Raw genomic sequence first — 130,856 nt, forward strand, 5'->3', positions numbered from 1 at the left:
AGCTTCCGTGAAGACTGGAATAGGAGGCAAAAGTTCTGAGCTGAAGGCCTTTGCCAACAAGTTGTGTGATAAGCTTCAGCTAGCTTATTTTTTGGAGTTTCAAGTCCTCTTTTTCCAAGTGTGCATGTTGGGTAATTGTACATATGTGTTTGCATGTGTGTCAACACACGTGTGTGGGCGCAAGCATATGAGTGTGTGTATGATTATTTTATGTGTATGGGTGCCTTTCCTGCATGTATGTATGTGCACCATGTGTGTGCAGAGGTCAGAAAAGGGTATCAGATTCCCTGCAACTGGGGTTACAGGTGGTTGAGAATCACCATCTTCTCTACTTCTATATTGTTTTAAATTCATTATTATTGTGCACATGCATTGATGTGTGGGAGGGGACATATATGTGGAGACATTTCTCTCCTTTGTCAGGCTCAGGTCGCCAGACTGGCATGGCAAATGCTTTGGTCCACTGAGCCATCTTGCTAGGACCTTTTAGTTATTGAAACAGGCAGGGTCTCTCCCCAAACCAGGAGCTCATGGATTAGGCTAGTCTAGCTGGGCAGCTTGCCCTAGGGATCTCCTTCTCAGCCTCCTGAGCAGCACTGAGATAGCAGGTAGGTCACCACACCCACCAGCTTTAATATATTTAAATATAGAGTAATATAAAATATATTTCATAAGTTTTCTATTTTATTATATTTTAATATATATATAATTTTGTGTGTATGGGTGTTTTTCTGCTTGTGCGTATGTGCACTACATGCATGCCTGCTGCCCAAGAAGGCCAGACAGTGTCAGATACTCTGGCACTGAAGTTACAGACGGTTGTGAGCCATTATGTTAGTTCTGGGAATGAAATCCAGGTCTTCTGCAAGAGCAAGCAGTGCTCTGAACCGCGGAGCCATCTCTCCAGCCCCCACCTCCAGCTTTTCCATGGGTTCCGGGATCCGAACTCTGCTCCTCACACTTGCACAGCAACGATTTTATCCACTCAGCCTGGATAAAACTCCCTGGTCCCTGGAGTTTCCTCTTTTAATGAGTGAGGTGATGGAAGATACAATTTCTCTCAAGCAATAAAAATTCCCAAAGTGAAACTTCCACCTCCTCTGAAGTGTCTGTGTAGGGGAGCTCCTGAGCCCTCTTCATAGCTGCGGGCAGATGGCAAGGCACCATGACACTGATTCTCAGTGTCTTGGTCATAACGCCTTCTTCTGGGTTGCTGAAGACTGAGCTTCCTTCCTCTTAGCTGACGGGGTTCTGCATTGGCAACAATAATCGAGTTGAGTTGGTTCATAGAGCATGTTTCTACACCAGTACTCCCTCCTAGAGTGGACCTTGTAGTATGGGACAAGCTGGAGAATTTCTGCTTTTGGTGGCCACAACAGGACCCAAACCTCCTAGTTCCCATTTGGATATTTTCTGTGTGTGACTTGTCACCTAGAAGGCTCTTCCGTGACTGACTGCTCTGTGAATTTCATAGATTCAGAAAAGAGACTGCATCATAACCACGCAAGAATAGTTCATCAGGAGCTCTCAGCCTTACACAGGAGAAACGAGGGTTCCTAGATGCTCAGTTACAAGGACAAAACTTATATAGTAGAAAGTGGTGGTGAGGTGAGGTGAGGTGAGGTGAGGTGAGGTGAGGCGAGGTGGACCCCCAGGTTAGGCACAGGCGGTGGGGTATGGTTGTGTTTCCCCCCTGCCCACCCCGACACTCTTCAGTTGGACTGTGTCCTGTACATTGCCTTCTTCTCAGCTGATCAGTAGACAAAGGGTCTTTTCCAGGCTGTCATTGGATCTGAGTTTCCCCTGATGGCAGCAGTATCATTTGGAACAGCGTGTGGAGATAAAGTATCTTCCATGGGGCTCAGCATGACTGAGAAATGTCCATTCCCATCCCCTCAGAGGCACATGAGAATTCTTTCTGGCATATGGTCCAGTGAGTCACACACCTCACATTCAGCAGGGCAGAAAGATAAAGACACAATGAGGTTTCCCCCACGTACTCATAATTCACACTGTTGTTTCTCCCCCCACATCAGTTTCCCAAGAGGCAAGCTCATGATAACAGCAGCCAAGTCAACAACAATAATAATGGCTATCCAGGAATGAGTTGATCATTCCTTGGCTATGGCCAAGACTTTCATCAATGCAGACTATGTGACTAGTGCCCTAATTACCCACAAACCTCAGATGACACAGAGCTGTGTACTCAGTTTCCCTGAATGGAAATTCTGCTGGCTAAACATGTTCTGATTGACGGCCATCTTTTTTTTCTTTAATACTTGATATCCATTAGGCTCTCTCCTTACATTGGGCTCATTGGTTTTTATCCACAAGTGGGGCACAGCTATCAACATGACCATGTTACACCTGAGGATGCTTTCAAACTGTTAAATGACTTTCTCAGGTTGGGTACCACTTGGGCAGGGATAGGAAGCATGTTGCTCAAATTGCTTCTTGAATGCTCTAAACACAATTTCTTTGTCTTTTATGTGAGTCATGAGGGACAGGCTCCAACTTATTTTGATAAACAGAAAATCCAGTAGTATTGGTCTATTATGATCCAAATCATTGTCTCACACAATTTAGGTTAAATGCCCTGAGTCTTACCTCCAATTGTTTATTTATTTGTTTGTTTAAAATATTTACTATAGCATATTTATTATAAATTATATTTATTATATAATATATTTTTATAACAAATATTTATTTATTTATTTATTTATTTATTTATTTATTTATTTATTTATTTGACATTAGGAACCGAACCCAGGGACCTGCTGGGCAAGCCACTGTGTTTTCTCTCCAGAGCTGATTCTCACCTCCAGACACTTTCGTAGGGGCTTATTGGGTGTACTTCTTCCCACTGTCAGGCCAGGTTTTTTGTTCCTCATAGATAATCTAGAAACACATCTCTCCTGAAAGCTTTTCCTCCCCCCACCCCCACAAAAAGACCTAAAAGAGATTAAAGAAATAAATCTAAAAAGAAACAAATTCTTTACAGTCATCTGTGTTTTTCACGGCATTATTTTTTCAAACAATGGCTATGTGTTGTATAGCCATCAGATACAAACTCCGCTTTGTTGGTAATTGAAAACGGAAGACTATCAGTCCGACTTGTAATGGAAGCAGAGCCACAGCTCGGAACCCAGTCTCCAATTCCATTTCTCAGGTGCCTGTTTCAGCCAGTGCTCTGAGGTCACCAGCATCGCGGCGGTGTTCTCCAAACATGAACAAAGCACCTTCTCACATTCTTTATCGCCTGCCAGGTACACGTGGGAACAGAGCCCTGTTGAGTTAGGAATTGAAATATTAAAATGGAAAGCAGGGGAGATTCGCAGTAGTACGAACTTCTATGTGTCTCATTTCACTATCCATATGGACCTGGAGCTTTCATAGCTGTCAGAGAAGGGAGGAAGGAAGAGAGGGAAAGGGAAGGAAAGGAGAAGGGAGGGGAGGGGGATAAAGAAAGGGAAGACGAGGAAAAATATAAAATTAATTAAAACACTTATGTGAATATGACTCCAGTTTGATTATTTTGAATTACAGCAAAGGTCTGTCATTTAAGGTGTTTTTCATCCATGGTTAGACATAATTATGCATAAAATCAGTCATGGGTTCTGAGATTCCAGATGGTAAAACGAAGGTCCCAGAGACACAGTGTCTTGTTCTCATCAACAGCCCAGACCCGGAAGAAGCTCTATCTCCACCGACCCGGTCAGTCTGGGGGTAACCCTTTGGACTGTACTGGGCAAGTGGAAGTTTGAGATACCACTGGCTTCCTTGTCAGAATTCTTAGCATGTCAAGAAGCACAGGGCAGATGCAATGCACAGGCATCTCAGGAAAAGCATGTCATTAGGAGGAGCTAGAGATTTCTCTTTAGGATCCAAAAGGAACTCCTGGTTCTGTAAGTCATTTGAGCATTTCCATTTAGCCGTCTCTTGAGGAAATTTGTTTATAAGATCCTCTTTAATGCTTGAAGAGTCCAAGTGCCTTCTCTCACAGACAGCCTGGACAGGTGCTCACCACTGCCGGACCCGTTCAAAACCCTCATCACCAACATCTCAGTGACAGATGCAGTTCTTGGTCCCACCCCACCTCCTAGTGGGATAAAGGAGGGTCTGGATGGTTCTAGCAATGTCTGTGTGGGACTTTCCCAACTACTGAAACAGCTCATTGTTGAGGTTCTGCCCACTCCTTGCATCCTGGTCCTACCCAGCCCCTGGGGATTTTGATCAGACAGTAAAAGACTCATGGGATTTTTATTTTAAATCATGGTAAAATATACACAGCATAAAGTTTATCACTTCAGCTCTTTTTTTTAATAAGCAATTATTGCTTTCTTGTAATAAAATTCTACCAATTAATAATAAATTTAATTTTTTACATTAATGTTTGTAAATAAGTTTTGTTCATAATTTTATCTCACTGGGCAATTTATTACATGTTATTTTTTTATTGTTGTGCCCATCTCTCTTCCCTGCCCAAACTTTTTTTTTAACTGTGGTAGTGTAATGTTAGTCTAACTGCCAACTTGATACAACATTGGGTCACCTAGGAAAAGAGTACCAAAGAAAGATTGTCTACATTGGGTTGGCCTGTGGACGTGTCTATGGGGCACTGTCTTAATTAAGTTAATTGATGTGGATGATCCAGCCCACCATGGGTAGCACCATTCCCTAGACAGGGGTTCTATGCTGTATGACAGTAAAGAAATTTAGCCTAGCACAAACAGATAGGCAATCAATATGCATGAACTATTTCTTTCTGCTTCTGACTGTGCATGTGCTGACTAGCTATTTAAAATTCCTGCCTTGATTTCCCCACAATGATAGACTGTAAACTAGAATTGTGAGCTGAAATAAACCTTTTTCTCCCCTAAATTGCTTTTTGGATATTTTTTTTCACACCAACAGAAATGTAACCAGAATAGCTACAAACCATATAACGTAAAAAAGTCTTCATCATTTTTTTTAACAGATCCTGCCTCGAGTTTATTTGTAAAAACAGCATGGGGTCCTGATCATCTGCAAATAGTGTGTAAGTGTGTCACACCAGTCCATCTGTCTGGCAGAGAGAAACCTTTTCTATGGGGCCTTCACAGGGGCCTGGGTACCTTTGGGAGCCTGAACTGGAGCTGAGGCCTCTGCCTTGGTTTGAGCCTTGGGCTTTGGTTGGCAGAGCCTACGACCCTTGGCCATGTAGCTTCTAATCCGCTTCCCGAGCTTGGGGTGAGCGATGAAAGCGAGACGGCTGAGCTTGCGGCTGGGGCCCTTTGGCATCTTGGGCTTCACCACCTTGGGCTTCACCAGGGCCTTGGTGGCCTCTGCACATGCACTCACTGCCTTCGTGTTGTTGGTCTGCATCTGCTTCAGGCCTTTCTTGTTGTGCTTCTTGGCAAAGCGCATGTTCCTCAGGAACTTGGGGTCCAACCCCTTAAGAGATTCGTATCTTTGTGACCGGGGTTTCTTGATACCATTTCTGTGCCATTTTCGAGATTGGTTGTGTGTGGTGTGGTTCTTGGACTTGGCCATGTTGGAACGGTAACCGGCGGCTCCCGAAGCGCCTGGGACCACGTCTTCGTCATTTTTAAATGCACTTCAGAGGTGGCAAGTGCATCAACAGTGTCATGAAGTGGATTTCTAGAATGTCTTCATCATGCAAAACTGAAGCTGCATCCATGAAACAGCAGCTCCCCATTCCCTCCCACAATCCCTAGCAAGCACAGTTTTAGTCCCTGTCTCTATTACTACTCAAAGAACCTTTTCTATAAATGAAGTTAGACAGGATTTGTCTCTCTCTGGCTGGCTCCTTTAGCACAGTGTCCCCAAAGTTTATCCACATTGTAGCTCATCAGAAAATCCTTCCTTTCTAAGGCTGCCTGTATATGCTACACTAGCTTATCTATTATCAGTGGACTTTGTCTCCTGCTTCTTAGTTATTGGAATGACTCAGCTATGGACATACATTTACAGATTTATGGCAGCCATCATTCAATATGCAATTCAGTGGCTTAAGTACATTCATATTGGCATGGATGCAGAAGACTGAGATTAATCACTTAAGTCTGAATTCCACTGACGGAGATGGCTGCTACAACAGCCAGACCAGGCTAGGGGAAGTGGGGCATTTGCAAGGTTGCCTGGCCTCTCACAGGAAAGATTTCTCTCTAGTTAGTCTAGGTGAGTTTGGCAGGCAGAACCATCTATGGATGGCTCCAATCACAGCCACAAATGGCGGGGTCTGCAGCATCTCAGGCGTAGGTCCTAACTCCAGGCTGCGAATATCCCATGCAGACCTCAGTGTGACATTAGAGCCTGCTGGGGTGGAGTGAGTAAAGTTACCTTCTGGCAAATGTTCCCCCACCAACGTAGTCTCCCCTTACCAAGCTTCAAATGCCCTCTCCTGTCTCCGGGGTGCTAAAGTTTCTGGCTGCTATGCAGGGGAGGGGGGGCAGTAAAGTACTTCTGGGTTTATCAGAGTTCATCAGACCGCTGAACAGCAGGCGCCGGGCTGCCAGCATCCCCTCGACTTGAATTTCAACCCGTTTTCTCTCCTTAACACCTCCCAGGCCTCCCTCTCTGCCCCCGCATAATACACTCCATTCTTTGCCAGCAAGCTAGGAGCCACAGTGGCCTGGGATCTACCTTGTGGGGATAGGAATTGGCCCCACTTAGCCTGCCGAGGTTTTTTCTCCCCCAGGCGTCCCCCCTCCCAGTTCATTCAGCTGTAATCCTAGTAGACCCCAGCCAAAGAGGGGCACCAAGGCATTTGCCTCTGGGAAGAATTAACCTCACAGGGTGAGGCGCTGATAACTCAGCTCTGGTTTTCACTGGCTGTGTGGTCATGAGTGGGTCACCAGGTGTGGCTTGAACCTTGACCCTACAACCTAGACAGAGTAGGCTTGCCTCCAAGGTGACCTCACAGGGAGGCCTTTGGAACTGAGGTGGCCTAAATATTAAAGTGCTGTGGAGCCAAGTAACTGAAGAGGTATGGGGGGGGGGATGAAAACCCCAAACAACCTAGGTTTTGTGCCAGAATGAGGTGTTCACTGAAAGGGATGGGCAGTTGGGAGTGAAGGAGGTAGTGAGGGAATTTGAGGACCTGTGCTGGATGGATTAGGCTTAAAACAGGACAGGAATACAGGGCTGAGAATGAACTCTGGTTGTCCCCAGAGTGTGGCAACAAAGGACCCTCTGCTATAGACAGCGTCGTGAGGATGCTTTTGAACACCCTTTACCTGGAGGCCAACTTGCTATTGTGAATATTTCCGATCCCTAGACTTCATACCCCAACACACACTCCGACAGCAAGCTTTTTATTCTTTTTAACATATATTCTGGGGGGGGGGGGCGGTCAAGCACTCATGCTTTACAAGGCAAATACTTAACTGACTGAAGCCCAGGCCGTCTAGACTTCAGATTCCATCAGCTACTGGAACTGCCCAGGACACAAAGGCTGTTAAGTGGAACATCATGATCCTTTTAGCCCTTTGAGCCCCTGCGGCCTAGGGAGAAATAACTAGCTACTTCTTATTCCCATTGTTGATCTCTTCACTCAAACTCGAGGACTAGGTCTCTGCGAGTGGAAACATCTGCTGTTAGCCCTTAAACAGAGGCATGGGACATGACTGGTTTCCCAGACAAGGGTGCAGGAAGAAAGGGGCAAATAATTATAATGCACCAACCTCGTCCCAGAAGCCAAAGGCAGGGGCATCTTACAGATCTTCAGAGACCGGCTGCATTTTCGAATATGGTCCTTCCCAATTTCATTTTGTAACATTTATCTGAGGGAGTTTTGATGGTCAAAGGGAGATTGGGCATTGACACAGGAAACCCTTTTCCTTAACAATTTTACCTTTGGATCACGGTATTCTTTTTAAAGTTTTTTTTTTTTTTTAATTTTGTGTGGTGTGCATGGATGTATATGGGGCACATGTATGTGTGCCTGCATGTAGAAGCCAGAAGTTGATGGTGATTGCCTTCCTCAGTTTCTCTCTACTCTGTGTATTGAGTCAGGGTCTCACACTTGAACCCCAAGCTTGCTAATTCAGCTAATCTAGCTGGCCAGCTTGCCCTCTGCGGCTTCCTCAGTGCTGGAACCACAGTCAGATCTGTCTGGCATTTACATTGCATTTGGGGATCCAAACGTTGGTCCTCATTCTTGTGGGGCAAGTGCTTTATCCACTGAGCCCACTGAGCGTCTCTCCATGCCTGGGCTATGGTATATATATATATATATATATATATATATATATATATATATATATATATATATATCCCTGCCTGTTTTGAAACTTGCTATATAGACCAGTTTGGCCTCAAACCCACCAATATCCTCCCCTCTGCCTCCCAAGGGCTGGGATTAAAGGTGTGCGCCACCATGCCTGGCCCACGACACTCTTAGACCACGCATCACTCTCCCCCATTCCTTTCTTTCCAGACACTGGGAGCATAACTCATGCGCACAGGACCCCATCTCAAGTATATGTGCACCTCCTTCCTTTCTTACTGCGAAACTCCTGGAGACTTGCTTATCTCTTGCACGAAAACTAGGCCACAGCAAGTCCCCCAGCCCAGAGTGGCTGACACCAAGACAGGAAGTTCCTCCCGCTTCCAAGTCTCAGCCTGATGCCCTCTCTGCCAGGTGCCTCCCAGTGCTCTCATTAATCATGTCAATAGCTGCATTGTCTAAGCTTCTCTCAGGGAGACAAGTGACATTTCAAAAGCCACTCAATATGCATATGAGTCTGCCTCTGCTCTTTCTGCACAGCTAGCTCTTGGCTCGCCCTCCCTCCGTGGCCTCCTTCCCAGCTCCTGGGTGTGTTTCCGTGTCCTTCCATCTCACAATGCTTTACTTCCAAAATCCTCAGAGCGAAAGATGTGCCTTGGGATGGCGTGTCTGCGGAAAAGGGAGAAGGGTGAACTTCCAGCAGGTCTGCAGTACCCAGGTCTCCTGGGACCTGAGGAATTGAGTTGAGGAAGTGTCACTCAACCATGGACCTGGCAGAAAGGCCTAGCTGCCATGACTAGACTTCTCTACCTAGGCTCCACATTGTTTCCCCCTCTCCAGCCATTTTCATTTTCATCCAGTAGCAAACACTTGGAAAACAGAGGCCATCCTTCCTAATGATTCTTCGTGATGTTGACCCATCAGAACTCATGGCAAACCCAAACGCAACACAGCAACAGTCCCTGGCTCAGAGCACAAGAACACACACCTACCACCAGCTCCCCCATTCTCCTAGCCCTGAGATGTGTGTGAAAAGCATGGGTGGCAGCTTGCTCTCAGGCTCCAGCAACCCCTGGAGGCCACAGAGAAGCTCTTGATTGGCCCTGAAAAGAGGAGGCTCACTGCAGCCAGGCCAGCCACAGCTAGGCCAGCCACAGCCCGGGAACTGGGTCTGAGATGAGAGTTGTTCTTCACTCTCTCTGCAATTTTGCTTCTTTTAAGCAATTTATTTCCCTTTTTCTTAATAGTTTTTGATGGAAAATCTGTAACATCCCTGGGTGTTGCCCCTTCTAAAGCAGTTCAGTAAGATCTAGATCAGTGGTTCTCAATCTGTGGGTCTCAACCCCTTTGACAAACCTCTATCTCCAAAAAATATTTACATTACAATTCATAACAGTAGCAAAGTTACAGTTATGAAGTAGCAACAAAGTAACTTTATGGCCGGGGGTCACCGCAATACGAGGGACTGTATTAATGGGTCGCAGCACTAGGAAGGTTGAGGACCACTGTGATTGATGGATTGGCAGCTCTTCTTTGCCTAAGGGTATAAACAATCTCCCTACTTTAAATTCTTATTTTACCCCCTATTTCTTTGAAGCTCTGTAAATCAGAATGCTGCCTGTTACCCTAACTAATTAAGTTTATCTCTGAGCCACATAGGAAGATCAGCTTGTACCCTCCACTCACTCTATGCTCCAAACATTCCTCTTGAATGAATGATGAGGAAACACATTGGTTTTGAGGCACATTCTGTGTTGGGAAAATTGCTTGAACAGAACAGAATGCTGGTGTCATTGAATAGTGTGCAAACTTTTGTTCTATGTTTCCTTCAACACCACAGGTTCTCATGGAGGTAAATATAGTGTCCCAATCAGGCTGATGAGGAATTCAAAGGATAAGTAATTGCTTACAAATTCTAGAACAGTCAGCTTCTAGAATATGCCTGGGCTTCAAGTTTAAAAAAAAATGCATTTACCTTAAATGTATGTGTATGTGCACCTACATCTTGATTATGTGTGTACATATGTATACATGTACACACAGAGGTCAACCTTGGCTGTCTTTCTCATCAGTCTCCCTCCACCTTGTTTTTGGAGACAGTCTCTCACTTTCACCCAGTGCTTGCTCACGATGCTCACCTAAAAGTCTTTTCTGGGGATTGAACTCAGGTCCTCACACATACTTGCTGAACACTTACCAACTAAGCCACCTCCCTAGCTTGACACCTCACTTTTGACTTGAGCCTTGGACTGTTTTTGCCTTTCTGTGGAGAGGTTTGTTTTCCTCTTGTAGCTTTCCATAGGAACCTACAGCATAGACGCTAGAGTTCACTGTTTGAGCTTTCCTTTCTTTATTTTGACAATTTTAGAGTTCATCTTAGCGTCATGCCCGAAAGGTCACAGAAATGAGGGCAGACTTCCAGTTGGAAATTTAATAGAATGAACAAGTAGACATCAACCATTCCGAGCTTCATATACACCAGTGGTTCTCAACCTGTGGGCCAAGACCCCCTTGGGGTGGTTTACATACCAGATATCCTGTATAACATATATTTATATTACAATTCATAACAGTAGCAAAATTACAGCTATTAAGTAGCAATGAAATAATTTTATGGCTGGGGGGCTCACCACAGCATGAGGGACTGTATTAAAGGGTCACAGCAATAGGAAGGTTGAGAACCACTGATTTCCACTAAGCTTTTCTGAATACTGTATTTTCTGCATTGCTCTTATAAGGTTGAAAAAAATACTTTGAAATCACATTAAAATGTTTTCAAAATGAAGTATATACTCATAGTTCAATAAAGTTATTTTGTGGCCATGTCAATAAACTTCAAGTGTGATTTTCAACTTATATAACCAGAAATCCCCACTAAGCTGTCGGAACACTGGGTCGTCTCTCACACAAACACAGCTGTTGTTTGGAGAAAATAAAATGGTTAGGGAGACGAACGGGAGGAGGAAGAGTCAGCCAAAACTAACGCTGTATGAAAAAGCCTCAAGGAAGTCTGATACCTGGTAAACTAATTAAAAGATAAAGATGTTAAAATCTTCAAAAGTAAGATAATACAATTAGCTGAGAATTCAGCTCCCTATGAAATGTACCCAGACCATAAATATGCATATCTACCTTTATTGCAACATCAAAAATAGCAAAGGATAACTCTGGGATTTTCCTTCCTTTTGACTGCGGCCCCCGGAAACTACAGACACTTTGAAAAAGGAAAGTTCCTGAGTTTTTGATAAGGACAGAGGAACTACTGGGAAGTCATTTCTGAAGTCCACACTACAGGCATAAGTTCCGAAGCCAACTATGCAGAGACAGTAGATCAGAGCACTAACGGGGGCCGGGGGTTAAGGGGCCCAGGAGGAGCCCCAGGGCAAGTGTAGTCCAGAAGAGGAAAGAAATTCATCAAAGGAGACTAGGAAAGGCAGGAGAGATATTGGTATGAAATAAGAGACCCAGAACTGCGGGAAAGGAGAGATTCCACATCCTGCTTATGGGGCTAGTGACACCCACAGCTGGAGTCGGACACCGGAAATGAACTGTGAAGTCAGGGATTTGGTTCCGTGAACATGAGGAAGACAGAAGCTTGAATCTGAGATGTAAACCATGGGCTAGGAGGTAGGAAAAGAGTAAGGTTCCAATGCAGCCCCAGAACAACTGTGATGCCAAAGCAAAAGGAGGGGCAGAGTGACCAGAACAAGAGTTTCAGGTCAGAATAAAACTGTCATGGGACGTGTGTGGACCCTTGACCAGAAAATCTGAAACTCTGGAGCACTAATATGAGATCCAGAAAATGCACTAGAATCTGAAAAGCTCTGAAACCCAAGCCGTCTAGTCGGATGAGAGATGATCCATCGGTGTTTGACATCAAGGGGCCAGTGCCTGGGAGAGAGCAAGAGTCTAGAGGGAGTGACTGAGACACCTCCTCAAAGTAACAAAGACAACCCTCACAAGGAAGGGACCAAAGGAAGGTGGACAGCCACATTTGGAAGGAGAAGGGTTGGGGCCAAGTGAAGGCAGGATGGTGCAAACAAGCGGACTCCTCCCTCAGTTTCCTCAGCAAAGCCAAGGCAGGGTTGCCGTTGACAGTTACAACCCTACAGTCAGTGAGAAAACAGCAGTCATTAAGACTGATGAACTAAGCTGGGCTGTGGTGGCGCACGCCTTTAATCCCAGCACTCGGGAGGCAGAGGCAGGCGGATCTCTGTGAGTTCGAGGCCAGCCTGGTCTACAGAACGAGTTCCAGGATGGGCGCAAAGCTACACAGAGAAACCCTGTCTCGAAAAACAAAACAAAACAAAACAAAACAAAACAAAACAAAAGACTGATGAACTAAAGGAAACTGGATAGTCGAAGTTTTCCCTGGTGTTAGCTGGAGTGTTGTCAGAGTAGACCTCTTGTGGAGTTCTGTGACTTCTTGGTGTTCTCTGCATCCCAGGAACAGAAGGTGTGATGTGGACATGGATTGTGATTTATCAGACACTGGGTTGGATCCCATTAAATGTTCTCTATTGAGGCTTCACAGAAACCACTAAATAGTCACACTTCAAACTGTATGGAGTGGACGATGCTCTTAATTGTCTAACATTCTGGAAAGTCTCTCTATGTCACTCTTCCTTGTGACTTAATTCTCTATTCCTTGGCCAGTTGAAGCCCAGAGATATCAATTTGATATCAGTCACTTGTTTTCTCCTTGACACAGCCAGTGGATGATGTCATTCTTGAGTTCTGTGTTGATTTTCATCCTAACCAAGTGTTGCCTTATTCAGAATTTAACATAGTCCAATGAGATCTAAATCCTATTGGGCTGGACCACTCAGAACTGGAGGCAAAGGTGTCAGAGCCAGAAGCTAGAAGAACCCTGAGTGAAATAAGTTGGGAAAAAAACTTTTTTTTTTTTTGGCTTTTCGAGACAGGGTTTCTCTGTGTAGCTTTGTGCCTTTCCTGGATCTCGCTCTCTAGACCAGGCTGGCCTCGAACTCACAAAGATCTGCCTACCTCTGCCTCCCGAGTGCTGGGATTAAAGGCATGCGCCACCACTGCCTGGGAAAAAACTTTTATGTTGGCTCCCAATTCCAGAGGGATAGATTCCATCCTGGTGGGGAATGAATGCACCAGGCAAGGAAAGCATGCCACAGGAACAAAAGCTGGCTGATCACTCCCAATCTAACACAGGAAGCAGAAACAGCAGGAGGGGCTGAGCATCTAAACCTCAAAGCCTGCCTCCAGGGACCTCCTCCAGCAACCTCTAGCTCCTAAAGATTCTGTAACCTTCCCAAACAGCAACACCATCTGGAGCCCAAGTGTTCAGACACACGAGCCAGTGCGGGATGGGGACTTGCATATTCAAACCACAACAGTGTCCATGGGAAGAAATTCCGTGCTTGGAAGAAGCACCAAGCACGATGATGGGCAAAGTGTGTGCAACTGACCAACCCAATAAGAAGGTGACAGAAGTCCAGCTTGTCCGAAGAGCTGGACCCTCTCGGGTATTTAACAGGTTTATGTGAACACAGGGAGGATTGGAGAAGGGACTCACCGGCTAAGGAAACTTGCTGCTCTTTCAAAGAACCCCAGTTCAGTCCCCAACACCCACACTGGTCTGCTCTCAACTTTCTGGACCCCAGTTCCACAGGATCCAATACTCTCTGCTGGCCTCTGCTGGCCTCTGCACATATACACTTGTGCATACACACAGAGACACACATGCACATGAATAAAAATAAGATGAAGGATCATAGGGATAGCTTCTGTAAATTTTCTGTTCTCTACATTATTCTTCCAATGTTTCCACTCTATTGACTTATTGTAGATATAATTGCATGCCACTTAACGATGAGATGCACCCTGAGAAATGTGTTGGAAGGTGACCCTTCTTGTGTTAACATCATATAATATACACGCCCAAACCTAGATGGCATTATTTATTATTCACCAATGCTACATGGCATAACTTATTGCTTCTGGAATACAAACATGTATAGCTGTGACTATAAATCCTTTCAGCAACTATAACACAGTGGTAAATATTTGTGTATATGAACACATGTAGAGATTAAAAATACAGTAACAATACTGAGCAACAGAATTTTCAACTCTACTATAATCTTACAGGACCACTGTCATATATATGGTTCATCATTGACACAAGAATACTTAGGTTCAGGACTGTAGTGCAGAAATTTCTACAAACAAGCACTGCGGTTAGAATTATCAAGTTTTATTCTCAGTAGCCCTGATTCCATTTTCCCTTAAAAAATAAACATACGATGCTGTTTGTTTTTAGACATCATTTTCTTACAAGCTTTTAAGAAACAAAGTCTCTTGAGATGCGAACAATCTGTCCCCTCCTTATTTAAAACGGGCTAAAATAAATATTTAACATTGCATCTCTAAGTATTTGGTTAGCTGTGTTATTGTGATTGCTGTTTATTTTAGCTGGATCACGTCCTTATGCTTCCAGGAGTCTTTCAGATTTTAACAACAGCGTTGCTTTTGTGCATTCTAGGTAGCCTGAATCAAGGTGAAACCTTGTAGTTTGGATGCTTTATTGTCTTTGTGAGCCTGGGCTGCTATATAAAGAAGGCTATAAATTGGGTGGTTTAAACAGAAGGCATTTATTGTGTACAGGTTTGGAGACTGAGAAGATCTGGATCAAGGCACAGATTTGTTATCTGGTGTGGTTCCTGGCTTCTGCATGGCTACCTTTGTGTTATATTTTTATATAAAAGAAGTAACTTCATGCCTCTTCTGTCTTTTGTGTGTGTGTTCTTATGTGTAGGAGCACATAAGAGTCCTAGTGTGCTTCACATGTGGAAGACAGAAGGTAACCCTGGTTTCCATTCCGCAGATGCCATCTTCTTTTTCTTTTCGAGCAGATTCTCTCATTGGCTGGGAATTCACCAAGACCACGAGACTGGCCAGCAAGCCTCAGGGATCTGGCTGTCTCGGCCTCCCCAGTACTGGGATCGAGAGTGTGCATCCCATGCCTACTTGTTTGGAGTTGGTGATTGAACTCAGAGTTTCTTGTGCTTGCAAGGTGACCACTTTACCAACTGAGTCCCTTTATTTTTAACAAACTTTTTTTTTTTAAAGAATGTCATACGTGAGTACTATATTTACATCATTTCCATCCATCCCCTCTCTCCCACCAGGTCCTCCTGTGTATGTATGTACTCAAGAACACTCTAAACCAATCATACGGCCTTTATTCTCAGGAGATGATCACTTCTGAAATATTCTACCTGCAAGGACCATCACAGTGGGGGTTTATACTTAAGCATATGGATTTTGGAAGGATGCTTTCAATCCCCAGCATTCATTATCCAAAGAACCCTGCTCTTATCCATCTGTGAGGACACACAGTTCAGGTTAAAACACACACACACAAAGTTTTTGACACAGGGTTTCTACATAGCCCCAGCTATCCTAGAACTCACTATGTAGACCAGGCTGGCCTCTAACTCAGAGATCTGCCTGCCTCTGCCTCCTGAGTCCCAGGTAAATATTGACTACAACTTCTGATAACAACCAAGAGCTGTTGTTCCCAATTCCCAGCTTTCTGCATCTTCAGGGTGGCTTTTGGGCATGATATTTCATCCTGCTGAACATCCTCAACCTCCATGGCAAGGGTAGAGTGGGGGCATTCCGATAATTTCATATAAAATTTTAATAAGAAGATTCTTTAAAATGACCCATTTCTATGCCTTTCTTCACAAAAAAAGGGGGGGGGGGGACTGGAAGCCAGAGCGTGACTTTGTTCAACATTTCAGTTCACTGACTCATCAGCACTAGCTACTGCAATAACAACTTGATTTATCTCATTTAACTTCAACATTTTTCTCCAGCCCAGTCAACTGCTTATTTAGTAACCTCCCACTTTATCTTTTACAAAATGTTCAAGGAAAATAATGTTTGACCAGATGGTGGAAAACCATCAAATCTAACGTGAATTCTGCAGGTTCAGCTCTACCCCTATTTTATGTCTTCTATGTAACTTGAAGAAAGTGCCTCACCTGCCTCTATTTCCCCCTTTTGAAAACACAGTCATTTCCTTTGCAGGTCCTTGAAGTTTCTACCCACAACACACACACCCAGTCAAATGAAAACTTTCCTGTTGGTATATGGTTTGGGGTGCAGATAAGACTTCTAACTCTATTGGATAATTTAGATAACTGAATAGTACATGCTTTTTGCAGAGAGAGAGAGAGAGAGAGAGAGAGAGAGAGAGAGAGAACGAACACTGCTGTGGAATATATGTCCAGAGTTAAGAAAAATCTGTCACCTTTTAAATGGATTTCTTTGCTAGAAAGGAGAGCGAGTGATGGGTACCTCCCATGAGCGTCTGCTCTTTGACAACAGAAAACAGTAGACACCGCTCTCACCCAATGATATCCTTCTGTTGGCGGTGAAGGCAACATCGAGAACAACATACCCATATCATAGCTCTGAGAGTAACCCAGAGGGTTGGTGGGCTGCCCCTCTCCCTCTCCCTCCACCCCCCATCCTCCACCGTCATCCCCACCCACGGCTCCAGAGTTGTCTCTCCAGCTGGGATTTATGTAATAGGAAGGGCTCTGGAACACACACAGGACCAGCATTGGTTAGGCCTGGCTGAGATCCCCTCTTTCTCTAAGCCTGAAAAGATGGAAACATCTGGCGGCCATCTGGGTTGCTCATCTTTGCACTCCTGGCCTGAAAACGGACAGATGAGACTGGGAACACGGGGAGTCAGATAAATAGCACAGCTGACCGGCTGTGGCCTGGTGGGTTCACAGAGAGACAGAGACGCACGCAGCCCTAGCTGGCTCTTGAGGCTGCTGGGTCAGACAGGAACATGTGGATGTCATTGTGCTGCTCAAATGCTTCCCACAGGAAGGAAAACAATTTTCTTGATGCCAATTTTTCTCCAAGTGCCAAGCAGCCTTGCCGTTTCACGGCTGAGGTCGCTTTGGCATGGTGCCTCGTGGAAGGAACCTTATGTGGGGACAGCACAGGAGCCTTTCACTCCGTTTCCCTCAAGCATGGTTGTTTTCCTTTCTCCACAGTTCATTCTCATCACTTCCTGTTTACCTGTTTCCATGCAGGCCCCTCACACGCCAGCCCGGAGAAGCCCAAGCACTGTGGAGAATGTCACAGAGTGTAGGAAGGGGACTCCAGGCTCTCCCACATCTTCCTGGCCCTTGGATGAGGTGGATAGGCTTGATGGAGAGAGTCACAATCACGTCACACTTGCTAATCTTTTCAAGCCCCCTCTGATGGTAACCTTTTCCTTAGGGGGTTAGATTTATCTAAGCACTACAACTAAAACGCACACTGATCTCATGGCTTGTGCCCATCTGAGATGTGAGAATGTCTCCTTAGATTTTCTTTTATTCGGTGCATTCATTCACAATTTCAGGCATATCCCTAACTAATGTTCCCTAATCCCACTCCACCACCTCCCATGATCTTCTCTTATGGCTTCCTTCAGCCCCACGAGTACCCTCCCACTTTCCTATCTCAAATGTGTATGTGATTTACTGTATTCAATTAGGGTTGCGTGCTGTAAATTGGGGGTTATTTTCTTGAGCCAGGGCAACGTACCAGCAGATATTACAACCGAGGAACACGACACCCCTTTCTCAGGCAATTACTCACTGCCCATCGCTCTTTAGGCAGGAGTGGGGCCCCATGACCCCTCCCCTAGCATGGATGGAATACTGATGGGCCCTGTCTTCTGCAGGCTGCCAGTGCTGCTATAGTGCATGGTGCACCAGCCATGTGTGCAGGCGTGAATCCACTTCCTTCTGAGAATGGAAAAGTTGGTTCCTTCCACCGGGAGGCTGAGCAGCTGACTCTAGGCTAGGTCTCTCTCTTATGCCAGCACTGTTCTCATGTAATTTACTATGTCCTGGACATCTAAAGGCAAAACCCGAAGGTATTGGACTAACAGCAAAAGCCGAAGTGCTCGGAGTAAAAGATTTATCTTTCAACTAGCTGGCTCTCTAGCACCAAGACAGGCCAGTAAAGACCATCCACAGGGAGTTTTCTTATTTATTAAAAAGCACTTAGCTTATTAAAATAAAATATCTACCAGCAAGGTCAAGTGGCCTGTAAAGCCAATCAGAAGGAGATCCATATCTGGGATATTAATTTTTCTATTTTTCAACCAAATTTTTACAATGAAAACTAATTTTTAAGGGCAAGATTCCAGAGCAGAAAAAAAATCCTCTGCTAAGAAAAGACTTAGTCATTTAAAGTGATCCAATGTGTGGACTACTGGTTGGCAGGATGGGTGGCCTGGCCCCGATGTAAATAACCTTGAGAGAAGAAGTTGAGAGCACCATCTGAATGAGGAAGGCAACTGAAAAGAGAGATTCCTAAGCATGAATAAAAGACAAAAAGCAGAGTGCCCACACTCGGACACTGTTACAGAGAAAACAAATTCTGTGGCGACCTTGCTTTTTCAGAGAGGGTTACTTTACAGTAGATTAAGGGGTGGTCAAGCCAGGTGCCACACAATTTTCCTCAATAAGATCTCCTCTCCTCTTGGTGCTACCATTTTTGTCTAATGGAGATGGCATGAGGAAGGTAGGAAGGGGAAGAAGAATGCAGTCTTTCTACTCCCGCTTCCTGCCCTGACTCATTGCTCTAGCAGACATTGGACCTCCACTCCACCAGGGGGCAGGCTACACAGTGCAGCTCACAGCAAGAGCCAAGGTAGGCACAGGTAACAAGAAGAGCTGCATTCAGAGCAGACCCCAATTAGGTTCCCTGTTAGACACTCTCCTCATGAAGACCGCCAGCCTCAGCTCTCCTGGACATCCTCAGGCTCAGTGTATTCTCCGTGTCAAATGGATGAGATGCCAGGTAGTCCTTGTACACCCCGTCAATCAGCTTGGCGGCATTGTTTCTATCAAACCAGCAGTCCACCTGCTCTTGCCCATTATAAATCTTCCTTTGTTTCCAGACCACTGGAACTCGGCGCCCTTTCACCTTTATGATAGCCTCGGGCATCCCTTCTGTCTGAGGAAATGGCTGATTACTAAGATTCTTGCTGTACACTGCAGGAGCGTCGTCTATGAGCTTGGCATCCTGGTTCAGGAACTGACCTGAGAGAGGGGAAAAAACTGATGTAAGTTGAATGCAGACAACAGCTGCTATCTAGCGTTGGTGGTGTCAGGGGCAGGAGGGGTTTTCATGGACCACTGTCCTCGGCTAGGCCCTCCCTGGAGGCATTCATTGATGAGATTCTCATCATGGTCTGCCTCCCTGGAAACTACCCAGTTGCTAATGCTGAGACAAGAAATGGGGTTAGCGAGATCTCAGCTTAACTGGGAGGACAGCGTGGTAGCAGATAAGTAGAACATAGAGCCCTGCCTTTCCTCGCCTCTCCTTGGTAACAGATCCTCCTCAAAGCATCCACTCATTGTGATGCACTGGGGTAGAATGGTGGAAGCAGTCAGCTCAATTCACCCCTGACACTCAGAACGTCCCAGGTCAAGTGAGGGCATTGCTCAGGCCAAGGGAACATGGATCTGCATCTGTGAGACAGAGCTTATGCCTGGCAGCCAAACACAATGAAACGCACCAAGCTCAAGTGCCAGGAAATCCTGCCTTCTAAACCGAGCTCTGAAAATGACTCAGTCATTGTTTTTGGGCAAAGGGCCCACGTGAGATTGCACCGTCAAGACGGCCAGCCAGTGTGGCCTGCCTTCGGCTCACAGCAACACAGATGACTCTTAGGAAAGGCATTCACCTCTCGTGCTCAGTTCTGGCTGCCCTGGATCTGCTGTTTCTTGCAGACTGGCAAGAAATGAGCTCTTTGGATGGCTGCTCCTCAGCTCTTTGGGTTCTCAGAAGTCTAGTGAGAACTAGTGTGTAAGACCCACCCTGAGACCAGAAATCCCATTTTCAGGCCTGGAGAGATGGCTCAGAGGTTAAGAGCACTGACTGCTCTTCCAGAGGTCCTGAGTTCAATTCCCAGCAACCACATGGTGGCTCACAACCATTTGTAATGAGATCTGGCATACTCTTCTGTGTACATAATAAATAAATAAATCTTACAAAAAATAAAATAAAGTTGTGGCATGTTTAGAAGTCCAGAGATGTGTAGGTGTCGGGTGGAGACAAGAGAATCCCTGGACTATCATGGGCCAGCTAGTCTGTAGCCACACAGAAGTTCTAGGCTGATGAGAGTCCCTGCCTCAAACAAAAAGTGGAGGGCATCTGAGGAATAATACCCAAGCTTGTCCTCTGACCCCCCACATGCTCATATACCCCACACATACATGAACACACACATACCAAAAAGGCAATTTAAATTTCACGTGCTATATATATGAAGTCGGGCTTTTTGCATGTGAAGTTCTGGCGTCTTTGTCAACCACAGATTGAAAACACATGGGGAACGTGTGCTGATCCTGAACTATGGACTTCCTTCTCATCATTGGTCCATCAAGGCTGCAGGACAACAACTACTTGCGTAGACAGCACAAACCGTGCTTTGGGTACGGTCAGGGATCCAGAAGTTATTTCAAAGAGAGGGAAGATGTGAGTAGGTTTTATGCAGAGGCCGCATTTTAGACAGGGGACTTTGAGCCTCCGTAGGTTTTAGTGCTCTTGAGAGATCTTGGAACTGCAGCCCCAGCAGATGCTGAAGGATAACTGAACACGCTCCCACTGTAATTTCTGTCAAGCTCATGACAGTGGCCACAAGAACTTCCTCTTAGGAAACCCAGTTCTACCCTCTGACCACAGACTGAGCATGGGCCGCCACCTACCTAACAGGCCATGGCAATTGCTGGAGAGGCCTTTGCTGTTGGCAATATAGAAGCCCAGGTGGTTTCGCTGGAAGGGTGCTGGCTTTTTGTACAGATGAATAAGGATGACAAAGGTGATGGTACCCTGGATGGTGACAGTGACATTGGCATTGGCAGACACCGACACCTCCAGTCCCCGACTCCCCACCACCACACTCTGGTTGCAGGGGAGGACCAGCCTGTCTCCGCCATCCAGGATGACCCTGTTGGGTGTGATCTCGAGGTAAGATCTCTCTGGCCGGTTGATGAGGATGGTGATGGTCCGGAAGTATGTGCGCTGTTTCTTATGGCCATTTGGAGGTGCTGGGGCCCCAATAAGCTCTCCGTTCACGGTCACCCCTCAAAGGTCAAGAAGAAAACAGTGGTTAGAAAAGCCACGTCCATTTTCCAGCTAAAGGCATCTGTTATGGTTTGGGTTTGAACTGCCTCTCCAAAGGCACATGCAAAGAGGGCCACTCTCTCACACGGTGGGCCTATTTTAAGAGGTATTGAAAGTTAGGAGGTAGGGGCCGGCTGGAGGGAGCAGGTCACTTGGGAGATGAATCCTTGGGAGTATCTTGTATCACGCTACTGTTTCTCTGACTCTCTACTTCCTGTCAGAGATGATGTGAGCCCCTCTCCCTGTTCCTTCCCAGCCTTCCATGATTCTTTGCCTCACCACGGGCTTAGAATTGATGGAGCCAAGTTATGAACTCTGAAACCAGGACCCAAAATAAATTCTTCTCCCTTAAAGTTTTGCTGTCACACACTTTGTCATTGATACAGAAAGCCATAGATAGGATCTAATAAATGTCCTTCCACCCTCCTTATCTTTGTATTTATCACCAAGACTGTTGTCTGAACTAGACCTATGGGCTGCTCAGTGGCTGCTGACTGAGGGAGTGAATGGGCGAAAGCCATGAATGAGTTTCCTTCCATGTCTAAATAAAGGAATATAGGACGGAAGGGGTAGGTTTGGGTCAAAGTATCATAGAAAGTTATTAATATCTTCAAGCACTTTCACTCGTGTGTCATTCTGGTGTCTGCTGGTGTGGTTCTGATAGGCACTGTGTCCATCAGCTCTCAATAATCCTAGGTTTGAGATCATTTGATGTCACTGAGCAGGATTCAAAGTTCAAATTCCTTTTTACTTCAGAAGGCCAATTTCGTCTACCTAACATGTGTTTACCCTTGGATAAATCCCTTGCCTATAAATTATGGGAGGAGTATAAAACCTAAGAGAATTGGGAGAGGTGTCACAGAAAGAGGCGTATGTAAAAGCCATCAACTGCCACTGAGTACAGCTCCTTCTCTGTTCACTGCATCATACGCACAACTGCAGCTTGCCGACCTCCATGAGACCTGAGAGCTAGATTCCGAACCCAGTGATGTACCACCGAACAATTAACAGATGCGGTTGTACATGGGGCATTTGGAAATGACTTTGATGCATGCTGTATGCTTTGATTTCAGGAAAAGAGGTAATTTTCACTAGTAAAAGGCTGGCACTTAATTAATTCTCATTTTATTTGCTTTGAGATAATCTTCAATAAAACTTGGAAACTTCTTAGATACCCATGGAGAAAATTCTCTTTGATGCAGCAAAAGTGTGAAAAATCTCAGGCTGAACAGACACCCTGATCTTGGGCCTCAAAGCTGTAACACCTACAAACTGATTTCATGTCTTAGACACCACTGTGAATACAGAAACCACAAAGGGGCTCTTTTTGTTGCTATGACCAAATTTCTGACTGAGATAGAGTAATGGTTTGTTTTGGTTCATGGACTCAGAGGATTTTGGTTCATTGTGGTACAGAAGGCATGGTGAGGCGGCCCCTTCTGACAGTGGGACTGTGTGGCAGAGAGTCTCAATGGGGGTGGGAACCAGGAAGCAGATAGCATAATAGCAACTAGCCAGGTAAAATATATGTGTCCCTCCCCAAGGACCCACTTCCTCCAAGTAAACCCTCTCTCCTAAGAGTTCTATAGCCTCCCCCAAACAGTGCCGTCATCTGAAGACAAAGCATTCAAAACATGAAGGATGTTACACATTCAAACCTTATCAAGCTCTAAAGAGGGAGTGTCTCCAGAGAGGGATATGGTTAGGTCACTGACTCAATGCCAGCTGCCTTTCAAATGAAAAATATTAGAGATTTAATATTTAATATTGAGGCTAGAAAGGTCTATGTGATAAAGAGCCTTGTCAACTTGATACAACCTGGAATCACCCGGGAAGAGATTCTCAAGGACAGATTGTCTACATTAGGTTGGTTTAGGGGCTTGTCTGCTGGATGTTGTCTTAGGTTGACTGATATAGGAAGACCCAGTCTACTGTGGGCAGCACCATTCCCTAGTCAGGAGATCCTGAACTGTATAGGAGTGGAGAATTTCTTTCTGTTCTTAACTGTGGATGTGATATGACTAGTTTCTTCAAGTTCCTGACTCTTTTACTTCCTCACAGTAATGAACTGCAACCTGGAATTATGAGATAAAATAAGCCCTTTCTTCCTAGGTTATTTTGATCAGGGTGTTTTAGCACAGCAACTAAAATGAAGTGAGGACAGCCTGCAAGAAAACCATCTGATAAAGGAGATCGGGGACCAAACTCCACATAATTATATCACAAATGCCACCTGTATGTTTATAACCTGACTTGCCAAGACACTTACTGCTCAGTACCTAGCAATACTAGAAGGTGCATGCCAAATCTAGTCCTCACTGTGCTGGGCTATGTGGCTGTCCACATGGCTGTCCCCAAGCAATATTGCCTTCACTGTACTCGAAAAGCATTTTCTATGCTAATTTCTTTTATTTCATCTCTCTATAGACCTAAGGTAGCCAAAGCTCCATTCACATATATTCATGAGCTTTGTGTTTAATGTTTGTGGTTTCTACATAAGTCTCCAGGGACTATGACCTCCTTATCACCACAGTTTCTAAAATGGAAAGATATAATGACAGTATGATATGATAAATTTCTACAGTACTTGAGTGTTCCTGTTCAGGATTCAGTTGAATTTACTTGTAATAATCCATGAGGCAAGCAGGGTATTACAACCTCCATTTCACAGAATGAACATTACAGCTGCTGTGGTGCATGCCCAAGGCCACACTGGGGGTATAAAGTAAGGGTCTGATTGTGTGTCCAGAAACTTTGTATAGTTCCTTTACCAATCATCATCAGTACCTGCTGAGCATCCAGGATGCCTCCCTTCTATAAGTGGCCATTCATGTTCATTACAGAGATTGAAATGCCCCATCCCTGGGCCTTGTACAAGTACCACAAGGAAAGATAGAACTTACCAGAGTCCAGGTGATCAGAGACCAACCGTAGGATGTCCCCAGGCTCTCCATCAATGTTAAAGCAGACAGTGAGTTTGCTTAAGGGGAAATCCACAACAAAATGGGGATCACCATCCACTATCAAGAGCAAGAGAAAAAGAAGAAAATGTTTATTGGCTAAACATCACTTTACATTATCAAATGGATCGTTTCTTTAATCATAATGCTGAAAGAACAGCAAATAGTGTTCTCGATTCTACATGAGAAATGAGGCTGGAGATTATCCTCTGACGGACACACCCACATACAAACATACAGAGGTTGAGAATACAAGGTATCTGTCTTGATGTCAAACAGATTACCCAAAGGAGACAAAGTTTCTTGCCATCTGTGGCGCAGGCGTGTATGGACACAGCTTGCCTGACCTTTGGCGGTTTCTACTGCCCTGAAACATAATTTCCACTGAAATCCTGTAGGAGGGAAGCTGGTGCTTCTTCCAAAAGTGTGTGGCGGAGTTCAGCAATCATCACCACAGGCAGCGTCCAAGGGAAAGGTTTGCTTGCATTCCACAACACAGATGCACGTTAGGAAGTGCATCCTCTCCACGGGACACTCCGTGCTTCTATCCCCACAGCTGTCCACCAGGATGTTCCTGGCTGTGTGATCACGCACGTCTAGCTCATCAGCAGAAAGGCAAGAACAAAAACGTGCAAGGGACGATGTGGACGTTGGGAGAATAAAACCCGGACGTTCTTCCATCCAGATTCTTACTATATTACATTCTTAGAAGATGCTGCCAAGAGGAAATCTTATTACATCTTCAGTCTATGCTTCCCTTCAAAGCCAAGGATTCAAAAACAGCCAAATTTAAAAAAAGAAAAAGTCTTCTTATACAGACAGACATCTTTATTTTTGTAACACCATTTTTTTGTTTGTTTTTTCGAGGCAGGGTTTCTCTGTGTAGCTTTGCGCCTATCCTGGAACTCACTTGGTGGCCCAGGCTGGCCTCGAACTCACAGAGATCCGCCTGGCTCTGCCTCCCGAGTGCTGGGATTAAAGGCGTGCGCCACCACCGCCCGGCTGTAACACCATTTTTATCCTTGGGATAGCAGAGGTTGGATGCACACTTCAGCTCCCTGAAATGCAGTGTCCTTTACACACAGCAATGAGCAAAGTGGATCTCCACTCTCCATCTCCTCTACTGGCACCCCTACCAGACTGGGTCATCCCCATGGTGCTTACAAAATGGTTTGGGATGGTTCTGGCTCATGTGCCTCATGCTGCTGAATAAAACAGGACATGGGACATGTTCCATGAACTCCTGTTTTTACTGGCTTCAGAGAATTTGAAAAATCCCTTGCTCTCAATTATACACTTACTTACCTGATGTTTTAGAGATTTTAATTCTTGGGCCATATGGTTTCTTGAGAGCAGGTCCTGGAAAGGACAGAGGGAAGAATAGTTGTTATTTGTTAAAGATGTGTGGAGAGACACAGAAAGCAGCAGGGGGAGACAAGAAGCCTGCAACAGGCTTCAGATATCTTCGTAATAACTGTAAGAATCAAAAAACCAAAGATCATGAATTCCAGGCAAGCCTGGATGGTGGAGGGAAAAACCCCAACTCCCTCATGGTGCCCTCTGACCTCTACTTGTGTTCCCTGCACCCTCCCCCCACACACCCAGGAGAACACACATGTAATAAATAAATCAAATGTAATAACATTTTAAATAAATAAATCAGAATGAAGTATCACTAACTTTGCCAGCAGAAACTCCACCTGAGATGTAAAGAGGCTTGCGCTTAAGGGCCTGAAATCCTCAATACATTTCCATGACTACACACCCCATGGGAGACAGAGACAGCTAACAGTCACAGAACACTCTGTTACATGCCACAGGACATTGGCTGAATGGTTAGTTCTGGCCATGGACCTGCATGGAACTTATTATTATCCCCACTTATAAGCAAGCAACTGTGCTCTCGGGGAGGCCCATAAGTGTGTCCCAGACTTCCCAGCTGCTCGGCAGGGTCCATAGATCAAAACTTCGTGTTCTCTCTGCCACTGCACGTGCTTGTCAGAGTTTAATGTGAGAAATAAATTAGCCAGAATTTGTGGGGTTCTGGGAAGGCCTGGTTCACTTCTGTCTCCTCTCTAGGAGATGGAAATTTGACAAGAACAATAAAAATCTACACAGAAAAAACAAGGCCACTTTCCACATGTTGGTGGTAGGGATGATGCGGCCCTGTGCTTTGGTTTAAACTCCCATCACTAAGGACTGTTAACTGGCATCAAAGTGGCTAGTGTATAAACCAGAAATTTTCAGGAGTCCACATGTTGGTACGTATATATTGTTTCTATTTTGTTCAGACAGGATCTTACTACATAGCCCAAGCTGAGCAAGAACTCACTGTCCTGTCTCAGCCAGATGTGCTGACTTCAGCAGGCAACATTTCCCAGCCTCCTGCCATTCTTTACATGGTTCTGTGAGCTGCAGTTTATAACGAGTATAGCTATTTGAGAGGGCATCTGGTGACCGTGCACATCACATAAGGTCATTGTTTATAACAACTGCAGCCTGAGAAAAGAAACAGGCTTCTGCTGAGGTTCCCTTGGCCTTACAAGGAATCCCCACTCACACACAGGCCACCCCGAGGCTGTGCTACCTGGCTGCACAGAGTCGGCTCCTCGCAGGCTCTGCACCACTGTCTCAGGTCCTGTGGCTGCTGACATGCCGCGGGTGTCCTCCAGCCTGTCTGGGTGGGGCCCTGGCTTCTTCAGCTTCATGGACGTGAAGGGGGTGAGGAAGTGGTAGTTCAAGGCTAAAGCCTGGGCCTTCTGCCTCAGCTGCTCCTTCTCTTGCTCACTGCTGCTCTGCAGCCAGGAGCTCAGCAGTTCCTTCACAGTGAGGTAGCTCCAAAGACGCTCAATGTGGTTGGGGTCCTCCTCACCATCGCTGGCAGGCCCAGGGGTGACCGTGACATCATTTCCCAGCTTCTGGGACTCCACGGGGATGTCTTTTTTCAGGATGACAAATTTCTTACTGTTGCTGGCTGTGACCTCCACGTGAAACTGATCAAATTTCCTGTCTACCATCTTCCCGGCAATGACGATCTCAGAGCCATTGAAGTAGTTGGGAAACAGAGTTTTGGTGGCGTGCTCTACTACATCAGGAGGATAATCTATGCGGATATCAGAGAGAAGCGGGGTCCGGATTTCATCATAGAACCTGGGGAGGAAGGACAGAGAGAATCAGAGCCTGGCTAAGCTACAGGCAGTCAGTCCGGAAGGAAATCAGACTCTCAGAGGGCGTGGGTCGGACTCTGCGCATGCTCGCCTCCTGCACTACACTTAAGCGCAGTATTTTGATAGCAGACGGTAGAGCAGTAACTTGGGTGAGCTCTGCCATTTCACAAAGCTTCCAGGTCTACAGAGGAAGGGGACAACAGCCTCTTGGGAATGAATCAAAATCTCCCACTGCCTAAATCAATCCTTAGTTCCTTGAAATAGTCTTTCTGTGATACAACTTCCAAATTCCTCAGAACACTCGATAAATTTCCTTCCTACACACTTGAGTTTCTCCAAGGTCTACTTAGAATTTGTTTCTTAAAATTGAATACACGTTATTGTAGCTAGAAGTTTCTCCAGTCTTGCTCTGCCCCGAGGTCGAGACGAATCTCTCCCACCAATGTCCCATAGCCACTTGGTCCCAGTGTTTTGATTGCATATCTTAGTGACTTTCAGTCAAGCATACGATTCATAAATTTCTTTGATTGTGGCTACCAAAATCTAGATAAAGCAGAATTTTCATTTGAAATAGATCCTATATTTGCACAATGCAGATTGAGTTTCATTGTGTTGAATCTGGAGACAGCACTCGATTCAATCAACAACAAAACCATACACCATGATCAGCAACATGGTATCTGAGACATGGTAATTCTGTCTTAGAAAACCTAAGTTCTAGATTTTTCTGCCAGTCTTTTTCCCACAAAAAAAAATGTTTTGAGTTTTCATCAGTTTTAATTGATCATTTTGCTTCAAATTATAATACTATCATTTCACCATTTATTCAAACTATCAGGATGTCAACTATAACCCTACATGATCACTAATGTGCAATATTCACTGTGCCAAAACTTTACTTAAGTTTTCCTATTAAACTACCATCAATTATAAGCCTCATTTTGCAGAAGGGGAAACTGAGGCATGGGCAGTAGTAAAGCCTACTCAAATCTGACTGGTTTCTAAGCACATTATGAGGCAGACATGGTAGTACACGCAGGTAATCCCCAGCTACTATAGGGGCTGAGACAGGAGGATCACAAGTTCAAAGCCATCTGAAGAATTCAGCAAGACTAACATCTCAAATTAAAATAACAGAAGGGCCGATGGGTGAATCGTTTACTTAGCACACACAAGACCCAAGGTTCAAAGACCAGTGCTACAAAATAAATAATTTTTAAAAATAAGAATAAAACACACTAATATTCCTCAATGCCATGAACTGTCTTCATTTTCAGCAGATGTGAGGATAAGGCCCAGCCAAAGCTATCCTAGGTTCTGGATTATCCTGCATCTACCCTCAGCCCCTGCCCTAGCCTCTGGTTGTGAGAGGACAGAAACAGACCCGATGAGCTGTGCTCCAGCCTTCTCCTCCTCCTGAACATGCCGAGTAAGACCACAGTTCTCCAGCGAAAGTTTCTCTAACAGTTTGAAGTCCACGTCATTGCCGATGCCGATGGTAAAGATGCAGATCTGACCTCCAGTGGCTCCCTTGGTATTGCTGAGAATCTTGTGGGTACTGGTCTCCCCGAAGGTGGGTTTTCCATCTGTGAGGAAGATGATGAGGGACACACTCCGATCTTCAATGTCATTCTGGGCCACATAATTGTTGAGCAGTTTGATGGCTGTCTGAAGGGCCCCATTGATGTCTGTACCTGTAGAACAGCAACACAGAACAGCTTATGGCTTTGCATTCACGGTCTACCTCTGAATGCACAGTCACAGCTGCAGCTAGCCTTCAGCCATTCAGGGTCTGGGCAGCAGATGCAGTCAGCTGCATTTTCCTGGTGACTCTCTGGCCTATCGAGAAATCTGACAAGTGTTTGCTAACTATATGCAAGTGACTTGAAATGACACCAATGTAAGAACCTTCTCCTGGGACTGAAAAGATACAGGCGCGCGTGCACACCCCCCCCCCCACACACACACACATGAAGCTGGACATAGTGATGTATTTCCAGCATTCAGGAAGCTGAGGCAGGATGACTACTGAGAGTGAGACTGTCTCAAAAGAGAAAATAAATAAAAGAAGGAAAGTAGCCAGCTCACACTCTGGACAGATACATCCGTAAGTCTTGTTAAAGTGCACAGAGACCAGACAGATGGGAAAAGAGCAGTTGAAATGGGATCTAGCATTTCTTTGAGTCATTAATTTGCCTTTTTTTTTATCATGTCCAATTTCATTTTTCCTCTGTGGATGTGGGCATAAACAAGTAGCAAGCGTCTGCATAGTCTTTCATCTGCATGGACAGTGCAGAATCTCTTCCTCTACTCTAAAGCCAAGGAGAGCTAGGGGGGGAATGTAGCTTTCATGGCCTCATGCATGCACCAAAGCCTCTCAGGGCTCAGAATCAAGACTCTGCTGAGGCCGGGCATCTCCTGTCCAGTCACCAGCATTGGGTCCTCTCCACCATAGAGAGTCCCACACAGCTGTCCAAGCATTCCTCTGAGAGCTCACTGGATGCCCAGGGACCGGATAGGGGACCGCTCAGTTGGATAAAAATAAAGACCACATCTGACACTTAAAGAGAAGAGCCCCCTCATCTGCTAGGGCCCTTCCACACACTCGGGATAGTTGAACTATTTCTCTGTGATAACTTAAGGAGAACAGCCCCCTCATCTGCTAGGGCTCTCGCACACACTTGGAGTAGTTTCACTATTTCACTCTGATAGCCAGCTTATTACCACCCTCATTTTATGACAATGAAAAAGGCAAATGGCTAAGAGGTGGTGGGACTGGACTCAATTCCAGGAAATCAAGCTGCCGACGCTTTGCTCCAGACTTGAAAGAACATTTCCTAGAGAATGCAGACTCCTCTAATGTTCTCCAGCAAAGGGCTGGGCAATGAAGTGTCAAGAGAAGGAAAAGGAGAGGTGGCTTAGTGGTTAAGAGTTCTGACTGCTCTTGCGGAGGACCAGAGCAGCTCTCAGCACCTTATCAGGCAGCTCACAACTGTTCCAGGAAACACTGCCCTCTTCTGGCCTACACTGGCATCTGCACACATGTAGTACACAGCAATTTCTACAGTTATATACAAATACATATGAGAGAGAGAGAGGAAAGGAGGAAAGGGAGCGAGCGAGCGAGAGAGGGGGCGGGGAGGAAGAGAGAGAGAGAGAGAGAGAGAGAGAGAGAGAGAGAGAGAGAGAGAGAGAGAGAGAGAGAGAATCAGCGAGGGCAGTGAAGAGAAAGGGAGCGAGCGAGCAAGAGAGAGAGGGGGGAGGAAGAGAGAGAGGGAGAGGGGGAGGGGAGGGGAAGGGGGAGAGGGAGGGGAGAGGGAGAGAGAGAGAGAGAGAGAGAGAGAGAGAGAGAGAGAGAGAGAGAGAGAACAAAGAGGGATTCTTAGGTGGTTTGGGTTTCAAATGAACATAACACATAATAGGTATTTTCTAAAGGTGTTCATTGCCTCTCTGTAATACACACCATTCCAATAGTAAGCAACACCACTAGCATAAGTTAAATTAGCAGAGAATCATTGAGCACGCATCATGTGTTAAGAAGCATGCTAGGACTTAGGGGCCACAAAGAGGAAGGATTCACAGTCTGGTCAATTTCCTGCCATAGGTAAGAACTATGATATTAAATCTAACATTTTATTTCCCTTGCCCAAGGATAAAACACTTCAAATAACTGGATGGAAAATGATGAACATAAGGAAATGGAGATCTTCAGATGGGGGAAGGCTGATCTGAGCGCTTTGTATAGTGTTTCTAGATACTGAAACAAGGATGAACAGATGTGAGAACAGCATATCTGTCTCTGAGAGAGGGTCAGATGGGAGCTAGTGAGAAGGCTCATCAAGTAAAAGCATTTGTTGTCCTAGCCAGACAACGTGAGTTCAGTTCCTGGAGCCTACATAACGGCTGAAGGAGAGAATCAGTTCTGCAAAGGCATCTGCCGACTGCTGTGACCACCATGGTACATGCATGCTGCCCACCCGCCCCCCAATAATAACAAGTTTAAGGTGTTTTTATTTCAAAGAAAGGGATCACACACAGGACAATGGGCAGTGGAGTGCCTGGTTCTGCAGTCTTAGAAAGCTTTGCTGTCTTCATGCCCCTGTCCCGACCTTCTGCACACACACCAGGCACGGCACTCAAGGTGTGCATGCAGTGACCTGGAGAGCAGCCCTCTCCTCCTTCCACTCCTCATCCACAGCCCAGCCCAGGGTATCTGAGATCCACGCTCTCACCATGCTGCAGCTCAGACAAGACCATAAACTTGTTTTATAGGGCAGTTCCATCTGCCACTACTTGAGTTCATACAAAACACTGGATCGCTCACTTGGCTTCAATTCTCCGTCCTAGGGAGAGATGGCTCAGCAGTTAAGATCACTTCCTGTTCTTTCACCAGAGCCAAGTTCAGTTCCCAGGACTCACATCACGTGGCTCACAACTACCTGAAATGGTCAACTCCAGGGGGGATCTGATGCCCTCTTCCCATTTCCATCGGCACTCATACATAGGTGTCATCGATTTACAGAAACACACACATACGAGTAGATAAAAATAAACCTAAAAAAAATTCTCCAACCAAGAACGATTTACCAAAACCAGCTTCCTTGTGTAGAATCCAAATTATGGATGGATTTTCCAATTATAACTTGACAAAGGTCTAGGGATTGAGAATTTACAAACTTGAAAAAGTCCAGGCACCTGGGGATATTGTTACCACTGCTTCCTTTGTTAGTATCAGCTTCAACTCTCAAAGCCTTGTTCCTTTACAGAAAATGAACCTATGATCTTGTCAAAGCGGGGGAGAAAGGCTGGAAGAAATCCCTCTTACCTCCAGTGGGTGACAGGTGGTAAATGTAGAGCTTGCTATTCCTGATGTTATCAGGAGTCACTGGCAGCAGGTGGTCCTTCCACACTTTAATCCGGTTGGAAAACCCAATGATATTGAAATGATCCTGGGGTCGGAGGTCATTGAGAATTGTGACGAGGGCTTCCCTGGTCTAGGCAAAGACAAAACCCAACTCGGTCACATGTGAGCCCATTAGTCCACGTGTTCCCTGACTAAGAAACCAACTACCAGGACCAGTCTCAGGAATTAAACTTAATGTCTGCTATGTTAAGGACACTTGTCACTGGCTAGAGCATGGCACAAATATATGACAACTGAATAGAAGACATGAATGAGTGTTTTACTCAGTACTAGGTCTCCTGATGCTACAAGGCATGGAATGTCAGACCAATGCATCTTCACAATTTAAAAAAAAATTTTAAAGTTTTTCGAAAACTTTTAAATTAAGGTTTGATTTTGTATATGTGTCTGCGTGTATGGATATGTATGTGAATGTACACTTGACCTATGTCACAGGAGTAGGAGTCAGAGGATATTTCATGGAAGTTGCACCATAGGAGTCCTGTGGGTTGAACTCAAGTTATCAGGTTTAATAGCAAACATCTTTACCTTCTGATCCATGTCACAGATTGTGACTGCCATTCTCCTGAGCTAGAATGTTCTTCAACATGGCTCTATCCCTACATTTCACCTAAGAAACCACTCATCATTGTTCAGTACCCACACAGGTGACTGACCTAAATTCTCACTATGAAAGTTGTCCTTGCTGCTCCAAAGAGACCTGCCAGTCCTTCCGCTAAGCTAGTCCTCAATTTAACACACTCCTGTCAGAAAGCACATTTCAGAGTAATGATGGCTTATTTTATGTCTTTTTACCATAACAGATGTTAAGGTTTCTGCAGGTGGGTTTCACTCATCATCCTATCACCCAGTAACATTCAGAAAGTATAGGTGTAGTGATAAATTAATGACTTAATATATAACAAAATATAAAATTAAAAATAATAATAAATATATTTGTGGTAGTTTAAATGAAAATAGTTTCCATTGGTTCATAGGGAATAGCATATTTGAAAATATTAGGGGGCATGGCCTCATTGGAGCAGGTTGTAGCCTTATTGGAGGAAGTGTGTCACTGGGGGTGGGCTTTGAGGTTTCAGAAGCTCAAGTCAAGCCCAGTGTCTCTCTCTCTCTCCCTGCTGCCTATGTATAGGATGTAGGACTCTCAGCTACTCTCCAGCACCATGTCTGCCTGCATACCATCATGTTCAGTTCCATGATGATAATGGACTAAACCTCTGAACTGTAAGCCAGCCCCAATTAAATGCTTTCTTTTATATGAGTTGCCTTGGCCATGATGTCTCATCACAGCAACAGAACTTTTACTAAGACAATATTATTTTTCAAAGATTTTTGTTACATGTATTTATTTGTGTGGGCAGATAAGGTGTGTGTGTGTGTGTGTGTGTGTGTGTGTGTGTGTGTGTGTGTGTGTGCTTGTGCAGTATCATGTGTAGAGATCAAAGTACAATTTTCAAGGGTCAGTTCTCTCTTCCCACCATGTAGGTCCCAGGGATTGAACTCAGGTCATTGGGTTTGGTGGCAAAAGCCTTTATCCATTGAGTCATTTCTTGGGCTGCTATCATGGAATTTTTTAATATTATAAAATCTCTGAAACAGAATGACATGGGGATAGTCTATAAAGAAAAGAATTTGAAGCTGGACATGGTGGTGCACTTATAATCCTAGCATTCAGGCTAGTGTCAGAATTGAAACTAAGGCTAATTTGAGCTACAAGGTAAGATTTTTGTCTCTAAGAACTGAGAGAGGGATAGTGGGAAAGAGAGAAAGGATAAGAGGATGAGGAGAAAAGAGAAAAGAAGAGGAGAGGATGGGAGGGGAGGGGAGGAATCCAGGACTTAAAGGAACTAACAGAACTACGTAGCATAGAAAATAGAAAGTAAAAAGAGCTACTTGAAAGTAAAAAAAAAAAAAAAACTTGAGCATAGCAAAGAAGGGGTACAAGTGAATTTGGGGGATGATAACTGGATAAAGGGGACTATTTAAAACTGATATGTCTTGCAGAAAAAGAAACCATAAGAACTTGAAAAGAGAAACAGTCTAAGCCTGGACAAGAGACTTCATAACCATGCAGGGATACTGTGACAAATGGTACCATGCCTTGTGAGTACTGTCATCAGACACTTTGTTTGTTTGTTTGCTTTTTTGAGACAGGGTTTCTCCGTGTAGTTTTGGTGCCTGTCCTGGATCTCCCTCTGTAGACCAGGCTGGCCTTGAACTCACAGAGATCCACCTGGCTCTACCTCCTGAGTGCTGGGATTAAAGGCGTGCACCACTGCCGCCCGGCTTCATCAGATATTTAAAGAGACTCAGTGTCTGAAGTTAAGGACCTGCATTACACCATCACCATAGCAACGATCCTGGGCACATTATTTACCCTTGGTCCAGCCCTGTGCTGGAAGTTCTGCAGCATACATCACTGCTCCTACACTATCCCATCCACAAACTCAGGATACAGTGCCTGCCTCATCAGTCACAAAGGTTAAATCAGGACAAGACGAAAGGTGCCTGGAGGGGAGCTGGGAAGATAGTCAATGTTATATTTGGTTTGCTATTATTGGGTTCCCAGAAAGAAGTACAAGGAGAATTCAGAGAACCAGCGGCTTCTAGGGTTGGGGGTGCGTTTACAGAATAATGCATGGTATAGAATGTATGTTTGCTCTAGCATCCCACTGGCCTTCCCCTGGGTTTTGGGGGCCTTGCTCCATATCCTGGATCCAGACAGTACTGAACCTTCTGCCTCTCCATCCATGGGAAACTCCACCACTTTCTAATGGCCCTTCTGCATGTTTCCCTCTTCCTCAGTTCCCTCAGCTTTCTATCCTGTATCCAGTGCTTACTTTAAGATCTCAGCCTAACTCTTGGAATTATTCCAAAGGAAGCTCAAAAACCCACTTTAGCGAACTATGCTGGATGTGCCTGCATTTAAAACTCTCCATTACACCCTCTCCCACATAGCTTAGTAAGTGGAGAGCTTCTACCCTGAGCGTGCGTTTGCCCAGCTCCCTGGTGATCCCTGCTGAATTATTGTTGCTTACCTTCCAAACCATTTCTTCATTCTGGGAGACTGGAAAAACAGTAGAGTCTAAAGATATCACTAGAAATATGAAGAAGATGATGATGGTGGTGATATTAACAGCTAATATTTATGCCCACTAGATTATTATGCTGAGTGCAGGATGATTGGCTGGCTCAGTCCTCACAGTCATCTGTGGTAAAGCTTCAATCAGTGTTCCCACTTTACAAATGATGCTGCTGAGGTGTGGAGGGATTAGGAATCACATCCCTTAGGAGACTGGATTAAAGCATAGGAAGTCTCATGCCAGGGCCCACACTGGCATCCAAGACAGTGGGATCCGCAGCTCCAAGACCATTGGAAGCCAAGTATCCCGAGTTAGAGCCTTTCCAGCGTGCAGCTTGTTTTGGGAGCCCTTCCAGCTTGCCTGCCAGGCTCTGTTTCTTTCAGTTCATTTTTTGGCAGTAGCTAATGAATCCATCCTCTATAACATCCCTGCAGAGAGCACTGCAGGAATTCCATATCCACGCAGGGATGAGAACAATGGGCACAGTTCATTAAGTCCATCTCCTCATCCTTCCCAGGGCTGCATCCCACAGTCCATCTCCTCATCCTTCCCAGGGCTGCATCCCACTCTTCTTCCAGGAAACGAGAAGCAAGGAAGCACTAATTGTCTCTCATAAAGCTAAGACAGCCCCCCTGTTCTGCCTCTTCCCTGTTCTGGCTCCTCCTTGCTCAAAGCCTTTTCTCAGAAGCAGAATCTTGATGTGGAGGGTTTCCCTTCCCCTTCTAAGCCCTGACTCCCATCCCCAGGAAATATGGCTGAGTGCCCTGAGACAAAACACAGAATCTATACTACAAAAGGCCAGCACTTGCTCAGAGATATCTGTGAGATGCTCTACCATGAAGGTGCATCCTGTAAATGTGTTTGCTCTGGCTTCTGGAAGTCCTCTCTTTGTCTTTCCCAGGGTCTCCCCCAGCACTTCCTTCTTGCTCCCTTCAATGGAAGAGTCATAGAATGACATTTTAAGCCAAATCTCCAACTAAGGTCCCATACCTCACTCTTCCCCGCAGGAAATTTATCCAAATCCAGGGTGTAACCATCAATTCTCACCTCCCCAATTTCCAGATTCCCCTTCGGAATGTGCTTCTCTCTAAATTTGGGTTGACCTGCCAGTCAGTTCTCCAGGCAGGACCCTTGGGCAGCTCAGACTTAACTTGTTGAAACCTGGAAACTTTCTCTTCTCCTTCAAATCTGGTACTCTTTGCTCTTCTCTCTCTCTGGGCAAAGGAACCTTCCAAAGCCCTGATGCCCAACTAACAAAGGTGGTTATTGTGTCCAATTTTCTTCCTGCCCCACCTACAAGCCCCAATTTCTTCAGCACCCAATCCTGGAATTTCACCTCTTTTTTTTTCTGAATATCTGAAGGACTGCAATCAGAGTGTTCTCCCTTTGTTGATGCCTTTCATTTTATTTATTAACTTACATATTTGTTTGGATACCTTATTTGAGACAATGTCTCATTATGTAGCCCAAGATGGCTTGGAATCTGTTTATTGCTCAGATTGGCCTCCAACTCATGGATTCTCCTGCTTCAGCCTCCCCAGTTCCAGGCATGGGCCAGCATGTCTGGTAGTGGTGGCAGTGGGCAGTGGCGGCAGCTCCTCTTCCTCCTCCTCTTCCTCCCCCTCCTCCTCCACCCTCTTTCTCCTCCCTCTTTCCTCCCCCTCTTCCTCCTCTCCTATTCTTCTTGAGTCTCACTATTTATCCCCTGGCTAAATCAGAACTGCAGAGACTTTTCAGTCCCTGCCCCTTTCCTTCCTCTGACTTCTGAGTTCTGGAATTAAAGGTGTATGTCACCATGCCATCTTATTCCTCATTAAAAAAAAACTAGAAGAAAAACACAAAGCTCACATGATCCCACTCAGCTAGGAGTAACCACTGGCAGAATGCTGGTGTGCTACCTGGTCCTTTGAGAACTTTCCTGTCTCTCTGTGTGTGAAGGAGGGAGGCTGGTTACAACAACAACAAAAAGAAGAAGAAGAAAAACAAATGGACTTAGGAACAGAGGGAAAAGACAGACAGACAGACAGACACAATTTTGTTAGGGAATGTGATGAATGCAAGAGAGAAAATCAAACTGGTTTTTGGGAACTGTCAGAGTTAGTGGCCATTGTCCACTTGACAGAATCTGAAATTGCCTGGGAGATGGGCCTCTGGGCATGCCCATGGATAACTGTCTTGATTACATACTGAGGTGGGAAGACCCAGCCACTGTGGAGACACCGTTGCCTTGTGGGAACATGAACATCAGACAGGTGTCATTCCCCATCAAAGCATCTAGATCCCTGAAAGGTCTGCAGGACCATGGCTGAGAACATCAATAAACGGGTATTCTCTTTAGGCTGTGTCTCTGGGAACTCAAATCCACAGCTTTGAGGGATCTGGAGCTGGCCAGGCTGTGGTTCGAGGGCCCTTGTCAAAAACAGTTGTTTGTTTAGCTGCTGGTATCTCTAGGGACTCTTAAACAGTATCCTAAAATCCTTGGGAACAATCAGCCTGTCTCCTTTGTGGGTATTTTCCCCATCATGCTGAATATTCTCCATAGTCATTTAGTCTCCCTACTTTCCTCTTGGATCAGATACTACTCATTCCTCATGACCTTGTAAGGCCTCAACTATGACTTATCCTCATGTGCACCAAGGGAAGGAGAGCCGGCAGCCCACAGTGCTCCATTCCCAGTCCCATTTGAGCTGCCTGGGGGGTTCTCCCAACCCATCCCAAAGGGAGCTTAGTGGCCTACAGCCTCTCAACCCTACCTTAACCTCTGACTCACTCTTTTATCGACCTTGATCGGCTGATCATCTTCAGAGCTCTGCCCTCCTACCAGGATCGAGAGGGAAGGGGTGAGTGAGTGGCCACAGAGCAGTCAGCAGCAGTGAGAGTGCACTGATCCTCTTCTGCATCATACTTAAAGGTTGAAGATTAACAGAAGCCTAGTCAGCCTCTGTCCAAGAATACAGTCCAGAAACAGGCTTAGCGCATTCCAGAAAGATCAGAGGAAGCCCAGAGAGGCAGTGAATATTTACTCTGAGCTTCTCTGAGCCTTGGAATGGTCCTAGAGGTGAAGGAGGAGAACGTGAGGTGCTGAACTGGATCCCTTTTGCCAAACCGGATAAGGTTGATTGTAACTAAGAAGTATGTGTTTTGGTACAGGTGATGGATAAGGTGGGTTACCACCTACCAATGCCCTTCTAAAGCCTGAACAAAAACCATGGAAACCACATTGTTTAGATTTCTTCTTCTAGTCTCAAAGCTCTCTCTGGGTCTTATGAACTTGAGAGAAGCCAAGGAACCCCAAATGTACTACATGGAGCAATGATGCCCCTAAATTCATTTATGAATAGGTGACCACAGCCAATAAAGTGCTTACTTCAAACATGACGAGTTGAGTATGAACCTCAGAACCCACATACAAAAAGCCAAGTGAGATGGCACATACTTATTCCTGTGCTAGGGAGATGGAGACCAGTGGTACCTGGAGCTTCCTGGCCAAACAACCTAGCCTAGTTAGGTCTCAATAAGAGACCTTGTCTCAAAACAAACAAACAAACAGACAAATCTTCTATAAAACAAGGTAGCTAGTTCCTGAGGAAGGATACTTGAGGTTGACTGCCAGCCTCCATATACAGGCAAACAAACAATGCTCCCAGATGAACATATACCCAACACTGCACACACATAACACACAGACACAGACACAGACACAGACACACACACACACACACACACACACACACACACACACACACACACATCAGTATACAAAATTACTTAAAACCAGGCATAGTGGAGTAAGTCTGTAATCCCACTGCTTAGGAGGCAAAGGCAAGAGATTACAAGGTTGAGTCCAGCTTGGGCTGCATAGTACATCTGTCTCCCTAATTTTGATGCACGGCATAGAGTTCCAGCAGAGGAGAATTCAACTAGTGTAGGGGCAGTCTGATTAGAGAGAGGGGCTAAATGTTTGATGCCAGAATTTTTCTTATGCTCCCAACAAGTTACTGTCCCTATTCAAAGTAAAATTCCATGACAAGGCATGGAGGAGAGGGAGGTTCAGGTCATGCATAGCAACTGCAGGGTGGGGACTCTCTAGGGAGAGCTGGGAATACTTGAAAGCAGGCGATTGTGAAGAGGCAAGAAAACCAAATGGATGTGTTGTCAGAGAGAAAAACAAGGAATTCATGGAATGCCTGCTGAGGAGAAAGAAAACTCTTAAAGAGATCAGCCAGCAAGAGGCCCCTGGAGAGCATTTGCCAGATCCCAATAGTGCCAACAACCCACAGTCAGAATCCATCGATGTGCTCCTACTGACTCGTATGCACCAGATGCAGATGCACAGATGTGTCATCGGGAAAGAGCTTGAAACTTCCAGGCTATATTTGGACATAAGAATATAGAAGGATACACAAAAATACTGAAAAATATGCAAAAATAAATATAATGTCTACACATAGATAAATGGATACAAATATATTGATTTGCCTAATGAAGCTAAACCTTGGCCTGGGTGCAGATATTAGACAAGATCCCTCCTAATCCTAGCTATTTAAGATCTCAAAAGTTAAAGATTGTTCTCTGCTTAACACTATTTTATTGTGACAAACTCCTCATCCTGGGCATACTTTGCCTGGATTAAAAGAAGAATGAAGTATTTTCTTTATAAACAACATCTTAGAAGTCCATTCCAGCTCTGCCTTGGGTTGACTATGATGTAAGTCTTTTACTCTCCATGAAACTCGTCCAGGCACTACCCTGGATCTAAATAAACCAAAGCACACGCTAGGCCTCAGATCTTCCCTCCATTCCTATGGATGGCAGCGGCCCTTCTTGTTCCAGCGGATGTGGATGAGGAACACTGCTTAGTCTTCTCTGTGGTGCCTACGGAAGGTAGAGCTGGGCTCCTAGACCTGCAGCCCCCTGTTCATTCTTCACCCCCAGGGAAGGCAACATTTAGAGGCACCTCTGTCTTGTGCACTGAGGGTTCTGCGCTAAGATACACTTAGAGACAAGAGTTGGAACTCGCATCTCTCTTCCTCTCCATCTTTCCAACAAAACCATGCTCAGGCAGCTGCAGGCTCTTGGCACAGCCCTCAATGGCGCAAGCACTCCCCTATGGCAACTATTGTGCAATGAATGACATCAGTGTCCAATAAGACCCTCAAAGAAAGGTCAATGGAGCCCATGCCAAGGCCAGCTGTTGCCCACTCCTCCCCAATACTTCCATCAGGGTACCCACTGACACAGCTCTTCTCAACTGGCTCTGCATCTGTGTCAAACCACACAGGAACTGACACAGAAGGCTTTTGTACCACAAGACCTAGGTTGCTGGGCATACCACAAGGGGAACCCATGACATCATAGATGAATCCAAGTTCAAGGGAATGAGTTATTAGCCACACTGTGTTTTCAGTACAATGCCAGTGTTGTCCCCCGACTGAGTCCCACACACACCTCATTCTAAAATGTTTACCAAGGAGCTGACTCTTTCTCTTTCATTGGTCCCCAAGGCCCTTTTGAATGAACCCAAGAGAAAAAAAATATTAAGCACAAAGTTTAAAGTAACCAACACAGAGGTTGAAGACTTTCTGGAAGTCTGGTTAGGATCAGAGAAGAGAATGGTAAGCAGAAAACAGATACCATTTAAAATAGCCCTCCATTTCCGAGAAACGATGTAGGAAATGGAATGTGCCCAAGACACACTGGACTCCAGGGCGGAAAGGGAGAAATACTCCGGCACTGGCTCCTCACAGCCTGTCGATCATGTCCTCTTCCTCCAGGAAGGGTGCTGTGAGCCGCAGGAATATATCATAAGGACTCAGCTAGTTATGGCAAAGTCATTACCTGGAGGGATCAAGAAATTCCTCCAGAAAAAGTCAAATTCCAAGGAGCTTTTGGTGTTATTTGGCTTGTTCCATATCAGCTGTATTCTGTTATAAAAATCATGTGTGCCTTCATATTTTTCCCCATTGATTTTTCCCTAAGAAGGGCCAACAGTGTGGACTGATCACTCTCTGGACATATACATTCAAGGTATTTGGAGAACAGCCTCAGGAAGGCTTCCTCTGGAATCAGATATCTCCCTTAGGCACTTTCAAGGACTAACAGTAATAACAGCCCACACTCAAGTCTCCTGATTTAAGGTAAATTCCACAAGGAGACACCACCTAGGTCAGGTGGGTGTTAAGTAATAGCTTTACACAATTTAGCTCAGACCCTCCTTTCTTACACCCTTGCTAACTTTATAGAACTCCTTATCTAACCACTTTTAGGAATATTTAGATAACCTTCTGTGCTAATAGCTATGCTCAGCCAGAACCCCAGTTCAGGCCTCCCTGTAATTATCATCATTGGCAGCATCCGGCCAGGTCCATCCCTAGATGGAGAAAAGTACCTTATCAGAGATACCTCTGTTGTCTCTAAGAACAGACTTAAGCATCCAGGCTACCTGTTTGAGAAGGCCTGGCAGATGTGTCAATTAAGCTTAACTTCTTCCTTTCCCAAATCTTACCTTAAGTTCCAGATCTCCCTTTAACTATCACCAGAGGCATCTAGCTGTACACAGGTTGCCTAGTGACCAAGCACACTTTCCCCCACCCTGCAGAAAAAAATGGCATGAGAGGACTGAGAAGAGAAAAGAGAATGGAAGAACTAGATGGGTAAGAACTTGAGAGGAACAAACTGAGATGGGGAAGAACTAGGTTGAAGGGCTAGAAGAGAGGACTAGAGGAATGAGATGGAAGATGAGGAAGAGTCAGATGGGGAAGAACAAGATGAGGAAGAAACAGATGAGAAAGAAGGAGATGGGAGAAGAGCTGATATGGGAAAGAACAAGATGGATGAGAACCTAGAAGGGGAAGAACTAAGATGAAGGAATTATGATAGAACCTAGAGGGGACCACAGATAAGTGTAGAGAGAAATTAGGCAAGAAGGTGCTAAATGTGAAAGCAGAATATAAGCTTGTAACTGACACAGAATAATAAAGTATATGGACTAAGGGGTTTTGTGTACATAGATTCGTTTCTTTTCTTCAAAGATTAATTATCAGCTGGTTGTAGATTCTTCCCAGACCCTGGGAGGGAACTATCAAGGGCCTGGACCCCCATAGTCCCCGATAGAAGGGGATTCTCAAGATCCCAATACATTGAAAGGCACTGTTATTCAACCACACACAGTGAAAGTGACAGGGTTGTAGCAGTGCTTTTTTTCTATAACAGCGTGAAGATAAATTTTACATGACGAGTTTGGGCTAAAAGTCATGAGGTCTTCAAGGGTTTTAGAACAATGAGATTTTTCTGCCTCTGCACACTGACTGCTGGGATTGCAGGGATGTGCTGCCATACTTGTGTGATTCCTTTTCAATCTCACTTCACTGTAAGCATCTCCTGAAGTGGAGCACATTTTATTTAGGACTCAAAGCATAGATGCTCTACAAGAATAGCCAGCTGGTCGGGCGGTGGTGGTGCACGCCTTTGACCCCAGAACTCGGGAGGCAGAGGCAGGTGGATCTTTGTGAGTTCGAGGCCAGCCTGGTCTACAGAGGGAGATCCAGGAAAGGCACAAAACTACACAGAGAAACCCTGTCTCAAAAAAAACCAAAAAAAAAAAAAAAATAGCCAGCTCTCCTATCTAAATGTCAATATATCACTTCAGGACCGAGCCTAAGCTAGAATGACAGTTAGAAATCAAATTCTGCCTAAATTCAGGCTTAACATTTGTGAAAGGCTAAAAATGTATGGATCTTAGAATAATTTCTGCAAAATAAGCATACTGTGATCTTTGTCTTTGAGTTCGAATGACATCATCCTAGCGTGAGGGACAGATTGCCTCATCTCACCCTCTGGCTCATAATAAGATGAGTTTCTAGTGCTTTGACTTGGCTTTGACAAATGTGTCAAACATTAACCTAATGATGTTATGGTACATTTTTTTAGAAAGCTCTTTGCCAGTAATATTGCTTTACATCTTCATGGCATGCTGAGAACATCCATGGTTTTCATATTAGATATGTGAAATGCTCAAAATTCTAACAGTTCTGTTTTTGGGGACAGGGTCTCATATATCCCATGCAATCCTCAAACCCATGTAGCTAAGAAAGATGACCTCCAGAGTGCTGGGATTAGAGAGGAGACCATCTTGCCCAGTTTTGTGCAGTGTGGGGTACCAAAGCCAGGGCTTCATCATGTTGACAAGCACTCTACCAACTGAGCTACATCCCTAACACTCAAAATGGGTCTCTTTCCCTGGTTCCCTCTTTGTGGAAGGTTAATTAATGCCTATGGCAACTTATGGTCAATTTCATAGCTCTCACCCTAGACAGATTCCAACCTGACCACATGGTCTTGGTTGCCCTATCAAAAATGCAGCCTTGTTTCTATCTGTAGACTTGTTACAGTTTGTATATAAGATATCCTCTGCAGGCTTGTGTATTAGATACTTGGACCCCAGCTGATGGCACTCTTTTAGAGATTATGGAAACTCTATGTGGTGGGCCCTAGTTGGAGAAACAGACCACAGGTGAGTGTGGGCATGCATTTGAAAGTCAAGTCTATTCCCAGATCTCTTTCCCTTTCTGCACCATCTACCACAAGTTGACAGTCTCCTCCTCCAAATGCTCCTGACTGCTTTGACACTCCTTCACCACAGGCTTAATATCAATGTAGCCACTAGGAACTGAAACATTGGAATTATGAATATAATTCCTCACTCCTTCAAGTTGTTCTCTCAAACATGCAAAAGCAACTCGCTTGCGGCTGTGGTTGGTCATCCCTTGGTATGGCTTCTTTCTTCAACAGAGTGTTATCAAGAGAAATTTACTTAGGACTGAGCAGATGGCTTGGCCAGTAAAGTATTTGTTGTGCAAGTGTGACCATATGAGTTCAGATTCCACAATATCCATGTAAAAAAAAAAAAACTGGGAGAGGAATTATGTGCCTATATCCCCATTGCAGGGGACTCAGAGATAGGAGGATCTGTGAGGCTCACTGGACAAGCCAGCATAACCAAATTAGCGAGCACAGGGTTTAGTGAGAGATCCTGTCTCAAAAATATAAGGTAGATAGTGACTCAGAAAGACACCTGATATTACCTACATATACCTGCACACACAAACACACATGCACACACGCACACATGCATGCACATTTGCCATAATGTACAAACCTCCCTGGTAACTGGTGTTCTTCACCAATTGATCTGACAAGCTTACTGGCTAAAATTATGGAATACTTGGACCCTAGTGTCTGTTCTAAATCCTGAAGATTATATTACCTAGCTGCAAGCTTGGGCTGTGGAACCTCAGCCCAGTGAACCCTGCCTCTTTTATTCTGCAGATTTTTGATGTCTAACTCTTCAATGGCCTTTGAGCCATTCAACAGGCCTTTGTCCCATTCAACTTTCCCTTAGGTCCTGAGTTCTCATGATTCCCGTCTCTCTGGCTTGTGTCCATGCTTAGTCTCTCACTCTAAATTTCCAGAACATGGAATGCCAGGACCATAAAAGAGAAGAACACAGAGGCTGAGAAAAAGTCATACTCCATGTAAAATTGTTGGACTATTATGTAAGAAATAAACACAGTTTACCAAAGACTTATATTGTATATTCAGGAAATATTTAGAGGAAGTGGAGCTCACATCTGCCAGGCAGAGAGAGTGATACAACCCCTGTGTCTCCATCTGTCTCCTCATGCTCTTAAGGTCTCCACAAAGTGGGACTAGCAAGACCTTCGTTATTGGAGGGAAGAGATCCTAAAGCCAGCTTAACTATTAATTGGGTGAATTGTTAGGTTGAATTGTTTTTCATCTTCCTCATTTGTTCTAGAAGATTATGTTCAAAACAGAAAAGACAAGAGTTTTCTCAGACATATGGAGGCGGCACAAAACCAAATTCTTACAGATATGAGCTCCCCGGCTCAGCTGCCCGGGGGTAGTGTAGTATTTTCTCATTGCTGTGTCAGAATACCTGATAGGAGAAAAGTAAAGACTTCTTTTAGATCACAGTTTAGGGGGCTCATTCACTGCCCCAGGAAAGAGGTGGCAGAGAAAGTAGAGAACTCCAGCCGTGGATCTTTGTGCGCATGTGTTACATACATGTGCCTGTGTGAGTGTGTGCCCATGTATGTGCAGCCATGCATGCAAGTGTGTGCATGTTCATGCATGTGGAGGCCTTATGTTCTGAGACAGGGTCACACACTGAACCTGAAGCTTAACATCTCAGCTAGGCTGGCCGGCCAGTGAGCTCTAGTCATCCCCCTGTGTCCACCTCATCAGCACTGAATTGCAGACATGCATACTCACACTTTTGACATGGGTGCTGGGGAGCCAAGTTCAGGTCCCCATGCGATCATGATAAGTACTTTACCAGCTAATCCCTCTCCCTAGACTCGTTCCTGGTTCTTTAAGACACATGACTACTCTACAGAAGCCCCAAACTTCTTTCTGGCCTATCTACACAACACTGTGTGTATCAGACAACATGAAGCAGGTCCCGTCCTACAAATTGAGAGATACAGAAGCAGGCTCTGGTACTACTGGGGGCTGGTACATGACCAATTCCACAATGGAGACAGTTCAACAACTGGCTCGCCATCACGGAACAGCAGTGTCAAGGAGGAGAAGGGGCTTTCTCTATGGTACTAAACTCTATCTCCAAATATCTCTTCATCCATTCTATTCTCCCTCCATAAGGCCTAGACCCTCATCTCCCTAAAGGAATCTCATCCATTCTTCAGCTACTACTTCTGTTTAGAGATTTCCCAAGTCCACACTCCAGACTTGAATTCTCCCCCTCTCCTTTCTGGATAGTTGCAGCACTCTCCTCCTAGTCTGTGGAAGATACAACCCATGATATTCTTAAACACAAAGCACTCCCCGATTCAGGCGTCCATACTTTGAACTTGGTCCCAAAGTCTGTGGCCACTCCTTTTACTCTCCTGTTCTGCTGTAGCCAGTTTGAAGGGAGTGAGAAGGACACCTGGAGTGTTAATACCTTCTGAGAGGGTTTCACTTGAGAGGAAACTGTGCAGCCTGGATGCATGACCCCCATAAGATTCTACTAAGAACTTCTAGGTTATCTTGGCTCAGGAGCCCTTTATATGTTATCAGAGAGTTCTTTGATCATATAACTGTATAGTTTGATCACCAGCCCAAATATCTTTAGGTTTATTTTACTTGAAACTCATGGTTATGGGTAAAGTCCCTCTTCCCCATCCCAAGCAGGCCCATAGACTAGATAGGCAAAGTATCATTTGTGGTCTCATGTTAGTGGGCAGAAGCTTTTCATGTTATAGGGGTGGGGGATGCAGTCCTTCAAAGGAATCAGCTCTGTGCAAGGTCTCGAGCTCAACACTCCATCTCAGAGGGTCCAAGGTCTCAAAAGCTGTCCCCATGAGGATGCTTAAAGCTTGAACTATAGAGAATAATACCCCTCTAGAGGAATATCACTGAATTTAGATACTCACCACTGGCTTTTCAGTGATCTCTTCTCCCCTTCCCTTTTCCTCTCTCTCATTTTGAAACAGGGTCTCACTCTGAAACTGGCCCACAACTTACCATGCTCAGTCTTGCCTCCAATGGCAATCCTCCTGCCTCAGCCTCCAAAGTGCTGGGATTAGAGGTGTGATTCCCCCATGCCTGCCTCTTCAGTGTTAGATTCCATGGTGGTGTTTGCTTGTTTAGCAGCCCAGCTGTACACTGGAAGTCCTGTGCTGATTTCACTCTTTTTACTGGTGCTCACATCAAGAAAGCTCTCATGTCACCTACTCCAAAGCTATCATCCAGCCCTTCTTGATGATAGCATGTTCCTTCTTGTTTCCAGCCTTCTTCAAAGCCATCCCTGTGCTGCCAGGAAACCGCCTCCCATGGCAGCCCCTTCCTACTCTCCCGGCATTAGTTTTTTTGCTGCTCAGCTCTTTCTCATCCCTAGAATTCTTTCACTATCTACATGACAGAATGGATTTGAATAATGTGCAAATGTTCAGCCTTTCTCTTCTCCAGCAAAATGCTAATGTCCTCTATCAGAGTGGCTTACAGTTGGATAGACTTTCTTGAAACTCTGTGGATCAGTTACTTTTCCTGCTGCTATGATAAAGCATGTTGACAAAAAAAACCCACTTCGGGTAGATAAGGTGTATTCTGTCTCACGGTTCACAAAGCATCCACAGTCAGACAACAGAGAGTAACGAATACAGACATAGTATGTGGCTCACTTTCTCTGTTTTATGCAGGGTCCCCTGTGTAAGGAACAGCCCCATCCACAATTAAGACGGGTCTTCCCACATCAATTAACACGTAATCATGATAATCTCCCAAGGTCATGCCCAGAGACTCATCTCTCAGATTAGTCTAGATTCTGTCATGTTGAAAATTAACACTAAGCATCTCACTCCCATACTCTTGAGCATTCTACCCATCTGTTGGCACAGGTCTTCTCCCCCATTCTTATCTCATTCACATAACAAACTTCCAAGAGACCTTCTAGACTCACTTATGCCATCCCCCAAACATTCCTCTCCACCTCCCACCGTACACGCACCCCTTTTATCTCCAAGAATTGGTCCCCACCCTGTGGCACAATAACCAAAGCCTCCATCTCTACTCTGTTGATCATTTGGCATGTCGGTTTTGTCTAATTCTCTGTTTCTTTTGGCTTCTCGTGGGAAAAGGCTCCTGCTTATCTAGGTATCCCCGGTGCCTCACAGTACACAATTATATATTTGTTTCATTCTTGGAGAATCTGAGTCTGGAGTCAAAGCCAAGATGAAACTTGGGGGAGAGTCGAGTGTCCTGAACAAGAGAAGGGGGTGGCTGCACTCTGGCAGCTCTGAGGAATTTACCCAGTTGCAATTTTAATCACCCAGCCAAGGCTGTGAAGTCCCTGGATTGACCAAGATTTCTGACACCCAGATAAGCACTTCCAGGCTGGTTATCTCACTTAATTCTCTCTGACTCACAGTGGTTATCTCTCTGGTACCTGAAGTGGTTTCCGTTCTGCCTCTCTATAGCCCTTTTATACAAAAACCTTGCCCATCCAAGCTGGAGAACAGGGGCAGAATTTTCAGGAAGCGGAGAAAGAGAGCAAGCTTTTCCATTTCCAGCTGGTTCCGTGCTTCCAAATGCTGACAAATGAGTGGCGTGCTCCTCTCCACAGGCTTTCTTTGTGTGGCAGTCAGATGTCTGTTCTCAGAGACACTCCGCATTTCTAGGCATGACCTCATTTAGGGAAATCTTAAATTACCTCAAAACCAAATTTTCAAATGGGGAGCTCCAAGTTCTTTAAAGTTAGCTGTGCTACCGCAAGATGGGTTGGTAGGTAAAGGCGCTTGCTTTCAAGCTGGACGACCTGCGTTCTAATTCAGGGACCCACATGGCAGGAGAGGGAGAGAGCCTTCTCCAGCAAGTTGCTCTCTGGCCTCTGCCTCAGTGTTGTGCACACTCGCAGACAAACGCACACCCACTGAATAAATTAAGGTAAAAAGTTAAGTATCTATTACATCAATGTGAGGGAACAATTTTTTTTCTTGAAACTGCAGATCTCAGAGCTTACAACCGGCCCAAGGAAGTTATTTTGCCTTCTGTTCATGTATTAATTACTTCATACTTTGGCTCAGGCAGACAGACCGACAGACCGACAGACAGACAGACAGACAGACAGACAGACACACACACACACACACACACACACACACACACACACACACACACACACGTTTCCCTCATTATCCTCTGGACCCTGCCCTATGTCCTAGATCTCTATTTTGAAATACATTCCTGAAACATCCATCCACTGGTGACAAAGGCAGATAAATATGAGCATGGAGCTGAAATGCCTCTAGTCACACATGGTTAGTCATTGCACTGGGTGAGAGGTCAGCAAACTGTGGCCCACAGCAGAACCCAGACCTCAGTTAGTTCTGCGAAATACAGTTTTATTAGAATAAGACACTACTATTTCTTTGCATGTTATCTATGGTTGCAGGACAATAGGAGAATTACCGGGCTGGAGGTATAGCTGAGTGGCCCAGTGCTTGCCTCACATGTGTGAAGTCTTCTGTTCAATGCCCAGTACCACAAAAGAACAAACAAAGCAAACATACACATTGGTGATATGTAGTTACAATGACTTCTGGGGCTGCAGACATGGCTCAGAGATTCAGAGTTCTGGCTGCTCTTGCGAAACACTAAGTTTAGTTCCCTGCGTTCACATCAGCTCACAACCATGTGTAAGTCAGTTCCAGGGGATTCAACTTCCTCTTCTGGTTTCTTCAGGCACCTGACATACATGTCATGCACATACATATATATTCAGGCAAACACTCATACACAAAAAATAAAAATGAATCACTTTTAAAAGTAGGTACAATGGTAACAACCTGCTTGAAGGTATTACACCTTCCTAGGAAGCTCGCAAATCCCCAGAACTAAAACGAAGGAGGCTCGGCTCTTTTGTTATTTCCTAGGGCCACAGGACTGCTTCCAATGTAGATGCTTCCAATGATGTCTAAGATCTAAACAGGCACTCAGGATACCTGGTACTTCATACTAATTGTCTTTTGAATGATGCCACACAGTCTTTGTCTCCTAATCCCTCCCAGGTTTTTAGACACACTCTCATTTGATATGCTTGCAACACACCTTTTTTTTTCTGAGTCTTCACTCATTCTGGAAGCTTCATCCTCCTGAGTAGACCACAAGTCTGGGGAGGTCCTTTGAATTCCACTACTCATGCCCATCCCACACCTTCCAGATGTTAGGTTAGTGCACACTACCTCCCTTGATCCCTATCACCTAAAAGCTACTCCATTTATCCTGGTATCTTCCAGAATCCTCCCTTTCAAAATGTGGCAAGTTCACAGGTTCATGGAGACCGGTGAGCTAGACTTTTGGACATTACTGGACTTCACAATCATGTCCTCACTTAGCATCTCTATAGTCTTCATGCTCAGGTTGAATCTGCCCAACCAAATCACAGAAGTGAAAGAAATATGCAACCCTGTTTATAAGAATATGTTGCTCATTCATTTTATGCATCAAAGCAGAATCACATCATTAGTTCTTCATAGCACCCAGCTGCTGGCTGGACCCCTGGGAAGGAGATTCTGTGTGCATTCATCTGCACTGAGCAGCATTCTCCATCACATTATGTGCCAACAAGAGCAGATGAAGACTCAGAGTTTGAGAAGTGGTCCATAACTAGTGTTACCTTGGAAGGCTTAAGAGTGGTACTGCAAGCCACAGAATTATACAAAGTAGGATTTCAGCTGATTGTGACAAAGCTAATACCTGGAAGAAGCTAAGGGCCTTCCAGAGGTCAAGCTGAGGTTCAAGGAGCTTTGGTGATATTTGGCTTTTGATTATCAGTTGTTTTCTGCTATGAGTTTCTTGTGTGCTCTTGTAGCTTTTCCATCATTTTTGGGCACCATTTTCCCTCTACTAAAGGACTATTTAGATAACCTGTGTGCTGACAGCTATGCACAGCCAGAACCCCAGTTCAAGCCTCCCTATAATTATCGCCATTGGCAGCATCCGGCCAGGACCATCCCCAGACAGAGGAAAGTACCTTATCAGAAATACCTCTGTACTCTCTGAAAACAGACTTAAGCATCCAGGCTACCTGTTTGAGAAGGCCTGGCAGATGAGCCAATTAAGTTTAACTACCTCCTTTCCCAAATCTTACCTCAAGTTCCAGATCTCCCTTTAACTATCACCAGAGGCATCTAACTGTACACAGGTTGCCTAGTGACCAAGCACACTTTCCCCCACCCTGCAGAAAAACGGCAGATAGCTTGGACAGATAAGAGCCACAGGAAAAAAGAAGGCAGTTTTATTTTCTCCCATTGACCTAGCAACTTATAGAGTCTTAACATTTTCTACCAATCACGTTTAAGATTATAGTTGAGCACATAAGATCTCTCTTCTTAGATATTACCCAAATTTAGCCTTTAGTTAATTCATTTCCCCATTAGTCACTTCCCTTTTGGGTTGCAAATGATAATTAACGGTTATTGCCTCTCAATGTGATTCTTATCACCCCTCCATTTGACCCTGGAAGCCTGGCTTTGCACTGCCAAAGGCTTACAGCTTGTTAAGTGTATATATATACTGGGACTTCTGTCTCCAAAAGTATGATAGGGAATGGTTGAGGAAGACATCCAACATCAGCCTCTGGCCTCCATAAAGACAAATACACATATACATGAGCACCCGCATATATATGTGCATACACATTAACACATGCACATACATAAGCATATAAAAAGTGCATTTTTTAAAGTGTGCTTGCTTAGTAAGTACTAATCACTCAATTATATGTACTGTGCCTTTAAAAAAAACCAAAAAGTAAATCTAATGTTCCTGTGACAAGCACTAGGAATACATTCTATAACGGTTAAAATCAAGATGCTCCCTCCCTCCCCCGAGTCCATGGAGCTCACAGACTGTTCACCTGGAAAGTAACATCAAAAATAATATAACTAGCTCCTGGTAGCTAGATTTTGAACACTCTGGAAGAAACTGATACCCTAGAAGCATGAAAGGTGCCCATGAATGAAGCACACGCTGTTATACAGGATACCAGAGAAAGTCCTTCCCACCTGCTAACTCACACTCTCCCTAATGTCAAGGTGTGAAGGACAGACAAGGAATGCTGTGCATGTTCTTCATCCCCTGATACCATCTACCAACTCAATGAGAGGATGGAAGACAACCATCCAAGCCACCTGGGAACCCAGGACTGGCACCGAGTGGTGCCAAGTGTCAAGGGGATCCCAGCACGAGAAACACCTGTGAAATGATCCATTCATCACTGTAGCTGTTAGAGAGACCCCAGAGCCAGGCCTCACAATGAAGGTGAAAGCAACAGATCCAGTCATACAGATGACTGGAGGGCCAGAGAGATGGCTCAGTCCGTAAGGCGTTCGCCACAAGAGTGTGGGGATCTGAGTTCAAATACCCAGACCTTATCCAAAGCTGATGAAGTAGTGAGCAACTGTAACACCAGCATTCCTGTGGTGAGGGGTAAGGTGTAGACAAGAGAATTCCCAGAAGCCCAAGGGTCAGCAAGCCTGGCACATGCAGTGGGGGGCAATAAACCACTTTTTCTCACACAATGGAGAAGGGAAGGGCCAGCATTCAAGGTTGCACTCTGATTTCTACTCATAACCCCTGGGCATGCTCTCTCTCTCTCTCTCTCTCCCTCTCCCTCTCCCTCTCCCTCTCCCTCTCCCTCTCCCTCTCTTTCTCCCTCTCCCTCTCCCCCCCTTTCTCCCTCTCCCTCTCCCCCCCTCTCATAGACACACACACACACACACACACACACACACACACACACACACACACACGTGCACCAATGTAGAAAAGTTAGTAACAACAACAATAATAGTAATTGTACAAATTAGAGGGAAAAGTGTGGGCTTTGGTTAAGGAAAAACATATTTTTTTAAATAAAAATGTTTACACTTATCTATTTGTGTGAGTGAGTGGGGGTCAGAGGACAATTCTCAGGACTCAATTTTCTCCCTCCATGTAGGTCTCAGGAATTGAACGCAGTTCATAAGGCATAACAGAAAGTTCCTTTGCCCACTGAGCCGTCTTGTCAGCCCAGGAAACCCTTCTTAGTAGCCACAGTGGCATCACCGATGTCCCCCAGGACAGACATGTTTGCAGATACTCGGGCCTTAGCTGTGCAAGTCAACTAACAAAAGAAAGACAGGCACCCTGGCCATATCATCTGTCTTCCCGTCGCCCTTCTCAGCTCCCGCTTCACTGAGTGTTTGGACTGAGTAGCAGAAGTCTTTCTGACCCAATGTCAGAGCCACCTCCCAACATATTCATCTGCAAAACCACATGGGAGACAAAAAGCCAAGTGAGTGCCAGCAGCCAGAGGGAGTTCCTGTCTCTGCTCTCAAACTGAGGAAGTCCGAGCATCCGGATGCACATTGCCACTGCGCTAGGGAAAGAACCAGAAAATTCTGGATGCATACAGATTTAGGAGGCCCCAGGTATAGATACGCCCCCTACGGAGTATGCATTTTTTTCCCAGTTAAACAAACTTCACTGTTTGTGTGGGGAGGATGTGTATGCATGCATCTGTATTCATGTGTATGCTCACATGTGTGGAGGCCAGGAGGCAGCATCACAAGTCTCCCTCATTCATTCTCCACTTTTTATTTATTTATTTTTTTGAGATAGCCTTTTACTGAGCCTGGAGCTCACCAGTCCTGCTACATTGTCTTGCCAAAAACCCGTAGAGATATTCCTGTCCCTGCCTCCCTAGTACTGATAGTTTAGGCAAGCGTCAATCACACCCAGTTTCTTTTACATGGATGCTGGGAATCCAGAACCAGGTCCTCAGTCTTGCATGGCAGGCACTTCCTGACCAAGCCATCTCCCCAGCTCAATGTTTACAGTTGCTTATAAAGCAATTGTTAGAGTAGTTATTTTTTAATTAATTTTTGTGTGTGTATGTGTGTGTATATGCACCCTCGTGTGTCATTGTACATGTGTAGAAGTCAGAGGACAACCCTTGGGAGGCAAAGTCAGGTCCTCAGGCCTGCATGGCCACTGCCTTCATCCACTGAGCCATCTCTGTAGTGGGTAGCCATTCCAGCTTGGATCTGGAAGTTCCAACCCCCATTGAGACTCTGGCAACTGTCACGCCTACGAGGCGGGGCCAGGGGAGGCGCCTGGAGACCCGAGATCTGGATGGGCGAGTGCTCTCTCTGTGCCAGGACCCTGAACGGTGGAGATGGACCGAGCAGAGCTCCAGAGAACACCACTGGACTGCGATACACCTTCCCCAGACCCTGCGACCTACCTTTCCCTTTTTGTAAGTTACCCACTAAATAAATCTTCCTTTTAACTAAGTGGAGTGGCCTTAATAATTTCACCAATACATCTCTGCAGCTCTTGAGTAATTATTAAATACCAACTATATTCCCAACCCCATGATAAGAGCAGCGAAACTGTTCAAGCCCGTCCAAGTTTTGAGAAGCCAAAAGCATGGAGAATGATTCATAACAGGATCCAAGTGGACCTGTGACAAATGTCTCATATTGCCAAGCCTGCTGACACAATACAAAAACCTTGTGCTTGGGACAATCGTCTTTTTCACCAGTGAAATGGCAGCGTCTATGAGACTCCACCACGAGCCAGCTGAGCTTTCCACCCAGTGCTGTGGCTCCGAAGAAATCACGGATTGTTAAAAGAGGACTTTGCAAAACCACCCAAGGCAGCAAGGGGTCTGCAAATTGCTCAGACATGTGTTTGGCTGTTCCAGGGTGGTTCTCCTGGAAAGAGGCCACGCTGTTGCTTAGAAGCCAGGAGAAAGACGCATGCCAGACTGACAGTGACTAGCAAGGAATAGGATTTTAGTGTCCAGAAATGCCAGAAGAAAGGAGATGAGTGACAGTCTCACATCAGTCATTCAATTGTTCTTGCATAAAGAAAGAAACGCGTGCCTTCCAGAACGCAGCCTTCTTGATGGAGTCTTAAACTAAGAAACAGCATTGTTGCTCGCATAATGGTACAATAGTTTCATGGTTTGGGTCAGAGCAGACCTGGAACCAAAGCCTGAACTTTCCACTTACTAGCCAGGTTATGTACTTGTGAAAACCCTCAGTTTTTCCATCAATAAAATGGGATGGCAGTGAAATGGTTATAAAGACTAAACACTTCCATGTGACATAATTCATGTAATACACTTAGGATAACAAATATCATGCTGAATATGGGCCCTATTATGTTGCTAAGAGGTCTCCAAGTGTCTGGAGAGACTGTAGAGTGTGCAAAGTGCTTACCATGCAAGTGTAAGAACCTAAATTCCCTCTCCAGCAACACTGTAAAATCTGCACACAGCAGCATATGTGTGATCCCACCACCAGGGAAGCAGAGAGGAGGATCCTGGACAGCCAGTCTAAGCAATCAAGGAACTCCATGTTCAAGGAGAGACCCTGAATCAAACATAATGAGGTGTGGGTGACTAAGGAGGACACCGGAAGTCACCTTCCACCATAGTACAGATGCACACAAGTGTACATGCACCCATATGAGAGGGCCATGCTTATTTTATGATTAAAGGTGAATTCAGAAAAGCCCTGATTTGTTTGTTTGTTTGTTTGTTTGGTTGGTTGGTTGGTTGATTTCTCTATATGGTTTGGGCAGGATCTATCTTTACTTTTCTATAAGTTATTTGGCAAGATTTCTTCCTTTTCGCGCCTTTTATTATTTTTATATTTTTAGATAGGGTTGTGCTATATAACCCTGGCTGGCCTTGAACTCACAGTCCTCCAGCCTCACACAACCTAAAGTGCTGAGATCACACGTGGACAACAACCATGCTTATAGATAAGAATATCCTTGACAACCACCTTATCAGATGTGGAAAACCACATGTCCTAAAACCTCCTAGTCTTGGACTCAGGCTATGAAGTAACTCAGGCACTAAAGATGAGCCCTTTGGGGACAAATGGTCTCAGAGTGAATGGGGTGGTGACAGCAGACTGCCTGAGCACTTTCCCACTTCAGTACTTCTTAATACTTTATTGAGAAATAATGTAAAAATTATACTTCTGAAGTATACTAAAAATACATATTACTCAAAATGTCCTTATAAATAATTAACAATATTTATAGTTTGAAACCATGGAGATGAAAATAGTATTTCTTTTTATGTTGTTTTCTTTCGTGTGTTTGTTTTTAAATAAGCTCCTGTGTATCCCTGACAGGCATGGAACCACTGTGTAGCAAAGGATGACCTTGAACTTCCGATCCTCCTGCCTCCACTTCCTGAGTCCTAGGATCACAGGAGGGCACCACCACACCCTATGTATGCCATGCTGGAGGCTGAACCAGGACTTGAGGAATGCTAAGCGTCAAACTCTCTAAGATCTCTGTCAATAGCTTCTTTTAATCATTAATATGGTCGCCTCCCTTTTTCATATTCTTAAGGATTTTTTTTCCTCATGGATTATCTTACATCCTTTGTTCACTTTCTTAGGACAGTTTATTTCTTATTGATCTAGAATAGCTCATTGTATATGGATGATAAACAGTTATCTTTTTCCTGCATACAGCTTTCCAGTCATTTATTGCTTTTGTTTTTAATTTATACCAGAAGTTTACATTTTTCTTTTACCTAAAATAATTGTTTATTTTCCTTTGTAGTCACTTTCATCTCTTATTTTTATCCTTAAAAACTTGCCCTTTGTTATAAACCTAGTTAATAATGAAACTATTTTTTTCATAGCCTTGAATGTGGCTCACTGATTATTTTTACTTAGTCCTTTAGTGCATCTGGAACAGATTTTTTTATATTAGTATTATTAGTATTATTATAAATCAATATCATCTTTTTCTAGGAATGAATGCACATTAAGTGCTCAAGTACCTTTCTTCACTCTTCAGTGGTTTCAAATTCCCTAGGGAATGATGCTGCCCATAGTAGGGAGCCTTCACACCTCAGTTAATATAATAAAGATCCTCTGAGACATGCCTACAGGGCAACCTCATCCAGATGCTCCCTTCCCAGGCAAGTCTAGATCGTGACCAGTTGTCAATGAAAGCTAACATCACATCCATGAATCCACAAATTCATAAAGTATGAAAAGAAAACCTCTTGGGAAGAATAAGTAGGACCCCATCATTCTAAAATTACAGAAAACTAGTATAAAGGAGAAAGTCACAAAATCAGACACCAATAAATAATCCTAATGAAGAGAACACAAGTTAAAAATTTACTGCCTTTCAACAGCAACAACAGACATCAGCCAACAATGGAAACGTCCTCTAATGACCCTTCTGAACTTGGAGTTTTGGAGACAGGATATGGATTTTGTGAGAACTACTGAATTTTTAAGACCTGAATTCTTTGTTCTGTGAATTTGCCAAAGGGACTTCTGTAGCTGAAAGTTTCTCTGTCCTGCCTGGTCACACCAGGTTCCGCATTCCTCCGGCCTGGCAGTCCAGCTGCCTCTTATAAAATAATCATTCAGAAGCTTATATTAATTATAACTGCTTGGCCGTTAGCTCAGGCTTATTACTGACTAGCTTTTACACTTAAATTAACCCATAATTCTTAACTTGGTTTAGCCATGTGGCTTAGTACCTTTTCTCAGTTCTGCCTTCACATCTTGCTTCCTCTGTTGTTGACTAGTGACTCTTGACTCTGCCTTCCTCTTCCCAGAATTCTCCTTATCTGCTTATCCTGCCTGTACTTCCTGCCTGGATACTGGCCAATTAGTATTTTATTAAACCAGTGTACAAAAGCATTATCCCACTGACTTCTAAGGGTTCTGTTCCACTGTTCACAAAGGAATCCTCACTGGACACAATTTTTGTTAATATGGTACTGTTCCGTTTTATTTCATTTTGTTCTGTTTCATTTTGCCTTGTTTTGAACTAGGTGTCACTATGTAGCCAGACTGTCCTGAAACTTGCTATGTACCACAGGCTAGCCTCAAATTTGTGTTCATCCTGCCTCAGACTCCTAAGCTTTTGCATTCTAATGTACATCACTGTCGTCAGCTAACAACACTGTTGAGTGGACTTCTCAATGTGTTCCTATTTCACTCACATTGTCCTCTCTGCCAAGTTCCCTCTAGCCTGTCCTTCTGCTTTCTTAAATCCATAGAATCTACCAACAGATTACATGAGTCAGCTTCAGGATGTCTGTAAGTAGGGATAGTTGGGTTCGGCATCAACTGAATGTCATTCAAAAGGCTGATCACTGACCTGGTCAAAAGCATGAGCAGAAAATGGGCGGGTGGCACCCACTCACTCACCTGCTGGAGTTTTGCTCCCACCATGGAGGCACTGATGTCAAGCACGAAAACCACATTCTTGGGTAAAGGAGGGAGGTCTTTAGGAGCAAAGTAGTGCACAAAGTAACCATTCAGAACCTGGTGGAGAAAAATAAAGCAGCCAAAGTGGCATTCAGAAAGGGAAGGAAAATGGTAGAACAGTCTTTGGAACCTCTAGAACACAAAGATGGCATGAGTCAGTCTAGGGTCACATTCCACACCAACAAAACTGTCTACAGTCTTTGATCCCTCCAAGAGAACTAGCTGCTAATTAATATAATATTCATCATGGCTTGGGGGTAGAACTCAGTGATAAGAATGCTTGCCCAAGGATGTGCATATCTCTGGGTTCAATCTGCATCACCTTGAAAATAATATAAATGTAGACATAGTATGGATACATAGACCATGACAAACATCAACTTTAATTCTGCATCTCCTTCTGACCTTGCTTCATGAGAATCCTGCTTCCATCAGTATCTATTTTTACTAATTATCTTACACAGGGAGGTATCAAGGTTGTCTGCATTCTCTGTGCACATCCACATATCTTAATATTCTCACCTTGTCTCTGCAGCAATACAACCTAAAGGGAAATAAGCTACGGAACAGTCTCTTTTAATTAAAGTTGAAGAAGTGCTAAAATTCTAACCCCATCTAAAACACCACAGGGAAAATTATATTATAGATTTCATTTGCTGTCCAGGTTACTGAAGCGCGAAATAGGTACCTTTGGCAGCCAGCAAGGGAGCATCACTGGTCTCTTTGAAGACGTATTTTGGGTTTAAACAGTTTTACTGAGAACCAAAAATATCTTTCACCTTTAGGTAAGTATTGGAATCCATAGGTGTGAATCGAACAGAAGGGATCATGCTCCACATATGGTGGCATCATGGAAGCCGTTACCTGGATGTCACCAATGCTCTGCTCTCTCTTGACATCGTATCGAATGATGAAATCTCCCAAAATTCCATTCTGGGCAATCTTAGCTTGTTGGACCACAGTCGGCTTAAAAAGAACTTGGGCAAAAGTTTCATTTTGGTTGATAACAGTAGAAGGGGGAGGACCCGTATCGCCTGTAAATAAGATGTAAACACAATAAATAGCTGAAACTAGAAAGATCTTCCCTGAAAAGATTACCTTTTTGCATAGACACAGGATGTCAGACTTCAATCTGTTTAAAGTTCCCCTGGTATCTTCTAAGAACTTCTGTTAATTTCTCGAGGAAGAAGGGGTTTTATCTGGGGCCATGGTTTGAGAGGACACAGACCATAAAGGAGTAGAAGCTGGTCATGTTACAACCAAGGTCAGAAAGTAGAGAGATGAATATCCTACTCAGCCCATTTTCTCCTTTTTGTTCAATCCAGGACCCCACCCCATGGAACAGTGCCACCCATAGTTAGGGCCATCTTTTCCATCTCAATGAACCAAATTTAGATAATCCTTCACAGACACAGAGGTCTGTCTCCTGGGTGACTCTAGTCCTGTCAAGTTGAGAGTATTAACCATCAAGGAAAGTCAGAACTTTGTCATGTACCTTATACCAGGTATGAGTCCTTGCACAGGTTACCAAACCATCTTTAAATACATAAATAGTAGTACCAATGTCATGCTCTTCAGAAGATCCAATGACATGACGTACTTATCACCATGCTGGTTTGTGCTAAGCATAACACCAAGCAATGTGTTATAATATCACACTTAAGCATTTGCAAAGTAGGAGGAATTCAATATGGCATTATGGACATGTCACACTTGGGATGATACATGACTATCACAATGAAAGAATCTACTGGTGATGCTGATAGTTATGTTGAGGGAGAGCATCAGAGAGTGGGGAATATATTCTCTGTCCTTCACTGACATAGAGTTCAAAGTCAAATACAACTTGTCCAAAGGCAATTGAAGTAGGGTGAGTGCTCCTTTGGGAGGATAGGTACTAAGTTAGAAAGAATACAAAAGAATTTTTGAAGAAAAGTGTCCCATGTTTGATGTACATTGCAGCAATATGGGTGTACTTAGTCTAAGTGCATTGATGTGTATGTGTGTATATAAGTCATCAATACTTACATGTAAGTTTTATGCACTTCATTCCCTTTTTTAATTTAAACATGGGAGTTGGAGAGTAGAATGAATTGAACAGATTCTCTGAGGCATGGAACACAACAAGCGTAGTTTGCCAAGCGAACCCCTCCCTGTTCTTCTCCTTGGAGTAAATGTGCTGTAGAGCCACTTCTATGGGGATTAAGGGTATCCAGAGATGGTCCAGCAGGCAGCATCAGGGGTAAGGTTACTGAGAAGCACTTGCCATGTCATATCAGTTAAATCAAAGGAAGTTGCTCTGGTGGCACCAGCAGCTGTCACCTCTCACTTCATTGGAAGTGTCCAAGCAAACCCTGGAAGAGTCACCTGCAGTATGTAAAGCAGGCTGCAGTCTTAGAAGAGCAGCATCAGCCACCCCTTGGAACTTTCTAGAAATGTCAATTCTCAGGCTCTTCCCGGAAACCCTGAATCAGAAACTCTGGAGGGAACTTTAACAAGTCCCATAGGTGACTCTAGTTTCTGACAATGGAAAACAAGGGATATGCCATTCACCCAGACCTCATACCTTACATGCAGAGCCCATCATGCCCTTTGTTTATGTAAGTACACTTATCCCAATGTTCTGCAATAATCTAACAATTCTCTTTACATTATCAGCATGTACCCACTTTATCTTGCTCCAAATCTCCTCATAAAAATGCTTTTATACAAGTTCCTCAACTTAATCCATTCATAACAAAGTGAAAGCCCTGGGAATTTAAAGACTATAACTTCTTTCTTCTGATTTATTTGACTAGGCTCTTTGATACAGACCACGAGAAAGGATGTGTAGTATTTTTGTTGCCTGTTGACCTCCGGTGTTTGTTCATTCATGATGAAAATTCATGAGTTTCATATAAATGCACTTATTTCACATGGCCAAAGAGTGGGTGGATTCTGTTTGGTTCTTCACCAAGAGGCCAAATTCCTGATGCTGGCTCCCACCCACTACGTGCCAAACAGTAAAGGTGACCCAGCAGGGTTTCTACCACTACGGGGAACAATTCAAGAGCAGCATACTTGAAAAACTATTATCGTATAGGAGTGGTCAGGTGTACCATGGCATGCATGAGGAAGTCAGAGGACAACTTTCAGGGGTCCATTCTCTCCTTCCCTCTTGGGCTCAGGGATCAAACTCAGGTTGTCAGGCTCTCATGGGAAGCCCTTTTATACTCTGACCTGACCCACCTGCCCACAACTCTAGAAAGTGAGAATGTTCTGGACTAAGAAGATGATATAGCATGAAGGCCTGAGTGCTGATCTCCAACACCCATGTAGAAAGATGGACATAGAGCCGGGCGTGGTGGCGCATGCCTTTAATCCCAGCACTCGGGAGGCAGAGCCAGGCGGATCTCTGTGAGTTTGAGGCCAGCCTGGGCTACCAAGTGAGTTCCAGGAAAGGTGCAAAGCTACACAGAGAAACCCTGTCTCGAAAAAACCAAAGAAAAAAAAAAAAAAAAAGAAAGATGGACATAGTAATGAGGGCCTGTAATTCCTGTGCTGAGAGGTGGATATGGGATTCCTGCTGTTTTCTGATCAAGCAATCTAGTCAATCAGTTCCAGGTTCACTGAGAAATTATGTCTTAAACAAACAAACAAACAAAAAGGTGTTCAGCAAAAAATGAGTTGACCTCTGGCCTTCGCATACACAAACACAGGTATGCACACCTATACACACAAAAGAAAAGGGAAAGTAAAATCCTCTGTTCATTAGAGGAAAGGGAAATCTGATCATTCTATTAATATAGACTTCCAGCTACTCACCTAAACCCCAAAGCAAAATAATACTATCTACTATTGACTCTTCTTAGTTCTGAACTAGGGCTCATACTGCGAACTGTCGCACAGTATTTCACAAACCCAAAGCAACTGCCATACTTGTCTAATGAGGGGTCTTGTTTATGTTCCTTCTCTTGTCTGCCCATTTGGTTAAGCGGCTGCCCCAGTTATGGGCACTGTATCTTGTCACTGCCATCCAGAAAATGTACTTGCTGCTCTCTGCACCCACTGACGCCTCTCAGGCTACCAGCCTTCCCATCAGGCTGTCCTCACGTATAAAGCTTTGACTTCAAAAGCTAGAAACAGTATTGCCCGTGGAAGCCATATTAATAGCAAAGAGCGTCGGCTCTGGCGTTTCACAGACTACATGATTGGTTCAGTGTTTGAGTTCTACACCAGGGATACTGGAGCACCACCAGCGTGCATCCTTGCTGGGACTTAGTGAGATCACATGTGGAAGATGTTGATTGTGTCTCCTGGTAAGTAATAGTGTCTTCAATACATAACAGTCCGTGTCATGTCTTTGTTACTTTTCTAGTTACTCTGACAGAATTCATCAGCTTTCAGTTACTCTGACAGAATGGCTGGCAGCAGCCACTTAGGGCAAGGAGGCTTCATTTTGGCTCAGTGTGAGGGTATGATCCATCCCAGGGAGGACTCTCAGCAGGAGGCGAAGCAGCTGGTCACATTGTCTCACTTGCTTTCTGCTTTTCTCCTTTTGATTTTAAGAAGGCCAGCCCACTGGATGGTGCTGCTCACATTCAGGCTTGGCCTTTCTTTGGTCCTCAGGGGAACAGCTCTGGAAGCACCTACACAGACATGCCCCGAGGTGTGTCTTGGGTGACTCTAAATCCGGTCAAGCGGATAATGAAGCTTAGCCATCACAGTCCTCTCTCTTTTGGAGTCACTTCCAGTACTCTGCCCATTAGAAAAGACAAATTAAAAGGAAAAAAAAACTATCTTTGGATGACAACTAGTCTTCATCTGGAATCACAGTTTACTCCACAAGATCTTGGGAAAAAAATAATTTGGAAAGGTTTTGCATGTCCTTGTGTACATTATTGATCTGGAATTTAAGAGTGTCTATACCAAGAATAATTTTTATAAAGTACACTGGATTTAACTGCTTCCAGAGAGACCCCTGAAAGGATGAGCTGAATTTTCATATGAATGCATATATACTTTTTTCTGAACTGAAGATTCATAATTTTGCTAAAGAAATTCATGTTTATAAATGCTATTACATTGTCATCTATTTGATTCTATCTTTTAAAGACAAAACCCACATTTAGTTGGTTATACAATACATTATATATTGTTTTATATAAAGAGAAAGCAAGGTTCAGAGGACACAAACTTAGTCTTGGCTTTATGCTAAACCACAGACACTAGTCACAGATAGATATTCTTTTAGACAGCCACAAATGTTAGGGGAAGGATGCCAATTACTAGGTAAAGTGTCTAAAGGTGAAAATATGTAGGAGCCAACGAACCATGCTCAAGGACACTGGCTGGAAGCTACCGCCCTGAGAGCTGATGAACAGAGGGATTTCCTGGATTCTGTTTCCTGTGGGCTTCAGGTTTGGCTACTGTCAACCCCAAAGCTGCCAATACCTGTGCCTTTTACAAAAGGATTTCCAAACAAACACTGCCTGCTCATTTCCCCTGAAAAGAGGCTAGACGGTCTGGGTTTGTTTATAAAAATTCATTACCTGGGATACTCTGTTAAATTTAGGGCAGTCAAAAATACTGGGACTTATGGAACATCAACAGTTTGATGATCCCAAAAAAGACAAAGGTCATGCAAATCAACTGAGTATTGAAATAAAAATAAAGCATAGACAATGAGAAGAAACTGGTTACTTTTTACAAATCTCTCATTAAATAAGTTTTCTTATTGGAAAGAATTCTTCTCACTTGTTTGATGTGATGATTACTAGTGATCGTCAGCCTCACTGGCTCTAGAGTCACCTAGGAGACACACCTCTGTGCATGTCTGTGAGGACTCATCTATAGTGAGCTAACTGATGTGAGAAGACCCATCCTGAGTGTGGGAAGCACCATTCAACGAGCTGGAGTCTTAGACTGAATGCAAAGGATGAAGTGAGCCGAGATCTGCTCTCTGCTTCTGACTACAAACACAGTATGATCAGATGCCTCGCTCTCCTGTCTCCGGGACTCCCCACCCCCACCCCCCCAACCCCCCGCGGGCGCGCGCGCACACACACAATGACTGGAGCCCCTTGAACCAGAAGCCAGAACGAGCCCCTCATCCTTATGCTGCTTCTTCATTGGTCTGAGCAATTAGAGAAAAGTAACTAATGCAGTTGGTGTGGGTTTTTTCTTTTTGGAGAAAGCATTATGTAAGCATGGTAGCATCATATAGCATAGAAGAATAATGAAAATTCACATTTTAGAATTCAAGAGGTCTTTTTTTTATATAGTGAAGGGGTGTTTGCTCAAACTTCTTAACAAGTTTGCTTTTTCACTACTTCTTTAAGTTTCTCCCTCCCTCAAATAATATATTACCGACTCTCAGTTTTCCATATTTGAATGTGAAGAAAGCTCATACGTGTTGAACAATTAACAGGGAGGTAATTGCCATATCTATAGATGGCTGGGCAGGTAGACAAAGCAGCCTTCCATGAGAACTGAAGATACCGATTATGGAAGTGTGTGGGCAGACACAGCAGATGACGCTCTGATTTTAGCCACAGCTGTGACTGATGGTTTAATTCACACAATGACACCCATCTCACACAAGAGGAGAATCCAAGAAACAAAGAACCAAAGAGTGAGGTTCCACAGAAAGAACGGGCTGTTCCCACTATCTAACTAAAGAGAGAAGGCTGGACTTGGGTGACACACTCATATCTAAGTATGCTCTCCACAGACGGCCTCAACCCAGCTCCAATCAGAACAAGGAAGGTGGTAACACCGGCTTCCATGCCAGGATGAAGAAGGAAAACAAAACCAACTCTGGAGCCAAATGATTCACACCTGAGTCACTTCTGAGCTAAACAACACTGAAAATCTTCACATAACAATTGCTTGTTTTCCTGGCCAAAGTTCAGAGATTTCACCAAGGCCAAACAGGGCTTTGCCCTTCCAGCTGCTGAAAGGCAGCCGGATCCAGAGAAGAATGCAGAAGTGGGGACTTTGTGGTGAGTCACAATACAGCCCTTTAGTAAGGGACATTTGCTGGATTTAGAAAATCAAAATACAGGATGTCCGCTTCCACTTGAATTTTAGACAAATCATCAATAGCTTTTAGTACGTCCAGAATGTTGCACGACAACATCTGTGGTTTATCCACCAATCAAATGTAAGTGGGCATCAAAATTTCACCCAGCAGCTAGCAAAGGGAGAGTTAAGCTAGATTTTTTTTTTGAACCAATGTCTTTTAGAACAAAATGGCTAATTAGTATGTCTGCTGTCTAATCCCTCCATCATAACAAAAGGAGACACAGACCCAAGACCTGGCAAAACTAACACAGTAAATTGTTAAAACTTAATAGCTCTTCGTTACAAAGCTGGTTCTTCCTTAATTCACTGAACAAAACTTCCTGAGCATCCATTCCATGCCAGGCACTACCACGGGAGACTGAAAATGAAATCTTGAGAGCCAAAGATGAAGTCATTTTTTAAGGCACTAAAGGAAAACATACATAAAAGTTTAAGACAGGTTTGATTCCGCCCTCCTGAACACACGACACTGTACTGGTCTCAAGTCAGAGAGCCTCGATCTTGCACCACAGTGAGTCACTCAAATAGACCTGTCAAAAGCTTCAACTTCCAATGCAAAGGGGAATGAAGCTGTAATTTAGTGGGTCTCTTCTTTCTAATTAAGCTACCTAGTTTGGGGGATTATTGAAAGTCAAAACAGACTTGGTGGTGCATACCTGTAAACCCAACACTGTGGAGGTTGGGGAAGGAGGATCATGAGTTTGAGGTCAACCTTGGTTGTCAGTGATATCCCATCTCAAGGAAACAAACGAAACAGAACAAAAGAAAGCTGCTTGGGGAGGAACCCTGCTAAAGACAGCAGGGAACGAGCTGTGAGCTGAAGAGAAGGCTATTCATGAGATCAAAGTGTAAGCATGCTGTGTTAGCTACTGCTCCCATTTGTAACAAAATACTTCGTGAAAGCAACTCAGGAGGAGAAGCTTTTATTTTCTCTCACAGTTTGAGGGTACAATCCATCATGGCTAGGGAGCCAGGGAATCAGGAGAATGAAGTGGTTGGTCACTGTGGTGGACACAGAATGTCCCCCCAGAGATTTTCGTATTTGAATGCTTAGACTATTTGGGAAGGATGAGGAGGTTATCCTTGTTGGAAGAGGTGTGTCATTAGGGGTGGCTTTGAGGTTTCAAAAGCCATCCCAGGTAGCTTCTCTTTCCTGCCTCTAATTTGTGGATTGGGATGTGAGCTCTTAGCTATTGCTCCAGCACTATGCCTGCCTGTCAGCAGCCATGCCCCCTGCCATGCTGATCGTGGACTCTAACCCTCTGGAACTGTGAGCCCCAGTAAATATTTTCTTTTTGGAGTTGCCTTGGTCATGGAGTCTCTTCACAGCAATAGAAAAGTAGTTGTCCAGATTCAGGAAGCAGAGGGAGATGAATGCTGGTGCTCGGGCCTTCTCTTTTCCACTCAGTCTCGGACCCCAGCCCATGGGATAGCACTACCCACATTCAGAGTGGATCTTCCCTACTCAGTTCAACTTTTTCTGGAAACATCCTTATAGAGAAACACAGAGGCTGTTTCCAGAGTGATTCTAAATCCAGTCAAGTTGAGAACGATTAATCATTACACAGAGAGAATGGATTAGAGACCCCTGAACCAATACACATTTGAAATATGTGCCTCAGTGCACATCTGGAAGAGCATTCACCCCAGCTAGCTATGTCCCAGAAAAGGCTTCACTTCAAACACAGACATGCGCTGGATAATAATAACAAGGCATGTGACAGACCATGTGTATATATGGCAGTGGTTCTATAAATACTACGACAAAGCTGAAGAACTCCTATCACTTAGAGAGGGTGTGGTCTTTGATCATTCTAAAAGTGTAGTAGTGTTGATCATGACATAACACTGATACACACACACACCATGCTACCAGTTGCACAAAAGTAGAGCATGCACAATTATGCATAATATGCAACAGACAACTATTACTAGTTCACTGAGTATATTATTCTTTTTATAATTTCTGTACTCCTAGCTGCAAAAGAAAATGTTCATTGTAAAATACTGTAGTGAACCAGCATCAAACAGTCCAATGAATAAGAGTTCAGCTCTGATCCACCAGGCACATCCACTGAGGCAGGTATAAAGATACTGCGTTTAGTCTTGCTTCTGCTCCTTTCTTTCATTTTATGTGTGTATGTGAGTACCCACATTTATGTATGTGCACTGTGGGTGTGCAGTGCTTCTGGTGGCCCCAAGAGGACACTGGACCCCCAGAACAGGAGTTTCGGGTATTTAGGAGTCAACTAGTTGGAGTGCTGAGAACTGAACCCAGAGCCTTTGCAAGAGCAGTCAGTGAGTACACTTAACTGCTGGACCATCTCTCTGGTCCCTCTTCCTTATATTTATATAGTTAACTAGAAAGACATTTTAAATTTGAATTCCTATTCCCCATAGCATATAATCTTCTATTTAAAGAAAAAATGGTGTGTACAATGGTTAAGGGGATGATTTTTGGGTCAGATCTATACTTAGAGTTTGTTTCTATTAATAATTAAATGTGCCACATAGTATATATTTCTGCATTTCTGTGTTGTGTAACAGTTTCCTCCAAGATTAAAATATTCCATCCTTCAAGAAGCTCCTTAGGCAGGAAAAAAAAAAAAACAACTCCAAACAGTTCCAGGAAGTCCCTGAAACTGACCAGATTCATTAGGCCCCTCCTTGCCAGAGTAAGCAGAACCAAGCTGCAAAGAAGACTCTCAGAAAGGCTGAGTTGCAAAAGAAGACTCCTCTCCACAAGAAGAGCTACCTGGAAGAAGCAGGAACTAGCCAGCTGCCTGGAAGCATTTTAGACCACCTAAGGCATCTGGAAAGGACACTCTTCTACCTGCTGAGCTGCTTGTAGGTTGTACAGTGTGATCCAGGGTTCCCAGCTTTTGTGAGCTGGCAACTATGCTGGAGTGGGCTTCTGTTATGGGATAATCTTTTTATACACTGTGAAAATATGTCTCTGCCAAGGTACCTTCTGATTGGTTTAATTAAGAGCTGAATGGCCAATAGCTGGGAAGGAGAGGATAGACAGGACTTCTGGGCAGAGAAAGGAACTCTGGGAAGAATCTGAGAGGCAGAGAACACCAGCAAGATATGGAGAAAGTCAGACATACAGTATGGTGGAGAAGTAACAAGTCACATGGCAGAACATAGATTAAAATAAACAGGTTAATTTAAGTTATAAGGGCTAGTTGGGAACAAGCTTAAGCTAAGGCCAATCTTTCATAATTAGTAAAAAGTCTCCATGACATTATTTGGGAGCGGGTAGTCCAAAGAAAGTATGACTATAGGCATCTGTGATGCAGCTGTCTTTGAGTCATTTCTGCTCCTGTAAGTGACCCCTCACCCATATTCCTATAAATAACTGTGGTGGTTTGAAAGAAAATGGCCCTCAAAGGGCCTTGTTGGAGTAGGTCTAGTCTTGTGGAGGAAGTGTGTCACTGTGGAGGTGGGCTTTGAGGTCTCATATATGCTCAAGCTATACCCAGTGAAACAGTCTACTTCCTGTTACCTGCATATCAACATGCTCCTTCTCTGGCACAGTAACTACCCACAGGCCACCATGCTCCCTGCAATGATAATAGTGGACTAAACCTCTGAAACTGTAAGACACTACCTCAATTAAATGTTTTCCTTTATAAGAGTTGCTGTGGTCAAAGTGTCTATTCACAGCAATGGAAACCCTAACCAATGCAGTAACCCCAATAAAATTCATTAGCTCACCAAGTTGGGCCTTGGTGGTATCTGTACTTTGGTCTATTGTGGGTTCTTTATCTAGGCTGAGTTGATGTGTGTGATGCAACACCCCAGGAAAAGTTTTGTCAGACAATATCTGTAAGGCTTGCTTCTTCATAATGAAAACAAGCATGAAAAGATATGGGCTAATAAAGTTGTTATAAAGATTGAATGAGAAACATTATAGGCAACATGCTCTTTCTAGTAACTAACAAAACGATGCTTAGGCAAGATGCATCCTTCGATACCAACACAAGTAGAAATCATACTATTAAATGCAAGAAGCCAGACTCAGCAAGATCAGTCTACTTGTCATTTCTTACATGCAAAATCTAGATTTAAAATCATATATGTATCTAGATATGTTTGTATGTGTACTTGTGTGTATAAGACTTGGAACTGGAAAGGGAATCATGAGAAGGAAGAAAGAGATCCTAACAGAGGCAGAAAATACAGAGAGTAATGGACTATTTGAAGGGAGAAAGGAGAAAGGGAGGCTAGCTTGACAGCTGGAAGGGAGCCTGCAAGAATGAGGGAGGGGTGTGAGTGAGGAGAGGGGAGGAAGGAACAAATGAAAGTGAAGACCAATGACACGTGTGTATGAAGAAGCCATAATGAAACACATGGCATTGTCTTCCAACCTAAAAATAAATCAATCATTTTTTTAAAAGATGGAATGGAGCCATAGGGCAGAGACTCATTTAGGCAAATTGCAGACATCTGATTTCTTAATCACAGCTAGATCTATCTGAGAAATCAACACCCAATCTTGGGCCATGCTCCCTCAGTCCCAGCTCACATTCTGGTGCAAGTCTGACTCCAGTGTGATCTCTACCCTGGATTTATTTTGGAAGCACACAAGGGTGGCCAGACAAAACCACAACATCCTGTGCTCCTCGCTGCTGGGTTCACCATTCCCAGGAACAACAACAGCTGAGCTGGAAAGACCAATGGGGAACGTCAGTTAGTAGGTCTGCCCCCTGTATGGGGCTAAAGGACACACCTGTGAATCGCCATGCTCTGGAAGACAGAGGATGTGCTTTGCTACAAAGAGCTGGGAAAATAATCTTCTTAAAAATAAACAGGCCTGAAGAGATCAATGGCCTGGAAACATTCCTTGGAGATACTAATAAGCTCCAACTATAAACAATAAGCAATTGTTTGACTAACAGTCATAACTCATACCCTGCCCAAATATACACACAAATAGAGGCATGCAACGTGTATCCAGCTCTGCAGAGCTATGGAGGTTCTGAAAATTAGGTAAGCATGCATTTCAGTTGCCTTCAGTACATTCTAAGGATATATTCACTGACCCTGAGTATTCATGGACAGCACACTACACAGATACTTCACTGCTACAAGTCTCCATTGCCTCTGGGAACCTTCTCCCACTGAATAATACTTCTTCAAACAGTGAAAGCCAGAAAAAGTTCCCTCTAAAGTTACTGTGAGTGAGATATTAAATTCGACAGCATTCTCCATTCTTTGTTTCTTTGTACATATTTGCTTTTGAAGATGCTATACTTAGTAGTATGTACTATTTAAAAGACATTAGATTAGATCCGGCAAAGAGACAAAGGTTGATTGGAGACAGATATACCTCTGAAGGTACTTAATACGTTTTAAGATGTCTAGAGAGAAAGAGTAAATATAAGGAACATAATAATGACAATAATAAAACAGTAATTATTAAGCTCTTACTCTGAGCCAAGAGACTTCTGTAGGGCAGTACTTCAGAGTCACTGAGACAGGCTCTGCCCCTGCTGCACAGATGTGGAAGCCCTGTTTTACACCATGGCAACAATTTCCTTCCAGTTTATATCAATAGCTGAACAAAAATCTGCGATCTGTGTGACCACCACCCACAGGACATGAGGATGGAGGGTCGTATTTCCTGCCATTTCTGAATGTCACACAGCTTTGACGACACTTTGGCTTTTGAAGTCCGACGTGGCTGACAAGGGTTAAGTTCAGTTTTTGTTGTTAAGATGTGTCTGCTCTGAACTCTCCTAACAGCCACTGGCAGTTAATTCAGAGTCTGCACTGTTACCTATTCACATCTCATTTACTAGTCCCCTGTTCTCAAGGTCACAGGCATCTGAAATGTTGTCACTCCGACCCTGGTGTGATGTTTGAATATGGCTATCTTACTATTTGATTGGATCTGGCATTCAGCTATACTTGTGTGTGAAGCGTAGAGACAGCCACAAGTGAGTGTTTAATACGAACTACTATTTGGAATTAATGATGGCTAAAAATAGACCACTTTGCTCTCTGAATGGAGAATGAGTGGGTCTCTGTTTCTTGTGCCTTTTCATGAGCTCTTTTCTTTCTGGCTGTTTGTTTCATCCAACTCTAATGTGTTAGTTTTTGTTTTTGTTTTATATTATATTTTATTATTATCCCATAGAAACCTTTTTGTTTCCTAATGAGAAGCAGAAAGGGAGTGGATCTCTATGGGAAGAAAGGTGGGAGGGAGCTGGGAGGAGGAAAGGGAGGAAAAATCCACAGTCAGGAAAAATTATGTGGGGAAAAATCTATTTTCAATAAAAGAAAAATATATAATATGTATAAATATATAATATATATAATATATATGGAAGCTTCTACAGCAATAAGTTTCAGTTTTTAATATGTATATATTAAATATACATATATTTATATATACATATACATTCCACCTTAAATACATATATACCACCTTAAATCTTTCATAATTATTTCAGCAAGTTAAATGCTGTTTTTAAAAAAAATTGAAGAAAATTCTGAATTTAGAGCTTCTACCAAGTTAAAAATGGCTGTTTAATATCATCTATAGATCAGAACACTTTTTTTCCAGTACTGAGTATTGAGCCTTGGACCTCACTCACACTAGGAAAGTCTGTTTCTCTGAGCTATGTCCTAGCCATCCTCTGACTTTCACTTTAAGAGTCTTACTGTGTTGTCCGGTCTAGCCTGATCTTACTCTGTCATCTTACTGTGTTGTCCGGTCTAACCTGATCTTACTCCCTCACGTCTACTTCAGCCTCCCAAACAGCTGGGATTACAGGTGAGTGCCACCAGGCTGTCTCCAAACACATTTCTTTATGTAATCTTGGAAAGAAGATACCATTGTTGAGTACTGAAAAGAAGATCGATGAGGCTAGGAGAATAGGTCAATGGCAGAGCTCTTGACTAACGTTTTCAAAGCCTTAGGTTCCATCTCACTCACCACAAAAAAAAGATGATTTTTATAAAACATACCTAAAACCCTATGCTCCTGAGATGAAATCACTGTTTTATCAGACTTTTAGTCTTCCGCAATGTTCAACATATTTAATATTATCATGCATGCTGATGTGTTTGTCTTTCTCCCCATCACATGCTAAATTACCTCTGATCGTTGCTCATTACCAATTGCTCTTCTAACATTAAATATTTAGAATGATAAGATTGTTTTTGTCTGATAAATACTATCAGCTTCCTGGGTGTAATATTCTCAATATTTTAGAAATTTTACCTACAATCACTTCCTCAGAGTGGGGTCACAATGTCAAAAAACTTAAACGTTTATTCGTCTCTTGGTGGAAGCTGAATCTTTAAAAAAAAAATTATACAAAGGCTTGTCTCTATTGAGTTACTTTCTTCCAATTTCTATAACACGTGAAGCCTTTGTGGAAGGGAGGCCATTTCCTCTGCAGAGTTCGTGAAATCCCAGTCTTTGAGCATCCCCCAGGACCTGAGCACCCTCAGGCATGACTCACCTTCCGCCACCCCACTGCCCTTCTTCCTGCTGTTGTGAAGAGGTAGCACCTCCAAGGCCTCAATGCCTGACTTCTCCAGAACGTTCACCTCCACGGTGAGCCTCCCCACCAGCTGCTGGGGGCGCACGCTGATGATATGCTCATATTTCCCCAGCCTTCTCTGCAGAAGCTCTTCATAACTGAGGAGGAACGCGGCTTTGTCCTTGCTGGGAATCACTAAAGAAGCTTGGAACGTGTCCGTCCCCTTCTCCCTGTTAGGAAGCAAAAATGGACCACAAATAAGCTCAGGGAAGGGAAAGCCTGGTTCCTGCCATACTTGTCAAAGAAACTCTTGGGCCGAGCCAGACAACAGCCCTAAAAAAAGAAAAATGAGAGCTATGGATGTTCATCAGGAGTAGAGTGCTTGCCCAATGAGCAGGAAGCCCTAAATTCAATCCAAGTATCATAATAAAGGAAAAAGGAAAATTAATTTTAATTTTGAAATAAGTATAGACCTATACTAGAGGAAGGCCACTATTGTGGTTTGATCTGAAGTGCCCATCCCCCACAGGCTCCTGGTCACCAGTCAAAGACACTGTATGGAGGAGATGTGAAACCTTTGAGCTTAGCTAGAGAAATAGGTCAACAATGAAAGGTCCCTGAAGAGTAATAGCCTGGCCCAGTTCCTAGTTAGCTTTCTCTGCTCCTGCACCTGCCACATGGGGAGCTGCACTACAAACTCCTACTTCCCAGACAGCGGCTCCCACCATGTGCCTTCCCCACCGTGATGGATAAGACCCTCTGAAACTGTGAGATGAAACAAACCCTCCTTTCAGCTTCTTCTGTCGGGTTTGTTTGTTTGCCTCCTACTAAGGGCCAAAGAACACTGAGTAGGAAAGAATTAAATATCTGGCCACCTCCCTTAACTCTCCCTGAGACAGACCCAAGGAGATGATATAAAGAGGACAGTTTGGAGGTGAACTGCTACAAGAGTGAGCGTGGTCCAGATGTGAATAGGGTTTTCCCCATTACAGGTGTGGCCAAGAAACTGCTGACATCTTACATAATTCTGAAGTTGATAATACATCACATGTTTGCACCTTGGTGATTGTGTTTACCAGTAAATAAAATAAATGACTGTGAAAGTTATAAAAAGGGCAACCACTGCAAATGTTTTCAGCACCTGGGGTTCAGGTTGTCCAATTTAAGGTGGTAGAACACTAACGGTGGTTGAGACACTCAAGAACATTCCAAGAAAGCGTGTATGTTGGGGGAAGAATTCATTTAAACAAGAATTCTACAGCTCAGAACATTCTGGAAGAAGCTGCAGGGAAGAAGAGACTCAAATTGCCTGGAGAAATTCAGCTACCACCAAGAGATGAATAATTTAATTCCACCAAGAGATGAATTGTTTAAAGAATTCATTTAAACAAGAATTCTACAGCTCAGAACATTCTGGAAGAAGCTGCAGGGAAGAAGAGATTCAAACTGGAGAAATCTCAGTGAAAGTGCAAGCTCTGCCTTCAGTAGGATACATCAGAAAAGGAATAAGAAAGGGGACCAGACAGGGGAGACCATCCCAGTCCACATAGGAATGGCTCACTGCACGCCCTTCCGGAACTGGAGACACAAATATTGAAATCGAAAAGTTTCACCCTACACTACGCAGATCAAATGGAAAAGAAATCACAGAGAAACTCATTAAAGCAAAACTTCAGAACATGTGGTGGAGGAAACAGGGGGATGGAATGGGGTTAGATGACCTTCGATCCATCATTAGCAAAACCAGATTTGATTACACAAGGCACTGGGAGAGTAATTCAAAGTTCAGAAGGAAAGTTATTTCCATCGTAAATTCCATATACAGCCAATATACTGATCCAGGTCTCAGAAAGTTTGTCTGTCATGCACCCATGCTGTGAAAGTTACTTCAGAATATACTTTCAACAAAGGTGAAAACCATACAAGAGGAGGAAGATATGGAATCAAAGAAATAACAAAATCAACTTGGAACGAAAGGGAGATTCCAGAGTAAATGTTTTCCAATAGATCTCCAAAGCAAAAGCAGTATATTGCATGGCCAGGACCCAGCCGTATTTCATCAGCTTATGAAACCAGAATTTGCCCTCATCTTTCATTTCTCATGTAATTGATGTTGGCCAGGCATCCAGGGTGTGGGTTGGATGTCACTGCACCCAGAAACCCAGTTATAGCTATTCATTTTGTTATCATTTCAAACTATGTGTCTTAGCAGATGTTAACAGTGACAAAATTAAATTCTATCTCCTAAGAAAAAAGAAAAGCAATTAGAAACTCCAGGACTTATAGTCCAACTAAATTAACCGGTGCCATCATCCTGAACAATTCTGATAAAGACAACTCGGGACACAGCTGTAGCTCAGCAAATTGAGCTTTTAATAACTTGCTGCACCAAGGGAGACGGCATCCAGAGGCACTGTGAGGCATCTCACCAAACAAAGAGATGGAACATAGGATTGTGGGAATGGGGAAGAGGAGAGGGTAGGTAAAAGTTCAATGAGGAATTGTTTGATCAGGCTCAAAGCGAGCAGGGTTGTGTGTAAAGTCATCAATGTCACCTTGACTGGAATGCCTCACCGCCCTGTGTCCTTGGGAACTATGTTAGGATAAACGTGGAGCAGTCTCTCCTTATCTGAATATCCCTTATCTGACACTCTGGGTTTGGTTTGCTTTTCAGAATCAGAGTGAACCCAAGACTCAGGTCTTCCACACAGAATGAGCTCTTCCATTCTTACTGATGGCATTTCTGACCATCAAGTTCTGTGACTTTTGAGAACTAGTTTTCCTAAAACAATGTCCCTTTATGAATGAACAAAATCAGGTTAACAAATACACAACCTTTTGTTTGGATACTAAAATAACTTTTTTTTTTTTTTTGGTTTTTGGTTTTTGGTTTTTTTCGAGACAGGGTTTCTCTGTGTAGCTTTGCGCCTTTCCTGGAACTCACTTGGTAGCCCAGGCTGGCCTCGAACTCACAAAGATCCACCTGGCTCTGCCTCCCGAGTGCTGGGATTAAAGGCATGCACCACCACCGCCCGGCTTAAAATAACTTTTCTACAAAGAAGGAAAAAACCCTTCTGGTTGATCCAGTAGAGGGGGAAACAAATCTTTGTGTATTAGATAGCACTGGTCAATATCAGTCATCATCACAAAGGAAACGCTGGGACTGGAAAGATGGCTCAGTGGACAAAGTGCTTGCTGAACAAACAAGGACCTGAATTCAGGTTCTTAGCATGCACAGAAAAGCCAGGTAAGGCCATGATCACCTGTCATCCTGGCCTGGGCTTGGAGAGACAGGAGAGACAGGAGTCTCCTTGAGTGATTGCTGATCTAGACAAAACAGCAAGCTTCAGTGAGAAATCCCTTCTCAAAATACCTAGGGTGGAGAGTGGTAGAGGAGGACGCCTGAAGTCATCCTCTGGCCTTCACACACTCACAGGTGAGTGCACATACACACATCTTATATGTGTGTATGTGCACACCTGTGCGCACACATAAAAGCAGAGGTAGTTTGTTGGTTTAAAAGAATGCAATTATCATTTCAGACCAGAATGTATATGTTAATAATTCTGACAATGCAAAAATAAATTCTATATAACAAACAATTATATAGGGGTACAACAATTACAGTGAGACAGAGAGAAGGGTGGGAAAGAATATCACCACTGAAGATGGTGGAGATAGCCTAGGATAGTCTACTAACGGAGAAAGAAAATGACATTATAAAATTTTGGCTTTAAAAATAAAGTATTGTAAACTTCCTTCACAGCAGAGTCTCTAGATAGTGTTTTGTTTTTATTGAGAAATCAAGAAAATCATAGCTAGGGAGGTAACTATAAAGACAACTGTACACAATTTTTAGAAATACATATTCTAGAAAGCAAGAATGAGGCATAGGCACATTAAACCTTTCTTATTATTTGAAGTGCTTGCTGCTGCATTTTTAATCAGGTATATGAATTATTTTAATTAAAATTGAAAACATTTGGAGGAAGAGAACAGACAGACAAGAAGGGAAGGGATGGAACTCTTCGTTTGATTGAATTCTAGTTGCTTAACTACCTGATACTTACCCATTATCATCTGTGGTTTTGTTTCTTTTTTCCTTTATCCTATCACGGCTTTTCTTTTCTTTCTCTGTAATTTCACTCCGATACACTTTGTCTCCGATAAACCTAAAACACAAGACACAGCTGTGTTACCAGCTCCAAGACAAACTCCAACATGGTTCTCAGAGCCATGACAACCCCAGAAAATATTTGTATGTGCCTCCTGGGTATGCAGATAGAATGCATTCCAGACTCAGCACCAGCCTTGAATCATTCATTCCATTCAAAAGCAATTTTCATCAAGACCAAAGGGCAGCACCCCAACCCAGGGTACCTCCATGATTCTATAGGAGAAAACCCCAAGATCTCAAACTCCCACAGGAACTCAGCGCTTGCACCTTTCCCAGATCAAAATTTAAACACAAATGTCTATCATAGTTAAAACTCTTTCTGTTGGATCAGAATAAGAGGAAATATATTTGATCTAATACCTCAAAGGTTTCATACTGTCTCACTGTTCAGACCCCAATTTAAGCATAGCCCCCTCTAAGCTAACTCCCTGAGCTCTTCCCAAAGGATCCCTTCTTGACAGGCATGATGATAATAATTATAATATCAGCCCTCAAGAGGCTGGGGTGTGAGTGAGTTCAAAGCTAGTCTGGGCTACATAGTAAGATTTTGTCTCAGAAAATATAAAGTACAATCTTTATACCATAGAGTTCACTGCCATCTAAAATGATCTCATATACTAATTCATTTACTTACTTGCTGACTATTTCTCTTTCACTGAAATTTCTGGAGCAGAGAGAGTAATATTCTCCTTTCTTATACCAATACCCTCAAAGAGTGCCTGTCCTAGAGTGGACATGAAGGATGGAGAGAGGGGAAAGAGGAAATTAAAACATGAGGAAGAAAAGGATGGAATGAAAGAAGAAAATAAAGGAGGACAAGGAGAGAGGAAGGGAGGGGAGGAAGGGAAGAGGTAGGGAAGAGAGGAAGTTAAGGATGTAAGGAAAGAAGTTAAGAAAAGAAGGGAAATGGAAAGCTAGGGAATTAGAGAGGGAGAGGAAGGGAGAGATGGAAGGAGGGAGAGAGAAAAGAAAAACAGGAAGGCAACCCTCTGATTCTCAGACCACCCACAGGATATGAATTTTCGCAGTTTGATGAGCTGTGGACCCCATACACTCTCGGGTTCCCCTTGACCATCCACAGACAAATCTCTGTTTCTGACCATCGCATCCCTTACATGGTGAAGTTGGTGATGAAAGCTGCTGCTGGAATCTGCATCTGGAACTCAACATCCTGGTCCTCAGAAGCTCTGTTGAGCATTCTGCAGGAGACTGTGGTGAAGGCATAGCGAGAGATGATGGTAGACTTCACGGAGAACTCCGTCATCAAGGGCTTGGCTTTCTGTGGGAGTGAAAATGCACGCTCTTCTCAGTGATGCGTGAAAATAGATCCAAACGCTTGACGTTAGTAAGTGTCAGTCTTTCCCACATGGAAAATAATCTCCAACTTGAGAACATTTGGGATATGAGTCCTCTGTCCTTTCTGTATCTTGTCCTTAATTTTCCATTTTAACTCACTTCACTTGTAAAACCAGCTTTTATTGAATAATCAATTCATGATCTAGAACCAACTCTCTTCAAAACTAACTTTAGCCAGGTGGTAGTGACACACACCTTTAATTCCAGCCCTTGGGAGGCAGAGGTGAGAGGATCTTTGAGGTCAAGACCAGCCTGGTCTACAAGTGTGACTTCCAGGAGAGTCAGAGAAACACTGACTCGAAAAACAAGAACAAAAAAAACAACCAAACAAAAAATTTTAATAAGTTAACACAATGGTTTCCAGTTTAACAAAAAAGTCATATTGTTTAAATAGCTCAGTAAATTGTTGAAATTTTAGAAGTATGTAACATCCATAATTTCTGCTACAAATTTTTAGATCACAATACAGGACCACTTAGTGGATCACAACTTGGGAATATGCCCACCAGAGTGCTTAGATTTTTAAGTTTATTTCCAGATTCACTCAGAGAAAACTGTAGTCAAGGGTTTCCCCACCCTAGATCACAGTTCCATGATTATAAATTAGTCATTATATAAATCAGTACCGAACTCCAGAGACTATCTAGAGATTAGAACCTAGAAAAAAAAAAGAAGAAAACCTAAGTTTGTGATAATTACATTTACCACAAAAGCTTCTTTCAAAAAGTATATTTATTTATTTCCTATGTATATATTCATTGACATGCATGATATCACACATGTGGAGGTCAGAGGACAACTTAAAAAAGTTGGTTCTCTCCTTCCACCATGTGGGCCTGAGTTGGAACTCACATCAGCAGGCTTGGAGGCAAGCCCCTTCATCTGCGGAACCATCTTCTTGTAAGGGCAGCAGCTGGTGTGCAAATTTAAGAACTTGATAAAACTATTCCTTGCTTTGTGTCTCATTTTTCTAGCTACAGCTGGTGACAGCTGGCTGTAGAAGCCCCCAAGAAGAAGGAAACCTTTATGAGGAAATGCACTACTAACCTTTATTCCCTCACTCCAGGAACTGGCCGAGCAACTGATAGCATTATAGGCTGTGGAAGTCTTAACCCCCAGAGTGATGGTATTCAGCTGGATTGGGGTGACTTTGACAACAGAAGGTCCAAGACCATGGTCTGTCAGGCCTGTTTTTGTTTAGTGCTCCCATCCCAGCTTGCAAATAGGCACGCCCATGATGTGTGTATGCATGTATGGCATCTTCAGTGTGTGTGTGTGTGTGTGTGTGTGTGTGTGTGTGTGAGAGAGAGAGAGAGAGAGAGAGAGAGAGAGAGAGAGAGAGAGAGAGAGAGAGAGAGAGAGAAACTCCAGGACCTCTTCTTACAAGGACATACATCCTCCATCCTCACCATCCTGTCTAACTGTTCTTCCCTGTCAAGGCCACCCAAATTGTGGTATTTTATTGTGAATATTCAAGCAGACAGACAAGACAGTCACCCGTGTGGTCTTGGAACAGATGTAGGAAGCATCTCATTCTCACACCACAGATGGTGGCAGCAAATCACACTCAGTGGTGATACACATCGGTGGTCACCTTTCAGACACAGAGATGGGACTTTCTTCTGTTAACCATCACCTGGACCTTCAACCCTCATCCACTTGCTTTCTCTGCAAACCGAGAGTCATTTTTCAAATACACATAAGGTTGTGACATGTTAATGTCTAGTATACTGGTCCTGTGAAAAGGTGAGTATAAACCTATTTCTAAGGAGCTATTTCATGGGCTTTTATTACTCAAAATCATCAGAACAAGAAAAAAAATGTATTTGAGAAGTGGACATGCACCACACATTGTGAGTGCTAAGGGAACATACTCCAATACCTACAGGAGGTCACCCAACAGGAACCCGAGCCAAGCATATGAGCAGGAACAGAAAACGGGTGTGCTCCAACAAGGACATCAGTAATACTCATCTTCTTATCAGTTTATGACAGAACAAAAAGATTTCTAGACTTTAGCTTCTGGGGGGAAAGCTGACAACTAAATGGGAAGAAAAGAGGGATACTGTGTGTCTTCCTGAGACAGGTGGAAGACATAAGCTTTGTGTGAAGTTCTGTTAAGTAATCAAGTGTGGGTGGTGGGAGGGATGAAGTGTATTTGAAATAATTTTTACTTAAAGAAGCAAAAAAATTCTGCGGTTTGGTCTAAGGAATAGTTATTTTAAATAACGGTTCTGTAGGTGCCTTCTTACATCCTAAGCTCCTGGGAGCTGGGAGAGGACGTTAGGAGGACCATGTGTTAAAGTGGAAGGTCAGCGAAGATGGGGAGGGGGGAAAGGGGGAAGGAGGGGGTAGAGACGGGGGGGGGGCGGCTGTGTTATGTTGTTCTGACAAAGCCGTATCTAGGAGCATGTGTGTATTAGATTATTGCTTGTGTAAAAAGGAGGTCCTGATGCCCCCGAAAGTGTGTAGGAGAGACTAATGACCTATGTGGAAGACAGTGAGTGGTTAGAGGGATAAAACAAGGGCTTGGCTACTCCACGCTCTTTGTTAACTGAACAATTTGATTATACTCACTCAAAAACAAACGAAATTTGAATTTTCATAATTACAGCATAAAACAGTTCATCAAATTCAGTTAAGACTTTTGCAGAATCCTATTGGAGTTTCGTTATTTTATTATTTGAGGGAAATTAATATTTATATGATATGCATTTCAATTTGTTCAGAATTGACTTTGCCAATAAAAAGTTAGAATGCTCACATGCTAGGGGAGAAAATGGTGAAGCACCTTTAATCCTAGGGAGGCAGAGGCAGGTGGATCTCTGAGTTCCAGGCTAGCCTGGTCTACAGTGAGTTCCAATACAGCCTGGGCTACACAGAGAAACCCTGTCTCAAAAAACAGGGGGCGGGGAGATGATTCCCAAAGTATGGTTTTTCTCCCCAACAGTGTCACTGAAAACTTATCAGAAAGGCAAAGCCCCCACCTTACTCCGACCCCACAGACCCAGGAGCTTGGAGCAGTCTGTCTTAACAAGCTGCCCAAAGGGTGAATGCTCACATTCTACAACTTTTAAAGTAACATAGTGTCTTTCCTTCCTCCACAAATTGGGATGGCTCAAGTAAGCCACTAAAGTCACATCCACTTCTGAGATCCATGAAGCCTAACAGGAAGCTAAAAGTAAAGGATGCAGCCTTGGGGTTCAAGAAATCACACCCCAATTCAGAAACAATTGCATTGCACAACATTCTTTTTATGATAATCTGGTCTCTCTCACCAGAAGTGATTTGGATCCAAAAGAGATTCCAGATGGAGTTTAACAAAATGATTCTGTTAGATGATCATATTAAAACTCTTTAGTACATTTTATAAAAAATGAGAATTGGACCAGAGAGAGATGGCAAGGATGGTGGTCTCAATACCATGGCAACCTGCCAGGTCTATGAAAGCTAAAATCTGTATCTCATCATCTTTCAGAGCAAAAACCCTAAAGTGAATCATGAACTAGGATGAAGCACTGACTTTGATCTCTGTTATTGCTGGGAACCGGTTTTCTTACTAAATTAAACATGATTAAATATATTCTTTTCTCTCCAACTCTGAAGGCATGTACAAAAAGGGTTCACAGCTGTTTTCTTGAGAAATTGTGAAAAGCCTAAGATACTACTGCACACAGTTCTGTTCTGATTCCTACAAATGCCCCAGAAAAAGAGAAATCTGTGAAAACAAAATAACAAGGATTGTGAACTGGTTTTTTTAAATAGCTTTACTTAAAATTTAAAATGTGTCTCAAAATTTTTTCAAGTAGGGAACTCATTCGTTAAGAGTGCTTAGCACTCTTCGGAGGACACAGGTTCAGTTCTCAGTACCCATAGCAGGCATCAATCACCCATAATGCAAGCTCTGGGAGAATCTGATACTTCTGGCTTCCACGAGCACTCCCCTGTATACACACAAAGAAACAGTATATTTTTTAAAAAAAAATGATCACGTCTCGGGGATGGAGAGATGGCTCAGCAGTTAAGGTCACTGCCTATTCTTCCAGAGGACCCAGGTTGGATTTCCAGCTCACAACCATATGTAACTCCAGTCCAGGGGATCCAACACCCTCTTCTGTCTACTTCAGGCACCCAGCATGTGCATAGTACACAGACATGCATGCAGGTAAAGCATCCATGCATGTAGATACAAAAAAAGTTATCAAGTATCAATTCGTATCAAGTGTACAGGGCTAAAACTTCAGATTATACCAAATGTAATGACAAGTAAGACTCTCCCTTTCACCCTGGACTCAGCTCCTTCCCCTTGATGTGATATTTAACAGTTTGGGGTATACCCTTCCACAAATGGATACAGTACTCATGTACTTATTTATTTCATTTTGTTTTTCTAGTGATGTAGTAATTTGCTCATCTTTATCAATAAACTCCAATTATCTTGTGCAACAGAACAAACCTATCTAAAGCTTCGTAACTTAACAACTGTGTCTCTTCACATGCTTTCTGTAGACCAAGAATTCAGACAAACTCGGGAGAACTCTGTCTGTTCTCATATAGTGTGCTAGTCCGGGTGTCCACCATTAAAACAGTTTAACCTGGTATCAGTTAGTCAAACACCTTTATTGATTAATGTGCTTTAGGAGGAGATCTCCAGTTATTTGACTCGTAATATTTTTAAATGGTCAAGTTCAGAGATATTCAGTAGTTGAGAAATTTTCAGAAAGAAATCCACGTTTTGTTCTAACAAAATGTGGGGCATCTCTGTCTGGCGCTTGTGTATAGTACTATAATCTAGCAGAAGTGATGGAGGCTGCCTCTCCTGGTCCAGCTTCTATTCCACATCCATCTTCCACTTCACTCCAGGCCTTACCAATCTCAGATGCATCACTGACTCTGAGACTGCCAGTGGCTAAGTTTTCCCGTCTTTTTAGCACGGCTTTTCTTATTCCAGTTGTATTTCATTCATTTATGTCCTGTATGGCTCTAGATTAAAAATAGGTGCCATATGTTTCCCCCATATTTAGAGGAACAGTGTCCTAACAAATTGGAAACAGTTCAAATGTCCATCAATAGATTAACTGATTAACAAAATGGGGTATATGATACAATGTAATCTATGCACCCTGAAAAAGAAAGGCCATTCTGTCTCACTCTTCATAAAAGTAATGCTTGAAGCCAATATGCTAATTGAAAATACTAGACACAGAAAGACAAGTACTTCATGAAGCCATCTAAACCACCTCCATGCAGTAGCTAATGTGGTCAAAGAGAGGAACTGGGGTTTATTAATGGTGTAGAGTTTCGGTTTAGCCAAGTGTTCTGGAGATGGCTGTGATGCTAGTTGATATACCTAATGACACTGAACTGTAGTCTGAAAAGGGGCTAAGATGAAATCATTTTACCTATGTTACTGCAACAAAAAAGAAAAAGAAAAAGGAAATGGAGTTGCTACAGGTCCTAAAGTGCAGGCTGGTGCAGCCCGTTAGCCATGGTGGCCTCCTTGGCTTTTTATGGATCTTCTTCATGGCAAATGATATAAATGTTAGTACACTAGTGGAGAAGACAGATAGGAAAATAAATGTTATGGGGACAATAAGCAGTTTTTTTTTTAATTTTCCACTGATTGGTTATATGTGTGTGTGTGTGTGTGTGTGTGTGTGTGTGTGTGTATCTGAAATAACTGGCACAGACACATTCTGGGATGTGGATGGAAGCATGGTGCCTCCTGAATGGCACTGTTGGCTTCACTGCATGGCTGATAATCCTCTGCCAACATAAACACTTGCTCATAAATTCAATGGAGCAACAGTAAATTCAACATGAGTAGTACTCCAAAACAGTACATACCTTATTCTACCACTAAGAAGAAAGTCAGCAAGGGGTCCCACCTGCAACACTTTATCAGTGGAGACAACAAAGACCTGCTTCAGCACGTACAATACACAACGCTGTATGGAGTTACACTTTTACTGCTGACCACGAATGTCTTTGTTTCTCCTCCCATGGCAAGGTGACGTCACCTTTCCCATTGAGTCTGGACCTCAGTGGTTTGCATCGTCTGCAGCACACCCTGGAAGTTGTATTTGAGAACTACATAGCAAAGCCCGAGGCTTTTATCCAAGTGTCCTGGAACATTCCTTTTTGAGTTCTGAAGTTAACCAGGTATTATCCTGCTAGAGAGACATCAGAGTTCTCATACTTGCCAAACATCTAACCATCCCTGCCAAGCTCAGCATGGAGGGAAACTGTTTTGAACTCTCCATGTCAGCTCATCTACTTGACAAATACCTCTAAGTGACTTCTGTCTAAAGTGTAAGATTCTTTCTGCCTAAATTCTTGCCTCCAACATCATGCAAGATGGCTACTGCTTTAAGCCACAGAGTTTTGCATGAAGGTTTTTACACAGCAGTGGACGACAGTACTTAGGTAACATCTATAGTATGTGAGTTTGCTGTTCAAGGTAGCTTGACCTTGAGTGGAATTCAGTCACATTTTCTTGGTTGTTTCAAACTCTGTGCTTTTCTACATCTAGAGCAGTGGTTCTCTTTCACAAGTGGCCCTTTCACAGGGGTTGCCTGAGACCATCAGAAAACACAGATATTTACATTACAATTCATATCAGTAGCAAAATTATAGTTATGACGTAGCAACAAAAATAATTTTATGGTTGGGGTTCACCACAACATGAGGAATTGTATTAAAGGGGTGTAGCATTAGGAAGGTTGAGAACCACTGACCTAGAGGGGGTATATTTTGTAAACTAGATTTCTACAGATCAAAAGTGCCCTTGGGGGACTGAGTAGATTGCCCAGTCAGTTAAGTGTTAGCCACACAAGTCTGAAGACCCAAGTTCAGAGTCCCTAACACCTACCTAAAAAGCCAGACATGGTGGTACACATAATCCCAGCTCTGTAAAGTGAATTTAGTAGAGTCTCTGGAGCTCACTGGCCAGCCAGTCAAGTCAAATTGATGAGTTCCATGTTTACTGAGAGATACTGCCCCCCAAATAAGATAGAGAGCAATTGAGAAACATAAAAGACACCCAGCACTGACGTCTGTCCTCCACATGCTTATGGACACACACGTACACTTGCATACACCTACGTGTACACACACATACTGAATCACCATACCTTCCTCCACACACTTGAAATCTTTTTAGAAGAGGTCAAAGGTACAAGTTATAAAGACAAGATATAGAAGGAGATAGGCTCTCAGGCTGGGTCTTTTTTAGCCATTGAAGGCCAAAGTCATTTACCTTGTGAAGACCAGGTCATTAAGCCAAGATGACCTTCAGAGCCCTAGTTCCCAATACTGGCCCTCTCCTCAAAGGATTCCAGAGACATCCCTCCTGCACACAGCCTTTATGGTGACATTTGTTAGAGAGCCAAGAAAACACAGAACCCACCCCCAAATATAATAACTGTAGCCTGCTCTTGGCTGCTGACTCAGGGTTACCTGTGAGATTCACTGGTCCTTCAATAAATTGTCAACTCTGAAGACAGGATACTGAACTGAATCCGTTCCTTACTATTGTTGCAGCTGCACGTTATCCAAAAAAACTTTAGCAACTTGTCATATAACTCCTTTGCTTGAAAGTCTGGTGCTTGCCCTTGGACAAGGGATTTTTAAGTTTACAACTTAAACAGGTTTATAGCTCTTTAAATAAAATTTATTTCCTTGTAGTAGATGTTTCTGGTCCAGTACTCTTTTTAAATAGTTAAAAAGTTTGTTCCTTTAGTAGTATAATATCGTGTTGATTGAGTCTTGAATTTGAAATAAATAATTGTGCTGTGTTTTAAATGCTCACTATTGACAAGCAATGGCTGCCGGGAGATGGAGAATCAGCTTTCTTTAAGGGTGTGACCACTGGTAGGTCCACCATGGTGGAAGGCCACATGTCCAAGAGTATCAGGGCAGCACAAATTTGACTTGATGGATTTAGAAGGAGGAGGAGGGAGAGGAGGGCAAGGAGGGGAAGAAAAAGAAAAAGAGGAGGAAGAGGGTGCCACAAACTTACTTGGGTGGGTAGGGAAACTGGGTAGATATGGATGGAGTTGCAGGAAGGAGAATGAATATAATCCAAAATACATTGTATGAAATTCTAAAGAAAAAAATTTTAATTACTAAAAATGCAATAAAATAAAATTGGGAATAGAAATACAGCATAGAGTGAAGAGCACTCAAAGCTCTTCCAAAAACCCGTTTGGTTCCCAGAAACCATTACAAGGCAGCTTACAACCACCTGTAATTCCAGATCCAAGGGGGCCGACACATCTCTTCTGGCACCAAGAGCACCCACACACATGTGTCATACACACACACACACACACACACACACACACACACACACACACACAAATGAAAATACATCTTTAAAAGTAAATAAATGAAACATGAAAATCAGGACTAGAAAGATGCCTTAGTGGCTAAATGAACTTGCCACCAAGGCTGATGGCCCAAGTTCAGTCCCTGTGAAAAAAGAAAACTGACTCCTACAAGTTTTCCTCTGATCTTCATATGTGTGCCATAGCACATGTGTGTCCCCACGTACACCAAATAAATAAGTGAAATGTAATAAAAGTGAAACATCCAAAGAAGCCCAATAAAAGAGTTTATTTTCAGTCCTTTAGGCCTGAAATGAAGGCTATGGTGCAGCTGCGTTCCCAAAGCATGACTTCCAGAACACGAGCCATGGTTTACGAGCCCAAGGAGACGGCTTGGAAGAGTGTTAGACCTATTTTAGTTTTACAGCTTCTGCCCAGTTACTGTTTTCTCGGGAGTCCCTGCAGTCACCCCATAACTTTGCCTCTCTCTGCAGCAGCTCTGGCCTAGAATCTGTCAGAGTCAAGTGTGTGCATGCAACTGTTAGCAACTCCAGCTGCCATCTCTTATCACTGCTCCGACAGCGTGGTAAATACATCAGTGCACGGTGAACAGGAACCACAGCAATGGTGACTTCTCCGTCCCTCTCCCTCTCCTTCCTTTCCTCCCTCCCGTCCTCCCTTTCTTCTCTTTTCCACTCCCTAGATCTCAGCATAGAACCAACATGGGGCTGGAAAAATGACTCAGTCATTAAAGTGCTTGCCACATAAACATGAGAACCTGACTCCCATCCCCAGAACCCGTGTAGAGAAAGCCTGGCATGGCAGTGAGTGCTGATGATCTCAATGCTGAGGAGGCAGAGAAATGGGGATCCCCAGGCTTGCTGGCAGCCCACCAAGCTAAGTCAGTGAGCTCCAGGCCAGTGAGAAACTACCTCAAAACACCAGATGGGCATCTCCTGAGGAGCAACCCCCGAGATTGACCTCTGGCCTCCACACATATATGCACAAATTGGCATATGCACCCTGCCCCCAACTTATACATGCACCCACAGACACATATACATGTATACATGTTAAAATGAAAACAACTTTAAAAATATTTGTGGACGTGAAATGACTTTTCTGACTCTTGTTTTTGTTTGTTTGTTTTGTTTTGTTTGGGGGGTATGTCTTGTTTTGTTTGGGGGGGGGTTGAGATAGTTTTCTCTGTGTAGCTTTGGGGCCTGTCGTGGATCTCTCTCAGTAGATCAAGCTGTCCTCAAACTCACAGAGATTCTCCTGCTTCTGCCTCTCAAGTGTTGGGATTAAAGGCGTGCGCCACCACCATCCACTGAATTTTCTGAGTCTTGAACAATTAAAAAGAAGTATACATCCATCAAAAATAAAATGTAATGAGCTAATATTTCTTAAGCACTCTTAGAGACTATATTTCATGAAGGTTTCAGAAGAACTATTCCAGCTGGCTACTTATCTCAAGGCTCTTGCAACTGTATTTGGAAGAAGGGGGTTGGGGGGGGATACAAAGCGATGTAACAAAGCTATAGAAGAGAGACAGATGTACAGGCAATTTGAGAGGGGCAGGGAGAGAGATACACACTGACAAAAATGAAGAGATGCAATAGGGACCGTGACTGCCAGGCCTTCCAGAGCTCAGAAGAAAGATAAATGGCCCTGGGGTCAGCTCAATGGAAGAGCTGCTCACATGCATAGCGCCCTGGCTTCAGTACTCAGGAGCCACAAACACACAAAGGAATAAAACGACAGGAGAAAGATAGTTCACTGCTGTCTGCAAAGTGTGAAAGAAGGTTGCTGTGTTTAAAAAAATAGATTCCAAAATTGTAGATGATGGAAGAGAATGAAAAGAATGTTCTCGACTGAGAATATAGTACAGTGATAAGTGTTTCCCTAGCATGCCTGGAGTCCTGGGTTCAACCATCAGTAAGGGAAAAAAAGAAAAGAAAAGAAAAGAAAAGGAAAAAGAAAAGGGACCCTTTCCAGGAGTGGTGACTGCACCAGATTAATGAGGAAAAGGTCCGGTGAGACGCGCAAGGGGACGTAGGTGACAAGTTGGGGAATTAGTCAGGCCCTGACCACAGAAAGCAAACACAGAGCTTTGAATGGCAGAAGTGTCTGAAAATCTGTCATAAATGGGAGACCATAAAAGAGTTGTCTCAAATTTTCCCAATATAATTCTTCAAAATTCAACATGGTCACCATATTTATCTATAAATAATTATTTTGTTTGGAGATGTCAACTGGAAATTACAAAGCAAAAGAAAAACCTTCCTGTGACATCATATAGTTTCTTCATTATTTTTTCCTCCAAAACCAACCCAGATGGAAAAGTAGTTTGAGGCAGGGCGTGTCTTAATTAGCTGCCTAAGGGACCAGAGGTTCGGGTATGACTCACGGGAGTCACTTAACATCAAGCCACCCAGAGGATGTCATGAATTACCCAAGTTGCCATCTGGAAATGTTGCTGTGGAATGTTTGGGACACAGCCCAGTTGCCAAAGCCCAATTCAGTCCCCTCTTCCTAGAAGATTATTAACCCTTTGGTGCTTGGTTCCAGACTAACCATTCTTTTCTTTCTTATTTTTTTTTTAAATTTTTATTTAGTTATTTTTATTTCGTGTGTGTGTGTGTGTTTGCCTACATGTATGTATGTAAACCATATACATGTCTAGTGCCCATAGAGGCCAGAAGAGGACATGAAATCCTCTAGAACTGGAATTACAGAGCACTGTGAGTGGCCATGTATGTGCTGGGAGCAGAACCCAGGTTCTCTGGGAAAGCAGTCAGTGTGCCTAAACACTGTGGTATCTCTGCAGCCCCTGACCTGACCACTATTTACAGTCACTAGGAGAAATACACTATGAGCAGCTCCAGCAGCTGAAGCAGCTAACCTCATGCTCCCTTGTTGTATGGAAGAGAAGATTGGAATGGAGCAGGTGGCTGGATGTTAGGTCCATGGACCGTTATGCGACCTTAAGGTCTCTCCTCTTTGAGGAAAGCTGCGTAGTATAGCGTGTGTTGTCATGTGTTGTCTCCGCTGAAGCTTCTTTGGATGCTGCATTCACCACCTGGGGAAAATCACTCCCTCCCCCTGCAGGACAGACATGACACCCTGATTCACCTGTTCACAATCGTACAGTCTCCACGGCAATGCCTCCTTACGTTGAGATAAGAAGGAACATTAAGTGTAATTACCCCATCCAGAGGGAAATACCCATTCTGTGATCTTCTGAAAACGACACTCAGTTCCTTTCCCAGCTCCCATCAGCCCCCTTCATTCCTCCAGCCACTTTCCCTTCTACTTCCCTGTCATCTACATGTAAAGGACTTTATGTGTCTATAAGGCCTAGAACCCACAAGAGAGAGAGTGCAATAGTTCCCATAATATGATTCTCTCCACTTGTATCCATTTTCCTGCTGATGACATAACCTGATGCTCTGGCATTCGAGCCTGTGTTCCTGGAGAGACTCCTTCCCTCACTCTAGAGACAGCAGTGACTGCCCTGCCAGAACACCTTAATATGAAAACCACATTATCTAGGTTTTGATCATCCACCCTCCTGACCACTTCCTCTATCAAACATTCACACAGAAAACGAATTCTCTTTGCCCCAAACCACCCCAGAACCAGGTACTAGGCAATGAGCGACAGCTGTTACAGCCCAAAGCCTGCCAAAATGACTCCAAGTATCCAGTCCTAAGCTTACTGGGCACATCCACACGCTCAGCCATTCCTTCCCATGAAAATCCTAATAGATACTCTGGGCTGTGCTCCACCATCCACCCCACCCACTGTTTCCTGACCGTCCCTGGTGCTTCTGTGTGGGGGTTTGTATGCAGAGCACAACTCCTGTTACCAGGGACATGTGAGTGTGCAGTTCTTCCTTCCCGTCAATCATTTCAGTGTTTGTATATCATACCACATTGAAGTAAAATAATTTCTGGCACAAACTTGAGAATACCTTCTATCAAAGTGTCACCAAGAAGGATCCCTGAGGTCAGAGGGTAAATGACAGTAGTATATTGCTTTAAGAAAGCTAGTTAGTATTTTTTAAGCATGGTGGAAACTCAGATACAATGATATCTGTGATACTCAAAATGCAGTGTGTGTGTGTGTGTGTGTGTGTGTGTGTGTGTGTGTGTGTGTGTGCAAGGACTTCTATAAAAAGAAGGATCTAATTAGTTCTAAATATAACCAAGCATAACTCTGTGGTCCTGACAATGGTGGGAGAATTCTAGTTGTTGCTGCTCAGTTTCTGTTCATTAATTAAAACCTGGAACATTCTGAGCTGTCTTTTTTCTATTCATTAATTATAATTTGGACCATACCGAGAACTACAGTTGTTTAGAGGTAGCTAGAGACTCCAGGCACAGGCAGAAGCCAGATCATGCAATCCCACATAAATAACTACATAAGCTACATTTAGAGTTGTGCCTTCTTGGTAGTACAGAGGTGCTGAAGACATGGCATATGCATTACACCTGGAAAAACTCTTTATAGGTAGAGCTCATGTTCAAAATGTGTAATAAATGAGGAAATAAGACTTGAGAATTAGAAGAGGTTTCTAAGAAAATGGAAGAGATTATATAAATAGTGCAGGTGACTGGGTCATGAAAACCTTTGCAACTGTTGGACATGGTAGCACATGTCAGCAGTCCTCCATGCATTTGGGAGTAGATGCAGGAGGATCCGGATTCATAGGACAGTCTTGGCTGCAGAGAGTTCGAGGCCAGCCTGGGATACATGAGACCCCTTCTCAAAAAAAAAGTCTTTTCAATTAACAAAATTTAGAGGCTATGCAACAAAAGACAAACATAGGAACCCAAAACATTTACAGGGCAAACTACACCAAAAACAAAATCAGTAAACTGATGGTGGGTTTCTGAGGGAATCTTCCATTTCTGAAGACAGATGATGCTGGTAGCGTGAGAATCCCTAAGAAGTTCACAATTAGGGGGATTAAAACTAATAGAAGGCAGAAGGGCAAAGACTCAATAAAAGCACGTCAGAGATTAGCTATTCCAGATGAACAACAGCCTATTTTCAGATGTCAAAATCTGTTCAGAGTCTAGGAATGTCTTCACAGGCTCCATCATGAATGGAGAGCCCATCCAACTCTCATCACACAATGCTCCAATCTACAAATGCTGCTCCCTTCCAAACAAAGGCCTTATTTCCCGATTAAAGATATTATAAAAATAAACAAAAACATAAGCTATATTTAGATTTTTGATTCTTAATACATGTACTTGAAGCTCCCTGTGTTATCTTTGTGTGTGTGTGTGTGTGTGTGTGTGTGTGTGTGTGTGTGTGTGTGTGTTGTGGGGGCTGGGGTGGTATGCACTCATGAGCACACAGGTCAAGGCCAGAGGAAGCCCTCAGGAATTCTGCTCTTCATTCCCTCTCAGTCCACTGAGGCAGTGTCTCACTGAACTTGAGGTAGACTGACACCCAGCAAGCTCTAGTGATCCTCCTGTCTCCACCTCACAGAGCACCAGTGAAACAGGCCTGCATGCAGCCACATTAGGCTTTTTACATGGGTGCTGGGGATTTGAACTCAGGTCTCCATGCATGGGCAACAAGCACTCTTACCCACTGAGCATCTCTCTAGTCTCTCCTTTAGGAGGGACATAGCCCCTTTGAGAAAACTTCTAAAGGAATCAGCTATACTGTTTCATGCTCGATTTCTCCTCTAAGGAGCACCGAGAGCTTTGGGGGAGCTGCCTCTAGACCCTAGTTCAAAGGGAGCAGAAGGATGAAGGACTTGAACGTGGTATCTGTGGATATACATACCAGCCTTTGCAACAGCCTGAGTTGCCTGGGGACCCTGAGCGCCACCTGGAAAGAGAAAAGAAATACGAAATAGGATTGTGAGGTATTGATAAATGAGTCATGTGAAGGTGCTAAAACCCATTCAGATTCACCACTAAGGATATCTAGCTTGAAAAGTAGTTCTGACTTTTTTTTTTAATCAGAGTGTTTTTCAGGCTGGAATTAGAATCTATCAGTCTTAGCTCTGCTTGACTCAAAACCCATGAGGTCCGACTACCTCATCATCTGGGTGTGCCTACATCTGTAACAGTGATGAGAACAGAGAGAGCCACAGAAAGCTTGAATTCTGCTTCGCTCAGTCTTTGGCTTGACATGAAATTCCTTGCTATTGTGTCTATTACATCATTGTAACACACACATTTGGCCTCCTTCTGGTGAGTTCCTATTCAATGCAAAACTCTAGGAAATCCAAACAACACTGAAGTTACCCTGAAATGCCTTGAAGATTTCTTTTCTGGAAGATTTCTTCTATTTTCTCATGGGCAAGAGATGGGTACAGAAAAATAATAAAAATTTCCTTAAAAAAATGCAGGGGCTGGAGAGATGTCTCAACAATAAAGAGCTCTTCAAAGGACTCAAGTTCAATTCCCAGTACCCACATGGTGACTCACAACAGTCTATAACTACAGTTACTGGAGATCCAACACCCTCTTTGGTCTCCACAGGCACCAGGCATGAGTGTGGTATATATACAGACAGGCAAAACACCCATAAACATAAAAATAAATAAATATTGCTGGGCTGTGGTGGTACACACCTTTAATCCCAGCACTCGGGAGGCAGAGCCAGGCAGATCTCTGTGAGTTCAAGGCCAGCCTAGTCTACAGAGTGAGATCCAGGACAGGCACCAAAACTACAGAGAAACCCTGTCTTGAAAACAAAATCTTAAATTAATAAATAATTGAAAAATTAAAATCACAGTAATAATAAGCCAGTCCCTCTGGGCTTATTTAAAATTCTTTAAAAATTCTAGCTTCTTGCCGGGCGGTGGTAGCACATGCCTTTGACTCGGGAGGCAGAAGCAGGCAGATCTCTGTGAGTTCGAGGCCAGCCTGGGCTACAGAGTGAGCTCCAGGAAAGGTGCAAAACTACACAGAGAAACCCTGTCTTAAAAACCCAATAAATAGGACTGGAGAGATGGCTCAGCCATTAAAGGCTAAGCTCACAACGGGGGAAAAAAAAAAGTAAGTAAATAAATAAATAAACAAACAAATTCTAGCTTCTCTTTGAATATCGCACACAGCAAACCTGTGTTTAAATAACAGAAACATAATAGTTATTGCTATGAGTCACAAATTTTCCTTTGGAAAATATGGAACAGATACTTACTTGAAAAGTATGCCCAGGCTTTACACATTTAAAAACCTATTTTGTCTTTAATTATGTGCCTGCATCTCCATGTGTGCGGTGCTGGACACGGGCCAGAGGCTTTGGGTTCTCCTAGAGCCGGAGACAGAACTCTGCTCCTCTGCAAGCGCAGGAAGCACTCTTAACCTCTGGACCGTCTCTCCAGCCCCTGACTTTACACATTTTTAGATAGTTTTTTGAGATGTGATTTTTATACCATGAAATTCACTCGTTTTGTGCACAAGTAAAAGTGTCTTTCTCTGTAAGGACTGGGCAGCCGTCACCACAGTCAGAGCAGTTTGTATTAACTTTCTAAAAGGAAACTCTGGAGCCCGGGGAGATGAGCTGGGGGTGAAGTGATGGCTGTACAAACATGAGAACCTGAGCTCAGTTCCAATGCCCACATGGAAAGCCAGGGCAGCAGCACACAGCCCAGTACTGACGGGGACTGGGGCAGAGGACACACGGGATCCCTGGAGCACAGCTAGCCAATCAGGAGAGACAGCAAGCCCCAGTTTCAGTGAGAAACTGTCTTAGAAAATAAGGTAGAGAGTGATGTGGAAGGAAACCTGATGTGGACTGTCCCCCCCCCCCACACACACACACGTGTGAGAGCACACACACATACACATACACACACACAAAGACACACATACACATACACACACACAAAGACACACATACACACAGAAACACACATATACACACAGACACACAGGCACAGAGAGAGACATATACATACACAGACACACACATACAGACAGACATGTACACACACAGACACACACAGAGAGACACACAGACACACTCAGACACTCACACAGACACACAAACACAGACACCCACACAGACACACAGATACACTCACACAGACACACAGACACATAAACACAAATATGCACACACAAACACACACACACACACACACATACACATACACACACTTTGCACACTCTGGTCATCACCTCACAATCACTCACCCCCAGCCCTTAGCAACCACTAAATTATTTTATATGGTTTTCCCCATTCTGATCAGTTTATATAAATGGAATTATACACCATTCATATTTTTGTATTTTGAATAATACAAATGAGTCTCAAGGCTCATCTACACTAGCAGACACTACTTTATTCCTTTTTATTGCTGAATAATATTCTATTGTGTAGGTATGCTACATTTGGTTTATCTGTTTGTCACCTGACAGACATTCGAGTTATTGTTTCCCTTTGTCTGGTATGAATGATTCATAACTTGAATTAAAATTTAATTTTCACACACAGGCAATCTTTCCTGAGAATATAGAGATACATTTTTATTTTCCTATGAGTGGAAAATAAGATCATGTGTCATACAGTAAATTTTACTTTTAAGAAACAGTAAAATTTTTCTAAAGTGAGTATACATTTATATTCCCACATGTTTGTATGTCTTTCAGTTAAAAACTCTACCAACAGAAAAGTAAATAAGAGAGGAGAATAGTTAGAAAAAAATGTGTAGCTTTTAAAACAGTTGTTCATAGTTGGAGAGAGCCTAAAGTACTGGTTCTCAACCTGTGGATTGCAACCCTATGGGGGTTCCAAAGATCCTTTCACAGGGGTCACCTAAGACCATTGGAAAACACAGATATTTACATTACAATTCATAACAGCAGCAAAATTACAGTTATGAAGTGGCAATGAAATTATTTTTATGGTTGATCACCACAATATGAGGTGTTTAATACACAACACGTGTTAAAGGGTCACAGCATTAGGAAGGTCAAGAGCCACTGACATAAAGTATCCACTAGAAGTAGTTTAGTTAAATACACCACTGTCACCCGGGGACCAGAGAGACAGCTATTGGCAAAGCATTTGCCACCCAAGTGCACGGACCTGAGCTTGACCCCAGAACCTACATAAGAACCCAGGTGTGGTGGTATCCTTATGATCCTGGTATTGGGAAAATCTGGGGCTCACTGGCCATGGGGAGACAGAAATAGGAGGATCGCGGGGCTTATGGGCTAGCCAATCTAGCTTTAAGAATTCCAGCATTAGCCGGGCGGTGGTGGCGCACGCCTTTAATCCCAGCACTCGGGAGGCAGAGCCAGGCGGATCTCTGTGAGTTTGAGGCCAGCCTGGGCTACCAAGTGAGCTCCAGGAAAGGCGCAAAACTATGCAGAGAAACCCTGTCTCAAAAAAAAAGAAAAAAAAAAGAAAAAAAAAAGAATTCCAGCATAGTCTTAAGGTCCCACTGAGAGACCCTGTCCCAAAATCCAAGACAGATGGACATCTTCTGAAAAATGCCACCCTAGGTTGAACTCTAACCTCCACATGCACACAAGAGCACAAACACCCACACATAAACATGCACACATACTACCCCAACACACACAAACCTACACACATACCTCACTGCAAACATACACACATACTCCCATACATACAAACATATACACACACAAAAACCATCCTCACATGCGCCCATACACACGATGATAAATAAATATTGAAAATAACAAAGTAAGTCTATATTTATTGACCAGCAGATATATTACTGGGCTTCAATATTGTTCATTACATATGTTTCTAGCTGCTCTCTGCCAGAAAGATCACCTGCTGTGGACAGATCGGGCCATAGGGACAGGCTCCGGCCAATACGTTATGGATGTTAAGTAACATTCACTTCTGGGCCAAGTATAAATTACAGATATTTACTTTCTCAGAGCTGCCTGCTCCCTCTGGTACAGTAATTAGTCATGTCAGGGGTGGAGGCAGTTCTCCCAAGTTCACAAACGACCGCATGCGCATACCTGTTCCACTGCCAGCCCACAAGAATGTATAAGCAAGAAGGAAATATGTGTTACTTAAGACATTCATATATGGAGTTGGCATCAATCATAACCTGCTATATCCTGCCTACCATACTCATCAAAGTTTGGGGAACTGGGGAGGGTTTTGTTTTGTTTTTTGATTTTTTGGTTTTTCATGTCAGGGTTTCTCTGTGTAGTGCTGGCTGTCCTGGAACTCACTCTGCAGACCAGGCTGGCCTCAAACTCAGAGATCCACCTGCCTCTGCCTACCCCGAGTGATGGGATTAAAGGCATGCGCCACCACAGCCTGGCTTCATCAAACATTTTAAAACACTAACCCTGGGAACAAAACTACATTTAACATGATTATGTGTTCATATATATTTTATTATTAAGAAATTTTCTATTCATTTTACAAACCAACCACAGATTCCCTTTCCCTCCTCCCACCCCCCAGACTTCCCCCTCATGCCATTCCCCATTCCTACCTCTTCCCATGGGGAGTCAGCAGAGCCTGATACACTCAGTTGAGGGAGGTCCAAACACCTCCCCCCGTACCAAGGCTGTGTAAAGTGTCCCACCATAGGCACCAGGCTTCAAAAATCCCACTCATGCCCTAGGGATGGGTCCTGATCCCACTGCCAAGGGGCCCCTTAAACAGGTCAATCTACACAACTGTCTCACCTATACAGAGGGCCTAGTCCAGTCCCATGAAGGCTCCACAGCTATTGGTCCACAGTTGTGCAGAATGGACACTGAAGTGCTAATGGTGCTTGGGAATGCTTAAATTCTTTGTATTTGCATTTTTCTTTCTTTGGTTTTTGACAAATTAGCAAATACTACTTCCATATTAGAAAAACAATAGATATATTTCCATTTTAAAAACTAAAAGTAGGTTTGTCAAGATTGATTAGAGGGGTAAAGGCACTTGCTGCTGAGCCCAGTGACCTGAGTTTAATCTCTAGATCCCACACAATTGTCACAGAGAACCAACTCCCACAAGTTGTCATATACATACATGTACCACAGCATGTTCACACATGCATGTGCACGTACGCGTGCGCGCGCACACGCGCGCGCGCGCACACACACACACACACACAAATAAACATTTAAAATTTTAACCAAAAGTTTAATGGAAGTTGCTTCGTCCCCATCCTCTCTTACCCCTGATCATGTGACCACTGCACAACCTCCTGTTCAATAGAAGATGAGAAACTCTGGGACTTGGGATAGTACCAGCCAACTCCACATGGGGACAAGATCTCCTTCAGGAGAAATCTGCTTCTAAAGAGGGGGAGATGAACAAGGGGCCGAAGCACCATCACAGTAAGGACCAGGGCGAGGGCTTTACCAGTTTCCAGTTCACCTTGGGTCTTGGCCCCCCTAAAATTGTGGAATGGACTGGGGAGCACTTCAGAGAAGAGCTCCCAGAAGGCAGCCCAGCCTCTCTCAGGCATTAAGCTCTCTGCTTCATCTAAAGTGTGTTCTTTGAAGTCGCCTTTGCAAAATAGGTTTTCCAGCAAAACAAGCAAGCTTGAAGGAAAACTAGGGAAGCTGCTTTTTCATTTTGGAGATGACTATCTAGCATCTCAGGGGATCGCCATGGCAATACTTCAGTCCAAGTTTAAACTCAAACTGACCCAGAACTGAATCTTACTGGTACAGGCAGATGACTGGTGGAAGCCAGGACAGGAAGTAGAAATGACACTGTTGTCACCATCATTGTCTGCAATTAGAAGTTTTGATTCTTTTTGTTGTTTGAGGGTTTTTTTTTCCTCCATTATCTTCAAAGAACCAGGGAGTGGGAATTATGGACAGAAAAGTAAGGGTCTTCCAGAGCTAAGGCAATGACCATAAATAGTAGCCTAGGAGCTTCCAAAGACTTCTTTGTGACTCTAAACCAGACCTAAGAGATGGCTCAAGTGGGATCAGTCAGTTCCAGCAAGTAGAGTATTTCACTTCAACATCAGAACACAGAATGTCCAGACTACAACATTTATTAAGACTTGTAAGCCATGGGCCAATGAGACGGCTCACTGGGTAAAGTTACCTGCCGGCAAGTCTGAAGACCTGTGTTCTAGCCCTGGCACTGGACACAGAGGAAAGAGAGAGCCAACTCCCACAAGTTGTCCTCTGACCTCCACACACATGCTGTGGCACAGGAGCAACCACACACACACACACATACACACACACACACACACACACACACACACACACACACACACACAATAGACAGACAGAGAGAGAGATAAACAAATATAAGTTTCTAAAAAGTCTTAGAATCTCTCCCATCAAAGACCATATTATATAGTGAACAAGTGAAAGAGGAGAGAAGGAAAGAGAATAAAAAAAGGAAGGAAGGGGACAGGGAAGGAGAGAGAGAGGGAGGGAGGGAGGGAGGGAGGGAGGGAGGGAGGGAGGAAGCCATGAACACATAAGAACAAACACAGTACAGGTACATGGTATAAGCTGCAAGAAAAACTGAGAAAAGTCAAGTTCACTACACCCTTGAGTAGTGGGAGGCTTTAGGGTATCACATTAGGGCTAGAACTAGCTATATAGAGTGGGAAAGGAAGAACAACTGGAAAGAGAATTGGGTTCCCCAGAGGAAGCATGCTCAGAAGCCATCAGCTGCATGATGTCCCTGCCCCTTTGACTCCTGTGGACCTGGCAGTGGTCACCAGCAGGAACTCAAAAAGCAGGCAAAGCTTTCCTTCATATTTGCTCACAGCAAACTACATCAGGACTGCAGTTTAGAGTCTCTGCGCCTACTCTATCACATATTAGTGGAAATATATGTTTGAAACAAAGTCTTTTAAAATCGCAGGTGCTGCTCTCCATTTCTCCCAGGATCTACCTCAGTGTTGAATCATGCTTCAGAGAGGAATAGAGAAATGAGGTTGAGATATTCCTCCATGAGTGCCTGCTCTGATTTGGATTTGGGGTGTCCTTCACACTATGTGTTAGGCATGGTCTCCAGCTTGTGGCTATTGAAATGAAGTGGAAGTTTAGCAGATGGGGCCCAGTGGGAAGGCTTTGGGACATGGGGGAGGCTGGAAAGAGGATGTGGGAAGCTGGCTTCCTATTCTTTCCCTTTTACTTCCCAGCCACGATGTAAGTGCATTTGCTCTACCTGTGTCTCTGCACTGTACTGTCTCACACATGTTTCAAAGTAATAGGGCCAATTCATCAATGGATCAGAACCCCTGGAAAACACCAACGATGACAAGCCCTTTCTCTTCACAGGTTGATTATCTGGTATCTGTTAAAACATCGCAGAACTGACTAGCATCATCCATCAGTAGGAAAGTATGTGAGACAGGAGAGGAGATGCCTGGAACATCTCCTCTGTTTCCTGCCCTGGATGCTTGAGTGACCTAGAATGTCTGGTACAGATCATAAGGGCGAGTTCACATCCTCTACTCTCCCCTTTGAGCTCTATCCCAAGGTTCCTGAATCTAGGTCCCATGACACATGGGAGAGATGCTTCATTAAAGCTGGCCTCAGCAAGCACCTTGAGCATACTAAAGTCATCCTTCCTAGTGGGGCAAGGACAAGAAAATGATCCACCCACCAGCCCCGTTTTTCTGAGTGCCTTTAGTGCCTTTAGGACACTGAAAGTGAGACCTGTCAACAGCAACCACTGCCTTAGAGATCTGCCATAGAACCTGAAATAAAATTGAAGCCGGGTATTGGAAAGTCACTTGACGTTACATTTATCCCTGGTTGAGCGCAGCGAGTCTGAGTCTGGAAGGGTCGGGGGATGAAAAAGAGAAGGAGAGAGGGAGGGAGAGAGAGAGAGAGAGAGAGAGAGAGAGAGAGAGAGAGAAGCAAAAGAATCACCTGTAACTCTAGTTCCAGAGCACACAAAGTAAAACTAACTAAATCTTAAAACATAAAAAAAAAAAAAATCAGACATTGTACTGAGGAACAATACACACAATTGTCCTTTGGCCTCCATACACATGTACATATAGCAACATGTGCACCTACATACATTTGTACATACATATACATCCACAGAAGACCGGGGCAGGGGAGAGAAAAGAATGAGCTGTTTAGGACACACCCATCTTCCCAGCTCCCTAAAACTTTCGGGGCATCCTGTGCCTCTTTCTTCTAAGCCAGCCTTGGACACAGCAGCTGTGCTGGCATTGCTGACTGAATTCAGACTGCACATTAAACAAAAATTCTTCACATCTGAGCACCCACAATTTTGAGAAAATACTAGTTAGGAACACAAGTCACATACATTTTATCACCCAGCCTCAGGCAGCCCCCACCCTTCCTTTCTGCCCTCAAGACATGAGAGATGGCTGATTTGGGAGTGAGCACATCTCTGGAACGTCTCCTACAACATCTCTTCCCCATTCAGTCCTACAGTTCCATCTCAGAAACCACACCCCGTACATAAGGGAGGCATTATGGCGAGGCCTGCAGCCTGCAGCTCTTGTACTGGCTTCACTTATTAGAAAGCTAAAAGAAATAGCTGTCTGTATTCAACTGTGAAGATATGGTAATGGGTGCAACTTTATGAGGAGTTTACTATTTGGGAAGCTTGGACATAGATCACCAGGATGGACATTTAGGACCGGCATGTGCTGAGCAGAATCTGTGTCAGAAGCATTAGACAAAATTATCAGTCTGGAAGTTTCATTGAGAGTCCTAGCTTTGGGACTCAGCACTCCTGAGCTTGGTGATTTGCATGTATATGCCCAAGAGCCCACCTCCTCATGGATGGCCTCCCCTGGATGGCAGTCCTTTGTAGATCAGCTTCACTGAGACCTTGGTGTGGCATCTGTGGATTTAACCACACACACACACACACACACACACACACACACACACACACACAATCTTTTTTTTTTTAAGTAAATTTATTTTACAACATCATTTAGTTCAACATAATAGCCACAGATTCCCCTGTTCTCCCACTCTCGCCCCCCTCCCCCTCCCCCCATCCCACCCCCCATTCCCACCTCCTCCAGATCAAGGTCTCCCCCGAGGACCGGGATCGACCTGGTAGACTCAGTCCAGCCAGGACCAGTCCCCCGCTCCCAGACCGAGCCAAGTGTCCCTGCATATGTCCCAGGATTCAAACAGCCAACTCATGCAACAAGCCCAGGACCCGGCACCAACACAAGGCTGCCTCCCAAACAGATCAAGCCAAATGACTGTCTCACCCGTTCAGGGGGCCTGATGCTGTTGGGGGCCCCTCAGCCTTTGGTTCATAGATCCTGTGCTTCCATTCGTTTGGCTATTTGTCCCTGTGCTTTATCCAACCCTGGCTTCAACAATTCTCGCTCATATAAACCCTCTTCTTTCTCACTAATTAGACTCCCAGTGCTCCACCAGGGGCCCAGCCGTGGATGTCTGCATCCAGATTCCTCAGACCTTCCTTGGATGGGGTTTATGGCACAACTAACAGGGTGTCTGGCCATCCCATTACCGGAGTAGGTCAGTTCCTGCCGTCTCTCGTCCATTGCCAGCAGTCTTTTCTGGCGGTATCTTTGTGGATCTCCGTGGGCCTCCCTAGCTCTCTGCTTCCTCCCCTTCTCATGTGGTCTTCATTTACCATGGTCTCCTATTCGTTGTTCTCCCTCTCTTTTCTTGATCCAGCTAGGATCTCCCACTCTCTTTCCCTCGACCGTCGCTCTTCATTGTTCCCACTCATGACCAGGCTGTTCATGTAGATCTCATCTGTTTCTCCATGTCTTTTTTGGGGTCCCGTTTTCCAGGTAGCCTCACTGGTGATGTGAGTAGCAGTTCAGTCATCCTTGTTCCACATCTAGTATCTTCCTATGAGTGGGTACATACCATATTTGTCTTTCTGAGTCTGGGTCACCTCACTCAGGATGATTTTTTCTAGATCCATCCATTTGTCTGCAAACCGTATGATGTCATTGTTTTTCTCTGCTGAGTAGTATTCCATTGTGTATATGTGCCACAATTTATTTATCCATTCTTCAGTTGAAGGGCATCTAGGTTGTTTCCAGGTTTTGGCTATTACAAACAATGCTGATATGAACATAGCTGAGCAAGTGCTCTTGTGGTATGATTGAGCATTTCTTGGGTATATGCCCAAAAGTGATATAGCTGGATCTTGGGGGAGATTGATTCCCAATTTTCTAAGAAAGCGCCATATTGATTTCCAAAGTGGTTGTACAAGCTTGCATTCCCACCAGCAGTGGAGGAGAGTTCCTCTAGCTCCACAACCTCTCCAGCATAAAGTGTCTTCAGTGTTTAACCACACACACACACACACACACACACACACACACACACACACAATCTTATTGCTTACTCTGTGCAAATGCTTTGCCTGGGGTTGGCTCCATACTCATAAAACCCACAGCAGCGTAGAATGAATGTATTTATTACTGTTTAAAATATTTATTACTGGGCTGGTAAAATGGCTTTGCAGAGTTTGATCCCTGGAAGAAAATTGATATATGAAAGTTTTCTTCTGATACAAACACACACACACACACACACAGAGAGAGAGAAAGAGAGAGAGAGAGAGAGAGAGAGAGAGAGAGAGAGAGAGAGAGAGGCATAAATAAATATGAAAATAAACAAATAAAATGTTTATTGTGGATGTTATAGTTGTTATTATTATTATGTGGTGCTAGGAATCAAACACAGCCTTGGCAATATGAGGTAAGCACTGTTTCACATCATATTATTTAGACACTGATAGAGGTTTGAGAAGCCTTTCTTATAACAATCCCTGAAAGCTGGTCATTTAGGGTGAGTGTCCTGTTGACAAATTGTGCACTTTGTTACACATACGCTACTTTAGCATCTCATTTGTAGTCATAATTTCATATTCTTTCTCTTAAAGGAGTCCTTCAAAATTAACTTTTCTCCCCAAACACAGATCCATCTCTGTCTGTGAGCTAAGAACTATTAACAACCCTCTGCAGACATGATGAAAAAATGAAATTCAGAGAGGTTAAGTTACTTGCCCAAGAATACCCAACCAGGAAGTAGTGGTACCCAGATTTGAACCCCACATAGCCTGGCTCCACTTGGAATATTTTTAGCCATAACACTTCATTGCCTGTTTTTGCTTTAAATAAAGCTCCTGGCATTTGGAGAGATTTCGTACACTCAGTAACTGATATTATTTTTTTATTTAAAACTGCCTTTGTAATAACTTTATCCTTATTTTCAAAAACCATATAAACTTAAGACAAAAGTTGAATAAATCAGCAGATAGAAGCAGACTGATTTCATGTAACTTCCCTTCCAATACTAATTCCCTGGCATATTCTTCTTTTAATGTTTGATTACAATTATTTATTTACTCTGTGGGGGGGGGGGGCATGCCAAACTTGTAGAGGTCAGAGGACAAATTGCAGGAGTCAGTTCTCTCTCTCTACCACGTGGGTCCTGGAGACTGAACTCAGGTCACCAAGCTCGGTGACAAGAACTTTTACCCACTAAGGCCTCTCCCTGCCAGGGCAGCTTCTTTAAAGTAGCCTTGCTCAAACTATGGTCCCCCGACACCTGCCCCATCCCTTCCCTTAGGGCAACACTGATGGGCGGGAAGCTACTTTTCTGAAATTCAACTTCCCAAGTACACAGAGATGGTTGGAAACCACTGATTTTAGTGGCCACTCCACTGTGAAGGGTCATATAATTGACAGATGCAGTGGAGGGTGGGGTTGGAAGACACTACATCTGTAGTGAAACTAGTATTTTTTTTCTAGTTACAGGTAAATGAGCAGACCTGCTATGAAAGTTGATATACATGCTCAGTTGCATTACAATTTACATCAAATTTATATGTGTGTGTGTGTGTGTGTGTGTGTGTGGTGTGTGGTGTGTAATTCATTGTATGTGTGTGAAAGGGTGACATTCCTCAGGCACTGCCCATCAGTTTTTGAGATAGAGTCACCAGCCTGGAACTTGCTGAGCAAGTTAGACTGTCTGGCCACAAGTCCCAGGGATCTGCCTGTGTCCACCTCCCTGTGGCGAGGATTACAAGTTGGCCACCATGCCTGTCTCTGTTTGTCTGTTATGTGGGGTTTGGGGATTGAACTCAGGTCCTCATGCTTGTAAGTAAGCTTTGTTCTGGCCCAGCTGTCTCCCCAGATCCCTCATTACATTTACACACTAACTTTACACACAGCTTCAAAGTTATAATTAAGACTAGAACAATGACTACGTTCTTAGATTCTGTTCTAAGAGTTTACTCTATCAATTCTTCAGTCTTTCAGTTCTTCGGATGGAACCCAGAGGCCTCATTCATCCCAAGCAAGCGTTCTACCACTGGGCCACATCCTCAGCCTATGCCTGTCTCTTATACTCAGCAACACACACACACACACACACACACACACACACACACACACACACACACACTTTAAAATACAGTATGAATAGAATGTAGAAGTCCAAATTTCCATAGCAGTTTATTTTATTTTATTTTTGTCTGATTTAGTCATTTTCAAGAAAAATGTTGCCATGGACTGAAGACAACAGGAAATCACCAAAATGAGCCAAATCCATGTTTTTCTAAGAAAGAAACTTTGGAAAGTGTTAAGCTCACTTGCAGTTGTGGAGATGACATGGCTTGACTCCATCTCTGGTCCTCAGAAAGACTCTTTGTTTCAGCTCTTCCCACACTCCTTTCCCCTTACACCCTCTCAAAGTTTCAAGATCTTTACCCTGAATTCCTTCCCTTAGCTATTCCAGTGTACAGGCCTTCTAACAGAAGCTGTGTCAAGTGCCAACCCTACTGGCAGCTTGGGATTCAAATCTAGGCAGCCAACTATAAACCACTAAAATATCTCCCATTTATGGAGTGCCTACTGGATACCAGGTCCTTAACACAAGCTAGTTAAATCCTTACTAGTATGCGCAAAAGAAATTGCAAACCGGACATGCTGCACACCTGTAATTCCAGTATTTGGAAGATTCAGGCTGGAAGACTGTGAGTTCAAAGCTAGCCTGTGCTATTAGCAAGTGCCAGGCCAGCCCTAAGCTCCATAGAACAGCATGCCTTGGAGAGAAAAACTTGCATTCAAAACTAGAGTTTGCTCAGGCCACACAGCTGTAAGTGGCAGAGTGGGACCAGCCTCTCTCTAGACCAAAAGACGACAGTTTTCCTGTACCAACACAAAAGCTCTTGGGACTTGCCTGGCTACTCTTGACAGTCCCTAAAGGGAACCCCACATCTCCCACCTTACAGATAAACACCTGCTTATATTGGACACCTCATGAAAATAACCCCTGATGAGGGAGTGGATTCAATCTTCCAGGTCCAATCTTCCAAACAAAGGCTGGGAAGAAATGTGCCAGCTTATGACTTCCTCATCCCGTGAAAACACGCTTTGAACTAAACAGATCATTTTTAAATGATTGAGTCGACATCAAGATTCACTTCATCTGAGACAGTCCCTTCTACAGGATCTTCTCGGGGAATGTTAGGGGGAATCTGTTTGATAGTTTTCATAGAACTTTTCCAGTTTTATGAAACTTTTCTATAGAACTTTTCTGACCTGGACTGAACCTTTTCATTGGCAGGTTGTGGTCACCTGTGAGGATAAACTGATTAAAACACAACGCTGACTGGTGCCTAGACTACCTGAGCTGTTGTTCTTGATGCTGGCTTGAACTAATCACAATTGGTAAGAACTGGAGGGAAAAAAAGAGTTCTTCCATGTTTAGGTGGAGAGAGTTGAGGTTTCCAGGAGTTTATGACTTTTGTTCAGCTCTTTTCTCCCTGGATGAGCACTAACAGCTAACCACCTCACAAGTCTAAGACGGAAACTTGCAATGAACTGCTGGGCAGGAGTCTGTCTCAGAAATTTGCAAGGACGTATAGGAATCTGGTAGACAGCGGGAGCCAACAAGAACACTTGATTCTGCAGGACTTTGAAGTTCCGTGCACAACTCTGCGGCAAACTGGTATGGGGCAGGCGCTAAGAATCACTCAGAAGAAGCACAAGTGACCAAAAGATGAGAAGGAAAGCTCCCCTGCTGACGACTGGGAAAAGAGATGGTGCAGACCAGAGGGCGATGATGCCTTCTGTACTTGCATCCCACGGGTCAATTACAGCCTGTCCAGAAGCCTCACGGCCAGGGAGACGGAGGGAAGGGACAGAGCCGCGGTTCCCACAGCTCTCCTACTTACTTGCTCCGAAGCGTCATCCCAGCTCCGCGCCTCTTCCTGGGACTCCGAGAAGAGGGGCAGCCCCAGGCACAGCCCCAGCAGCAGGAGCATGGCGAGGCCGGAGCGCGCGACAGCTCTGGGACAGGGAGGTATTTTCAGGGTGCTGAAGGAGCTGCAGCAGCTGAAAGACACACGCTCCATCCAGCCCCGCCTCCACCGAAGCCCCGCCCATCAAGGTCTCCGCCCCCTTCATGCCCTCCAGGCCAGTCTGAGTCCAGTCTCCCGCAACACTAGTACCCTAGGCCACGCCTCCTCGTCCCTTTCAAACCCCCTTACCCCCAGTCCTTGGTTCCTCCTACTACTCACCATGTGATCCCTGACTCCTAGTTTTGCCTCCCCTGGGCTCCACAATTGTCCGCAGGCCAGCTTCCTGCAGGCACCACCTCCAGGCCCGCCTCCAGCTCTAGAGTAGCTAATGAGTCCCCACGGTCTCAGAAGGAAAGGGCTCCAGACCTGCCCTAGCTGTGTGCACAGCCAGGCAAACTCTGCTTTGCCCCGCTTGAACACGGTCTTGTCCTCCCGTCCTGCATGCAGTGAATAGACTCCTCTTAGGTCAAGTCTTTTCCTCTGCCAGCAGCTGCCAGCACCATCACCCCCAACTCTTCCTTCCCTGCTTTCCTTCGCTTTATGGACTTGCTTAACCCTTGTTGCCAAGAGATGGAGGATCAGCACACCAGGCTCATCTGAGGCCTAAAGTTGACAGGACCCCGACCTTACTCTTGGTATCCGGCCCCCAAAGCTTAGAGTCACGAGTAAGGGATGCCAACTGTTGTCTACGGCACACAAGCTGCATTGTCCCTTTTAATGCCATTCTAGTACTGGGGAACAGAAAAGAGAGGCAGAATTAGACCTGTGTGGATGTTAGCCCAGAAATGAAGGTTATATATCTTGATTACAAATTGTTGCTTCTGTTCTTGTCTTGCCAGAAAGGATCACTGCCTCACCTTTTAGAACCTAGGGGAAGTCTTCTCGCCCTGTACATGTCTAATGCAGCTGGGCTAATGTGTTTAGACCATCTTGCAAAAGGTAAATTGCTACAAAGACTTACTCTATGTCTCTGGCAATTCCATCTAAATAGATAAGGTGAAGAATGGGCTTCTGTGGCCAAAAACAGGGAAGTGGCTCCCCTCGCCTGGCATCATATGTCCTGTGGAACATTGGACAACCAATAATAATCATGAAATCTATAGAAACATGGAGAGTGTTGGCAGTATCATGGCACCAGGGGTTGGGTGGGGGAATCAGATCACAGAACTGCATCAGCACAACAGATTGTAGCTAGGTCAAAGCACACAGGAATACACTTAACAACAACAACAACAACAAAGGCAACAGTGGGTATTCTGTTTTAAGCTGCTACTCCTTAAAACATCCCACTTACCCTTAGAGCAATGTTGCTTGTTCAGCAGAGAAATTAAGAGCAGTTCAAGCAAGCAAACTTGCTGCTACTGTGAAATAAATAAAAGGAAGATCCTTGTCATTAACGTTAATCGTTTAATTAGCCTAATCACCCAGCAATTTAAAAAACAGCAGCCAGCAGGAAGAAAGCAGGCGCTGTTTCAACACAGAGAACACACAGAAACCTGGTAACAAACAACTTGTTTACCCTGCCTCTGTTCTCACTAAGGAAGAAAACCAGATCCCTGGCAATCACTTCCACTCTTCCCCAAGGGAGGAATGCCTGTCTGAACAGAGAGTTCACATGGCAATGGACAAAATCAGGTTATTGGAGAGGGGAGGGTAATGGTTGCTGTTATTTGGGGGCTAGAACAGACCTCCATCTTCTTCCTCTCTCACACTCCTTTTATCCTGCCCTGCTAGGCAGGATCATACTCAACTTTCCCCCCTTCTATGTTTTACCTTTTATCAGATGTTCACTAGCTGAGTTTCTCAGCAGCAACATGAAGAAGTGTATTCTTCTTTCTTTAGACTGCCGTTTCTTCCTCTTCCCTGACCTCGGCTACTGACACAGTACCTGGTTTACGTTTTAGTCAGTTTCTGGATGTGATCAGTTCTTTGAAGACAAGCATGTTTTACAACTTTTAGCATTGGGCTAAATGCAGCTATCACTGAAACAATCTATTTATGAGTGGAATGAGACATAAGACACCTGGGGTAGATGGGTGGGTGGGGCAGGGTGCTAGAGGAGGAGAGGGCTGGGCTGCAGTCCACATTTGCCCTCTAGCTAGCTACATGCCTTGGTAGAAGTTCTGAACTGTCTATTACAGGGCCTCAGCTCCTAATGGTCCACTTACAACCCATTGACTTTATAGTGGACCAAAGCAATGCACATCTGAGAGAGACCTTACTATGAGTTTGGGGATTTGTTTTCTCCCCCCGCCCACCCCGCCCCGACCAGAAATATTAGTTGCTATGCTATTCCATGGTACAGGACAGCTTCTCTTCATCTACAGATTCAGAGCAACCAGGCAACTATGTACATATACAACCAACACTCTAGTAGGTATGTCCAACCTATAGCTGAGGATGGCTATGAATGTAGCCCAACATAAAAAGTGTAAGCTTAGTTAAAACATTATGAAATATCTTTTTGATTTTTAAGACCCAATCGAATGGCTCATGAACATGAATTTTGAAAATGACTGTGTTTCAGTGCAAAAGGCTGGATACACGGCTCGAGTATGGTACATTGGAAGTACTTTGGGATATTGTATTTTGTGTTTAGTATACCATTGTGTCAACAAAATACCATCTATATGTGTGTGTGTGAGATACTCAATGCTTCATTATAAAATAGATGCTTGATTAGATGATTTTGCAGACTATAGGCTAATGGAAGTGTTATAAGCATGTTCATGATAGGATAGGCCGTCATGGTCAATATTAGGCATAGTAAATGAACTTTCATGTAAACGATGTTTTCAACTCGCTATAGGTGTATCAGGAGGTAACCTTATTTTAAAAGGATTGCCCACATTTGTAATTTGTAATATTCTATTGCTCTATGTCACACCTGGGCCTCTGGAGGATGTTTGTAGGTATAATAAAAATAAGACCCAGTGAAATTTTCCAAGACAGTTGACAGATGTTGGCTTCATGCATAAGAATGGGGGGGGTTGAACCACCCCTCAAATGAGGCATATTTGAATGAGGGCTAAGGTGTCCCCACACATATATGTTCTCTAGTACTATGAAAGAAAAAACGGAAACAAGGGTAAGGAAAGAGGCCAACAGAGGGGAGGAAAGGGCAAAGGAGATGAAGAAGGTGTGAGGGTATGAGATGGTAAATGGTGAAACTATGATACACTTGAAATAAACTGTCTTTTTGAAATCCATCACCATGCACAATAAATATACACCAATAAAAAGAATAAATGGAATCTAAATTAGAAGCTATGAAGATGGTAAAAGCTTTCTGTGAACTTTGAGGATCCAAGTCCGAATACCCAGCACCCATGTAAAAATCCAGAAACAATCACATGGTTACTTGTAGTCCCAGTGCTTTTGGAGGCAAAGGCAGAGACTCATTGCAGGCTCAGTGACTGCCAGCATCACTCCATGTGTGGAGAATCCTGTTTTCACCCATTTTTCTGCCATTACACCTTTTTTTTCACTCCCAACTCTTATTTATTCAAGGACCCTCTATTCAAATTCTACTTGAAGATAGCTACAACCCTGTCCAGCAATCCTCACTTAAAAGTTTCTCTCCCTTAAAAAAAATTTAAGGTTTATAAAATACAGGGCTAAGATCACATTGTAGGGATTGAATCTAAGTCTTTGCACATATTAGACATATGTGCTCAATCAATAAGCTAATATCCCCAGCCTTTGGCCTTTTGAGACAGGCTGGCCTTTCTTGACTTTTTGACCTTGACTTCCCCAATGCCAGGTGTACAGAAGTGTGCCCCCATGCCTGGATTGTCGCAGTCCATTCCAATAGATTCCTGAAGACGTCAGAAGGCTCAGTTGATGTTAATTTTCGCCTTGTTTTCCAAAGGTGAACAACAACAACAACACTCAGAGCTGGTGTTTCACTGTCTGGCACTGTCTGAATAGAACCAGCTACCATGTTTGCTCAGCGTCTGCGTTCATGTGGGATTCAAAGCCCAGCTAGTAATTCGGTAGAAACATTTGTCAATTGAGCGACTGTTTGTCCCTACAGAAACATACATTGATCATCAAAACTCTTGTAATCAAAAACAGAGTCATTTTAATTTTCTTTTAAAATGATGCAGTGACAGAATTGTCATCTTTACAGTATCTGGAATCACCAAGAAGACAAGTCTCTGAGTTCTCTGGGCATTTTCTAGATGAATTTTCTAGGTTCATTAAGATGGAAAGATGCATCCTAACTATGGATAGCACCATCCTATGGGCTGCCTGGGGGCCTGGGCTGAATAAAAGAGGAAAGAAAGCTGAACATCAATGTTTGCCTCTCTGTGTATGCTACCTGACTATGGAGGCCATGTGACCAGCTTCCTCACTTCCCTTCCCTGCCATGATGGACTATGTCCCTTGAGTCATAGCCAAAATAAACTCTTCTCCCTGAAGTTGTTTCTTTTAAGGCATTTGGTCACAACAAAGACAAAAGTAATGGACACAGATGCCCAGAGCAACACTGGTACTCTGGAGAAGAGCTCTCAGAGTTGACTGGGAATTATCACTTGACATAACACACAGGATTTTTTTCAAACACAGATGGAGTAAGACACATGTTCTCTCTCCCTTGCCTCCATGTACCTGTCACCCACCTGGTACTTCCTATGACACTAAAGCCTGAAGTCAGAAGACCCAGCAGCACCTGAAGGCAATCCCCAGAGTGTTTTCAACCTGAAGAGCTGCCAGATGTGTCTCAGGCAGATGTTGGGAGAGTTCCAGGGAGCTTCCCCTGCCAACACAGACATGTCTCTGGAAGGGTTCTGGCTCCCACAGAGTGTGGGTTTTGTAGGTGGTGCTGAGAGATATATCACACCAGCTGAAACCAGGACCTGACTTGGCAGCGTTGTTGGGTTCTCTGGAAGTGCTGATGGGCAGGCTGCCTGGCTGGCAGAAAGGGAGCCTCTGTGGCATGCAACATGTGCAACAGGTACCAAACACATGGGTACAGACTTGCTGAGCAAATAATGCCATCCTTTCTCTTCCTGAATCTCCAGGCTGTCTGATGAGAACAACCTTGACTCTTGCCAGTTTATGAAAACCTTTGAATACCTCTGTTATGTTTTGTTTTAGAATTCTTTTTCGGGTATTACACGGAGTTGCATAAGGTCATATTCGTGCAAGTATATAATGTACTTCGAGGACATTTCTCCCACACTCCACCACCCTTTCCACGTCACCTCTTCTAGGTTAGTCCCCGTTGTTCCTGTAGACAGTTTTACTTCTACTTTCCTGCTACCTGCACATTCTTGATTTTATCTCTTTGTAAAAAATCTAGGATCCCAGGGCTGGGGAGATGGCTCAGCAGTTAAGAGCACTTTCTGGTCTTTCGGAAGACCTGGGTTTTGTTTCCTGCACATTCATGGTGACTCATTACCTGTAATTCCAGTCCCAGGGCATCCAGTGCCCCCTTCTGACTTCCACAGGCCTATGATGCACATGTAGGCACTCAGGCACACACACGTAAAATAAAATAAACATCAAAGAGCCACAAATGAGAGGAAATGTGCTCTTTTTCTTTCTGAGAATGACTTAATTATCCTAATATGATTATCTGCAGTTTCTAGAAGATGACGGAACATCATTCCTTTTTATGGCTGAAAACAATTCCATTTACATATATATATTGCATTTTTCAAAGAAGCAAATCATTATTTTTTTTCTCAACTTAGAATTCATTATCTTCCCACCTATCATTTGGGTTAGTTCTAAATTCTAGAATATTCCTCAGAAATGGAGCCTGGAGGGAAGAGAAAGATGTCTTCCTGGTATGCATGGTATTTTTCCAGGGGCTCAGTGTTTGTATGTGTAAGTGTCTGAGTGTGTATATATGTATGTGCATGTATGTGTTTGGATGTTGTGGCGGTTTGAATGATAAATGTCCCCCTCTAGGCTCATGTATTTGAATCTTTTTCCCACTTGGTAACAGTTGATGGAAGTCTGGCCTTGCTGGAGGAAGCACACCATTGGAGGGAGGCTCGGAGATTTTTATACCCTCACTCCACTTCCAGTTTGCAACCTCTGTTTCACACTTGTGGCCAAAGGTAGGATTTCTCCGTTTCTTGCTCCTGCCTCTATTCCCATTTCTTGCTGCCATGCCTTCCTGCTGTGACAGATTCTGATCCATCTGGAATTCTAAACCAAAATAAACTCTGTCTTCCTTAAGTTGTCTGTCATTGTGGTATTTCATCACAGCATTAGAGAAGTGCTGATACGTGTGTGTGTGTGTGTGTGTGTGTGTGTGTGTGTGTGTGTGTGGCTACTTTCTACTTTTTCTCTATCATAATATCTGTTTTTACTTTTAATGGCCTTATCAGAAATATCAAGTAAATAACAGGGGATTTAGATGAGGGTCAAGTGTGTGCCTAGTATCGTTTGGCCTTAGGTTTGATTCCCCAGCACTGTAAGAAATTGAAAATAAAGAATAATAGTATTTCTTAGCTTCTTATACCAACTACAGATGGCATATATATCAAAGGAGAATGCTGGCCTCTGAGGTCCTATTATCCATGGTCATTTCTCTATTCTGCTACTGATTGCCCTCTGATTTAACCTTGTAATGCAATCTATCTATCTCTCTACCTACCTATCTATCCAATCTGTCTATCTGTCTACCATCTATCTATCTCATCTCTATTGATTTCTATCTCCTTTGAGACAAATTACTGCTATGTATCCCAGGCTGATCTCAAACTCATGACCTTCCTACCATAGCCTACCCTATGATGGGATTACAGATGTGCGCCACAGTGCCCCACTAGCCTCTCTTGTTTAAATATTGTTCAAGGTTTTGCCACCATTGCCATAGGAATACTAGTACACATCTCCCTTCTGTCAAGAGTGTGTCTAATGTAACTTCATGACCACAAAAGGGAAAGGCAACTTATGGACCGCATGCCAGCATAATGCTGAGTGTTTTCCATGCCTTACCTTATTTGCTCCTGAAGATAATCTGCATAGCACAGAAAAAAAAATACAGCTTCAGAGAAATGCAACAACTTCCCCAAAAGGACAGAGCTATAAACAGTAGAGCTGGGATTTAATAAATCCAAGATTGTCTGTAGAACAGTTGCGGAATTTTCAATTCCTCGTGAGGCTGCTGTACTTTTATTGCATAGTTGGTCTGTGCTCTAGTAGATTCCAAATCTTTCAGAGTCACTAAATTCTCAAGGCCACTGAGCATAGCAAAGAAATTGTCACTGGGCATATCACTGAGCAAAACACACACACAAACACACACACACACACACACACACACACACACCCCCCAAAACAAGCAAAAAAAAAAAAAAAAAAAAAAAAAAAACCAGTCTGAAAGCCCTGCACAGCTGAGCTCAGTAGCCCACAGCTCAGTAGGAGAGCACATGCTTAGCATACCTCAGGCCCTGGTTTCAACCCCCAACATGCAGACAGAAAGAAAAGGTCTTTCAGTGATGATCTTGTAATCACAGCACAGGAATAGGTATAACCGATTTTGTTATATGCAATGATGCACTTATCAGTGATGGAGGACAAAGAACTTCCTCTGTGTTATTATTGGTATAACAAACCACAAACTTAGGTACTTAACACAGCACAAATATATTGTCTTACACTGTCCCTGTAAGCTGCAGGGCTGAATCCTTTGCCTGCTTCTCCAGCTGCTGCAGCCCCACATCCCTCCACCCTCTGCTTTCTCCTCACATCTCCTTTCTGCTCTCTCTGTCTCTCTGTCTCTCCCTCTCCCCCTTCTCTCTCTTGTAGGGACCCTTGTGATCATTGAAGTAACCCCGATAACTCAGATCTCATCTCAAGATCCTTGACTTAACCTTGACACCTACGAAGTCCCTTTCACCATGTAAAAAACATACTCACAGTTTCTGGAATTGAGGACACGAACATCTGTCATTTGGCCTACTATCATCGGAATATTCATTTGGTGTCCTACCTTGAAGCTTGCACTTTGTACGTGTGAGACGAGAGAAGCATTTTATATAGGGATATGTCTCTACATATCCCAAAGACCAAAACAGTCCTCATGGGACTGGGGAGATGACTACGTCAGCCAAGTGCTTGCCTTGCAAGCATGAGGATCTGAGTTTAGAGGCCCATTTAAAAAGAAAAAAATGCTGATATGAACATAGCTGAGCAAGTGCCCTTGTGGTATGATTAAGCATTCCTTGGGTATATGCCCAAGAGTGGTATAGCTGGATCTTGGGGGAGATTGATTCCCAATTTTCTAAGAAAGCGCCATATTTGATTTCCAAAGTGGTGTACAAGCTTACATTCCCACCAGCAGTGGAGGAGAGTTCCCCTAGCTCCATATCCTTTCCAGCATAAGCTGTCTTCAGTGTTTTTGATCTTAGCCATTCTGACAGGTGTAAGAGTCAGAGTCATTTTGATTTGCATTTCCCTGATGATTAGGGATGTTGAGCAATTCCTTAAATGTCTTTCAGTCATGGCCAGGCCCCAGGTGGAGCTCCAGGAGTCCAATTGGCGACAAAGAGGAGGATTTGTGTGAGTGAGAATTGTTGAGACCAAGGTTGGAAAAAACACAGGGACAAATAGCCAAACAAATGGAAACACATGAACTATGAACCAATAGCTGAGGAACCCCCAACTGGATCAGGCCCTCTGAATAAGTGAGACAGTTGATTAGCTTGATCTGTTTGGGAGACATCCAGGCAGTGGGACTGGGTCCTGTCCTCAGTGCATGAGCTGAGGAACCTGGGGCTTATACAGGGACACCTGGCTCAGCCTGGGAGGAGGGGACTGGACCTGCCTGGACTGAATCTACCAGGTTGAACTCAATCCTCAGGGGAGTCTTTGCCCTGGAGGAGATAAGAATGGGGGGTGGGCTGGGGGGAAGGCAGAGCAGGATGGGGGAGAGCAAAGGAATCCGTTGCTGCTATGTTAAAGTAAATTAAATTATAAAATTAAAAAAAAGAGTTCGGAGGGAAGAAGATGAATGAGGAAGTGGCATGATGATATTATAATCTCAAAAATAAAAGAAATAATAAAAAAATAAATAAATAAAAAGAAAAAAAAAGAGCCAGTGCAGTGAATATTGGTTATCTGATTGGCTCGTGAGTTTACTATACATCTACACTTTCTGATTTATGAGCCCAGTTTCTGAATAATATTTCTAAGTATTTGTTCCTACATACCTGCTCTAGGTTTCCGTCTGTTGCTGTGGTCAAATAGCCTGACAAAAAGCAACTATGGGGAGAAAGGTCTGCTTTGGCTTACCATCGTAAGTTACAGTCCATCACTGTAGGGAAATCACAGCAGCAAGCTCCTGAAGTAGCGAGTCAACTGGCATCCACAGTCAAGAGCAGAGAGAAATGAATGCATACATGTTTAGTGCTCAGTTAGCTTTACTCTTACACAGTCCAGGGTCTCAAACCAGAGAGTGGTGGCACCCACTCTCAGGCTGGGTCTTCCTACTCAATCAGACAATGAAGATAGTGCCCCCCACAAACTGTCTAGAATGCCAACCTGATCTAAACAATCCTTTATTGAGACTCTCCTCCCAGGTGATCTAGGCTGTGTCAAGGTCACAGTTAAGCTAATCATCACAAAACACCTATATAGTCACCATATCTATGATATCATATGAACCTTTATATATCCTTACATATTCATCACATACACACACACACACACACACACACACACACACACACACACACACACAAAATGCATGTATATATTGTCAGAGTCAATCTGTAATAGCTTTAACATGTATTTAAATATGCTTTTGGATAGAAAAGCTTAATTTCTTATAAATTGTTCCCATGATAGTAAACGACATTGTGTGCTTATTTAAACAACGTTGCTGTTAAGCCCTGGTTACATTATTGTCCCAGTAATGACTGGGCTGACCATCAGCTCTCAGCTTGAGGCCCTATTTTATTTGCAAGTTCCTCCTCTCCAGTTTAGTACCAGTCCTGTACACCTGCCTAAAGTGATGACCACTGTCTGCCACCTAGTGGAGACAGACATTCTAGAAAATATGGCACATGGCTAAGCTGTCCATACTATGCAAAAGACACAGACAAGAATGCAAGTCACAGAAATTTCACAGAAAATAAGAACTTTACCACCAATATGCAGCTAAGATAAAATATCCTTCCTAACACTTCTTACCCCTTGTTCCTGACCTCACTCTTCAACTTCCTGCAGAACACACTGTTGTTTTCCATGGCTGACCCATTAATAACAAAGACATGTTTTCTTCACACATAAGGAAGTGATTGCTGCCAGTCAATGTTGCTGTCTAGGCACTGAGGGAAAAGGGTGTAGGTTGTGGCGGGAAATGAAAGTCTGTGATGGACAGGTGTTCTTCCCCAGCTAAAGTCATTCAGCTTTGCTAACCACATGACTGATGCTTGAAGGCACTGTTCCTCACTTGGAAGCTGAAGTTTTCCTTCTGTGGTGTTCAGTTTCTCCTCTGAATTGTGGACTACTTCATCCACTTTGATAACTTTCTTGTCTAGGTCCTGAACTGATTTCCTCTCCTCATTAATCTGATCCAGTCATTTCTGGGTAATGGACCTTTTTGAAAACTCTGACCCTGAAATCTCTTTTCATTGATCATTTTCTTTGGTTTCCAGTCTTGAGAAGTTGCGAGCTTATGGAGGTATCATATGAGTCAAAGAATTAGTAAAAGTATTATATTTTTTAAACAAAATAAAATAGAGGCAATTTTTAAAAACAGCTTAATTGTAAGAATGTTGTATAACAACAATGACCCCAAATATTTCTTTCAGATCTGTGTTTTTAGATCTGCCCTCTATTAATATCTCAGTTAGGCTAGCCTCCTCTATTTATACTTTAGATGGACTCTCCACTTCTATTCATATGTCAGGTAGGCTATCCACCTCTTTTCATATGTCAGATGGGTTAGCCTCCTCTATTCATATCTCAGATGGGTTAGCCTCCTCTATTCATTACTCAGTTGGGTTAACCTCCTCTATTCATATCTCAGATGGGCTCCCTGCAAAGACAGGAAAGAAGCTAGATGGAAGGAGGATGCTGTAAAGCAAGTGAAAAATAGAAGAAAACCATTTCCTACATTCCTATGGTATCTTTGCAGTTCCTTAACATTTGTCTTTCAGTAGTTTACTGTCACATTGCAAGAATCCCTGTAGGTCCTTCCTGAAATACGGACTAGCAGCCTCCATGTAACATTCAGACATTTTGATGACAGACACAGCATTAATAATCACAATGTCACCATCCAGAGCAAATACTATCCAATGAGACTTGACTGTGTCCCATTTATTGCAAAGTTCTTCACAGTAGCCTTCAAATTACCTTCATAACATTTATTAAGCAATTATTTCCACTTTGGCAACAAGTCTCTTAAATTCTGTTTCCTTACACCCTCTGCATCCTCCACTTTCCTTGTTATTAAAGAAATTTGCAATGGGCTTGGGATATAATTCTATGATAGAATATTCACTAGCCTAAAGAAGGCCCCCAAATTCTTTCTCATTCTTCAAACTGGAGTTGGGAATTATTTCCTTTCCCTTTGAATCAGAGCTGTCCCTCAGACTTGGTTTACTCAGTTAAGTGCTATATGAAATCCAAGGCTTGGAGTAAGAGGTCTACAGATTACACTTTTTTTTCTTGTTTTTTTTTTTTTTTTTTTTTTTTTTTTTTTTTTTTTTTTTTTTTTTGAGATAGGGTTTCTCTGTGTTGTTTTGGTACCTGTCCTGGATTTCACTCTGTAGACCAGGCTGGCCTTGAACTCACAGAGATCTGCCTGGCTCTGCCTTCCAAGTGCTGGGATTAAAGGCGTGCACCATCACCGCCCAGCCAGATTACACTTTTGAGTATTCAGAATGCCCATCATGAGACCCAACTTGCTGTGTATATCATGTGGTGATTCTATAAAGAGGAGAATTCAGATGCTGTGGTAATGGGCTTCCAACCCCTGGTGAGGTCATTGGATGCTATAGCCTAGAGGAATCTCTGCTTGACTACAGGCCCAAACAACACTACTCAGAGCCAAAGAACTTCCAATTGAACCCAGTAAGCCTACAGACTTAAGAGACTAATTAAATTGCTTAAATAATGCAGCCGAAGGGAACTGAAGCATTCCTGGTACCGACCTGTCTTGGCCCAGTGGATGCTGCCAAATTGCACCTCAAAGGAACAGCTGGCAGATGCTCAGTGCTCATGGGGTGAGTTACAGAAGGGCCCAGTTTCATACATTTGAACTCCCTCTGCCCTGGCCTCTTCAGGGCAGGCCTAGCCCTGCTCTTTCTTCTGCTGTGGAGACTGGCCATTGCCCGGCTTCCTCCAACCTTTGATTTCTTTCCCTGGATTCAGACTCCATCCCTCCTTTCTGACATGGAGTCTCCATAGGACAATAACTCCATAATAACCTTCTCTCTGGCTTCATACTTGGATGGCAGTCATATCCTCTCCAGCTTCACCGTTTTGAACTGTAGGTTCAAATTATAGTTTCACATTGCAGTTTATAAATCTCCGTCCCACCAGTCTTCAATGTCATCCTTGGGAACACTGTCCATTTTTTTATTTATTTATTTGAGACAGTCTGTTGTTGGCCTGGAGCTCACAAATTAGGCTAGACTCTCTGGATGTGGAGCCCCAGAGACAGTCTTGCCTCTCCTCTGCCAGCACTGGAATTACAAGCAAACACCAACACCAACATGCCCCGGCACTTTCAGATAGTTTCTGGGAAACCAATCCAGAGCCTCATGCTTACCTTACAAGGCAAACACTTTACCAACTGAGCTGTCTCTAGCCCTCATTCAATTCTCCTGGTGGGATTCATTGAAACAACTGGTCCTATAATTAACCAGATGAAAATTCATTGCATTTTCTTTTTCTACCTCACCCATCGGAAGCATTTTGAAATCAATCTGTGCTATGACAAACCGTGTCTTCAATTTAAAAATACCACAATACAGAGGTGTAAAATTAGTCCGACTTAACATTCTGTAGATCACTGTCAACCATTGGTTATTTAGGCAGCAAATGTCCCTGTGTCATTTACAAGCTCCATAATCAGGGAGGATTTAGCTGTGATGTGAGGCAGTGTTTCTGGATTATGCGTTTGTTTGCTAACAAACGAGCTTGCCTCTGAGTGCCTGACCAGAATGAAGCCACAGCTCTGGCTTAAGTGTAACTCCAATTTCAATCCCCCATGAAGATTCTTTGACTCCTCTGTTTCCTCATCCTTAAGCGCATCCTGGCAGAACTCTCTGTACTTGGCTTTGTTTTCCAGATCCCCCTCTGTCTTCTTCCTAAACTTGGGGCTCAGACTATCCTCTTCTGCTCTCTTTAGTCTGCTGACCTTTGTCAAATAGTTTGTGTACATGTTTGTTTGTAGTACCAAGGATTGGACCTAGGGCCTGCAGTAGACTAGGTAGCATTCTGCCACTGAGCCACACCCTCAGCACGATAGTTTGAGTCTATACCATCAACCAGTGGTCCATGTGTTGAAGATTTGGGCACTATTAGGACATGGCAAAATGTTTGTAGGAAACATACAAGGGGGAAGAGGTTAGGCCATTGAGGGTATTGGTTACATTACTCACTTCTGAAGCACAGGATGACAAAGAGAAACTTAGACGAAAGATTTATTCGGGCTCACAGTTTGAAGGGACACAGCTCATCATGGTGAAGGCTTAACAGCAGAAATAGATGCAGGTGTTCACATTGCTACCATAGTCACGAAACAGAGAGATGAACGATGATGACTTACCTGCTCTCTGCTTTGTACTCAGTCCATCACCAGGCCATGTAATGGTGCTGCCCTCATTCAAGATGGAGCGTCCCATCTCACTTAGCCTCTGTGGAAACACCCTCATAGACAAACACAGAAGTTTGTCTCATAGGAGACTCTAAATTCCCTCAAGTTGACAACAAAGATTAACCGTCATGTTGGAGGTGTGCTTTTGAAGGGTATGTAGTGACCGTGCCCTGCCCTCATCTTCTGCCTGCCACTAGGCTCTTCCTTTGCCTCAAACTCCCACCAAGACGCACAGCCTTGCCACAGGTCAAAAAGCAAAGGCAGCAATGGAGCATGGGTTGACACCTCCACACCGGGAGTCAAGGAAAGCCTTCCTCCTTCAGAACTGCCACTGCTCTTTTCACAGTGGTAGAAACCAACACAGTTTCCAACCTCCTCCCCCTGCACTGGTCACTGATCCTCCTTGCCGTGTGAGCTTCAGCTTGCTCTCCACTGCATATTGAGTGAGCCCCAGACACGTTCTACACACACACACACACACACACACACACACACACACACACACACACACACCTTGGCTTCTTTTTAAGAATTACCAAGCATCTTTTAGATAGTTTCTTATATATTTTGTCGGATAAGTCTACTTCAACCTCCCCAATCTGTAATGTATAGACCCGAAATCCTTTTTGAATATTGAGGTGGTCTAATAGTCATAGCTTAGAATCTCTTTCAACCTTGGACTTCTTTCAGTACATGAGAGTGATTGGCCTGAGAAATTAATCATTTAAACTACGTTACCACTGCCTGTTGGCTCTGTATTTCTCTTGGTTTGTATTTCCCATGGCATGTTTTATTCTTTACATTCTGATGTTTGTATTCCAAGGGAAAACAAATCAAATAAGCTATTGGCTAGCATTATACCATCTTCACTGAGCTGTCAGTCTCTTATTTTTCTTCATTCTGTCCTGTATGTTTCAAACACAGTGGGTGTGTGGTGCTGGGTGTGTGGAGAGGTCCAAGGTCAGTCCCCAACCCCATTATTCTCTAGTTATTTACTTTTGAGACAGGCTTTGTGTGAAGTTAAAGATCATCGAGTAGGTTAAGCTAGCGGGACAATATGTTTCAGGGGTCTGCCTGTTTCTGCCTCCCCAGTGCTGGGATTGCAGGAGCCTACAGCGATCTTTTGCTTTTTCTGTGGGCTCTGAGATTTGAACTCAGATCCTTGTGCTGGCACAGTAGGCACTTGATCAACTGAGCCATCTCTCCAGCCCAAATACAGTTGTAAAAATACAATTTGTTAGGATTTTCACAAGCCACAATTCATTTCCTCTTCCAGACTTCCAACACTGCTCTCTATTAGTATTATTATTTATTATTAATAATAAATATTATTATTACCTTTCCTTGTAACATTTCATATATTCATAACCTTATACGTTACTCATATTTATCCCCTTCTGCCCTCATTCACTGGTCTCTTCCCTCCCTCCCCAAATAGTCTACCTTCAGTTTTTTATTTTATTTATTTTTACTTTGAGAGTGTAGAATAATTACAGCCTTTTCTCCCTTCTCTTTTCTCCCTCCAAACTCTCCCATATAACTCTCTCCACTCTTCTTCAAATCCATGGCCTCTTTATTCACTAATTGTTATTGCATTCTTACATGCATATGTCCTGCTCAGTCCTATAATGTTATTTTTACATATATTTTCAGGGCTGTCCATTTGGCACTGGGCAACCAATTGGTCTGCTCTTCCCTGGAGAAGGCTACCTCTCCCAGCTTGCCTCAGTTGCCTATAGTTCCTTGTGTAGGGTTGAGGCCTCATGGACTTTTGCCTATATACTTTGGCGAACATTGCCCCAGCACAAAAGCACTAATGAATCAGAGAGGCAGACTGCCCATGTGATGGGTAGTGAAGATCTGGAACCAGACTGCTTATTCAGACCTGCTGCCACCACTGCACCTTGCCCATCATTCTAGTCCTTCTCTATTCACTGCCCACAATGGCTCTGGCCACATGAGAAGCACTTGGAGCAGCACTTCATCACCTTTCAGAGGATCCATTCAAACGAACTCTACCATGCCCATGGCTCAGACATACAAGTATACTCCTGACACTTTCTTCACCTTGGAGAGAGACCTACCTGGTACAACACAGAACTTGACCAGCAGGTGGATACTAGTACCAGAACTTAGGATGGTTCCTACCTTTCCACAAACACCCAGACATCCCAGGAAAAACGCCTAAGCCTGCTATATTGTGATTGAAATATGGTGGCTGATTGCTCTGTGCCCCCAGACCCATTCTCTACTGTGGAGGTTGGCATGAATTTCCATGTTGAAAATAAGAAGCACAGGACAGAAGATGATTCAACAGCACAGATTTGATTGACTCAAAAGCGAATGGGAGCACCAGCTACAGAGTCTCTGTGTTTATGTTTTTACTCATGCTATGAATTGTTTGTTCCAACCATTTTTCTTCCAAAATAATTTCATATCATGGGTCAAAATGACACTAACTTATACCTGTAGCTAATGTAAGGGAAAAGGTGTGGCCAGGTAGTCCAACATCATCTTTAAAATGCAACCAGGTATTTCTCTGCTGAGTAGTATTCCATTGTGTATATGTGCCACATTTTATTTATCCATTCTTCAATTGAAGGGCATCTAGGTTGTTTCCAGGTTCTGGCTATTACAAACAATGCTGATATGAACATAGCTGGGCAAGTGCCCTTGTGGTATGATTGAGCATTCCTTGGGTATATGCCCAAGAGTTGTATAGCTGGATCTTGGGGGGAGATTGATTCCCAATTTTCTAAGAAAGCGCCATATTGATTTCCAAAGTGGTTGTACAAGTTTGCATTCCCACCAGCAGTGGAGGAGAGTTCCCCTAGTTCCACAACCTCTCCAGCATAAGGTGTCTTCATTGTTTTTGATCTTAGCCATTCTGACAGGCGTAAGGTGGTATCTCAGAGTTGTTTTGATTTGCATTTCCCTGATGATTAGGGATGTTGAGCAATTCCTTAAATGTCTTTCAGCCATTTGAATTTCCTCTGTGGAGAAATCTCTGTTTAATTCTATAGCCCATTTCTTTTTTTTTTTTTTTTTGTTTTTTGTTTTTTCAAGACAGGGTTTCTCTGCATAGCTTTGGGCCTTTCCTGGAGCTCAATTGGTAGCCCAGGCTGGCCTCGAACTCACAGAGATCCGCCTGGCTCTGCCTCCCGAGTGCTGGGATTAAAGGCGTGCGCCACCGCCCGGCTTATAGCCCATTTCTTAATTGGACTGTTGGTCATTTTGATGTCTAATTTCTTGAGTTCCTTATATATTCTGGATATCAGTCCTCTGTCCGATGTGGGGTTGGTGAAGATCTTTTCTCATTCTGTAGGCTGTCACTTTGCCTTGTTGACTGTATCCTTTGCTCTGCAAAAGCTTCTCAGTTTCAAGAGGTCACATTGATTGATTGTTTCTCTCAGTGCCTGTGCTACTGGTGTTATATTTAGGAAGTGATCTCCTATGCCAATGCGTTCAAAACTACTTCCTACTTTCTCTTCTATCAGGTTCAGAGTAGCTGGATTTATGTTGAGGTCTTTGATCCACTTGGACTTAAGTTTTGTGCACGGTGATAGATATGGATCTATTTACAGCCTTCTACATGTTGATATCCAGTTATGCCAGCACCATTTGTTGAAGATGCTTTCTTTTTTCCATTGTACACTTTTGACTTCTTTGTCAAAAACTATATGCTCATAGGTGTGCAGATTAATGTCAGGGTCTTCAATTTGATTTATTGGTCCACATGTCAGTTTTTATGCCAGTACCAAGCTGTTTTTATTACTGTAGCTCTATAGCAGAGCTTGAAGTCAGGGATCGTGATGCCTCCAGAGGTTGTTTTATTGTACAGGATTCTTTTGGCTATCCTGGGTTTTTTGTTTTTCCATATGAAGTTGAGTATTATTCTTTCCAGGTCTGTGAAGAATTGTGTTGGTATTTTGATGGGGATTGCATTGAATCTGTAGATTGCTTTTGGTAAAATTGCCATTTTTACTATGTTAGTCCTGCCTATCCATGAGCATGGGAGATCTTTCCATTTTCTGACATCTTCTTCAATTTCTTTTTTCAGGGACTTAAAGTTCTTGTCATATAGGTCCTTCACTTGTTTGGTTAGTGTTACCCCAAGCTATTTTATGTCATTTGTGGCTATTGTAAAGGGTGGTGTATCTCTGATTTCCTTCTCAGCTTCTTTGTCCATTGTATATAGGAGGGCTACTGATTTTTTTGAGTTGATCTTGTATCCTGCTATGTTGCTGAAGGTGTTTATAAGCTGTATCAGTTCCTTGGTTGAATCTTTGGGGTCACTCAAGTATACTATCATGTCATCTGCAAATAGGGAAAGCTTGACTTCTTCCTTTCCAATTTGTATCCCCTTGATCTCCTTATGTTGTCTTATTGCTCTGGCTAGAACTTCAAGTACTATATTGAATAAGTATGGGGAGAGTGGACAGCCTTGCCTCGTTCCTGATTTTAATGGAATTGCTTTGAGTTTCTCTCCATTTAATTTGATGTTGGCTGTTGGCTTGCTGTAAATGGAATACTACTCAGCAGAGGAAAAACAATGACATCATGAGATTTGCAGGCAAATGGATGGATCTAGAAAAAATCATCCTGAGTTAGGTAACCCAGACTCAGAAAGACAAGCATGGTATGTACTCACTCATAAGAGGATACTAGATGTGGAACAAGGATGACTGGACTGCTACTCACATCGCCAGGGAGGCTACCTGGAAAACAGAACCCCAAGAAAGACAAGGGGATTGCCCAATGATGGAGAAATGGATGAGATCTACATGAACAGCCTGGACATGTGTGGAAGTAATGAAGGGCAAGGGTCGAGGTAAAGAGAGCTTGGGGGAGCGGGAGATCCCAACTGGATCAAGAACAGAGAGGGAGAACAAGGAATAGGAGACCATGGTAAATAAAGACCACATGAGAATAGGAAGAAGCAAAGTGCTAGAGAGGCCCACAGAAATCCACAAAGATACCCCCACTATAGACTGCTGACAATGGCCGAGAGACAGCCCAAACTGACCTACTCTGGTGATAGGATGGCCAAACACCCTAATAGTCGTGCTAGAAACCCCATCCAATGACTGAGGGAACTGGATGCAGAGATCCATGGCTAGGCCCTGGGTGGAGCTCCAGGAGTCCAATTAGAGAGAAAGAGGAGAGTTTATATGAGATAGAATTGTTGAGACCAAGGTTGGATAAAGCACAGGGACAAATAGCCAAACGAATGGAAACACATGAACTGTGAACCGATGGCCGAGGGGCCCCCAACTGGATCAGGCCCTTCTGAATAGGTGAGACAGTTGATTGGCTTGATCTGTTTGGGAGACATCCAGGCAGTGGGACCGGGTCCTGTGTTCAGTGCATGAGTTGGCTGTTTGAAACCTGGGACTTATGCAGGGACACTTAGCTCAATCTGGGAGGAGGGGACTGGACCTGCCTGGACTGAATCTACCAGGTCGATCTCAATCCTCGGGGGAGGATTGCCCTGGAGGAGGTGGGAATGGGGGGTGGGCTGGGGGCAAGGGGAGGGGCGCGGGACAGGGGAGAACAAGGGAATCCGTGGCTGATATGTAGAACTAAATTTAAAATTAAAAAAAAAAATGCAACCAGGTAATCCTTTAGAAACCTCTAACAAAATGCTTTGGCTTTACTATGAGAATGAAGTAATCAGAGCCCATGTTTGTGTAGAAACAGACCTTCTCTGTATTGTGCACCATTGGATCTAGTGAACGAGGAGGGAAGGTCAAATATGGCCATTGGTAAACTAGCTTAGCTTCAGCTTAGAACTTCTAAACATGTCCTTGGACTGGGGAGAGGCTCAGTGGGAAAAGAGGTTGCTGAACAAGCATGAGAGGCTGAGTTTGATCCCTAGCAGGCAAATAAAAGCCAAACGTGACAGTCATGACTGTCACCCTAACATTTAGGTGATAGAGGCAGGTAGATCCAGGCAGCTAGCTTAGCCAAAATGGTGAGCTCCAGATTCATCGAGAAATATTGTCTCAAAACATAAGGTGGGCAACAGCTGGAGAAGACATTGAATAGTTAACTCTGGCCTACACACGTACATGCAGAGGCAAGTGCCAATACATATACATGTGTTCAGCCAGTCTGTCTATCTACCTATCTATCTATCTATCTATCTATCTATCTATCTATCTATCTATCTATCACTATCTATCTATCTATCTATCTATCTATCTATCTATCTATCTATCTATGTATCATCTGTCTATCATCATCATTGTCATCACCATCATCATCTATATCTCAGGATGAGAACTTAGCTTTCTTTTTTTTTTTTTTCCTTTTATTTTATTTTACAATACCATTCAGTTCTACATATCAGCCACGGATTCCCTTGTTCTCCCCCCTCCTGCCCCTGCCCTCCCCCCCAGCCCACCCACCATTCCCACCTCCTCCAGGGCAAAGCCTCCCCCAAGGACTGAGATCAACCTGGTAGACTCAGTCCAGGCAGGTCCAGTCCTCTCCTCCCAGACTGAACCAAACGTCCCTGAATAAGCCCCAGGTTTCAAACAGCCAACTCATGCACTGAACACAGGACCTGGTCCCACTGCCTGGATGCCTCCCAAACAGAAAAGCCAATCAACTGTCTCACCTATTCAGAAAGGCCTGATCCAGTTGGGGGCCCCTCAGCCTTTGGTTCACAGTTCATGTGTTTCCATTTGTTTGGCTATTTGTCCCTGTGCTTTATCCAACCTTGGTCTCAACAATTCTCGCTCATATAAACCCTCCTCTTTCTCACTAATTAGACTCCCAGAGCTCCACGCGGGGCCTAGCCGTGAATCTCTGCATCCAGATCCCTCAGTCGTTGGATGGGGTTTCTAGCACGACTATTAGGGTGTTTGGCCATCCCATCACCAGAGTAGGTCAGTTCCGGAAAAGGAAGAAACAAAGTGCTAGAGAGGCCCACAGAAATTCACAAAGATACCCCCACAATAGACTGCTGGCAAGGGTCGAGAACTGAGCTTTCTATAAGCACACAGTTACCACTGTCTAAACCACAACAACACAATCAGTGACATCTTTTAGATTTATTGACATTTCTCAGAACTCCCAATGAGTATTCGCTGAGTTATTACCTCATCCAAATGTCATGAAATAGTTGTTGTTTTTCCTTGTAGTTTTACTGCTGATTTTCATACACATGAAAATGAATATTCTTCTGATTTTTATAATATTTTATCTTGTAAGTCATAAACAATTTGCAACAGTGTGTAGCTTCAGTTCACTACATTATCACTGCCTGGGCATGGAAGGTGGGGGGAAGGGTCACAGGTTCAGGACCCAGTGACCTAAACACACATGCCCTTCCCGGTTAGAGTCAAGACACTTCCAAACCCAAAGAGAGAGCAAACAGGGTGTTTTTCCTGGAGACTTTGGCATTTGGAGACAAAGTTAGCAGCATGAGAAGGAAAATGTGACCCAGGCTTCCCCAAATTGGGTTTCTTCTGAGATAATTCTGAATATCCGTGAAGATGGGATGATGGATGAAAGGGACTAGAATATTTTTTTAAAAATCATGATTATTTATGGAAAATGTACCATTGGCCCTAACTTGTCCCAAATCATTTTCTTGGTGGAGTATGCCAAGCTGTGAGGCTTTCCCATGAGGGTTTGCTGTGAGCTCACCTAGCCCATCCTGCACAGGGGAGGGGAAGATCAATGGTCTCTCTCCCATTGTATTTGAATTTCCCAGCAGATACATTGTTGTGTAATTTCCAGGGCTTAAGAGAAAACTGGTTAGAGAAACAGAGGTAAGTGTAACTCATATTTTGGGTGAGTCAGGTTTTAAATGATCAGGGAGCTACAAGACACCACCATAGGCCTGAGGTCCTTGACCCTGCACTGGACAACCTCCCCTGGATAATAATTCTCCACAGACCTGCCTCAGCTGAATCTACCAGGCTGCGCTGACTTCCCAGGGGAGACCTTGCCTTGGAAGAGGTGGGAATGGGGAGGTAATTGGGGGGAAAGCTGGGAGGTGGGAGGAGGGAGGACAGGGGAATCTGTGGCCGATATGTAAAATTAAATTAATCATAAAATAAAATATTTTAAAAATAATAATAATAATTCTCCTCAGAGCATGAGTTGCTTAATTATAACCTGCATCTAAGGGTCTATATTTTGTGACAAGAAAAATAAAATTCCGTTAGGTTTGGACGACACAAAAAATGTCTGTGTACAGGTCTCCCTGTTCTATAGTGAGGGAATAATATCCTATGCTAATCAATGTGCAAAATCAAAGTGATATGAAATATATATGGATAATTTACCTGTTTAGAAGAAACTAAAAAGAAAGAAGAGTAGCAATATAACAAAGTAATCTATGATGAAAAAATAAATTAAACAAACCTTTATTTGCTCTCTACAATATGCAGGGAAATAGACTGCCAGACACTAAGTTAAGGTTTACTCTCACAAATCTAAAACACAGAAGTAGTTTTATGCCTAAGAAGAGATAATGATTACTAAGCTTTATTTTTGTGTGTCCAAATGTTTTCACACCAAAATCTACATTCCTTTTTAGGAAAATAATTTATAATGTTATTTATTGAGCATTTAGCATTTGTCAAGATTTTTATTTATTTATTCTTATTAATTTTAATTATGTGTGGGGCATGTGCATGTACATGTGCAAGTGAGTGCAGATGTCCACAGAGGCCAGCGGTGTTGGATCCCACTAAAACTGGTTGTGAGCAGCTTGCTGTGGGTACGAGGACTCAACCTGGGTCCTCTGAAAGAGCCCCAACGTGCTCTTAGCCACTGAGTGAGCACCTCTCCAACCCCAGTGCAAGTATTCTAAACACGTGATCATAGTTAATGCTCTAAAAAGCCGTGAAACAAAGTCGGTTAATGTCCTAGCTCAAGCTACTCTAATTAAAAACACTATGAGCTGAGCAGACTAAATAATAAAAATTTACTTCTTAAAGTTCTGAAGGATGGATATCTAAGTTCAAGATACCATTCAATTGCTTTCCACAAGGGCATCTTCTTGATCTGTGTGTTGCTGTTGATCTCTTCTTGTTGAGTCTTCAGAGGGAGACTTATAAGGACTCTATTCCTACTGGATTGGGGTCATCTCCCTTCTGACCTCATTTAATCCTAATTGCTTCTTTACTCTAAACACATCTGTAGTAGGGATGAAGACATATGAATTTGAGAGGGACACAATTCAGTCTATAACAATGGGAAATGATGCTTATCCCACAATGAGCAAGTAGTTGAAGTGGATATGACCTAGGAAGACAGACTCTAAACTACTATTGTAAAGAAAAAAGCATAAGGTGGGCAAAAGCCCACCACATGGACAACGCTATAGTCACCAGGATGCCTTGGTTTTTTGTCCATCTATGTAAGTTTTTCAGCTGTCAACACATGGCCTCATTAGTCAGTACAGTGATTTCATTAGTTGGCAATAATTAGCACATACCTTCATTTCACATTATATCTAGAATTTTCTGTGAATATTGCATGAACCAACCCATCATCTCAAGTTACCCCCACTGCCTTTGCCTTGGCTTAGGACCTCATGCTCGCTCAACAACAGTCAGTCTCTGAAGTAGGTCCTTGAATTCATGTCTTGCGAATTTCATCATCTGAGCCACACCCAAAGTGATCTTTATAAAATGGGGGTGCCATCATCTCCCCTTCTAACCCATTGAGTTCTCTCTGCCTGGAGCACAGAACTCAGGCTTCTCTGGCCCCATGCATGTGGTCTCATCGGCCTGCTTCCTCTCCTTTCCCTCCATCTCCTGCCACATTGATATATTTCCACTATCTGTATCATGCTCATCCTGCTCCCTCGGTGAGCATGCCCCCAGTGAGCCTGGAGCAGTCACTCCCATCTTCATAGACTCAGCTGATAAAGCCCCACTTTCTCTGTGGGGGGACTGCACTTCTCCAGGTCAGTGGTTCTCATCCTTGCATTGGGCATGACCTTCTGGTTTGTCCCTCATTCTAG

At 43.6% G+C, this 130,856-nt stretch overlaps 2 protein-coding genes and 1 pseudogene across 2 annotated transcripts; 1 reads left to right on the top strand and 2 right to left on the bottom strand.

The window, feature by feature from the left end:
• Positions 1-5,070: 5,070 nt before the first annotated feature.
• LOC114708831 (60S ribosomal protein L29-like) lies at positions 5,071-5,547 on the bottom strand. The gene has a single exon (XM_037205613.1). It carries the CDS (start codon positions 5,530-5,532, stop codon positions 5,086-5,088), a length of 447 nt encoding a protein of 148 aa, XP_037061508.1. The 5' UTR covers positions 5,533-5,547; the 3' UTR covers positions 5,071-5,085.
• An 8,602-nt stretch (positions 5,548-14,149) lies between these two features.
• Itih5 (inter-alpha-trypsin inhibitor heavy chain 5) lies at positions 14,150-107,125 on the bottom strand. The gene is made up of 14 exons (XM_028891496.2): positions 106,945-107,125; positions 92,617-92,661; positions 78,241-78,404; positions 77,019-77,120; positions 72,928-73,178; positions 59,249-59,418; positions 58,325-58,441; positions 32,374-32,542; positions 28,933-29,242; positions 26,969-27,531; positions 25,687-25,740; positions 24,325-24,441; positions 21,004-21,381; positions 14,150-19,332 (listed from the first exon to the last, which is right to left on the bottom strand). The coding sequence occupies exons 1-14, from the start codon at positions 107,122-107,124 to the stop codon at positions 18,998-19,000; spliced, it is 2,955 nt and encodes a 984-aa protein (XP_028747329.2). The 5' UTR covers position 107,125; the 3' UTR covers positions 14,150-18,997.
• On the top strand, positions 83,524-84,626 carry LOC114708699 (annotated as a pseudogene).
• Positions 107,126-130,856: the final 23,731 nt, after the last annotated feature.

This window comes from Peromyscus leucopus, chromosome 5 (genome assembly GCF_004664715.2).
Source record: "Peromyscus leucopus breed LL Stock chromosome 5, UCI_PerLeu_2.1, whole genome shotgun sequence".
Classification (NCBI taxonomy): domain Eukaryota; kingdom Metazoa; phylum Chordata; class Mammalia; order Rodentia; family Cricetidae; genus Peromyscus; species Peromyscus leucopus.

Bases quoted from the DNA above. Each gene is read 5' to 3' on its own strand.
- LOC114708831 (XM_037205613.1), bottom strand. From the start codon at position 5,532: ATGGCCAAGTCCAAGAACCACACCACACACAACCAATCTCGAAAATGG.
- Itih5 (XM_028891496.2), bottom strand. From the start codon at position 107,124: ATGGAGCGTGTGTCTTTCAGCTGCTGCAGCTCCTTCAGCACCCTGAAA. The intron at 32,543-58,324 runs GTGAGTGAGTGG...GTCTTTGCCTAG, and splicing joins TGGGAGCAAAACTCCAGCAG to ACCAGGGAAGCCCTCGTCAC. The intron at 21,382-24,324 runs GTAAGTTCTATC...TTGACCTTTGAG, and splicing joins CTCTGATCACCTGGACTCTG to GGGTGACCGTGAACGGAGAG.